This window comes from Actinia tenebrosa, unplaced genomic scaffold, assembly GCF_029948245.1.
Source record: "Actinia tenebrosa isolate PJP-AT-01 unplaced genomic scaffold, QUT_ActTen_1.0 utg1515__unscaffolded, whole genome shotgun sequence".
In the NCBI taxonomy this organism is placed as follows: Eukaryota; Metazoa; Cnidaria; class Anthozoa; order Actiniaria; family Actiniidae; genus Actinia; species Actinia tenebrosa.
The window spans coordinates 1-117,383 of NW_028292591.1; the positions used below are offsets into that span (position 1 = coordinate 1).

General features: G+C 38.3%; 6 protein-coding genes and 1 pseudogene across 7 annotated transcripts; 4 read left to right on the forward strand and 3 right to left on the reverse strand.

The window, feature by feature from the left end:
- Positions 1-3,926: 3,926 nt before the first annotated feature.
- LOC148904393 (uncharacterized protein F54H12.2-like) lies at positions 3,927-5,252 on the forward strand. Its single transcript, XM_089025379.1, has one exon. The coding sequence runs from the start codon at positions 3,927-3,929 to the stop codon at positions 5,250-5,252; it is 1,326 nt and encodes a 441-aa protein (XP_088881505.1).
- Positions 5,253-12,634: 7,382 nt separating this feature from the next.
- LOC116308240 (ral guanine nucleotide dissociation stimulator-like 1) lies at positions 12,635-26,635 on the forward strand. Its single transcript, XM_089025373.1, has 17 exons — positions 12,635-12,827; positions 13,371-13,675; positions 15,862-15,921; positions 17,689-17,882; positions 18,888-19,039; positions 19,435-19,653; positions 20,155-20,258; positions 20,323-20,407; positions 20,634-20,723; positions 20,893-20,982; positions 21,082-21,114; positions 21,243-21,364; positions 21,957-22,022; positions 23,393-23,513; positions 24,456-24,728; positions 24,820-24,931; positions 25,400-26,635. The coding sequence occupies exons 1-17, from the start codon at positions 12,792-12,794 to the stop codon at positions 25,486-25,488; spliced, it is 2,151 nt and encodes a 716-aa protein (XP_088881499.1). The 5' UTR covers positions 12,635-12,791; the 3' UTR covers positions 25,489-26,635.
- Positions 26,636-27,287: 652 nt separating this feature from the next.
- Positions 27,288-27,876, forward strand: LOC148904394 (uncharacterized; annotated as a pseudogene).
- A 1,082-nt stretch (positions 27,877-28,958) lies between these two features.
- Positions 28,959-37,421, reverse strand: LOC116308247 (uncharacterized). The gene is made up of 7 exons (XM_031718630.2): positions 37,291-37,421; positions 34,597-34,801; positions 33,722-34,186; positions 32,883-33,161; positions 32,582-32,665; positions 31,742-31,925; positions 28,959-31,183 (listed from the first exon to the last, which is right to left on the reverse strand). The coding sequence occupies exons 1-7, from the start codon at positions 37,393-37,395 to the stop codon at positions 29,998-30,000; spliced, it is 2,508 nt and encodes an 835-aa protein (XP_031574490.2). The 5' UTR covers positions 37,396-37,421; the 3' UTR covers positions 28,959-29,997.
- Positions 37,422-38,628: 1,207 nt separating this feature from the next.
- LOC116308251 (uncharacterized) lies at positions 38,629-45,449 on the reverse strand. Its single transcript, XM_031718636.2, has 7 exons — positions 44,923-45,449; positions 44,663-44,745; positions 42,921-43,064; positions 41,997-42,082; positions 41,242-41,365; positions 40,487-40,615; positions 38,629-39,322 (listed from the first exon to the last, which is right to left on the reverse strand). The coding sequence occupies exons 1-7, from the start codon at positions 45,126-45,128 to the stop codon at positions 39,195-39,197; spliced, it is 900 nt and encodes a 299-aa protein (XP_031574496.2). The 5' UTR covers positions 45,129-45,449; the 3' UTR covers positions 38,629-39,194.
- A 22,705-nt stretch (positions 45,450-68,154) lies between these two features.
- Positions 68,155-117,027, reverse strand: LOC116308236 (FK506-binding protein 15). Of its 2 annotated transcripts, none has more exons than XM_089025368.1 (33): positions 116,896-117,027; positions 116,639-116,745; positions 116,311-116,368; positions 114,369-114,438; positions 113,203-113,277; positions 112,242-112,340; positions 112,021-112,092; positions 111,191-111,262; positions 109,912-109,980; positions 108,807-108,890; positions 104,587-104,649; positions 103,689-103,855; positions 103,476-103,518; positions 101,644-101,757; positions 100,653-100,898; positions 99,632-99,874; positions 99,217-99,342; positions 95,427-95,521; positions 94,851-94,953; positions 90,658-90,829; positions 89,775-89,911; positions 89,354-89,437; positions 87,973-88,041; positions 84,463-84,615; positions 82,133-82,225; positions 81,950-82,033; positions 81,757-81,828; positions 81,578-81,685; positions 79,624-79,731; positions 75,750-76,410; positions 75,586-75,613; positions 75,414-75,489; positions 68,155-70,302 (listed from the first exon to the last, which is right to left on the reverse strand). In XM_089025368.1, the coding sequence occupies exons 1-33, from the start codon at positions 116,952-116,954 to the stop codon at positions 70,225-70,227; spliced, it is 3,888 nt and encodes a 1,295-aa protein (XP_088881494.1). In that variant the 5' UTR covers positions 116,955-117,027; the 3' UTR covers positions 68,155-70,224. The 2 variants fall into 2 exon arrangements, with proteins under 2 accessions (XP_088881494.1, XP_088881493.1); XM_089025367.1 differs by having other exon boundaries at positions 116,311-116,371.
- On the forward strand, positions 77,712-78,435 carry LOC148904395 (uncharacterized). Its single transcript, XM_089025370.1, has one exon. It carries the CDS (start codon positions 77,713-77,715, stop codon positions 78,433-78,435), a length of 723 nt encoding a protein of 240 aa, XP_088881496.1. The 5' UTR covers position 77,712.
- Positions 117,028-117,383: the final 356 nt, after the last annotated feature.

The following is a 117,383-nucleotide window of genomic DNA, read 5'->3' on the forward strand; positions in this document are numbered from 1 at the left end:
TATGTTGATATTGATTTGATGTTCTCCGTTCAGAAGAAGCGAAGATGAACTTACCATGAAGACATAGATTCATTGCAGATGATGCCAATCACCACTTCGAGGATCCTTCCTTTTACAGAGCACTACAACATGAAATTAAACTTTTGACCATGATATCCCTCTTATGGATATGTTATTTCATTAATATTCAATCAGTTTTTCTTTAGCATTAGTCGTAGTTTTCGTAACAGTTGCTCGAATTTAAGTTTTACACATATGACGATTATTTCCTAGCTTGATAATTTGATTACAATCAACATTTTACAATTCCGAGTGAAAGATGGTTTAAGTAAGTCAAGATCATATTACTTTACAATCATTTGAATAAGGTTTAGCATGATAATCTCCTAGTAATTTGGAGAAATGCCTAGTACTTTGAAATCTAGAGATTTTCTCAACACAACGTTTGACAATTGCTAATGTCGTGGCAACATATTGTTACCAAAACCTTATCACAAACACTACTATATTCATAGGTTTATAGGTTTGATTGCTAAATTTTTTGCAATTGATAATCAGGATAGTTTGAATCAAGTACATAGACTCAACATGATGTGAATAACGTTTATATAAATTATGTTATTAGTAGTAATTCATATTAATTTTAAATCAAGAGATTTTCTTAACACAACGTTGACAGTTTCCTAAAATATCCTTCAACATCAGCTTCAACGAAAATAATAAATGTTGTTGTTGTTTCAATCAGAGTGTGATTTTGGTATTCCATATATGATAAAGCATTTGTGTTGATGGTTCTGGTGAACTCGCATCGGTAGATTTGCCAGTGCAATAATTACGCAAGTTTTAATCACGATGATACTAGGAGACATGCATACGCAATGCTTGCAGGTGTAATGGATTATTTCGAAGATCCATGAACATTATGAGGGAAGGTCATGTTACGTTGTGTTCACAAAGCTGATGTTGTTCCGACTTAGAGACAACGATCGGTACTTGACGGCATCGGGTACAGAAATCTCGGGACAGAATTAAGTTTCATCTTAGAGCAATTAATATAGGATATTTCAGGTACGAAAATACACTTCGGAGTTGTCGGTAGCAATGACAAAGCAGTAAGTGACAAGGAGTAATTGTTGAGAACCCATGTTTGCTAGCTGACTCAGAACCCCATGCGATTTTCCCACTCCTCACACTCAAACAATAGATGTAGTAAGTTTCATAAGCACAGATTTTCACACATACCTTAATTTTGATCACCTCTTGTTCATAAATCCTCTTGTTCATAAATTCATGCATTGATAAAAACACTTCTCTGCTCCGGACGTTAAGAGTTTTGAGCGCTAGCATTCTCCATGAATATTGTGTTTACTCAAGGATCAAAAAGTAAACCGCCAAGTACACTGTCTTCGAATAAATTACTTTTTGAACGGTCTCCTAGCAACGCAAAACTACAAAACTTACCATCCGGTGTGCATCAGTCTTCATTTCCTTGCGAGCATTGCGAAGAAATGGGGTGTTTTTCTTCATTGCCCTCTATTAAAGTGAGACATTTTCTAAAACAAATCAGATGCGTGTTGGGTGCTGTCGAAGTACTATTGTCATTACTTCTGTGGATGGCGAAAAGAACGCTTCGAAACTTCCTAAAAAAACTGTATTACGATCCAAAATATCCAGCAAGTTTCACAGGCCCCGAAAACTTTATCGTGCTGTCAAGGAAGAAAGCAAAGGCAAAATCTCAAGGAAGCATGTGTATGACTGGTTAAATTCACAAGACACTTACACTTTACACAGACGAACCCGGAAAAAGTTTAAGAGAAATCGAATCATTGTGGGGCGAGTCGATGAACAGTGGCAAGCTGACCTTATTGATATTCAGAAAATTAAAATATATAATGGTGGGAACAGATACATATTAGTTGCCATTGATGTCCTATCGAAATTTGCATGGGGGGAACCTCTGAAGGCGAAGACAGGCGAATGTATCATTCAAGGGTTTGAAAAAATATTCAAGAAAGGAAGGAGGAAGCCAGAAAAACTACAGACTGACCATGGAAAAGAATTCTTAAACAAACGCTTTCAGAACTTCTTAGAAAAAAATGACATTCACTTTTTTACTACCGGTAACGAGACGAAAAGTGCTATCGCGGAGCGCGTGATCGAAACTGTGAAAGCAAAATTGTACAAGTATTTCACTCATAAGAATATTTTAAAGTACACTGATGTCTTGCAGGACATTTTTCATAGCTACAACAACACTTATCACACTTCCATTAAGACTAAGCCCAGTCTGGTCTCTCAAGAGAACGAAGATCATATCTGGCACATCTCTATGATAAGGATCTCATTGATGCGTCCAATTAAGTTTAAGTTTCATGTCGGTGATAAGGTTCGGCTTTCTAAACTGAAAGGAACCTTTGAAAAAGGGTACACTACCACATTTACGAAAGAAATTTTTGTCATTTCAAAGCGTATCGCGAGAAATCCCCCCGTTTACAAATCAAAGATTTAAACGGGGAAGAAATCGAAGGTACTGTGTATGGTAATGAACTTCAACTTGTAAAAGATCAATAAAATTATTTGTGTTTCAAACTTGTTGTCATTTTTCTTTACATCGCTAACATGGATGAACCTCAGTTTTTCTTGCTCTTGCCCTCTAATGCTTCCCTTGATCTCTATAGCGATAATACTTTGACTAGCTATACCGTTCATCTTCCAGAACCTATCATCTTGGAAGGTGATTACGAAGTTGGTTTACAAAGTATCATTTGGCCAAGAACGTTCTACAATATTACAGAAAGTTCGCAGCGTTTATATTACCAATTACCAACAGGGATAGCAGACACCGTAATTCTTTCCAAGGGATATTATGAAACAATAACTAGCCTAATTGATCATATCAACAATCAACTACAAGCAGATGTAAAAGATAATATTCACTTGAAATTCGAACCTCGGTCAGAAAAAGTATTCGTGACCCTTAAAAACAGATATAAGTTGTTGCTATCAAGCAATTTATCCCAAATCCTGGGTTTCGGGAATGAAGAAAATTTAATCTCTCATTCTCAATACGGTGATTTTGTTGGAGATCTCAGCGGAGGCATGCAGTGTTTGTACGTCTATTCTGATATCGTGAGCTATCAAATCGTGGGAGATACGAAAGCAAGGTTGCTGAAAGTCCTTCCTGTAGAAGGAAAGTATGGAGACACCATTTACAAATCCTTCGATGTTCCAACTTACTACCCGGTTGGAACTAAAGAATTCCAAGACATCAAGATCGATATAAGGGATGGATCAGGTCGCAAGATTCAGTTTCAGAGAGGACGCGTAGTCGTGAACTTGCATTTAGGAAAAGGCAACTATCATACCTTGTATAACAAGAAGAAAATGAATCGGAAACACATTTCACCCCCTGAACTCTACAAAAATTACTATTTGAACCAAGCACAACAAAAAGGGCGCGGTGGATCCTTTTTCGCGGGAAAGCTTTTTCAACGCGGATATGGTCAACGAGGAGGAGGTATTGGAAATTTTTTCGGAAGCCTGTTTCGAAAAGCTTTACCTTTCTTAGCAAGCGCATCCAAACAGGCTGGAAAGGTTGCGCTAAAAACTGGTGCCAATGTCCTAACGGATGCAGCTGCGGGTCAGCGCTTTCAAGACTCTCTCCGAAATCGATTGAAAGAATCGGGAATGGAATTAAAACGTGACGTCACAACACAAGTAAAAAATGCAATAAATGGCCAAACTGGTACCGGTAAAAAGCGGAAGCAAGGTCATCAAGAAAGGAGTCGAGTCCCACCGAAAAAGCGGAAACAAACGAAAGCCAAACCGAAACGCATAAAACGCAAGACCAAGTCAAAGAGTCTCACAACTTCGAAAGCTACTAAGCCGAGAACATTTCAAGATATCTTTGGATAAGTCACCACAACATGGCCTTGATTCATCCTCGCTCACAAGAATGCATGGTGGAAGAACTCGATTTATTTTCTGTCAGTCCAACTCAAAATAGTGTAGTGAAAAAGACAGATATCGAATATCAACCCATTTCAGCCCTTAGTAGTTCTTCACCTGTTGAATTTAACATCCCTGGTACTGAAGACTATGTTCATCTCCCCTACACTCAACTCTACGTGTCCGCTCGCATCAAACATAAAGATGGTACTGATCTTGATGCGGACGAAAAAATAGGACCCGTGAACAACCTTCTGCACAGTCTTTGGCGGCAGGTAGATGTCTATTTTGGTTCGACACTGGTATCAAGTTCAACCAACACTTACAGTCCCGAAAGCTATAGTAAGACCCTCCTAAACTTTGGAATGGGTGCTAAAAAGTCTCAACTACAAGCTGCCATGTGGTATGGAGATACGTCTGGTGCATTCGAAGATGCTAGGGTTGGCGCTACAGGAAAAAATGCAGGTTTCAAAAGTCGAAATGCACTCGTCAAGGAGTCCACCGAGTTTGAGTTGATTGGACCTCTGTACTGTGACGTATTCATGATTCAAAAGTATCTCTTGAGCTACGTAGACCTAAAGATCAAACTCGTTCCAAATGAACCTGAGTATTTCCTGATGTCTGCAGAAGCAGGAAAAGAATATAAGATAAGTTTTACTTCCATCAAACTCAAGGTCAGAAAAGTCAAGATTGCTAACCATGTAATCATGGCTCACGAATCAGCTTTGAGTAAAGCTCCTGCTGTTTACGGCGTCCCAAGAACCATGTGCAAGTCCTTTACCGTACCAGGAACAACACCCTCCCTCGTGAAAGATAATGTGTTTAACGGACAAATCCCCAAGCGACTCATTGTATTCATGAACAAGTCTGCCGCTACTAACGGAAGTTACACAACAAATCCCTTCAACATGGATTTATTTTCCATATCGTCCATTGGCGTATATGTTGATGGTGAACAAACTCCATCTAAACCGCTGAAATTGATTTTGACAGGGAGTGACAAAAAGTACCTAGAAAGTTTCCAGACGTTGTTCACAGGGACGGGGAAGTACCATGATGATTCAGGGAACCATATCACCCGTGATGATTACCACAAAGGATACGGATTTTTCGTATTCGATCTACGACCTGATGGATGTGATGCGTCCGAATACTTAGGCCTCAAACAAAGAGGCAATCTCTCACTAGAGATCATCTTCAGTCAGGCTTTGGCAGAAGCTATAAATTTGTTTTGCATTGGGGAATTCGATAACATTGTCGAGATCGATCGAGAGCGAAACGTCCTGTACGATCACACATCATGAACTCTTCACAGTTAACACAAGTCATGGAAAAAGATCCCAAAAGTCGCAATAAGTTTTGTGGAGTGTATGCCTCTGACACACTACCTATTACCATTGAACACTTTCCCTGTGGACTTATCGTCAATACTGACCCTCAAGAAGAAAAAGGATCACACTGGTTGGCAATGTACTTTCCATCTAAAGAAAGGGGAGAATTTTTCGACTCCTACCGAAATCCACCAGACTTTTATCGTGAAAATTTTGAAACTTTTCTAGATAAACAGTCCAAAAGTTGGAAATATAATCATCGTTCTTTACAAAGTCTTAATTCAAGTACATGTGGACAATTTTGTCTTTATTTTATCATGAACAGAAACCGTGGAAAATCATTATCTATGATTGTTAACTCGTTTAGTAAAAACACGTCGATTAACGATCATCGTGTAAGTGAATTTACTCGTAGGTATCTTAGTTCCTTAGGAGCAAGATTCAAACAAACAACACATCAGTTAGCGTTGACTCGTATGCAAAATAGAATCAATAAAAAACGATAGACGTATCATTGTGTAACGCGTTTATTCAATCATTTCACTCGCATACAAATATTTATCTCCTAATACGTAATCCAATTATCGGAAAAGCGCTTGGTCTTGCGTTGTCTGAAAACTGGACTCTTGATCCCCCTTGGCGTAGATGGTGGAGTGGGTGGAAATTGATAACCATCATTGGTCGTAGCTGAAACTGGAGTTTGTTTTCCCTGAAGCTGAGCAATATGGCTTCGACGTCTCTCGTTTCGCATCAGATACTTAGGCATGTTTATCTTGTCCAACGATTGTGTAAACAGTTCCCAACCCTTGGGATCAAAATCTTTCCTAGACCTCAGCTGATCGTTCACCAAGTCAATGATATTTGAACCGGGTATCGGATGGTCATTAATAGAAATTTCGCCTTTTTCGTTCCACGATATGTGTTCCCTGTTAGCTTTCAAACGGTTGATCATTGATCGGGCTAAGGTGCGCGAGTTCTTTGGAACAGATTCCAATATGTCGTTGTCTGATAAATGTCTTTCTCCTACGACTCCTGGTTGATGGGATTCGTCCTTGCTTGGTTCATCTTCTTGAGGGGTGGTTCTAGACGTGTTCTCTTGGTGAATCTTAACAGTAGGAATAAACTGCTTTTTTTTCTCTTGTATGTCAAGAAATCGTTGAAGGTCTTGATGATATTGAGCTATTTTATCGCCTGTGGTCTTTTTTCCATCTTCTAGTATACCATCCATTTCTTTGTCTAATCGAATCAAGGATTTTGTCATGGGTGCAGTCTGAATGTTCTCTTTGCGTTCCAACATGTCCATGAATTCTTCAGGTACTAAAACCATTCGTTTAGAGTACTTCATTTCTTTCGAAAAAAACAACTCCTTTAGAACTGAAATGACCGGGGGTAAAAGTGACAACAACAATGATCCTCCAGTCTGTACCATGTAGCGCTTCTTATGCTTCAGTGAAACTTGACGATCTGCGATCGTTCTGAGCTGTTTCCTAAATCTCCCCAATTTCGCCTTCTGAGCCGGTGACAGTCTTACGATTCCCTTTAACACGTTGATTGTAATTTCAGAAATCGTCAACAACAAGTCCTTATCGCAATGTTCAAGTAAAGCCTTTCGCTGCTTCTTATTACACTTTGCTAAAACTGTGAGAAAATCTAGGTTACGTCTTACACGATCCGACATTCTAAATGAAATGAGACAATGGTAATATGTTCACCTTTTTTAAGTTCGCCTTACGTAGGATACGTGCCGTTCGTTGGGGAAAATATAAGTGCGAAGCCTAAAGCTACCGGGCGTGGTTGGATGCATGTCAAATAACAAATAGCCATACAGCTTATCGGTTGCATCTTGGAAACTTTCTAATGCATAAAGACGATCCTGCTTCCCATGAAATGCCTGCTGAATCAAGTTAGAAATACCCAAAGAGTCACGACAATTCTTAAAAGCAAAAATGTAATGGCAGTTGAGGGAAATAGTGCGAGAAAACTTGCCGGGTGGAAACAGATTCTGCAGAATGTAAATCACGGTGATGTTTCTGTGGTGAGAATGTTTCGTCATAAGGTCAGCCATACGCTGATCATTAGAACATGAAGCCATCAGGTCGTCCACGATCAAAATACCCGGTTGGTTTTCAAACAGATCAAGCACATTCTCAGGAAATCCTTCCACGAACACAATACCAGGTACTTGCTCCCTAAATTCCGTAAAACTAGGTTGATAAGCTCCGTAACAATATATTATTTTGGACATTTCGCCTACAAAACTTTCATCTAAATTCTTCAACAATTTCAAAGTTAAGACGGTTTTTCCACATTGAGAAGGACCTGAGATCATGATACTAGAGGGGGTCTTAATTCGAATGTCTGTCATGGTTCAAAGCAGTAACGAAATAAAAAGAACACAAGAATTTACAAGACTTTATATCTTTATTTTCCTCATCGTACAATATCAAACATTCATTCTGAATATTCTCTAAGATCGTCTATGAGAATGTCTTCAAGCTCTTCCCTCCTGCTAGATACGATATCTTCCCTGCTATCTTTACACTGATATTTCAAAAGCTCTAGCGCATTAAGTGGAGGATTTAAAGTTTCAATGTTTTTCATAAAAATCTTCATCACCTTGTCGTCATCCACATCTTTCAAGGCTTCAAAAAAATAACGATACACCTTGATTTCTCTCGAAAGCATTAAACAGTCGTGATGGTCTTGTGACGGGTCATCAATTTCGCAGGCTTCACAATTCTTGTTCACAAGGTGGCATATGTCTCTTTGCAGGACATCAGCATAAGCTCTCAGTAGAATATCTTCGATTTGTTGATTCCTCCCCGTCTTTGGGGGAGGATCTTCAGGTACGTAGGGGCACTCAGCAATGTTGAGGTTCAAAGGCAAGACCTCTTCGTGAAAAACGTCTGAGGGATCAACGTTGGCAAGCATGTCATCCAGCTCTCTTTGCCTCACATGGTCATAGAAGGCTGTATAGGCGTCGTGTGAAAAACTTTCAAATCTTTCTCCTGTCTCAACCAACTCGTAGGTCCAAATCCGTGAATTATCTTCCACGATGGTGGTATAAAATTTCTTCACGATCGTAACAGTGTCCATTTTTGGTTTTCGCTACTTCTTTTTTCAACGTCTGCTTAAACTGATTAATGATAATGCAAGGTAACATGCCTTATGCATTTGCGAAAAGGGATCTGGTGCCGTACACGTGACACAAATGTATGCTGATGTCATACACGTACAAAAAACATATACGTATAGCCATCAACTCTCCATCATTCTTACACAAGCCTCCGTATCGTGACCTAAGAAAAGAACCATGAAGCTGAGAAGTGGGCGAGTTCTCAACCCTGTAGCCACCAAACGCAAAACAGATAGGAAGACAATGAATGATCTCAAGAAGATCATAGAAACCTTCAAGTTCCAGTTAAAACTTCGAAGTGAAGAGTGCGAGATCATGAAGGAAGCAAAAGCATTCTTTCGCTTTTTATTTTATAACTCTTGCAAGTACTTTGGTAACAAAGTAAGATTGGAAGATATCGAAAAATCCAAAGGACGAAGACCATATCTTGACGAACTCTTGAATTGGAAACCAGATGAAGCTTTCTGGAGGGAAAATTTTCAAAAAGCTTGGATTCGCATGCGTAGCGAACTTGCTTCCTCAACACTCTTACAAGCCTCTTACTACTTCATGATGCATGAGCACCCCCTTCAGCTAAAAGAACCTGGCGTATTCGCGAGAATAAAATCTGAGATGGTGAGATATCTCGAAGAGCTTTATCATCAAAACAACAGTGCAAGAATGGTGGAACTGATGCGCCAACAAGAACAAGTCAAGACCCGCGCGTTTCCTATTCCAGACAAGAAAGTTTACTTCATCGAGCTAACTGACGACTTGGCGTGCCAAATCGTGAATCCTATAGCGAGAGAACCTCATCCCAACTTTATACCTTGGAATCAGCTCTTCGAATATTCCAAGGCCAGATGTTGCTACATACCTGAATTCGATGGGGGTTGTACAGTAGTAAAAATGCCCTACAGCAATTTTTCTATGTTCCCAAGGTACCAGTTCAAGATCCTCGAGACCAAAGAAACATTCAGTAGTCCAGAAAAGGACTTACGCAAGGCACTCTTACTCCACAAGAAGTGTACCGAGAAACAACCACCGTCTTGCAAATTACAGTTTATCCAAGAACTTAGTGGACAATTTGACTTTTAGAAAGATTAAGGGAAAAAAACTCCAGTAACTTCCATATGATGTTGTATTCTCCTATTTTTATAATTAAACATTTTTAAAAACATATCCTGTGTTCTTACTTTTTCTCGTCTACGGGAAGGGATAAACAGGGAATGAAAAATATCGTTCTTGCATGAATAAAAAAGCCAAAATTTTTTTGCGCGCGAAAACAAGAAATATGAATAAATTAACCTTTCGATAATTTATACAGAAATTAAAAATTCACCACGAAAGTGATAGGGGAGGGGGGTGGGTCCAAAGCTGTGGGTATAGTAGTCACACCACACCACACCACACCACACCACACCACACCACACACCACCACACCACACCTAACCACACCACACCACCCCTACCCACCCCACACACCACCACACCACACCACCCCACACACCAACCACATCACACCTAACCACACCACACCACCCTACCCACCCCACACACCACCACACCACACCACCACACACACCACCACACCACACCTCACCACACCACAACACACATAACCACACCACACCTAACCACACCACACCACATCACACCTAACCACACCACACCTAACCACACCACACCACATCACACCTAACCACACCACACCTACCCACACCACACCTACCCACACCACACCACACCACACCACACCACCCCACCCCTACCCACCCCACCCCACTACCCTAGCCGCGCTTTAACTCAAGTAATCTCAAACCAACCAATCAACGATTGATTTTTATATATTCTACTTTTTTGTCGACATTTTCTTTGTCTTTGATCAAGGGAAATAAGAAAAGTTATATAGTTCATGTTTTCCGTTTCTTTAGCTTCAAAATCTCGTGTGATATAGAAAAAGATTCTACGAAAAAAAGACCAGTTAGACTTTCATTAAGGTGAGCCATAAGTAAAACAATGACTTGAACTGATCATCCTGTCAAAGTGCCAGCCAAGCTAGCAGTGGCTAGTCGTAATATGCATTGGCTGGTGTCATATGAAATTCCACACTATGTTTGTACAGTAAAATAATATAAAGTTCCGTCTTACTTCATAGCTGCATTTTCTTTCAACTTCTCCATATTTTATTGTATTCTTTTGTTCACATTATCACATATTAGTCAAGGAAAATAAGGAAAACAGACGACTTGTACTAACAGGTCACGTGACCTACCCCTAAAACGAGTAGCTGTGTGAAAAGGAGCTAAAAAAGTTCAGAGAGCACCTCGACATTAGTAGGGAGGCGAAATATCCGCTCATAATAAACAAAAGAGGGGAAATGACATTAATAGAAAAAAAGATAGTTTCAAGGATTTGTATGGGAAAATGTGCTGGATGGCAAAGCTTGCCTTACAATACTTTTTTTATACAAATCCTTATAAGATATTTGATTTCAGATTAAATGCCATTTTTTCCTAATAGTTGGCCCTGTTACTAATAACGAGGTGCTCTTTTCATTTCTGATGTTTGTTTTGTCTCTGGTGCTCGCTTTAAGGGGGATAGCTAGGGGAGAAGGTCTTGCTTAACAATTAGTCATATTTTGTTGTTGTTATTATAATTCAAATTTTTGTTAGGTTGCACTTAATTTGGAGCCAAGCTCTGTTTTGCTTACCCCTTCCATGATAGCTTTAATAGGAACTTAGATAATTGTCATGGATAAAGTTATGTAAATTTATAAAATAATTGGGATACTACGCGCGATATGATTGGTCGAAAACCATGTTTGATGAGAGTATCAAAACGCGCTGTCGTCATTTTAGCGCGTGCAAGTATTGCAACTGTCAGATTTTAATCTATCGCGCGCACTCATTGGTCAGTTTGAAAAAGACGGCACGTAGGGAGAATTCACTTAAATTTGCTTTTTTTCGATCTTTTCGTGCGTTTGTTATTATATAAAACAGATCAAAAACAGTTTTCCGTGTTTGATACTCCGATCAAAACACTTGGGATGTTGGGAGAACACTCGAGAAGCTCGAAACCATCCGCTACGCGTCGTGGTTTCCTACGCTCCTCTTGTGTTCTCCCAACATCCCGCGTGAAACGTTGTTCGTTTGTTCATAGTATTCAGGAATATAGGAGTTTTTAACCCTAAACAGCGTTCTAAAATACTTATTATTTGTTAATTGAACCTATATGATTAATATTAATTATTCATTGAATAGGAAATTGTCCTTTTTCATGCTTTCTTATTTATCATCTAGTAACTTAGCTGTATCTGCGCGGAAATATTTATTCGCATGGTTTTTGGTCATCGAACAAAAGTTTTAATTTCATTTTCAAAATGTTCATACATGAAAATAATAAGGAAATGAGTATTTTCAGCCGTACTTGCTTTGTCCATTGTGCAGGGTCAGTATCACGTGATGGTACGGTTCAACATAAAAAAACGCAAAACAATAGCTTTGTTCTTATGGAGTTTCCAAACCATTCCGCTCCATTAACGTACTATGATCTAAATAGGGACAACGTAATCATTTTCAAATAAGATTTTATTGTGAATGAATTAGGTAACAAAAGCCGACAAATTGCGTACTATCAATCACATGACTTTTTGGAGTTGACTGGGGGGCAAACAAGCGGTTGACTGGGGGGCAACTAGCGGATGCTAAGTCAAAACATATCAAAATAAGTCCTAAAACTATTGTATTTGACTATTTCCACGACATCAAACCAGAAAACAAGAGATCAAAACAACCTCCAGGATTCTACAAGCCATCAAAAAAGAGCTATTACCGGAAGTGACGTCTATTGATAGCAACCTATAGCTTGGAATCATCTCGGAAAATTAACACAATAAGCTGCTCTGGAAAAAGAAATGAGGAGGAATTTTACGTCTTTGATTTTGTCTGCGAAGTTTGTTTTTCTTTTTGTTCTGATTTATGTAACTGACCAGAGGAGGACTGAACCCTATCCCAGAACTGGTAACTGACCTTGGAAAACCCCAAAAGAGGGCGAGCGCAGCTAGACTTTTGAAAATTCTAGATAGTGACATCAAAATTATATGGTAAACGACAACAGCAAGGGCAAAACGAACTCGTGATAATGTTGAAAAATGAAAATTGCTCTTGCATGAAAGAAAATTAAGTGACACCGGAAGTGAAATATGCTCTCTGATGTGGATGACGTGTTTTGTGGTATCAAATTTAATATAATGTCATGAAGGATGCTGCAAACAGTGAAAACAGTTCTAGACACTTCCAATGTTATAAATTCATAGTTACCCGGTCTTAGTTATCGGTATCTGCCGTGATGAGGCGAATAAGAAAAATGTAAAGTATGGTATTAATTCCTAAATTATGAAGGCTGTCACCAAGACATCTCCGCCAGTTCAGGTTAGTATATTATTAGGGTATCAACCTCGTACGACCAAGTGATCTTCCCTTCCAATCTGCTGCTTGCTAATCATTTCTATTTATTTCCAAGTGACGGACCTTTTACTTTTAGCTGTTTTTCCCCCAGATATATTAGTTTATTTTTTAACAATATGAAGTATGTCAAACTTACCAGTAACTAATTGTTAGAGAAGCCGCTAGAAGAAATGTATAAATCATGCCATATATACGACTATTATCCTCTGTGTTGTCTGGTGTTAAATGCTGGCCTTCTAGCTCGATCCCTGCTCGTGACATATTATTGTTGATTCTGAATCAAATATTGAGTACTTTAATTACAACCATAACCTTATTCAATTTATCGGATCAAAGGAATATTTTGATTTCCATCGCAATAAGCTTATATTGATGTCGGTAGTACAATCAACCAAAAATTTGAATACATCGATGTGCGTGATCATATAACACTTCTCGGTATTATTAAAGCACGTGCACTTTCTTGTTCATCACAGCCTTACTTTATTCTATTTTATAATTCAATAGCGCTGTTTCTTTCGTGAAGAAAGAGAAGACGGAGCCGTGTATGAAGTTTCTCTCAAGAAAGTTCGCTATCGTCGCAGTGCTAAATATTTAGTGGATATCAGCGAAGAACCGGTCTCTCACTTACAGTGGGAAACAATTCTTGTGCGAAAAATCAAAGCAGGAACTTTGAAGAAACTTGTTGATAATTTAGTATCAGAGAAGGACTCTTTATCCGAAGACTCGGATCCCGGTTATTTAATGGGTTTTTTATCAACTTATCGGGCATTTGCTGAAGTACATGATGTATTGGAACTTCTTATTGAAAGGTCAGTTTTAAATATCAGTTTTAATTTCAATAAAACATGTAAAAAGCCATATTCTGCAAAAATGCGTGTATATGATTGCAAATATAGCAAATGTCATGGTCAGTCAGATAAGAACAAAAGAAGTGATGGATTATAATAATAGTCATCATTTTATACTTGTATGGGGGTGGGGTGGGTTGGCATGGTGCCCTTGATGGATGCCTGATGTGATGTTACAAATCATTTAGAGCCAATAAAAACAGGCTCACTTTTTAGCATGTTCACACTTGGTTCCTGAGCACTGCTTGCAACGTAGAGTACAAATCCTGCTGGATTATGCAAGGTTTGGAGCACAAAGTGTCTAAGCTCTAAAAGGGTGTTTTTGCTTTTATAGCTGTGTCCACTTAATAGCGGTATTATAGTCTGTATTCAATTATTTTTATGTTGGTTGCAATACTCGTCGATGTCAGTAAATCATTGTAATGCTCTCCTGAGTGCAATGCATATTGGTGATGCTCTCCTAAATGCAATACTCGTCGATGTTAGTAAATCATTGTAATGCTCTCCTGAGTGCAATGCATATTGGTGATGCTCTCCTGAATGCAATGTCCATAATTGTATTTCCATTTTAATTGTAACAAATACAATGTGAATTTGTAAGCCTTAACTCCCTTTAATCAAAATGTTTAATCATGTCCATTTCAATTGAGCGGCAGTGTTCATGCAACAATCTGTAAAAGCTTTGAAACACTTTATTACAAATTAGATTTAAGAACTATGAACTGGGCAGAAATAGTCTTGACTTTCGAGGTCCAATCATATGGAATAGCCTGGACAGGAGTACTAGAAACATTAAAGATCTGAATACTTTTAAAAAGGTTTTAAAGAATAATAAGAAAATAATTGACCAGGTAACTTTTTCTAAGGAAACTTGTTTTAATCACAATAAAGATAATAGTTATATATATTATTGATTTAACAGATATTATTGATCAAAACACGCGGGATGTTGGGAGAACACGAGAGGAGCGTAGGAAACCACAACGCGGAGTGGTTTCCAGCTTCTCGAGTGTTCTCCCAACATCCCAAGTGTTTTGATCAGAGTATCAAACACGGAAAACTGTTTTTGATTTGCTTTATAAAATAACAAACGCGCGAAAAGATCGAAAAAAAGCAAAGTCTAAGTAAATTCTCCCTACGCGCCGTCTTATTTAAACTGACCAATGAGCGTGCGCGATAGATTAAAAATGACAATAGCGTGTTTTGATACTCTCAACAAACATGGTTTTCGACCAATCATAGCACGCGTAGTATCCCAATTATTTTATAATATTAAATCAAGCATAATTTTTCGAAATATATTCTCACCAAATTAATTCTATGTATTTATTTACTCATTTATTTATTCATTATTATTAATATATATATATATATTTTTCATAGGATATTGTCATATTTGTAGAATATCATTTTTAAATTGAATATTTTATAATTCTATTATAGATTAATTATTAGATTTTTTTATTTATCTTAAATAGTTAGTTAAATAGTTAGTAGTTAGTTAGATATGCAGGTCCACATCAGCTATATAGCTGCCAGTTTTTTAGATCTGCTGAAACAAATAAAAGTGGATGTATGTATGTATGTATGTATGTGTGTATGTATGTAAGTGCTCAGTAAAACTATAATCTGAGTTATTTATCAATGTTCTACAGGCTAGGCCTGCAAAGCAGTACTCAAAAAATGGGTGGAGCTTACATCAGAGGACTTCATGGGGGTGAACCTTGCTGGGACCTTGAGTCTGTTCACTTGCCCCTCATCACCTCTGTTTGCTTTTGTATTTATTCATTTTCTGTTCTCTTTTGTAAGTCAAGCATCATGAAAAAGCCTAAATAAATTTAAAAAAAATTGATTAACTGGATGAAAATTTTTATTAACATATTGAGGGGAGGAGGGGGGGGGGGGGGTTGGGGAGTGTTATTTGGGGTCTCATAATCAGGGAGGGGGGTTATAACCAGGATTCTATAGCATTTCAAAAGCAACATTAATATTAATTATAGATACACACAACCCATGTTGTTTAATATAAATATATGATATTTCACAATTAATGTTTTGCAAGTTTGATGTTCCATTCATTCATTCATGTTTCTTTGTCCTTTCATTACTTCATTCTCACTGTTAATTTGTTTATTTCATATTTTAAGGTGCCTTGATGCTCAGCAAATGAGAATTGAAAGTCCAGAGAAAAGTCTGATTATCATGAAGTAAGTAGTAGTAGCTATCCATATCTGATGATACATACAGTATCAAGTACCAAGCTTGACTTGTATTATATGTATATGTAAATAATGTCAGTACAGAAAAAATACACCAGAAAAATACACACGAAGTTTGGTACTACTGTTCTATATTGTTGTAAACTTTTGCTATTGCATTCACATTGCCCATGGTGAATTTCGGGCATGACAGCATTGATACAACATGCAACATTGATACAACATGCAACATTGATACAACATGCAACATTGATACAACATGCAACATTGATACAACATGCAACATTGATACAACATGCAACATTGATACAACATGCAACATTGATACAACATGCAACATTGATACAACATGCAACATTGATACAAAATGTAACATTGATACAACATGCAACATTGATACAACATGCAACATTGATACAACATGCAACATTGATACAACATGCAACATTGATACAACATGCAACATTGATACAACATGCAACATTGATACAACATGCAACATTGATACAACATGCAACATTGATACAACATTCAACATGCAAGAAAACCTTCATCAACATTTTTTTTGAAAAAGCTGTACACATTATTTTACTATTTCCAGAATAACAACTCTTATTTTTTCCCGGTCCGGTATACTAAAAAAATCGTGCGTTCTGATTGGCTGTTTGAGCGTGCAGTATTTTGTCAGTATCTGCTCGCGGTCCGGTATGTTTTGCCGCTAAACAACAAAACAAAACGATTACAAAAACAAGAAAAAACAATACGGGAAAAAAATAAATAAGTTATTTACCGTCCCATAGTCGGTCCGGATGTGAAAAAACTGTGCCCTCGGTCTTGAAGACATATATTCAAGACCTCGGGCACAGTTTTTCCCTATCCGGACCTCCTGGCCGGTAAATAACATATATATGTTTGTGTACCCTCAATTAATTCGCTGCGCCATATTGAAAGGCCTTTGCGAACACATTCTGAAACTTTTAAAAAGATTCAAAATCTGTTTTGTTTCAAATAACATTCTGATCAAGATTGCGCCGTTTTCTTTTTGACAATGGCAGCGTAAAAAACAGGGATAAAAGATGTTGTTACTGAGAACTATTCAGCCCCTATTGATTTTGATCAGCACTCAATGGCGGATCCAAAAGGAAAATCGGGGGGGGGGGGTGGGGGATGACGTGAAATTTTTGTGAAATTGAAGTGTCACAAAAGTATGCGACATCCAAAATCGCGAAATACGACTTCGCGCAACTGTAATGTAATATGGAAGTCAGAACCAAATACGCCACGTTCGAGATACATAAAACTCTATACAGCATAATACCGTGGGTCTGTGAAATAAAATTTTCAAAAAGAACAGTAGCCAATATAGTGCAGTGGTTTTGATCGTAATGTTGTTGAGTAGTGAACTCACTAGCATCTCTACCAACATTTCCCCATTACTGCCGAAAGGTAGGTACGTAGTATGTTGTGCATTATTTCATTCCTATAGCAATAAATGTGTTTGGTGATCCACTTGTTTGTACCGTACATGAAATACCTTACGTCTAATTATCGAACGTGTCAGTATTACTCCCTTGTAATTCGTTGATTAATGAGCTACAGTTCTTGTAGAAATCTTCTCTAGCCTCGTTCCTTTTTGGTGAGTAAACATTCCTCACCAGATCCGTCTCTTATCAAGTTATTTATCATATGGACATAATTAGCTAGTTTTTTATTGCGCAAAACAGAATTAATTTTCTGTTTGTTGTGATATTACAGAGGCGTTATTGGAGTTCTTATGGTTTGGCTTGAGCAGTTCTGCTCGGACTTTAATGCGCCGCCAGACTTCGCAGATCTAAAGAGACTGAATAACTTTGTAAATAATCAACTAGAAGGAGATATCAAGAAAGATTTGGCCAAGAAAATTACAGAAAAGCTTCAAACATTTATTATAACACCATATGAAAGTGAAGGTAAGCAACAAACATTTTGTACTATTTCTAAAACAATAGAATGAAATATCTAATCTAATGCATTTTACGCTTTTTCATGACGTGTTTCTACGACTCTGGATCAACGATTTCTTGTTTAGCTGCATGTAGACGGTCTGGGCGTAGCCTATTCTCTCCCCTTATGCCTTCGGGCTAAAACATTATCCTGTAAATAATCCGTACATCTAAGGAAGAATGGGGTTTCATTGACATCACGTCCGAAGTCATACGACACCTAACTTTTGAGGATATCTTGCGGATCAACAGTTCTCTCTCTATTATCTATAAGTTTTCTTCGAAAATAACGAATATGCGCAAGAAATCCCTACCACAACTCGACAACAGCGACATACTCTGTACTTCAACTCTGCAACATTTCGACGATGTATAAAAACTTAGCTAGTCCCTCTATTAACTAGAATCAGAAGAAGTTGTTAGTCGTACTAGTACTGAGACGGCCATTCTACGTGTCTGCAACCACACATCCACGTTCTATCGACAATCGCGAAGAGGTTGTTCTTGTCGGACTTTCTGGTCAGACTTTCGTGCAGGAGGTCGTGGTTCAAGTCCAAGCCGGACCAACACTCAGGGTTTTAGAACAACTGAGGAGAAGGTGCTGCCTTTATAATAACAACATCATGGTTAGACCTTCACGTGTTTCGGATGACCACGTAAAATGGCGGTCCTATATTTCTCTCCACACTACCTCACCCTGCAACGGAGGGACGTAAAAGAACCACTGAGGACGTAAAGAAACCTTGGCAGTGACCATCCTCAGTGTCTGGCCTTTAATAATGATTTCTTAAAGATTTGATTGTGGGATAGGTATCGGGGATTTTACGGGGTTTGAAGTTGGTGCAATGTATCTTGAAGGGCACCCTGTGTCCTATTATGTAGCACCAGCCTGTGAGCAAAAACTAAAACAAAAAATAAAAAACAATAAAATGTACATGTTCTAATAGTGACATGCGCTTTTCTCATGTACAGGGGATCCAATAGGCTTTAGATTGTCTATGCTTAAGGATGTTGATTACATCGTGGAGGCTGACAAAACAAGTGGCTCTTATGAAGGACTTGACTTTGATTTGTTGTCATCCAACCCGGAGTCGTTCGCAGAGCAGCTTACTCTTATGGACGCAGTAAGTACCGACAGTTGTGCCAGTTATCGTCAATTATCATCATGGAGTGGCAGGATGAGTGGAGGGTGGGGTTGGGTGGTTGGGAAGGCCAGTAGAGTGGCAGGATGGTTGGGGGAGTGGGTTTGAGTGGTCAAGGAGGCAGTGGCGGACGGAGAGGTAGGATGGGTGGGGAAGGGGGTTGGGTGGATAGGTGGGGGCGTGGGGTGGGTGGATAGGCGGGGGCGTGGGGTGGGTGGATGGGTGGGAAGACCAAGGAGAAGAAAAAAAAGGCTGGAGGGGGAGTGGGAAGGAGGAAAGGTCGTCCCTTTTTGGATTTTTTCTAAGACGAAAGAGAAATATCCAAATTTAGTGGCTACTGAGTCTTCTTAAATTGTCGATCGTGTCGTTATTTTCAGGAGTTGTTTCGCAAGGTCATCCCTTGGCACTGTTTAGGCTCAGTATGGTCAAATAGACGACGGAGCAAAGATACTCACAATACAGCAAAACCAACAGTTGAACAATTTAATGCTGTTTCACTGCGAGTGATTTCTACTATCCTTACTTGTTCCAGTAGGAAAAGTACAGCGCCAAGCAAAAGAGCACAATACATAACACGTTGGATCGAGATTGCGCAGGTTTGTTTTCTTTAAGGATTTTTTTACGAGAAGCTCAGACATCCTAGACTTTTTTCTTTTGTCTCAGCTATTATAATACCAATCAATGGCGTAATGAGATAGATTGAACTAACCTAACCTAAAATATAAACTTGTGGCCAGCAATGCTAGAACTGTTATTGGTCTTGGCTGGTGCTTGTACTTAAAGTAGCTTGTAAACAGGCTTGCAGCAAGGGTTGGACAATATTTAAGAAGTGACAATGCAAAGCATTGTAAAACAAAAGGGACCTTTTTTGCCTACTTACTGTTTGTGGGAAATCACCATGGATACGGTGTGTTGTTCAGTATTATATACCACCACGAGGTTTGGGCATCTAGGATCTAAGTTTCTGGCTTTAATCACTGTTTGCAAAATAGGCTTTGAAAAAAAACTACTCTTTGAAATAAAATTAGCAACGCTTAATTAAACGTAAAATGTATCTTTTATAAAATATTTATATCAATTGACACATATTTTTATAGGAATGTCGAGATATCAAGAACTTTTCGTCTCTGAGGGCTATTATTTCTGGGCTCCAGTCTGCCTCAATACATAGGCTAAAAAAATCTTGGATGCAAGTCCCAAGGTAACAGATATAACTAACTAGAGCAACATGGAATGTCACTAACCACTTTTGCTTATAATTTTAGGGAAAAACAGCTTTTATTTTCTGAGCTCTCGTCGATTTTTTCAGAGGAGAAGAATCAAAAAATGAGCAGAGAGCTTTTGATGAAGGTATGGAGATGATCAATAGAAGTCGATAATTATAAAATTCTACAAAAATACTGGGTCCAACATCCTTTGTTGTTGGACATGAACCAGGAACGTCCCCCTGCAAGAATACGTGTGCTAATAACAATGCTCATTTAATAAGTGATTCGGGAGGCTTGTTATCATACATTCAGCTATGTCAATTCTAGCATGCTGTGTGTTCGAACCAGGTTTTTTATTATGGTTGCAGGAAGGGACAGCTAAAAGACCAGAATCAGAAACGTCTGGAATAAAAAGACCGAACAGCCTGAAGAAACGACGATCGCGGTTTCTAAACTCAGTAAGGCGGCAATATTATATTATCATGATAGGAGCATATTATCATGTCAATACTGTTTTCCTCTTCCTTCCTTCCTTCCTTCCTTCCTTCCTTCCTTCCTTCCTTTTCTCTTTGTTTTTTCCCCATCTTTGTTTTGTGCAGTGACTATTGTTCGCTCTTCCTTTTATAGGACTCCGTTATGCAAGGAACAGTACCGTATCTAGGAACATTTTTAACAGATCTGACAATGATTGACACATTATATCCAGATTACACAGAGGTATAATTGACTGTTTTATAACTATGGTCGCCGTGTGTTCTGTGAAGATGTGGAAATATCTTTCATTGTTGCTGAATGGATTTGTTGTTTTTTTTATAGGATGGATTGATTAATTTTGAGAAAAGACGAAAGGTGAGTGACAAAATCAAGCTGTGCATACTTGACATATATTCAGGGAATTGTTTGAGCTCGACAATGGAGAATGTCATTCAAATGCTCATGCTAGATGACTTTACTTTTATTGTTGTATTTCCCTGCAGGAATTCGAAGTCATTGCACAGATCAAACTTCTGCAAGAAGCCGCAAAAAATTACAACATTGTACCTAATGGAAATTTCAGGCATACGTTTGACTCACTCATGACGTTTTCTGAAGCAGAAAGGTAATTTTTTCAAAACAAAAATGAGTTGGGAAAGCCAACCAAACCCACTCTACTCCACCTACCCCCCTCCCTACCCACCTCACTCCATTCCAGTCTACTCCTCACCACACCCCTACCCACCTCACTCTATTCCAGTCTACTCCTCACCACACCCCTACCCACCTCACTCTATTCCAGTCTACTCCACACCACACCTACCCATCCCACATCACATCACACCACGCCACACCACACCACACCACACCACACCACACCACACCACACCACACCACACCACACCACACCACACCACACCACACCACACCACACCACACCACACCACACCACACCACACCACACCACACCTCACCACACCTCACCACACCACACCACACCACATCACACCTAACCACACCACACCACCCCTACCCACCCCACCCCACTCCATTCCGCTCCACTTCACACTACCCTAGCCGCGCTTTAACTCAAGTAATCTCAAACCAACCAGTCAACGATTGATTTTTATATATTCTACTTTTTTGTCGACATTTTCTTTGTCTTTGATCAAGGGAAATAAGAAAAGTTATATAGTTCATGTTTTCCGTTTCTTTAGCTTCAAAATCTCGTGTGATATAGAAAAAGATTCTACGAAAAAAAGACCAGTTAGACTTTCATTAAGGTGAGCCATAAGTAAAAACAATGACATGAACTGATCATCCTGTCAAAGTGCCAGCCAAGCTAGCAGTGGCTAGTAGTAATATGCATTGGCTGGTGTCATCTGAAATTCCACACTATGTTTGTACAGTAAAATAATATAAAGTTCCGTCTTAATCCATAGCTGCATTTTCTTTCAACTTCTCCATATTTTATTGTATTCTTTTGTTCACATTATCACATATTAGTCAAGGAAAATAAGGAAAACAGACGACTTGTACTAACAGGTCACGTGACCTACCCCTAAAACGAGTAGCTGTGTGAAAAGGAGCTAAAAAAGTTCAGAGAGCACCTCGACATTAGTAGGGAGGCGAAATATCCGCTCATAATAAGCAAAAGAGGGGAAATGACATTAATAAAAAAAAAAAGATAGTTTCAAGGATTTGTATGGGAAAATGTGCTGGATGGCAAAGCTTGCCTTACAATACTTTTTTTATACAAATCCTTATAAGATATTTGATTTCAGATTAAATGCCATTTTTTCCTAATAGTTGGCCCTGTTACTAATAACGAGGTGCTCTTTTCATTTCTGATGTTTGTTTTGTCTCTGGTGCTCGCTTTAAGGGGGATAGCTAGGGGAGAAGGTCTTGCTTAACAATTAGTCATATTTTGTTGTTGTTATTATAATTTAAATTTTTGTTAGGTTGCACTTAATTTGGAGCCAAGCTCTGTTTTGCTTACCCCTTCCATGATAGCTTTAATAGGAACTTAGATAATTGTCATGGATAAAGTTATGTAAATTTATAAAATAATTGGGATACTACGCGCGATATGATTGGTCGAAAACCATGTTTGATGGGAGTATCAAAACACGCTATCGTCATTTTTAATATATCGTGCGCGCTCATTGGTCAGTTTGAATAAGACGGCACGTAGGGAGAATTTACTTAGACTTTGCTTTTTTTCGATCTTTTCGCGCGTTTGTTATTTTATAAAACAAATCAAAAACAGTTTTCTGTGTTTGCTACTCTGATCAAAACACTTGGGATGTTAGGAGAACACTCGAGAAGCTGGAAACCACTCCGCTACGCGTCGTGGTTTCCTACGCTCCTCTCGTGTTCTCCCAACATCCCGCGTGTTTTGATCAGAGTATCAAACACGGAAAACTGTGAAAGTTTTTGATCTGTTAAATAAAAGTGCATGTTCGATTACTCGCTCTAATTCGACCAAAGGTTTGCGAATCATTTGTAAGTCTTTGAAGCAATTCAATAAACTTGCAGATCGTGTTTTACCATGTCTAAAACCAATCCGCTACGCCTCGTGTTTTTAAACCTGATAAAACACTCCTGCTCGTTTATTAAACAGTACTTGAAATGCATGTTTGATGTTCAACAGGAGGAATCAAAGCGATCCAGATCTTGCGTCACTGTCCATTTCGTCCGACAGGAACGTGTTACACCGGCAAGAATCGAAGTCAACCGAGAACTCACCGGTATTAATAAGACATCAGAGAAATGTGAGTAACAGTGCTTTTCACACACGGCCTATTACACATCACTGGGATGATCTCTTATACACCGTTTTCTCAAGGTTGCGTGCGCATTCAAATTTAAGGAACTTCATTGCTATGAAATGTTTTTCGATAAGAATTCATAAAATCGATTATTCTCCTCTTTAAATATAACACTGTCTTCTCAACTTTACTGAATTGGCGTTTTTCAGTTTTGTGGCCCGTCAAGTTGGATGCGCACACCACAACCTTGAGAAAACGGTCTATTCGGCTCTCGTTTCTCAGTTATGTACTTATTTCCAAAAGAGCCCGTTGTCGGAGGCAATGGCAAAAGTCGGACGGCGATGGCAATACCGAAAAGAACTATGGTTCAATACCGGTTTATGACATTTGTAAAAATTAGATTACCAACATTGATACCAAATGTCAACATTTGTTTCTGCTCCCCAAGTGGTATATTTATATATAAAGAATATTAATGACCCACAGTTCATTTCGGTCTCCAGCAACTGTTTTTGATAATTGTATGTTTTCGACTGCATGCGTAGATAAAAGTTTCATTTTTTTTAAATATTTCACTTCACGAGCCATTGAATCTATTGTGGTATATATAGGGAAGCAAATGCATGTTGGACCAATGAATATCTCAAATATATTAGACGGTAGAGTGTTATCGTAGTATAGGGAAGCAAATGCATGTTGGACCAATGAATATCTCAAATATATTACACGGTAGAGTGTTATTGTAGTATAGGGAAGCATACTGTATGCATGTTGGACCAATGAATATCTCAAATATATTACAAGGTAGAGTTTTTTTGTGGGGGGATGGGTGGGGTGAAAGAGGGGAGGAGAGAGGGGTTATAGAGGGCCCAGTAACTAGACTTAGTTGTTGATTGAAGACATTGTAAGAGTTCAGTTTTCATCCACTTTTTTGCTTGCAAATAGCATTCTTCTGGCTCGTCCTCTTCTTCTTCTGGGATCTGTTCAGGTTCAGAAGCATCAGTCGCCAAGGGGATGTCTATTCCTATAAAGAGAAGGTCTTCTCCGTGTTTCAGATTACCATCTCCACCTGTAACGTCTTCCAATCCTTGGTCTCCTAATAAGTATTCATCCTCTCCGTCACCATTTGCCGGTTTTGGAGGCCTCCAGGCTGGATATATTATCCGTGTGAGCCTTGAAGATGAGGAAGATAGTGGACTGGTATACAAAGGCGTTTGGGTCAGTACGAGTTGAAGATATACTTTTCTGCTTTGATTATTGTGTTTGAAATGCCAATGTGAGTAATTTGGTAAATCTTCTAATTTTTCAGCTTTCCCAAAGCGAGCGCACACCAACTGTTATTCAAAAATGTTTATTAAAACATGGCTTAAATGAAAACTCTAAAGCGGATTACTGCCTGGTGCAGCAATTACCAAATGGAAGTGAGTATATTATCCATTCATTCACATATTATTATAACTTTTGCTGATAAAGTCACTACGTAATAAGCCTTTTCATAGTTTAAGAATCGATTCCATTCTTTTGTCTAAACCTTCTTTTGTTCTTAATTAAACAAAAGAAGGTGAGAAATTCGGGATAAAATCGCATGCGCAGTGGAATCGATTCTTAAACTATGAAAAGGCTTATAGTCGCTATCAATAGGCGTCATTTCCGGTCTTGCGTGGAATTTCTACCAGATATGATTGTCAAGTTTTCTATGGAAATGTACACAACTGATTCCACAGGAGCATTGTTTGTCCCTCATTTTAGGCTGGTAATGAGATTATATTCATACTGATTATCTTCATACCAAGCAACAGTCTATATTAAGGATATATAGATTACTTGTAAAAGATATGGCTTATTGCCTTGTTTTTCGATATTTATCTCTTGTTTTCTTACTCTTTCAGATGAACTGGTTTTTCCAGATCACTGCAACGTTTATTATGCGGTCAATTCTAATGCCGAGCCTCTGACATTTCAGCTTCGAAAAAGATAGTCCTAATAATTGCGGCCCGGTTGGTGTCTATGTGGACGCCAAGGGACATGCATGCAGTATGAGAGTATGTCCGGCTCAACAGCTTGAGGAGTATAATTTATAAGCATCGAAAGCTTTGGCGTAATGTTTCCCATTTCAGACCACTTGTCATTCTCTTGAGAAGAAGATTCTTTGTTTGTGTTGTATCGATATACAGGTGTCTTTTTATATGCAACCGTTGAAAAAAGAAATGATACTCTAGGGGATGACGCCTTGTTTGAAATGAGAAAATATTACATCCATACCAGCCCAACAGTCTATCAATCTATTTCAAAGAACTATTGCGGGGTTAGCAATTAGAATTCGATTTGGTTACCCTGTGGTGGGAACGAGGCATTCTCCGCGTTCAATTTCTTGCTCGTTTGTGTGCAGTGTCACCGGAGTCTTTGCTGACCTTCAAAAGGATAAATTAGCATTTATCTTGTTTTGACCCTCCCAATATTGCTTTCCACCTTTACTTGGTCAAAAAATCTGAAAAAGAAATACATCGTTTCCTTGCTTAACCACAGGGTGACCAAAAGGAATCCTAGATATAGAACATGTATATAGGTTACATCTACAAGGGCCTTATTCACGCGGTAGCGATGCATGTTTATTCTCATGAAAATACAACTCTTCGCCGGTTTAACCCGCATAAAATCACTGTCAAGCATTTGAATGCGAGGCTACGCGTAGAGTAATCTATTGTTCAAACCAATATGGTTACCGCGTGAAAAAAGCATAGTAAGTAACGAGATACATGTATACAACACAGCAATGCTCGCCAATGTAAACACCAACAGTTAGTATGCTCACAAAACCCCTAATTATTTATTTTATTTTATTTTTTAATTTTTAATTTTTAATTTTTTAGTCTTGTTATAAAGAACTCCACGAGTAAGCATGCATTACAACACAAGATCCGGTCTGGTCTGATCCGGTCTGGTCTGATCCGGTCTGGTCTGATCCGGTCTGGTCTGATCCGGTCTGGGCTGGGCCGGTGTGTTTTTGATTATATAAAATAAATAGTTTTATGCAAAAGAAACGCGAGAAAGGAAAAAACCCTTTATCCATATTTTTTTGCTTTTTATATTTTATATTTAAGAAATAAAATCATTTTACACGTAAACACTGCAAACCCTTAATGGATACGCGAGGGAAGTTTAGGGAACTGAAAATACTTCACTTTCCAGTTCTCTGTTGCGCAGCATTAGCCTCGATTTTGTGTAGAGCATTTTCCGGATTTCAAAGTGTTTGTATTGTTAAAATTGTGCATTCTTTACTTTACCGTTGGTATTTGTGAATATTTAAACACTGAAATAAGGGTAGCCCTGAGTAAGGTTACGTCCACACTATTTTTTCCAAATCCCACTTCCCAGTGTCCAAATCCTATTCCCACTCACAGAATGCAGAAGATTCAAAGAGTTATACATCCAGCTCAACTCTTTTTGCGTTGCATTTTCATATAATTACGACTTCTAAAAACCACCCAACAAAAACACAAAGACTTCGCACGAAGATTTGCCGTGCGAAGATATTCTAAGACGATCTGGATAGTTTCGTCCAAAGGAATATAAAGATGCTACATCATAGGCAACAAGTAAATCACCTTGGTTGATCTTTTTTTGAACTTCCTCCTTTGCTGTCGAAGTTCAAAAAAAGAGAAGATCAAAAAGAGAAGATCAACCAAGGTGATTTACTTGTTTCCTTTGAACAAATATTCCTTTGGACGAAACTATCTAGATATTAGCAAACAAAGCTTTCAATAACAACTGGTTTTCAATAACAACTGGTTTAATCTCACGTGTGACCTCAACATCAGTAAAGAAGACCTGATCGAGCTTTTGACCATATCCACTAAATACCAGCTTTTCCAATTTGATGGGCAACTCTACGAACAGATTGACGGAGTGGCGATGGGATCTCCTCTCGGACCACTCCTCGCTAATGTTTTCATGTGTCGTTTCGAAGACATTCTACAACACAATGGAAAACTACCATCTTACTATAAACGTTATGTTCACGACACTTTAACCATTATGCCTAATAGCCAACACAGCTAATCACTTCCTATGTGAACTTAGTCGAATACATCCTTCGTCAAAATTCACCATGGAAGTAGAAAGTAATGTTATGTTGCCGTTTTTAGGTGTCCAATTACTTAATAGAGCCCCCGACATCGAAACGAAAGTGTATGTCAAGCCCACTAACACTGGCCTTCTACTTCATTACCCAAGTCATGTCGATGAGCGCTACAAACGCAGCTTAATCACTACTATGCTTGAAATGGGATATCGCATATCATCATCATTGGATAACCCTCAGCAGTTTGTCTGTAAAATCTGGTTTACACTTGCCTCGGATTTGTAATTGGAGTCGTAAGCAGTTCCTGCACGAAATTGTAAGTGAATACGGCTCGCCATCATAACAAAAAGCCAAGAAAAAGGAAACTTTTCGATTCCGATATGCAATTCTGCATGATTCCAATTACAACATTTTCTGATTATCACTATGCAGTAATGTCATGTAATGTAGATGCAGGGAGGGCAGGGAGGGATGATTTGTTCAGTTTAGTAGTACCTAATCATGGTCTTTGCCTGTAATCAGTCTTTTTGTTGTTGGTGCACTAGGAGTACCAGAATTTTGAAAAAAATGTTCAAGACACAGATTTTTTCTGACTCTTTCAATTTGCAGCTGCATAAGTTGCTTCATATGCTGCGAGGATCAGCTCAAGTTGATACATTACAACCGCAGTACAAATATATATTTCATATATATTCACATACACAATTAATATATAGTGAACAGGCTGCATGGGCTCTTTAAAAAGGTGCATTTTTTGCAGTCGCGGTTGTGGGTTCTACTTTCTACCAAACTATTCTAAACGTCCAAGTCATGATCAGTGCCCACTAAATCAGCTCATATACAGCCCTACGGCCCTCGGTAACTAATCCTTACATAGTTAACAGTTATTGACTGTGACCGAGGATGTGTTTTGTTGTCCTGAGGCGGCGATGTTTTCCCGATGCCAACGAGGGACCACAAAACACGCTGCTTTCCCGAGGTTCAAGTCAATAAGTGTTATATGCCAAGCAATTACATTATTACTTATCAAACTCACTAGTAATTCATAAGCTCAGCAACCAATGGATGGGCACTTTTCGGATCACGTTGGTGGGTTTTGAAAAACAATTTTCATCACTAGTGTTTAAAATATTTTTATCACTAGTAATGAAAATATTTCTTAATCTACATATTTGTCGTGGGTGTCTCAAAATAGATAGAACTTCTCATCCACTTTCGTTTCACCCATTTGCTTCAATTCTCTACCTCTCTCCCCTCCATTACTCACTTGTTTAACTTCTATGCACCATCTACTCACGAACATGGGACCCTTGGCGTGATAGTCTAGTGATTCCCCAACCATGCCAATGAGGAATTTGCTGACAAAATTGGGTTGGATCTATATTTTATTAATGTTTTTCCCATATAACTGTTCTAAGTATATTAAATAACACAATGAAAACAAGAAAATAACACAGAAAATAATTCCTGCATAATGAATTATTAACTCAGAGAAGTCATTCCAAAAAAAAAACTCGTGTTTCGTGTTTCATTAGGGTTTCCAAACACTCGAAAACAATAAAAACTCTCGGGCTACGGCCTCTTGCTTTCAAATGTTTTCTCGTGTTTGGAAACCCTAATGAAACACTCGCCCTCGTTTTTGAAATATTACAGCAAAAACGAGAAATAGTTCACGTTGATAGACCCTTCCACAGTTTTTTCAACTTTCTACATGGACTAGTTAACAAAAATACATCGATAACGCTGGAAAAAGGACCTCAAAATTAGTAGATTTACCAAGTTTGAGAGAGATACGTTGGAAACAGACGAAGATATAGCCATGCAGTCACGAAATTGTACACTGACGTTTGTATGGTGGGGGGACTGGTGGGGCACAAACTTGACCCTCATCATACAAACGTCCGTAAAATATCGCAACTTTACGGAGCTAGAATGTTGCTATTTTTCCAACCTATCATTATTTATTCGCAAATACAAAAGTTCTAAGGCGCTTTAAAATAAAAATGAAAAAATTACAAAACAAATGCATAAAAATTAAAAAACTGACAAGTTTTTAAATTGTTATATTTGAGGTGCTTTGTTCAATGATGTAAATCAATTTTTGCTTACTTGCTCATATCAAAAGTTGAAAAGAACTGGTCCTAGTCACTCAGATTATTGTCTTATTAAGTAACAGTAACAATGATTTCCCACGGCTACTGGATGTGGTGTTTTGTACTCTACTAGAAAAACAATTTCAATTTCTAAAATCTCTGTATTTTGTCCTTCTCCGTATAAACACACATACTTTGAATCTACATGTACATTATAGGAATCCTTAGAGCATGTGGGTTACCTACAAACAGTCATCAAATTAAAAAACTTATATGTCATATATGGAGGTCATTAACCATAACCAATTTACTTTTATTCTACCGTATTTATTTTTGTTTCGTTGAGCCCTTTTCTTTCTATTTCATAACCATTTTGCGAGTTGGCTTGATCCTTCATAATGCTGACATCAGTATTCTGTTCGTTGGGCTCAGGCGCAGTTTCTATGGTAACAGGGATCTCCTCGACAACACCTACTCTTTTCGAAAGCTGTTCTAAAGCTGTCAGATGCTTCGAGATAGGCGGTCGTTGCTCGTCTTTTCGTCTTGACAACGCTTGAAATTGGTCTTCTATTCCAATCTTGGCAGAAAGTATTTTTAAAGCTGTAATAGCCTGTGAACCAGTCTCAGCTCCCTTACATGTTTTATCGTTATTACTTTGCTTTGACAAAGGATAACGACCAACTGATTCAGAATCCACAACAACTGCTGAATGTTCTGATCTGCCTGTTTCACTCTCTTGGCGTGGTTTTGGCAAAACAGTTAACATACTCGAGGACTTTGCGCTTGATGAGCTTCGAGCTGATGCAGAAGGGACATAAATGAGAGTTACATTTGAGGAAGAGAGCTCTCCCATTGGTTGGATATGTACAGTAGGGAGTGTCTGTACATCTTTTAATGCTTCTGTCTTTTCAGATGGTGATGTAACCACATTAGATGACCTCGTCCCTACCTCTATACCAGAATGCCTTTTCTGCAAATGTCTTTTGATGCACTTCATATACAAGAATTGCTTACCACAAATAGGGCATTTTACTTTATTGTGACTTCTCGAGATGGAAGACTTGCTTTGTTTTGCCACTTGTGTCTTTCTTTCTCTTCGCTTCTTTTTTATTGGGTGTGGCAATTTACAGTGAGCTTCGTAGTTAGCGCGATAGGTAAACAATTTCGAGCAAATGCCACACTCGTATCTTTCTTTGGTATTTGTCTTTGGTTTGTTCTTTTTGCTGGTTACACCGTTAGCTCTGTCAATTAATGTTTGTGCACATCGTTGTCGGTGTTTCTTGACGCCTCGTCTTGACAACAATTCTTTACCACAAAGGTCACATTTTTGCGCTCTGTCTTGCTTGTCTTTGTGTGTTAAAAGGTGCATACGGTAGTTTGAGCTTTGAATGAAGTTCTTAGAGCACAAATGACACTTGTATGGGCGTTGTCCGCTGTGCGTCAAAATGTGCTGCTTCATAGTTGATCGATGAGTGAACCTCTTATCGCAAGTAGGGCAGCTGTAGAGTAACAAAAGATCAAGAGTGAATAGAGCGTAACGCATGCATAAAATAACGTATATCAGGGGGCAAGGCAGGGATGATAATTCCTCACCACAACCTCAAGTTAGACCAGCTTTCTTGACTGTGCAAAACTTGGTGCCGCATGCGAGCCTTGCCTCGACCGTGATGTTATCTAGAATTTTGATTGGCTGATTTTTTTCTCGCGCAATGTGATTGGTCTGGCTGTGCCGTGGCATTGGCTTGACCGTGTCCGCACGTTATTCGTGCCTTGTTTCGGGTATTTGATTGGATGGAGAGTAAATGCTAGCGCAATGTGTCATATCTACGTTCAATGCCGCGAGCTTTTCACATTCATAGGAAAACTGATGTATGTATGTTATCATCAGTAAGGGACAAGGGATGTAGCGCAGTCATTGTACACTCATTTTCATATTTTGTTCAATGAGCAATTCATCATGATAAACAAACCACGGGTGTTTTCCATCTCCTCTTCCAGTTAGCTGTTGCACATCACTTTAGTGAATATTTAGCAGCTTGCCGTACAGAATGGCTTACCTGTACGGCCTTGTCCCGGTATGAATGTTTTTGTGTTCTTTGAGGTTGACAGAGTAGCTAAACGCCATATCACATACGTCACATTTATATGGTTTCTCACCAGTGTGCCTTCTAACGTGATATTGGTAGTGGCCCAGCATGTAGAAAGCTTTAGGACAGTATTCACATTTGTATGGCTTCTCCCCTAGTAAATATACGTTCAAATAAATAAATATGCATTTGAGCTCTAGAGTCGAGTGCAAACCATATATCCATGAAATAGTACTAATTAATTAGTACAAAAAAGCACCAATTCGCATAACAATAGATGATGAATGAGTTAACACTTCCAAGCCTCCTCATTTGGCCATCGCAAAAGTCTAAACTGGGCTTAAGGGCTATTTTATCAAAATATATTCTATCTATACTTTATTTATTGTAACGACAGAAAGTCAAACAAAAACTGAAACCATTAAACAGATTAATACGTATATTGATAAGGGACAAATATTGGCCACCCAAGGTGGCTCATGCCCCATTTGCGTTGAAGTGGCAGCTTCAATAACTGGTCTCACGCTTCGCGTATCTTTGAGTTAAAGAAGTGGGGGACTAGATACTAGGGAACTCCAGACACCCACAGCTACATCACCTATGAATTCACGAATTGCTGTGATTCCCTGAGCTTTCAAAGGCTAAACAGTGTAAAGTGTAAAGGTCGAATGCTGTGATAACAATAGTGATTTGGGTTAGCAAAAACGATATTCAACATACATACGTACAATCTCATTAACATGTTAATACAGTAATTATCATATGAAACGTGAGGTATTTAAAAACTTTGGTCATTGAATAAAGTTATACCTGTGTGTTTTCTCATGTGTATTTTCAGGTTTCCTGATGAAGAAATCTCATGATGACAAATATGACATTTGTACTCCTTTTGACCTGTAACAATCATAATGATAATTATATGGCACATGTCTTTCACCTTGTATTATCCATCAGACAACGTTTTAGAACAGTGCAAACTAACACCCCTTTAACACCCCTATTCCCTACCTCTGTCATTAATTATTTCAAGCTCTAAGAAATATACCAAAAATGACCATGTATTCCCTGATTACAATAGCTGGTATTGTTTAGGCAGTTCTATTACCTATACCTGTATGCAGCCAGTTGTGGCATTTGAGTTCCTTCTGAGTATTAAATGACTTGGTACAGTGTGGACACTTGTATCTTTTGTTGCCAGTATGCTTTGTCATGTGTCTTTTAAGATCCCAGTGAAAAGGAAAACGTTTGATGCATAAACTACATTTGTAGGGCTTGAAATCAGTGTGAAGAATCCAATGTCTTTTTAAGTGGCTGGCACTGCAATAGTCCTTGCTGCAGCGATTGCATGGCCATCTCAATCCTTTATCTGTCTTGGTTGGTATAACAGATTCTGTTGAAAAAACAATTAATTTTGTTAGATAAGTCCCAAGTAACTGTGTTGGAGGTGATCAGTTGCTATAGACATGAGTACTACATCTGACCAAATGATTTTATTCTTTATTCAGGATACCTAAGTAACATGTTAACGTGATTTACAGAATGGTCCTTTTTTATACAAAGGTATATTATCAGGTATTAGTATAATTCTAGACTTGAATATAGAGTTTATTGCACTGTGATTGGTCAAGTGACCGGTGATTCTGAGACGATAATCACTATTAATAGTGATTATGGGGTTTCCCAAAGTTTGCCAGTGTGGAAATATAAATATAAATAAATAAATAAGTACTTAGAGGTTTTTTTGTTCTAAATTTCAACTTTTCTTCAATATTTAAGTCTAAAATTATACTAAAACAATTATTCCCCTCAGGCTCAGTGATTATAGTAAATATTTACCACGCCTGCAAGACTCGTGGCTCAGTAAATATTCATATATATGTTAATTATTATTTTTCAGTCAGAAGATCAGTTTTCATTAAAAACATTTGAACACAATATTATTGTACTTACTTATATCAAAATTGAAATCTTCTGGGTTGAATTGAACACTTTCATCATTCTCATTTTCTTCTTCACAATCATTTAATTCTTCTTCACAATCATTTTCTTCATCAGGATAATTTTCAGAAGTTTCTCTTTCTGATAAATTTAAGTCCCTTTGAGCAATGTCTTGTAGTTCAACACTTTTAAAAGAATCTTCTTGTGTTGTTGAATTTTCCAAAAACATATCATTTGACCTACTCCTTTCAAGTGAGTCATCAGTTGAGTGGTCTTCATAAGAATTGCACTCCTTGTCATCAGTCTCGGTTAATTCCAAATCCTTATATTGAGCAGCTGATGGAGGCAATTCCTGTCTACTTATGCACATACTGTTTGCTGCTCTCTCTCCAACTGAGAAACATTGGAGAAAATTAGAACTTGGCTGCTCAGCATTGCCTGCCATGTCATTGTTAATGTCATTGCCAGATCTAAAATCTAAAAGAAAAGATTAATGCAAATTAAGATAACAATCATTAAAAAAATAACATTAACAATTGGTAGGATTTTATCTGTGAGTGAACGATATGTAATATAATCATATGACCCGTACGGCCCTGCTCGCGTGCTCTAATAAAACCATTGGAAAAAGTCACGTGATGGGGGCCGGACGGGTTGACGTAAGCGGGCCGGAGAAACCTGTCCGGCCCTGCTCGAATCCGCACGCTTTCTTTTACGACATGACCTCAAGCCAAATATTTTCCCGTACGGCCCTCCCACTCAGTCAATAAGTACATATTCTGATTTAATCTGTTTTTAAGCAACATGGTTTGAACAGAACATCCTGACTGATTGATATTCTTGTGAGAAGAAAGTTGTACAGTCGAAAGTGTTCTGAAGTTACCAACCTTTGATAATAAGATCATAAGCATCATAAGTCAGACTTGTGCTGTCAAATGTTACCAAACAAGGAACTTGTTTGTTTAATCTTGGTTTAACACCAAGAATAATGCCACTGTTATTATCATCTGATGAATAGATAAGTTTAATAAGCCCAAGAGTTACACCACGCTCTGCCTTGAGAATCAGGTTATTGTTATGGAATAATAAAATCTGAAACCAATGAAGAACAACAACAAAAATACTTTTAGTTACACCCTTATCAAGAGACAGGAAACCTGCAGATAAGCTGCATTTAATTAAATAATTAAGTAGCAACAAAGCTTTGTGACCACAATACTAATTATGTCATTTTAACTAGCACTAATACATTGTACTATATTGCATAAATCCAACGACAGTACATTAAAACTGGGGCTTTGGTTACAGTATTTGTAGTGATGTGCCCATTTTATATATAATGTCTGCAAAGTACACAAATGGAACCACTTTTTCATAGCACCATTCTGACAGTAATAATTAATACAGAAGTTATAAGATTGTTTATTACCATACTTCGGGAGTAAATCAGAAAGCAGCCAAGCAAGATGAGACTGTGCACGTTGTGAAAGAATTTGGTGTTATGATCATTAGCAAACAATAGAATTCCCAGAGCATCAAATCGTCGGGAAACGATCAATGTTTTCTGTATTTCTCGTTGGCTTTAGATCACTTTAAATGAGTTCAATAGTCTCACAATTTTGTGTAATATTAGTTTAAGTCCTAATTTGTATCCTGATGTAGTTTTAAGAGAAATTATCAGCGAATTTTAGAATAATGGAAGATCTGGTAAGATTGACTAGAAAACTGCAATGAAAAGTGCGCATCAAATGTTTACCCCGTCTTATGCACTATATGTTTTCACAAAATCGCATAAGTCGATTACCTTCAAAATGTTCCTTTTAAAACTAGATACAGAGTAAAACTAAATGAGCAATGACTTTTGTGAATATATAGCTCTGAAATACATGTATTAATTTCGACCGTATCAAATCCATTGTTAAGTTTTGGAGTAGATTATGCACTATATTTAAATAATCTCAAATATCTCATAATTAGCTAGTTAGATTTTTTCAAAAATCCCTACAAATGGAGGCATCTAGAATATACTTATGTGGTACGAAGCATTTTAGTGTTGAACGCTCTGCAAGGCTAAAATTGTTCTCTAAACGAAAACAAATATTTCATCATAATCACATGTTATGACGTCCATCTCATTAAAAACTGCATCAAGCATTAATTCAATCTTTATGTGACTTATGTGCAAAAAAGATTTGCAATCAGATGAAACACATTTATGCACCAGCATTCCAAACGTGGAAGGTAGCGGTTAAGCATGAGGGGGTTCAGCCACCTTAAGGTGGCTCCATATAGTTTTCCCCCCCGCCAGGTTGTGCACGAGCATGTGCAGTACCAGAACTTGAATAATTTTTTATTTTGATGATGTCACGAAAAGTCGGTGACATGCGTCATTTGGAAAAATAAAAACTCGAAAACTATGGGGTCAAATATCTTTAAATTTTTACAGTTTTTTCTTCATAGAATGATAAGGCGACTGAAAATTAATATATAAAAAAAATTTGGACTACAGAAAACTTTTTATCTTTAAGAATTGATATTTCTTTAATATCTTGGTTTCTGTAGTCACAATATTAATATAACGCGTTCATATAATAGGTAACAAAACAAACTTTCATATTACACAATCTAAAACGATTGTCCACGGGAAACTCAAGATTTTATTTCTTTAATGGCAAGAAGGGACTGTTTTGTGCCGCTGACATGTCGCTGCTATGGATACTATTCACGTGATCGTTTTTTAAACTCATAGTCTTTAATATGATTAGCGTATCACATATCAAGATATAGATCTGTATTTGCTGTAAAATAATTTCTAGTTCTATTACTCTAAAGCCCGAAACTATATGAAGCCACCTTAAGTTCAGACTCTCGATTACATAAATGTGGAGTAGTTTGTTAAGCTTAAAAAGCAAAAATATGATAACAGAGAACATGTTTTGAATTGGGTCAGATATCAGTTGCATGAGGAGAAAAAAAGTCATGCACACTCATTTACAATAAACATTGTAAAGTTTATATAAATAATTTTGAAATTTTGTTTGTTTTAGACAGTTTTCATGCATCAGGTCTAATAACTTATTGTCATACTCTAGTACAAACCAAATCCCACAAAATGTTCTTCAATATGAGAGGCAGGGAACACGTAGCACTGAATTGCTATTAGGGGGGGAGGGGTAAGGTGGGGGGGGGGGGGGGAGGGGGGTGAAAACACACAGCACTAGTGCCCAGTGTTCAGGGGAACACATAACACAGGGGAACACAAAACGTTGTGACAGCAGTAGCTTTCATTGCAGGACAGTGGACTCTCATTCTGTTTTGGCCTAAGAACTATATCTTTGGAATGTTCCTAGTATTTCAAGCATGCCAAATATAGGAAAATGTCTAAAAAAATCTTTCAAAACAATAATAAAATTAAATAAAGAAAATAATTAAATTGCTCAAAAATTTAAGCTTAAGATAGAAAAATGATAGATTGTACTGGAAAGCTATTTGTTGCTGCCTGTTGAGCCCGAAACTCCTACTATGAGAATACGACAAACGATACAAAGATATACGAGAAAAGTTGATGATCTTATACTTACCTCGTTGCATGTGTTATTATAAACTGTCTGCTGGGACACGGTACAGTTTTCTTCTTGATCAGGTCGATGTGCTACAGCAGACGGACCAACAGCAGTAGACGCCATTTTGACCTGACGTTGGGCCCGTGATGACTAACAAGACGATCAGCGGATAACCAAACAAATGTACACAGGGATCCCTCAGTTATAAAGATCACTACTCTGAGAGCAGCCCAGGTTCTGTGAAGACTTCATAAAGCTTTTAGTGAAATTATGGCACAAATAGCTTTGATATCAACTCCCAGTGGATACAAAAAGGTTTGTAAACATTAATCTTTTAAAAATAAAAGAAGAAATTTGTAAAAATATCTCAGTCACTTGTGAGTTTATTTAGAGCAGAGAGCTGCTGAGTGGCAGGCTGGTCGAGGAGGGAAAAGGTTTTCTCCCCGACCTAAAGCCAGAACGGAGGGCAGAAAAATACCTCTCTGACAGCAAGGTAAAGAATACAGACGAACCAGGCTAGATGTTCCATTCTTGTTTCAGGGGGACCCCTCAATATTATATATAATATTTTGTCGTTATAAAATATATTTCCTGAAATATATAAAATAGTTTTCGAAAAGCCAATAAAAAGTAAACATAATATGAGAATGCGTACACGTATATATTCGGGTTGATATCGTAACGAGAAAAGTAGAAAACGATGAAAAACGCTTTATTTCAGATTAATCCAAAACCATCGTCATGTCAGATGAAATTAAAGAGCTACGGTAATAAACTATTTCATTGCATGCAACATTACATCGTGTTTACCCACCCCGCGGCGTTGAAGAAAGTAGAAACACGTTGTAGAGATGGACACACGGTGCGCACTTCATTGCATGCAACATTACATCGTGTTTACCCACCCTGTGATGTTCAGAAGAAAAGTAGAAACACGTTGTAGAGATGGACACACGGTGCGCACTTCATTGCATGCAACGTTAAATCGTGTATACTTGCCACGCTTACAATAATTACCGATACGATGTATGAACACTGGAGACACAAGATAAGAGGAAGCTAAGTAGGCAATATATAGGTGAGTAGAAAAGTAATGTTTGGGGTTAACAGGTACTTACTCACAGTTCCCTACGCCATCTATTGTTATATATAATTAAAAAGATGGTGGTTAAATTCTGATGTTAAGTAGTGCAGGTTGAGGCGATCAGGGAGTTGTAAGTGAAACGAGCAATCCAAGTTTGTTTGCTGGTTGTTTGGATTTAGATATACGCGTATAAGTTAAGGGTTCTTTTATTCATCGAGCTTGAATTTTTCATACTCAGGTTTGTTTTTTTTTCAACTCGGCTTTCAGCGAAATTTAAAAAAAAACTAGCCTTTATTTTCTTTATTTTCTAAAAATTAGAACGATTTCAACAAAGTTAGGAATATTGAGGTAAAAACGTTAAATTCTCTTAAAGCAGCTATTAGAATTTTTATATGTGAACAGTCCACAGTTGCTGGACACATAGCAAATGGACCCTTCTCAAAATTATCTTAAATGAAAATAAGTAAATATTCCTTTGAGAAAAAGTCTGATTTCCTTTTGTATTTTCATGATAGCCTCACATACAAGATAATTTTGAGAAGGATCCATAGCATTTTGATTCACTTTTCTGTTAGCAATTCTAAAAACTCTTCAAAAATACACATTTTGGCTTGCTCTTCCTAAAGAGTGGACCGACTTACTTTTTAAACTAGCTTTTATTTCTGAAAATAAATAGTGGTCATATTCGCATAGGGCATGCGTTAGCTCAGTCAGGGTATTTGTACGCGCCCACATCCTGCCTAAGATCTCTCGCCTTCGTTATATGCCTTAGGTACATTAGGTTCTTGTTCTTAGTGTTGATCAATAAACGAATGCCTTAAGACATCTGTTTACTGGTCTATAGAGTACAGTTTCTTGTGATACCCATTTCCCTGACACCACGCGACATAGAAAAACAAGGAGCACATCGCGTGTTACTTGATCTATAAAAGAAGGGATTGTAGGTTCCTGGTCCAGGTACTGGTTCTATAGGGAAAAATGAAACAAGTGTTTGACGTAAAGGTCGATTGCAAAATTATTGTCACTTTCAAAACACAGAACACAGAAGCTGACCCTGAAATGGTACATAGAAATTAGATGTATCCAGTGGTACAAATCGTGGAATGTTTATAGAACCTTTCATATCGAATGCGCATCTCAAATGTAGGCCTGAAATGAATAAACCAGGTCCCGATTGTACGAAGAGTGGATAGCGCTATTTGACGGATACATCTTATCCAATATTGGATAATAGCGTTGACTTATCCATTGGTTAAGAATTTATCCATCGGATAGCGTTTAGCCTGTACGTGTAGCGGCTCTCATGGGAGGGGAGATGGGGATGAGGATGAGGATGGGGAGGGGGATTGGGAAGAAGGGAGGGAGGTGGAGAGTCTGCAATGATCCTATTGTTTCAGCGTTTTCCGCCTCCAATGAATGAATATATTCACTAGTCAAAACTGCCCAATCATCAATCGTGAGAACTCGTAACTGAAGGCAGAGCACGGCCAGGCAAAATTGATCTAGATAAATTAAGGAAAATATAATCCTGTCTTTTATCGAATTGCCTGTAAAACCGAACAGAGTAGAATAGAGGAAGAAAACGTTTTGAAAACAGTCCAAATCATTTTATTTTTAAAAGGAATTTATTAATAACTGACTGACCGCAACAAGCACGAGTCTTACTGCAATTTATTTAAAGCTTCGGCTAGAAAAGATGACTTTGCTGTGATTATTGCCAAACGTTTAAAAGAACTGGATATTTTTTCCCTGATGCTCCTCGACTTTCAAAGGTTGTTTGTAATTCTTGTGTAAGGAAACTGAAGATGCTCTCCCTCTCCCTCCCCAATCCCCCTCCCTCCTCTCATCCCCAATCCCCCTCCCCTCCTCTCATCCCTATTTCCCCTCCCCTCCTCTCATCCCTATTTCCCCTCCCCTCCTCTCATCCCTATTCCCCTCCCCTCCTCTCATCCCTTTTCCCCCTCCCAAGAGCCGCTACAAAGGCTAGATATCGCTATTCAACCAGAGGATAATTATCATTTAATTATCATATCAATTATTGTCCGAGAATATCTTTCGGTCTCGGCTTCCATAATGTATGTTTTGAACGCGACAAGGATTTCACAATAGAGTGTATACACAGTAACTTACCTCGTGCACTCCAGATAGCAGTACCTCCTCGACGTCCTTCTTGAATAGTGTACGATGGAAACTTTTTCATCAACTTAAGCTTGGGTTTTGAATAGTTATACTGGTTTGGAGACGGCTCACTCTCGGAACCTACAACGGCAAAATAACAAAACACGTCAGTTAAGTTGTTATGCATGCAGTTAATTGGCCAAATATTTAACAATTATTCAACAATTATTTAACAGTTAAGTGAATATCGGGAAACATTTACCGAGCCACGAGTCTTCGAGCGGCGAGGTAAATATTCCCCGTTATTCACTGAGCCTGAGGCGAATAATTGTTTTAGTATTTTTAACACAAGTGAATATAATAAATGGAGAGAGAGTTTTGTTTTCATATTTTATTTATCTCTGCAAGCGGCACAAATCGACATACAAGCGTGCGCGTGCGCGCTATATTCACCTGTAGTTGAATACCATATAGCAGCATAAGACGGAAGTTGTGACCAATGAGCGCGCTGGATTTACCATATTCACTTGTGTATAAATACTGAGTATATATAGAGTGATTCGAAGTAGCCCTCATAGTGATAGGTAGTGGGGGAAATTAAACTAATCCCATTCACATTTTTTGGTTTTCCTTTGAATATTAGCCAGTAATCGTTACTTTTTGTTTCACGGTTTTTAAATGGAATCGTTCCCAGTTTAGTGGTATCTTCTGGTCGCTCTTAACTGAATACAGTTATTCTACTTAAAAAGTATCATTTACATGTATACCTTTTTTACTAAAGACTGTTGTCCTACGCTTTCCCATGGAATATGATGGAGACTGAGTTAGGCAAAACTGGGTCTCGCCTACCGTTCCTTTTGAAGTGTAATGAGCTGGGGAAGGCCATGGACACTAGTAAAATAATACATGTACAAGTTAGAAAGAATTATGATCAATGTTAATGCATTGCAAACAGCCCTGTGACACCAGGAACATGCAGCTCAAATGAGCTACTGATCTCTGTAATAAAAAATGATGTCCTCGACAGAGTCATGAGTTATTTTGGGTACCACCTCTCCCTTGGGTTTTAGTTGGATCTGTCTAATGTAACATCATAGTCCCCCCCACCCCTCCCCCTCTATTAACTATAGTGACATGGTACCAGGGGTTGCACATGATGGTGCCATGTAATGATAGTGATCGACATCAAGTATCTGTTTGTGATCCAGTCAGGTTTATTTAAGCTTTTTGTTGTTTATTTAACTAATTAACCAGGGTATTTTATCGTCTAGCTCATTGTGTTATTATTTTGTCAAGCTACATGTAAAGAATATGTGCTGCGTCACCAATTATCAATCATACTTTTCTTGAATGCTAATAAAGTTATCAGGTTCCATGTTTCGGAAGTCCCACCAACCCTCTCATGCCCTTCTGATGCCCAGACATAATTTGAGGGTTGTTAGAAGGAGCTACTGCTCAAAATAAAAATGTCAACATGGGATAGAAAAACCCTTGCCGTGTAATGGAATTGATATCTCCTTACTCTCTTATCGTAGTGTGCCCTGTAAGTCCAGATATCATGACTGGCAAACCATTGCTTGTTCCAAGCCACACGATCCCCACCACAATCTGAATAGAATATAGCAAATATTTTGTATAACAATCTGCATCAATTTTGCAATTTTATGAAAAGCATTAAATGTAAATAACATTATCCAACATTTTGCTGAGAAAGACTAAATTAAAAACCTATGAATGACGTAACTTAAAGTGCTACTCTGACGAAAATCGCTCAAACTTGGATTTAGCTGAAACTTCCTAAGAATACTCTTTAATGGTCCAATAATCATTGTATGTAGTGCTTTCTCGATATTAAGGACGAAAGTATGATATTTTTACTATTATTATTTGGAGTCTGTGACGTCATACACTCAACACCGAACATCACTCCATACATTTCTTTGTATATAAATCCTTAAGTTTATTTCATTCCTATGAAGCCCAAAGGGTGGCTAATGTGCTTATTTCACATTACTTGTGACTATAATTTATATTTTGGGGAGTTTGGGTATTTCTTTCTCCCTTTACTACTGATATTTTGATCATAAACTACAAAGAAATGTATGAAGCGATGTTCGCAGAGTAGCACTTTAAGTCAATAGATTAAAAACAATGTTATGCAAAAGGAGTTCGTGAGCTAGTGTATTTTACAATAAGCATCAAATAAACGTGCCTGCTGTGCTGCAGCAATTATACAACACTTATAAGTTGAGTTATTCTGCCAAATGCCAATCACACTTTATTTTATAACTGCCACTCATAACAAGCACACAATTTCAAAATGACATATAGAAGCATTCTCTAGCTAATGGATTAGATATATTTTTCTGAATTTTTCAGAAAAAAATGTTGGGTAAATTTAATTTTTTCTCAAGTCAGTGACGGCAAGTGTTCTTGTTTCTTTTACCTTTTTCTGGTTGGGTTTTTGGCCTCATTGTAAATGAAGGTGAGGTGGTTTCCCATGGTAGATATTTGGGTGGGTTGTACGTGGTTGGATTTGGTACATTTAAGTCTACCTTTAACTGTGGTCTGGATTCGTCATACTCAATACCTAGAGAGAATTAATACCAATTATTGATTTTTTACGCATGACTAGAGAGAGCAAGCACATGGTGAAAATGCATTGAATTGTTCAAAATACGTAGGCATGTGATTTTTAGAAAATCATGACTTCCCAACCCTACAGTACATGAAATAAGTGCTTGGGGCTACTTATTTAGCTATTATATCAGTGGCAGGTCCAGGATTTTAAAAAGGGGTAAACCGTTACAGTGTACCTTGCATCATTACCACAGGAAATCCATAAAAGGCAAGAAAATGAGGGGGGGGGGGGGGGGGGGGGAATGGTGTCTTGAATTGAAAGCAATTATAAAATATGCAGAGAGCTTCAAGTAAACTGAGTGTTACAACACGTTTACACTATGGTAGTCTTGAGGCTTTCAGTGTTCCATATAGATTATACATGAGGATTTTTACGGTTTGAAGCACGATGTGTTGAAAACATTTTTGACGTTTCATCTTTGCTGTGGTAGTTATAAACATATTTTTACTTGTGCAGAACAAGAGGGTGGCAAGTCATCCCCCTCACCACCCCTCGAGCCACCTCTGCAAGATGATCTGAGAAAATGTCTTAGCCAATCAGAAGCAACACTATGCAGACTCGGCATCAAATCTATCACCTAGGTGTTTAAAACAATAACCGTTAATGAGAGTAAAAACTTGTGTCTGTCTCTTTTGATGACAAAACACATTGTGAACCAGTCTTAAACTTGCTGCTGATATTACATAACACTAAACATATATGTATTGCTTTAGTGGTACAGGCAGACATGGCTTTTTTTTTCATTTTTCATTTTCTATATGACTTAATATCAATTCTGATCCAGTGGGGAGGAGTAGATACTTTGGCTGTTTTTGATAGGGACATTCCACTAATATGACCAAACCCTCACGCTATCTATCCAAAGCTTGTTATTGATGGTCTTCAAAAGTCAGTCATAAAGTGTGAGCTGACCATGTACCAAGCTGGAGACAAATCCCCCTTCCTGGAGGGAGTTAGGTTTTCTTTGACACATCAAAAAATGCCTTTGGATTTAGATTCCGCTTTCTTTTACAAAGTTCTGTAATAATACTTTTACTAGCTGTACTAGCTCTTGTTTTCCTGACTCCAGACTGACCAGTTATCATAGCATTATGTTTCTGTAGTCAGTGTAAACCCCAATACAAACATTATTTTAACATTCCAAAGCAAACCTAACTCCCTCTGGGAAGAACCATTTGTCTCAAGCTTTATATTATGTTCTGCTGATGAGAATGCAGCATATGTAAAAGCTCTCCAGCCTTCCTATTACTTAGGTAGAAAAGTGAGGATTTTGAAAAAAAACCCACTAAATAGCCTCAAATGGCAGAAGAAAGGTACAAGCAACGACTGAAGCAAGTTTTAAAGAAAATTGTTCAGTGAGTTGAAACAGTTTACTGTCATATCTTTATATTCCCAATTTTATAAACCATGCACAGGAAAGTTGTTTGGGGCTGCCAGTTCCAAATCTTATCCATTTGCACACCCCAGTATGGAAATCTTAATACTACTGAACACAAGCTAATGATTAAGACGATTAAAACTGCTTGCCTACATCTTTATATACTCACTTGTACTGCAGTTGGTTTCTCTCTTATCTTTTCCAGAAATACTTGATGCTTGAGAAGATTTTGCTTTGGCTTTTTGGTCTTTTCTGATTAAAAAAATAGAGCGTATTTTCTCTGGATATAAAGTTATATCAGAATGGAGACATATATAGCTGTCTGAACATTTGCTCCAATATTCATAGTAGCGTATATAAAGGAATTCTGAACTCTCCGATTACGGAGCTTCGTTTCGACTTTATTGTTTACAAAGCCTAGTAACTTACCTTCCTACCAAAGAAACTGTTGATAATTTGGCTGGTTCTCGAGAATGTTGTGAAGAACATGTGAGCTTATATGGCAGCTTATAAATTTCTGAGTTGTTAAGACTCGAGATGCTTCTCCTTTCGGGGTTACGTGACAAGGCGAAGTGAGGAGTTTGTTGACGGTTTCTCGCGTCTAGTTTAGTGAGCACTGGAAAAGAAGTCATCATTCACATATCGGTGTATATCGGTATCCACTAGATAACTAAGAAGCAAATATCCAGTGAATTTATTTGGCATGTGTACACATTGTTGGAGTACAGTTTCTATAATAGTTTATACCATACTCAGCTGGTTTCTATGCGACATACAAATCACGTGAATAAATTAAGATCAAAGGAAAAATTAATTCCTACCACAGGAAGCTCAAGGTATCAACAACGATAGTTTTTCCCTGCTTGAGACTGACTACTGATTTGCAGAAGCTTTTTTTTTCTCATCTCCCTCAGTAGGAGAGCCGAAAATCGACACTGCAGGACTGAAAGACTGGGAAGCTTAATTTCTAAGTATCCCAGTCGCGTCTTCTTTCAATTCTATATTTCTTTATTCCTGTATTCCTTTACTCATACCACTATGGAACTTATACGGCACTTATTCAACTTATTGAACTATTAGTTCTACTATTTAACTATTACTTAGTACTTTCTTTGATTTTGTTTCGCGGTTTAATAGACCTATCCCGAATTAGCTTGACTGACCACGAAACAATGGTTTGAAGTCGAGACTGAACTTGTTTCTTTTATTCATCAAGTTCAACCTTACCCTGCGAGCAGAGTCTCCTTTTAACTCCTCTACGGGCGAGAGAAGGAAAGAGCACCTTATCCTGGGTATCCCAATTATTACAAATCATTTTTCACCATTGACGGCATAACCGTGTCCAGTCCCGAATTGATCTATCCTATTTCTACCGATCGTCCTTTGCTATTGCTAAAAAAAAATGACACACTCAGGATCTGGTATTCTGAAAGTCTTCAAGGATTTGATGGAAGTAGCAGTTGCGGTAAAACATGTGCTGATCTGTATTTCAAAATTTAAGACATGAGGTTTTAGACGAGATAGAAGGCCATGTAAGATATAGATTATGCTGGAAGTATGCTGTAAAAATATCTAGCCTGTAGTCCCTCTCCCCTTCTCCTCCCCAGTCCCCTTCCCCTCCCCTTCTCCAGTCCCCTCCTCAGAGAGCTATGTTCACAGGCTAGGAACTATCTAGAGAAGAAAAGCCAAGGTGCGCCAAAGGCCTATGCGATATTAATGATTTACAAAGAATTGTATACACAATACATATTATTTCAATGATGGTAGTCAACTGAGAAGCGCTAAAAAATTTCTTACGAGAAGATGCAAAACGTCACTTGTAATCAAGATTTTGACATGTTTTCCAGGAATCCTAAATTATACATCTTAGTTAAATATATCAATTTTTTATTCTTCTTGCGCTTGACAATGTTTGTCTCAAACGAGTGCAAAAGTATACACTTACTGCTTTTTTCTAAGATAAGGCAATTGACTTTTTTTAAAACTTTGTCAGAAGTTTCTTTTTTATGTAAAAAATCACTATTGAATCCCTATTGAAGTTCACAAGTTGTACGGATCCCGTCTTCAATCAAATTTGAAGGTCATTTTTAGTTGTAGTGAGTAGTATAGGGAATGGGGGTTCCAGCGCAATCTCAACACGGGCAAGACCCGTGTCAAAAATCCACCTACGGACGACCCCCACTCCAAGTGTGGTTGAGGGCAACAGCGCACTTAAATATGTTAGTCTATATATGGAGTGCGAAGAATGTAAGAGAACTTTTAAGAAAGAAGCGGATTTGAAAAAGCATTTGAAAATGAAGACGAAGTGTATGAGCAGTTATGATTGTGGATGTGGTAAGAAGTTTGAGACTAAGGTTAAATTGTTTTGGCATTGTCAGGACTGTGAGTACGACTACGACGACCTAAAAAGTGCTTGGTATTAGGTATAAAATATTTCCTATTATATAGATGGAATCCCAAAGCAACTTCAGCACGGTGTCAATACCCGGTAACGGTGAGATTGACGTTAGACAGTTTTGGCGTCAGTCAGAAAGGAAGGTTAAAAGGACTCTCCGAAAAGGTATAGAAGAATTAGGAGCCCTGAAAGCGAGCATAATGGTAGAAGTAAGTTTGTCAAAAGACGAGGTAATGACGACAGCAATGTTGCGATCAAAGTCGTTAGTGATATTAGAATCCACGAATCTGGATAGGTCACTCAGTGAAGCCTTAGAAGCAATAATGGAGTCGCTGTCTAACTACACGAAAGAAGGATCGGGTTGGACAGTAGAGGAGGTTGAAGGAATAGAGATAAGTATAGCCAGGTACGTACCCATACGAGGGGGGAGTTACGTACCGCTACCAACGTGGGTAGAAAGGAAGAAGGCTATTGTAAACGTGAAGAATGAAGACAATCGATGCTTTATGTGGGCAATCAGGTCTGCACTGTATCCAGCAGAGAAGGATCCCTGTAGGACAAGTAAGTATCCCACAGATGATTTAGAGTGGGATGGTGTGGAATTTCCCATGCAGTTGATAGACATCCCCATATTTGAGGAAATAAACGATCTAGCAATTAACGTTTACGGAGTCAGAGAGCAGACGATAGTACCGTTAGTTCTGTCAAAAAGTAAAGGAGAGCGCGTACATTTATTCTACCACGGCGGACACTACTCATGGGTTAAACACATTAGCAGACTATTCTACAGACATACTAAGCACAAAGGCAAAAAGTACTTCTGCGACTGCTGCTTGCTGTCATTTACATCCTTAAATACCCTAAAGAAACACGATGAGATCTGCCGCGGAGTCGAAGAAGTGGCGCAACGGATCCAGATGCCCACCAACAAAGAGCTTTCATACGCAGACCATCAAAAGCAGATGCAAGTGCCTTACGTGATATATGCAGACTTCGAAGCGTTGATAACTAAGGAAGAGCAGAAACGTGGTGCCACGAATAAGGTAGGATTACACGAGATCTGCTCCTTTGGTTACATAGTAGTCAGATCAGACGGTAAAGCAAACCCTCCTGTGATTTACCGAGGTAAGAACGCAGCTAATGAGTTTCTAGAAGCATTGCGAGAAGAGGAGGGGGAGATTAGAGAACAATTAAGACGTCCAAAGAAGATGGAATTTACCAAAGAGAACCAGGAGGCTTTTAACAAGGCAAAAAAATGCCACATTTGCCAACATACGCTTCTTCAGTTTGGAAGACGAGCCAAGAAAGCGTGGGATGAAGATGGAAAGTATCTAGGAGAAGCTCATTTTAAATGCGGGAAGTATGCTAAGAAAGGTGAGAAACCGGGAAAGCCCTCCACGCACTGCATTCACTGCCACAAAGCATTTGTTGAGGATTTCTATGTGGATAGGGTTAGGGATCACTGCCACATCACGGGTAAATACAGAGGAGCGGCTCATTGGAAATGCAATATAAACTTCAAAGTAAATCCAGACATGGAGATTCCGGTGTTCTTTCACAACCTCCGCGGTTACGACTCCCATTTGCTACTACAAGGAACAGACGGCTCCGACGTCAAATGCATACCCAACAACAAAGAGCGCTACATGTCCGTAACTGTGGGTAAGCTAAAGTTCTTAGATTCGCAGCAGTTTATGGCGGACTCCTTAGCAAACCTCGTAAAGTATAACACCAACTTTCCCATTTCCAGTCAATATGGCGCGGAAAGGAAAGGAGTCTACCCATACGAATACATGGATTCCTGGGATCGATTCAAAGAGTCCCTACCACCCAAAGATCGCTTCTACAGCACCCTAAACGAGTCCGGTATAAAGGATGAGGAGTACCAGCATGCGTTAGACGTGTGGGAAAAGTACTCCTGTGAGAACATGGGGGACTACCACGACATCTACCTAAGGTCTGACGTAGTGCTGCTTGCAGATGTTTTCCAAAGCTTCAGAAAGATGGCTATGGAATATTACGGATTGGATCCCGCTAATTTCTACACGGCTCCTGGGCTCAGCTGGAGTGCTTTGTTAAAGAAGACAAATGCGCAGTTGGATCTCCTAACGGAGTACGACATGTATCGGTTTATGGAAGACGGTATTCGTGGCGGCGTATGCGGGCCCAGCCGACGTTACGCCCGCGCAAACAACCCCTTAGTAGAGCACGACCCAGAGAAACCAACCACATACATTTACTACCTGGATGCGAATAACCTTTATGGTTGGGCAATGTCACAGTACCTACCTGTGAGAGACTTCGAATGGGATCCAGTGAAGCCGATAGACTTCTACATGCAGGTAGGAAAGGAGGAAGACAAGGGTTACGTCTTAGAAGTGGATCTGGAGTACCCAGAGCGCCTGCACGACGAACACAATGAGTTCCCCTTAGCACCAGAAGCGATAGAGATACCATTTAAGCAGCTAAGTCCACTGCAAAAGCAAATGTGCCCTGGTTACAAACCGTACAGGAAACTAACTATGAACCTGATGGATAAGAAGAAGTATGTGGTACATTACCGCAACCTGCAGTTCTACGTGCGACACGGAATGCGCGTAGAGAAGATCCACAGAGTCCTAAAATTCACGCAGGAACCCTGGATGCGTCCCTACATTGACTTTAACACGCAAAAGCGTACCGCAGCGAAAAATGACTTCGAGAAAAACCTCTTCAAACTGATGAACAACAGCGTGTTCGGAAAGACAATGGAGAACATCCGCAAGCGCGTAAGCGTAAAAATAGTCAGCACCAAAGAGGAAGCAGAAGCATACGTGTCACAGCCAGGCTTCGTTAGATACGTAGAAATGCTGAACTTCTACGTGATTCACATGAAAAGGGCAAACCTCTTACTAAACAAGCCCGTTTACACAGGCTTTACGGTGCTGGATCTATCGAAGCTGCTTATGTACGAGTTCTACTACGATAAGCTTAAGCCAAAGTACGGAGACCGCTGTCGCCTCCTGTACACAGACACCGACTCCCTAATTCTAGAAGTGCAAACGGAAGACGTTTACAAAGACTGCCTCCCCGACATAGACGAGTACGACACCAGCGGTTACCCGAAGGAGCACTTCCTTTACTCTGCGAAGAATAAGAAGGTAATTGGGAAGATGAAAGACGAAATGTTAGGAAAACCCATAGTAGAGTACGTGGGTCTGAAACCAAAGATGTACAGCGTGCTAAAGTTAGACGGCGTAGAAAAGAAAGCTAAAGGCGTAAAAAAGTACGTGGTTAAGAAGGACATTACGCACGAGTCCTACCTCAACGTATTACGAACACGCAAGGAACAGCGGCATAAGATGAACAGCCTGCGCAGCTATGGTCATCAGATACATAACGTCACGCAGGAGAAGGTGTCACTGTCTGCATTTGACGGTAAGCGATGGATGTGTGATGACGGAGTGCATACGATAGCATTCGGACATCACACGATAAGCAGTTCTTCCATGACGAACCCACGTGTGGGGCCATCGTGAAGATAATACAAGATGGGCTGACCCTTCTTAGCTATTACGCTTCGGATCTGGTAAGTTTCCAAAGACCAATTAGGATCCGTAGCTCTTTTGGATCCTCCTTCTAATTCACCCGGCTCATAGAGATATCGAACCGTGACATCACCTAATCTCTTTTCCTGGGGGAAGACCGCCCTTGAACTTCTGACGTAGGACTTGTGTTCCACGTGTTTCTTCTTCATAGCATCCTTGGGTTTTATTCCCGTAGCCCTCGCCGCCTCGTTGTTCAAAGCCGCGACGACCTGGGGGAGCCTCTGAGTCCATTCCCTGTTGCGCTTGGAGGGATCTTCCAGCTCTTTCCAATACTGGTATCCAAAGAGACGCTCAGCCAGGGTTTTATTGAATCTTTCGACAATGCTCTGACCCCTGTGGTACTCAGCTTCGGCTCTTCTAATCTTGGTGCTGTGGTCTTTCAGGGTCTTGGTAACCACGCCCATGAACTCCGTCCCCGCATCCACTTGCAGCAGCTTAGGCCATTTCAAGACGCGCTTATAAATCCTACCTAGGGCTTCTGCGACTTCCCCAGAATCCTTGCTGGTTATGGGTTCGGCGTCCTTGTATCTGCTTGCGATATCGACTACGGTCAAAGCGTATCTATAGGTCTTTTTTCTCACCTTATCGTGTGGTAAGAAAAGCAAATCCGCCTGATGAACTTCATTGGGGACATTTACGGTAAAGCTGGGCCTGGGAATGTACTTGGGCACGGGAAGATAAACCTGCCAGAGGGTTTGTTTTTTTAACCAGTTCTTAGCCGTTTCATCTGATACCCTGGCCGCGGTCGCGAGTTTCTTGATGGCCGACGCTCCTTTCCAATAGCCTTCAGGCCCGTAGTAAATCCTTTTAAGTTTGTCCTCTACGCGGCCCATTATATGAATAGAATCGCGCTTCGCTTGATTCAAGCGAAGGATAGGACAAGATTGATCTTGCGTCCGTTAAAATCCACCGTCTTTCCGTCCACTTTAATGGTGATGTTTATGCTTTCTACTAAATTAGACAAGTCATAGCTTAAAGAAATTGGAGTGTATTCTACCAGATCGAATGGATTACCTTTGGGTAGGAACTTAGACATAAGAGAAGACTTTTCTCCATTGTTGTAACTATGGACCAAGTCGCAATAGACTTCGTAAGAGGATGCGACTTTCCATTTCACAGGTATGGCTGTGTCGGTAATTGTTTTGCCCGAGGCACATAATAAAGATCCCAATGGGTCAGACTTTCCAAAAGTCATTGAATAATTTGACATATTATGTTTGAGGGTCATTTCGTGCGGCAATCCTGTGGTGAGAGTATAACCGTGTTTTGCTAATTCCTTGGCCAGTGTGATTGGTGTATAATGTCCATCGGGCAGCAATACGGCTTGATAGTTAGATCCTCCTGTATGCTCAGTGACTATGCCCCTAATCAGGTTATACCAAGAATTGTACAAAGAACAACTAACCAGCCGAACCTTATGGGCTTTAATGGGGGGATTCAAATAAGTGGTAAAGTTATTTTTATCGCTTTCCAAAAAGACGATCATTATATTCTAGGCGCCAAAGCGCCAAGCTTAGACTAAATACGCCAAAGCCGCGCCTCCTGCCAGCCCTGCAACTCCTACAAATACCAATTCATTGTCTTTTTGTTTCTTAGAAGGCTGGTAGTAATTCTTGAACTGAGGCTTTCTTAACCCCGTTAATGCCGCGGGGTGCGCCTGCGCATAGAGCTTAAAGGCGTAGTCTGTATTTTCGAAGTTCTTATCCGCCTGCATTTTGTCTTGGTAGTTCTTATCCAACCAATCCCTGTAAGCTTGTCTTTTTTCGTTCCAAGCTGCCACGTCCCGCTGATATTTCTCCAGCGCTAAGTCGTGTCTCTTCCTTTCGGCGGCCCCGCTTTTGTCGCCTCTAACTAATCTATCTAAATACTGACCACCATAATTAGCTCCAGTGAATGCTAAAGCTGCAATAACTCCACCTGCGACCACGCTAGCCATTATATATTAGAAAATCACACCGTAGGTAGGTACTTTTCCTTCCGTAGGTAATCCTTTACCATGATAGCCCCGCCAACGGCAGCGGTCATTTTAGCAAAATTAGCGAAGCTCTTGCTTGGGTCTTCAGTAAAGTCTTCTTTGAGCACTTTCTTACCTACCCAACCAATACCCGCAACGATGGAAGTAATAATAGCTGCTTCTTCAACAGTTTTCAATAACGCGGTTGACATTATATTACAAAGCGAGAAGGTTATCACTCCATTTCAGGGATTTTGCTTTTTCTCACGGGCGGCTCCGCAGGTGCGTAATGTGCTGGTTCCAATTTTACTTTTGGCTTCGTAGCCCGCCATTGTAAGTAGAGGCTGCCTGCTGCTATAGCGACTCCTAACGCGCCAATGACGTACCCAGGATTGATAAAGGATTCCTCTTCTCTTTCCTCCACCTTTTCTTCTTTCTTTGCTTTGTTCTTTTTATTCATCTCCGCGAGCTTCTTTCCGGCAGCAACTCTGCCTGGAGATTTAGCCTTGGTAATCTTCTGCTCCTCTTGGGGCTGCTCTACCTTCGACTCTGGTTCACTCATTTATATCTAAGGACTTGAAGGACTTGACAGGTAACTTAAGATGACCTGGGTAAGTACTTGGGAATGACTTAAGGACGACTTGACAATGACTTGGCAATGACTTGACAACGACTTGACTAAGTACTTAAGGATGACTTAACTAGGTACTTGAGGATGACTTGGGTAAGTACTTAAGGAGGACTTGAGGCGACTTGATCAGGTACCTCGGCAAGTGCCGCCTGGAAGACCTTTTCAACGTCTCTGTCCTTCTTGAAGTCCTTCCAAGACACCAGTACCTCCTTCAAGTCGACGTGCTGAGCTACGTGAAGTGCCGCAGAGGCGACTGCCATTAACTTACCGCACTTCAAAGACAACCACCCACAGGTTATCTTAAGTTCTTGGGATATGACATAGTCCTCGCTAATGTCCTTCCGCAGTTGCTCCACGTCGTCTATGGGCAGCGCAAGTCCAAGCAATTTGGTCGCAAGTCGGATAGCGGAGTCTGCTACGGCGTCCGTGGTCTTACTTGCAAGGGCGGCCTCGTACCTCTTATGGAACTTCTTAACCTCCTCTTCTGACAACTTATTAACCTGCTCATGGGTAAGTTCCTTGCCTATCATTTCTTTACACTTCCCCGAAGACACAAGGATGTTAAGTTGTTCCTTGAGGTTACTTTCGTCTATCTGCGTGGGGACTTCATCTAAGAGCTGCTCAATGTCCATATATCTTTATGGAATACGGAAACCTCAAAGAGAAGATCATCTTGGAATGTTGGTGCGTTTTTAAATGCCGCATGTATTCGTGTAACTGTTCCTTGCTTATCTCACCGCCGTAGTCGCTTAAGATGGTTTCCAGGTCTGACTTGCTCGGAGTATAAAATACGACAAGTGATCCTATGTTTTCCCTGAAGGGCTTAGAGACACTGGTAAGCTGCTGGGAAAGCAACCAAACGCTGATATTGTCGTGTCTGCCGCTAAAGGCTAGCTTCACCAACTCCGAAGTGCGTCTTTTTACGTCGTCCCCGCAGGCAATGTCATCCAGTATGAGTAAAGTCTGTGTATCTTTAGGGAATTGCTTGTGCCAGAACTTAAGATGGCTGGATAACTCGTTAGGATCTAAGATATCTACGAAGAAGTCGTCGTCTTTCACTCCTATGCCCGTCCAGGTGCGGTTATTCACGTAGGTGGGGCAAAGCAGCACTATGTAGTCAAAGCGGTATCTAAAGGGTCCTAATAGCTGCTCTACCACGAACTGCGTTTTACCGCAGCCGGTGGGTCCTACGATCAGAGCGTTACAAGGAATATGGTTCGGATCCATTATATATACGATGGAGCCAGTGGAAGCAGTGCAAAGAATTGTCGCCGACGCAAAAGATAAAAGAGACACCATAGAAATGCAAAGGGAGGAGATAGACCGGCTGAAAGAGCGCGTGCAGGAATTGTACGATGAAATGTGCGGTCTGAAGCGTGCAGAACGGTTTGGCGCGCTTTTGACGATGGCCGGTTGGGCAAAAGAAAGCGTGCAGGACTTTATTAAGTATCCCTTATAAGGCTTAAATAACACTTAGTTATAATGAAGTGCAAGCAATGTGAAAGGGAGTTCAGCAGCAAGCAAAGATTGCAATATCACGTCGAAAGACGGGTATGCAGTAAGGAAGTAAGCAACGTTACCGTTTGCGAAGACTGTGATAAGCAGTTTAGCAGCGCGCAGGCTTTGGAGTACCATCGTAGCAGAAGGGTTTGTTTAAAGAATGTATGCGTGCGCTGCGACGAGGACGTTACCGACGCCTGGCACCGACATAGATGCCTTGGTAATTACGATCTGCTGGGCGTAGCATGTGAGGAGCACGGTGACGTTGCCGCCCGATGTTGTCCGGTTGACACCACGAAAGAGTTAACGCAAAGGAAGAAAGAAATAGACGAAACGTTTGCGGAGTTTGACCTCGTAGAAGGCGTAAGGTGGGAAGATAGAGAGTACTGGGAAGCCAACTGTGAGCGCTGCGGCTGTCAAAGGAGCGGTCAACATATTTGGCAGTGTTTGTATGAGGGTCAAGGCGGCTTTAAAGAGTACTTAGATCGATTTGATGCTTGGCATGCCAGTAATGAGGTGGTCAAGAAAGTCCGTAAGGGATAAAAAAAAGAAATAACGAAGGTCTTGGTTTGTGCAAAGAGTCTCAAATCCTGATCTTATTTTTTATGTTGTTTGTTAAGTATCATCAACAAAACAACAATAAAAATAAGGACCCCTTTTAAAGGAGGTTGCAGCGATAGGGGGAACGAATCGTTCCTCTCCCATCTTTTGGCGTCCCCAAAAAAAGGTAGTCGAGGCAGTGACAAACGATATACTCTCATAGGGTTTGTGCAAAGAGTCTCAAATCCCATTCTTATTTTTCTTGTTGTTTGTTAAGTATCAACAACATTTAACAAAACAACAAGAATAATAAGGACCCCTTTTAAAGGTATATGCTAGCCTACGCAGCCGCCTTTCTGGGAGGCATTCTAATCGCCCTTTCAATATATGGACTGTATTACTTGCGAACTACCTGCCGACTGCATTACCCCTCGTAAGCCGCGTAAAAAATACACCTGCCTTCATTGCGACAGGGTATTCTCCGAAGGATCCTTTGTGGGGCATTGGTGCTCCGCGGATCCTAAAGCGCAGCGGACTTTAGCAGACGCGCTTAACTACAAAGAGGAGATGGAGTGACTCTTCTTTCAATATCAAACTTCCATCGGCCATTTACCTTACCATAGCTGCGTAAGTGGGTGAATTCCTCGCCCTGAATTACGTACCGCACGCAATCCGGCGCCCAAAGGGAATATTCCTTACCTTCTAAGTCTTTGAGGACTAACCGTAAACGGTCGATGTCTTCGAAGACGACGTAATTTTTTATTTCGTATGCTTTACCGTGGACAAGATCACGCCAGTGAGTCAAGCTGAGCTTCATTATACCTATGGAATATCTTTAGGTGCGTTTTCAAAGTGGCGTAGGACTTAAACCGCTTTACACAGCCCTTACAGGGAATACGAATACCATCCGCGTAATCCATCAGGGCACGGCAGATGATGTCGTAATCGTTGCTAACCATCGTTAGGTAACCATTTACGTCAAGCTGTGAGATTTTCTTAGATTGCTTCGCGGATAAGACGCCGTTTCCTTTTGGGGTTTTCAACTCAATACACAACCCACGGTATTTCTTATGCGCATTTAGGATCAAAAGGTCGGGTTGACCGGCTTGGTAGCCTTTTCGCCAGCAGGTTATTCGCTTGCTGTCTGAATCTTGAAGTTCGCCAAGACCCGGCGCTATGATGAAATCGGGGTAAAACCTACGTGTGTAGTCGACGACCTTCGCGTGTAGGTCGGCTTCATTTTCGATCTTGAATACTAACTTGTTTGGGCCGCCAAACCGCCTTTCTATTGCATATTTACCCGTTTTCCTTAGCGCGGGTAGGACTTCCTCAAAGACCCAATCACGAAACTCCACAGCTTTGGGTAGTTTGGAGCTAAATATCAGTTCGTACAAGCCAGGTTCGGATATAAACACGGCATTTGGTTGCGTAGTAAAGGAGCGGTGATTCGCAGCCCCTTGTAGATCAACCCATTTTTTCTGGTATTTCTCAGATACGTGTGCTCTAATTGCATCTCTAGGGCGCTCATAGCCCAACGCCAAAGCCACCTCCTTTGCTTTGAAGTACAAAGTTTCGCCTTGCACTATGCATTGCAGTTTGGTGTCGTTGTTTTCGAATACGCGAAGCATTATATACCAACGATATTTTTTTATCAAAAGGATGAGTGAGCGCAGCGAACGAATCAATAGGCAACGCTCTTTAGCTGATTCATTTCTACGCTCAGTTGCGCGTCAGACACCACGAAAACGTAGCAGTTTATTTTGTCGCCGTCGCCCGCACTAGCGTTCTTGGTGCGCTTGATCTCCAATGTTATCCCATCCTGCGTATTTACTAAACGTAAACCCTGACCATGTAGGTCTTCGTCGTTCGTTGTGCGCATGTCGATCCACAGCGCGTACTTATCATTGAAGAATTCCTCAGGGTTAATTTGGTCGCCAAACTTGCGCGCGGCCTCTCTGTAAATGTCTTCAGGCTTTATTCCTTGGGAGTAAACCTTGTTTGGGACTCCGTTGATATTCACGCCGACGTTAGTAATGTTAGGGTTGTGAAAGGCTTCGGAGTCGCGCTTACCGGCCTCGTAGGGTTTAGCAAACACCAGCATTAACCCCGTGAGACTTCTTCGCGGGAGGTTAATGCTTTGATTGATAACCTCGTCCGTCTTATCCAAGAAGCTAAATGTCTTATACATCACTACGTGGTCGTAAAGGAATGCCTTTCCGGAGCTGTATTCCATGCCAGCGCTACGGGCCAGCTCTTCGCTGTACACCGTTTCGTACTGTAGCTCTAAGTTGGTAATAGAGTATGGGGTTGTTTTGGTAAGTGCAGTGCTTAGCCCACCAATGATGTTATTAGCATCTGCTAAAGTTACTTCAAACTGTAGCTCGGATAACTGTCTTGGGTAATACACACCATGATCCGTGATTACTTCAAAGTCCAGTGGTATGACATACTTGCTACCATAGGCGGTCTTTATTCGCTTTGCGTCTGCCACTGCGGTTTCTCCGCTGCCGTCAGTAGGTTGCGTTTTCGTAGGTGTGCGAACCTTACGTAGAATGACACTACCAATTCCTTGTTCTATCCTTTGCGCGCGGTCAAAGGCTGTCAACCATAAGTCTTTGTACGTGGTATACAGATCGTACCTATTTAAGTCCAGCAAGGATTCCCCGGCGAACTTTACGCGCATCTTAGAAACGATGTTGCGACCCACGTTGTTAACGATAATCCTTTCATCTGTGGGGCTTGACTGCACCGCTAGGTCGAACCTTAAAGCCAAGGTACCGGGTACTAGGACTAGGTTATCCGTTAGGCGGGGCACGCCTACGTACAGCGTTTCTCCCGGCTTTGCGCTGCTGGGGGTGAATGTGACCCGGTGAAAGGTGCGTTCTGCTTTCAGTCCGCCAACCTGCTTAGGTAATACGTTGGGATTTAACTTTGAGCTTATCATATATAATGGAAGTAGAAGGAACGGATCCAGACTTCGATCCCACCACTGAGGAAGGTCAGGCTGACATTAACGACGGTGATGAAGAACCACTGCTTCCCACCCAACAAGTCGACGATTCCCTAAGGGATAGGATTGCAAAGGCCCTAAGACATCCCAAAGCACGCGAGTACATGTTTCCGCGTGAGCACATAGAGCTTCAAAACATGGGCGAGCCGGAAGCAGCCGCGCGGGAGACCGTAGAGTTGGCGGCGCAGGAGCTAGAGCTGCGCTACAACAACTTTGATGCTGACGACGTAAAGCTCACGGAAAAAGGAAACAAGGTTCTTATAAGCGTTCAAGACCTGAGATTTCCTGACAAAGACCGCTGGACGAGACCGCAAATCCTCTTTGATGAGGAGGGTAACGTTAGGGGTGACGTCTTAAGATTAAAAGGCTTCCAGCGCGCCACTAGGAGCCTGTTAGAAAGGTTGGAAACCCTGAATGAAAAGGTCGCGCTAGAAAAGCGCGTCGAGGGACTACAAGAAACGTTGGAAGAAAGGGAAGCAGATTATATGCGACAAAACCGACTACTCCTCGATGCTCAAAAGAGAGAACTTAACGATAAAAACCAAAGAATAATAGAAATGAGAGAACAAACAGACAAAGCCCTACGCGATAGGGACCAAGCCCAAAAGGCCTTCGAACTTGCCCTGCAAGACCTAGACATAAGCAAGGAAGAAGCTAAGAACTTACGTACCACCATAGCTGGCTCTTTAGAGGAACGGCGGCAGTTGGTTGCCGAAATTAACACTAAGGAAGAACAAATCCGGCAAAGAGATCAGGCTATTGAAGACTTGGAGGGACAAATAGAGCGGCAGCAGGAAATAATCAATGACCAAACTCGTCCCGAAGAGGAAAGGGAAGCAGCTCAAAGGGAAGTGGAGGCCCTTCAGGAAAGAGTCGCGGAATTACAAGCGCAAAAAGACAACCTGGAAAAGGAGTTGGGGCTTACCACCAAGGAAAAGGTAAAAAGAGCTCTGGTGAAGTATGGTATTCCGCTGGCATTTGCGGTCGCTATTTCGAGCGTAGTAGGCGTGATCTTGTCCGCGCTTAAGGCTACAGGCGCGGGCGTAAAGAAATTAGGCAATGGGCTGACGGACTTGGGAAAAAAGATGGCAGCCGGTCTTCCTGGGCTGCTGGGTTCGGTTGTTTCCTTGGCACTTAGGGCCGGCGGTGAACTGTTGAAGTTCGTGGGGAATAACATTTGGATATTAGTCGTAGCTATTGGGGTGGTACTTCTGAAGAAGATGAAGGCTTAATCTTATCCTTGTGTATTACTGGTGGCTTATCGTCGTCGGGCGCCCGAGGCGTCCTCGACTGGGGATAAGTAAAGATAGTATTCGCGCCGCCTTGATAATTTGGTATCAAGGGTATAGCGGTCATAGTGCAAATCGTCTTATGATTCCAAGCAGCGTCGGGGAAAGGAGCAATGACCGGAGCAACGTTCGTTCGAATGCTGCCTTCACTTGGGTAAAATTGAAGCTTCGCATATTCGCAATTAACTATCATGTGAAAGGTTACTGGCGTTATGTCTTCCGTGCTACTCACAGGGGGTTCCGACGTAAAATGAGCCGAAATCCTATTATTATCTTTCGTCCTATAGGGTGGTAATGGGTGATCGTTCTCATCAACAATCCTAAAGCCGGCATTGCATGAGTACCCCGTCGTAATGCTAATGGTGCACACGACTACCCCCAAACCCCCAACCCTTACCCACAACCCAGTTTCATGCCATTTCTTAGCGGCGTAAAGCTCCTCCCCTAAGTAATGAAGAAACCAATCTTCTTTTACATGTGGATTCATATATTTAAAGGCTCATTACCGTCAGAGTGCTGATGGTTGCATGATTATAAACCGTATCTCTTTGATTTTCTATGCTGTTTATGCAAACACTCCCGGTGTCATCTACTCTTATCTGCAACTTTACCTTCCCATGACAATCGGCGACCATGTGGAAAGTCCAAACGGAATGATTTTCGGCGCTGGCTGGGTTGGGCTCTACGGAGAAATGCGCAGGCTCCCTGTTGTTTGTCTTCACACGCATAGGCTGCAGTATGCCGTTGTCATCTAGAAACCTGAAGCCCACGTTGGCGTGGCTGCTCGTGCCAATGCAAATAGTACAAAGGATTAACTTCTTTCCCGAGTAGTTCAGATCCACGGACATACCCGTGACATCAACCCAAGATGCCTGGGTGTATTTTTTCTCGCCTGTGTAAGTCGTATAGACACAATCTACTCCAGCTACGTAGGGGTTGTTCATCGCCATATATAATAGCTCAGACCAATGCTTGCAGCTGCTAAGCCGGCCTTTAGTAAGTTATGGTCATATTCCTCAGGTATCGCAGGCAGGACCTTCTTTGATGGTTCCTTAACTACGGGTAGCTTCGTTTCGTGTACCTTTTTTGGCTTCTCCACGAAGTGCGGAATGTTCCTAAGAGTGTCAGAGTTCACGTCGTTCACCCCAAACTTCATATCCTTAGTAGCTCGTTGAAGTTTGTTGTTGTATCCTACTACAGAACCAGTATTTATAGATAAGTTACTAGGCATTAACCAACAACCCGGTGCTACTGCATAGTCCAACCTCGTCTTAGAATTTTGTATAGCTAGTTGGTAACGCTGTACGCCCTTGCTAATGTCGCCCTCCAAGATTGAACTTTCAAATAAGATCAAGGCTTCGGCTCGCGTTTCTTCTGCGGCGCCGGTATTCCCCACTATGCTTGATCGGGTATTTACTTGGGCTCCAAGGATAGAATACACGTAAGCTTCTATGCTGCGGTTCAAACGGGCAAGGCCGGCTTTGGTTAATCCTTTACCTTCTGGGGGTATAAAGTTAAAGTATTGCTTCGTTTGCTCGTCGTTGGTAATCTTGATAATCAGCGGGTTAGCCCCGGCATACTTACCACCCTCGTCTTTGAACAGAGGCCCGTCTCTAACTTCCTTAGTGGTCTTAGCATTTGGTTCAAAGAAGGTGCTACTGTCGTGAGTTTCTTTGTGATACCCAGTATTCCATCGCAACTGCAGCGCATGAACTTCCTTATCGCTTAGCTCGTGTCCACCAATCCCCCAATAAGCCCAAATATGCCCCAAGCCATTGTTAGCGCCGGCAGTGCATCGGAAATCCTTCCCTACAACGCCAAACTCCTTACAGAGTCTGTCATAAGCCGGCACGCTGTATTTATTATCTCTTGGATAAAACGTGGCATCTCCCGGCAGCGCAATAACACCCATTTCATGCAGTATTCTTCTAACCGTGAAGTGAAAATGAAACATAAATATTGAATTCTTCATCAAGTTTGCACTTACACCACAGCCGCTAGTGGCACACCAAACCGCAAAGTTTAGTTGCTGCGGCCAATAACGCATGTTAGGACCACTTAACCATTCATGAGATTCCTTAGCGGTGGTATGAACAATGGGAACGTTTTTGAAAATATCTCACACCTTTAACGGAAAGGAATGGTTGTTTGAGATCCGCATGTTCAACGTTAGGTCCAAGCTTGGATGTTCATTAAACGTAACTGCGGGTATCGGATAAGTACTGGTACCAAGCAATAATTCCTTTGACCAACCTTGCACGGGCTTGTGTTCAACATATGTTGGCGTTGGCTTAGGCTTATGTTCAACATAACCAGAATTCTTCAGTTGATTGTCTATCTGATCGACCAGCGTAGGTTTCAAATCCTCATTACTGTACATCCTAGAACCGTTATAGTAAATCCCATCGGGTCTCCTTTCGAACTTACTAGGGTCTGCATGCGGAAACATCTTCCTAAATGCTCTCCAATTCCAGTAATCTCGATTATCGTGATGTGGCTGCTCCTCAATATCATTCCCAAAAGCGTCGTACATTAGTATATATAATGGATGTTATACCATCAGCACCTCCACTTTATCCTGATCTACCCAAGGAGGGACCTAACGAATTAAACGCGGAAAACTTTCGTCTGAATAAAGCGAACTTAATCTTGGCTTACTTGGAAGGGCAAACAAAACACTACGAAAAAGTTAGGAAGAAATACGTCAGAGCCCGGAGTACGCTACATAAGATTGCGATAACTTCAGGGTCCATATCCGTTGTGTTAACGGGCTCCGGCGTTGCTACTTCGCTTACTGGGCCGGGAATAATCGTTGGAGTTCCTTTGGCCGGCGTTGGGGCAGCCTGTGGTATTATTTCTGCTGTTGCTACGGGTATTATGAAACAGTTGTCAAGCAAAATATCCAAGCATGACACGACAATAGCTCTGTCTAGGGCTAAAGTAAATACTATTACCGACCTTGTCTCAAAGGCTTTGCGTGACAGAAAGATAGACGACGTAGAATTCTCGCTTATTCTGGCCGAAGAGGAAAAGTACGAGAAATTAAAGACGGGCATAAGGAATAAAAAAACAGTCGTAAAAGATCTTTCCGAGGAATCTCGCAAAAAGATCTACCAGGAGGCAAAAGAAGAGCTTCAAAAAAAGCTTGCTCAGTAAACATCTGCTTCGAAAAGAGCGTGACAGGATTTCGTTTACATATCGAACGACAGTCTGGAAATTACGCGTAATCTTATGCCATAAGATTTATACCATAATACACGGCATGACCTTATTTAGTAAATTATTACGCGTAATATAAATTATTTAGCGAATTATTACGCGTAATATAAATTATTTGCATGACCTTATTTGGCGAATTATTACGCGTAATTTCTCATCTTATGCCATAAGATTCGCTATCTTCTTGGAATCCATCCTAATAGGGGGTGGTTGGAGTCTATTTTGTAAAATATTTCGTAAATTACGTCAGGATAATAAGGAATATCCTTATCCAGCCGACAAAACATCCACTCGGCTCTGCTCATATCAGAAACCTCAGGAATAGACTTACCGGTAATTTCAGACAAAATGTAAGAGATGTCTTTGTAATGTTTTCCTAGTTTTAATTTTTTCAATGTCTTCCGTAGACTTTGTGGGGTTGGCTCTTCTAAGTGGTCTATGATTTTCTTCCTTACTTCGTTGTTTAAATATACCGGATGTAAACCTTGGATATGACTCATCCAGTCCCTGAAGTATTTTATTCTCTTATATGGCGTTTTCTTACGACCTCCATTGGCGTAATATTGCTCTCTGGTAGCATTTGGTACGGCATTACGAATATTCTTACCACACTCGTAACACTGTGCTGACGTGTCATCTTCTATTTGCATTTTTTTACCACAACACCAAAAGGGTTCTGGCTTAGGTACGATAACTTTAGGTCTTAGACAAATTATGCAAAAGTCGTTAACGAACTTCTTACATTCTTCGCACTCCATATATAGACTAACATATTTAAGTGCGCTGTTGCCCTCAACCACACTTGGAGTGGGGGTCGTCCGTAGGTGGATTTTTGACACGGGTCTTGCCCGTGTTGAGATTGCGCTGGAACCCCCATTCCCTATACTACTTAGTGCGCGTGCACATCGTGAGCTCAAATAATGCCGTCATCGTTGTTGCGTAGGAGTGCGCGCATTTGCTTCATTTTTCTATAGTAGGCAACCACCCCAATATATAAGACAAGGATAAGACAAGTCATTTAACAAATGGAATATAATTTAAAGTAAGTAGCCGCCTGATTTATTTAGCTCAGGTTTATACATGATTTCATTTTCGTGTTCCAATAACACATTATTTGTAAAAAGTTGTAATCGTGGTACGAATAAAGCTGTTATTAAGCTTTGTTATTGCTGTTATTGTTGGCCTTCTGCCCTTGGGTGTACGAATTATATTACGCAAGAAAATGTTCTAGCCTGGAAGCATGAGGGGAGAGACTAGTTGGCCCCCAGACCATAATCGCTTGAAAAAATAACGTAAAAAGTCTAGTCAATCTTGTGAAACTGCAATGAAAAAAATCTCATTTTTGAAAATTTATGCATAAACTTTGTTTCATTTTTAAGGAAATGTATAGTTCATAATAACATACTCAATTTAATGTAAACTTTTGGTGTATACTGCAAAGCGAGCGCGTTATTTAAGTTTGCGCGCACTTTTTATCATTCCTTACTGTAACGAAAAATAAAAAAGAAATAAGTAAATAATTTCTGAACTTAGTGGTAAACGTTAACAACTTCTTACAAAATCCGCTAAAATAAAGCGAGAAATATTCTTAATGACTTAACCTCCAACTGAATCGATTAGAACTCTGGACAACAAATCACGAGAAAAAAGAAAGAAAAAACATTATAGAACTGCTTTTCGTTTTGCACCCGGTAGTCATCTTTTATACCAGTGACGTCACACTTGGTCAAAACCTCTATACTGATCTAATGCCACCTTTACATCGAATACTAGTAACGCTAGCTATTTAACACCTAATTGTTTTAAACTTTTGCATAAATGACACAAATGTACAAGAGAAAATCTATTAGCCATTTTTAAAACAAGCAAAGGACTGAGTTCTAGTTTGAAAATCACACTATATTTGTACTCGCCCCAGGCTTTCTCCAGCGATATTTGTACTCTACTGAGTTTATAAGTTGTATAATAGTATGTGAAATTATGAAAAAATTAATTCAAAATAAACTAGTTCTAATGTCCAAGGTTTTTTTGAATACTAAATTTGTCTATAGTTAGTGACATTTGAGGGTTCCTCCAAATGGTGCCTTTTATCTGTTTACCAGCGTGAAAATACTTTAATATGAAAGAGGTATATATATTATTTATATAGGACTATAGTGAACTCTTAAAGTCCATTTTATATTTATTTTTAAAGCAGCGCGTGATATTGCAATAATATTACAATAATATTAAACTTGTTCATGAAGTCTGAAGATATTTATTATGTATAAGGACAAGAATTCCTGCTGATAAATCGTTTTCCATTGATGTTTATGCTTTAATTTTATCAGTGTGTGCCATATGACGTTGAGTGCCGTTCTTCAAAACCACCTCGCTATTTGTTTCAGCTCAAAGCGGAGTTCTATTGCTACGTTTTTTGGCACTTCTATCCTTGAGGTGTCTGAGTACTGACTCTAGAAGAAGTCATTAGAAAACATTCTTAGAAAGCTTTTTTATACAGAATTTAACACTGATTCAAAATAAAAAAGAAAAATGCGTTATCACGAGCTCTTTCAAGATACCGAATTCGAGTATTACTATCTCAGTTGACAAGTTTTCAAAAGAAAAATGGCGAAAACCAAGATTCTTGCAACACAGTCATAACTTGAAAACTAAAAAAGTTATACTGAAAGATAATGTTACAGTTTCACTAGCTGACGGGAAACTCAGAATCCCTGATATTTTTCAGAGTTTCCCTTTCAGCTAGTGACTAATTTAGAATTATTCTATACTTTCTTCCAAGTTTACAAACCATCATAAAAATACTGGTCGAGGTATTTATAAGGTTTTGTGTGGAGCTCGAGTGTAAATTTTTTAATATTAATGTCTAATTTACTAGAAGTATTTAAATATTGATAACTAGAAACCGTAGCGTTGGAAACTGACGAAAATAGAAGAAAATATAAAATTGCAGAAGCTACAAAATAAACGACTATTAGGGGGAGAAATGAGTCCTGCTGAGCCAAACATTATTAATTGGTATACTCACTACAAATATTTTTAATTTTGCATTGAAAATAATAGATAATAAGGCGGTCTTCTGCTATATCATTAGTTTGGGTCATGTGAAGTGCTGAAGCTGCAAATTTAAAGCCTAACTAAAGTCGTTATACTCTCCAAGAGCTGAAAAAACGTTTTAATAATGAATGAATCATGTTTTTTCGGCTGTAACTTCCCGCTTTAAAACAATTAAATGAATATTGATTAGGACTGAATCACGTACACTGTTAGTTTAAAAATAGAGACAGCTCACCAGAAGATTCAGATCTATATCGCTGCCGCTAATTTCTGAGCTGCTCAATCCTTTCTAGTCGTACTTTGGTTTCCCATTTTGCTTAAAGATGAACTTCCAAGAACAATGTACACTTGCGGCCTTGCTGTTGGTTTTACCTGGCTTTTGTGTCTTGGAGGATATAAGACGTAAGTAATATTAGTATTTTTTCCTTATAAGTTTCATCTGCGCGTCTTATTAAGAAATTTTTGGCTGCATATTAGTAGTGCCTAACCTACGACTACTATCCATTCCATATCCTGACGTTTAGTATGTTTTTAAAATCTATGTATTATATTTTATTATTTCATCGTATATATTGGAATCTGCTTATTTTGATAAATTCTACAACAGGACCAATAGTAAGAGAAGTTAAAAGAGTAGAGGAGTTAAAAGGAGACTCTGCTCGCAGGGTAGTTCAACCTCGACTTGAAACCATTGTTTCGTGACCAGTCAAGCGAATTCGGGATAGGTCTATTGCATCCGCTCTTGTATTACCCTTAAATGTAATAACACCCATAAATGTAATACCCACCATTAAATGTAATAAAAATCAACCATAAATGTAATAACAACCATAAATGTAATAACAGTCAACCATAAATGTAATAGTAATGATAAAAAGGTAAACAACGTGAAAAGATGAAAAAACTTACTGACGTTTTCGGACGCTAGTCAGTAAGTTTTTTCATCTTTTCACGGTGTATAATTCACCTTTTTATCATTAATGTTTCATCAGAAACACCGACGCAGCTCACACTAGTTTTTAGCTTGTTATCTCTTCATAAATGTAATAATCGACCCCACCATAAATGTAATAACCCCTCCAACCATAAATGTAATAACCAAGTATTCCGGAGAGTCAAACAAAGTGTTCAATCAAAAAAAACCTCTAAGCACAGGGAGCCCGGCTTGGTGATGCTAAATCGGTAAAACGATCACGTTTCATATGTTGATGACATTACATAATGCTCGTAACTCAATACACGGTCACTACGTAATAGAACACCAGTATTTGTAACGCGTAACTTATACAGTGATAAATTCAAATTCAAATACGTAACGCACGCTTTACAAGTAGTGACCGTTTGTATAGGGGTGTATTGAGTTACGATTATTATGTAATGTCATCAACATATGAAACAACGGTGAAAAAATCACAAACGAATTCCGATTAGACTTTCTTGTCTGATTTCTATTTATGATATTCTATGCTCTTAAGTAGAATACACTGCCTATTCTCGACGAATTTACTGATTTTGCTCTCAGCCTGAGATTGTATTAGGAGACTCGTATTACAAGTCACGTTCAAAACATTTAACTGACGTCAACAACAGACTGACGATTTAATTTTTATCAAACATATTCAATTCATTCCCTTCTAACCTTCATAGTGAACTGGATTTTACAAGCTTCTAACCTTCGTATCGGGATCTATTTTCATTTCATTATACTAATTTTGCTCTCAGCCTCGGATTGGAATTGAGTTACATCTCAGCCTCGGATTGGGTTCTTTTGTAGTTTTTCATAATTTGCACCGCGTTCGTATTTTAATAATGATAGCTTATTTCGCCACATTTGCATGGTACACCTCAGCCTCGGATTGATCCTGTTTTTATATTAAATCTAAAAGATATGATTCAACATTTTAAAGACCTTTTCCCTTCCCCGCGGGTTACATTGTTGCATGCAATGGAAATGAATTAAGATGTGAAACACGAGCAGTGTGGATTGATAAAGATCACTGGCATTAAGGTATCTTTCTTGACAAGATATGGAGAAACACATTTAAATAAACAATGCAGACATGAAATCAAGGTGGTGTGAGGCTCATAGAATTATACTTCATAACACCTTACCATTTGTTGAAACTATTTAATCAAGACGTTTTAATATTCAAGCTCGAGGACATTAGCTAAAAATTTGTATACATGGGTACAAATTAGTAAGTACATATGTACAAATTAGTAAGTTACATTATCGCCGCCTGCAGTTGTCATCACGAGGGCATTAGATATGGCAAATTTGTTGATTCATGGTTAATTTGATTGATAAAAGTCTTTAAATCGAAGTTCGTGTAAACTTATTTAGCTTCGTATTATTGGACACGGATTCTAAAGCTATAGTTTCTTGCCGGGCTATTGATTACCCTGACTATCAGGCTTTCCAAGAACAAGTTTATAAAGTTAACATTACTTAGATATCAGTTAATAAAACATCTTTGAATCGAGAACGGAGATATCATCTTTTTTAATGGTTTCACTTTGAACGGTCTTGCGTAATGGTTTATGAACGGCATAGTATTAAACGATTTTTTTGTATCAATAATAATGAGTCTGATATGTATAGAGTCAAAATGTTTGGCTCGTTAGTCACGTGACGTGCGCCATGTCGCGATGTCAAATGATTGACAACACAAATCTTATCCATCGTACCAAGTTTCGTTACCATAGCATTTATTGTAATGACTATTGGCGAAAATCGGCGATGTTTTGTTTGTAAGTCACGTGATATGTGACGTCAAGCCATGCCACGTAGTCAGATGACTGACAACACAAGTCTCATTCATCGTACCAAGTTTCGTTACCATAACATTTATTGTAATGACTATTGGCGAAAATCGGCATTGTTTGTTTGTAAGTCACGTGGTATGTGACCTCACGCCATGTCACATGGTCAGATGACTGACAACACAAGTCTCACCGCAATGCTACCAAGTTTCGTTACCATAGCATTCATTGTAATGAGTGTTCGCAAAAATCGGCGAAAATGTTTGGTTCGTAAGTCACGTGATGTGACGTCACGTCACGTGGTCTGATGATTGACAACTCTCACCAATGATACCAAGTTTTGTTACCATAGCATGCATCATTCCGGAGTTATGGCCAAGGGACCAGGAGATGCGGGCCACCAGATGTTGGAGGCACGTGCTAACCCCTTCTCACACCCTAAGAGATACCAGAAAAATGCTGATTTTCAAAAATTCGCATTTAACCACAGGTAGCCCAAGCTTGGTTTCTGTGGTGTTCTGTTATAAGGAAATGTATGGAGATTCATCAAAAATTTCAATAAAATCATTAAAACGTGAAATAAAGCCTCGAAATTTTACCCGATCATTGAGAAATAGCACTTCCTTCGCTCTGCGTGGTTATTTTTTGAATTTAGCCCGTTTTAAGATTTTTTCCACCACCCTGGTGGGATGCATTTGGATCGGCCCATGTGAGGTACGGCGTTTGACCCGAAGTCGATCTTCAGTCGTTCTTCACGACTGACCTAGTCGTGAAGAACGACTTAGTCGGTCCAAATTGAATCAGTCGACTTAATAAGCCTTTTCATAGTTTAAGAATCGATTCCACTGCGCATGCGATTTTATCCCGAATTTCTCATCTTCTTTTGTCTAAACCTTCTTTTGTTCTTAATTAAACAAAAGGTGAGAAATTCGGGATAAAATCGCATGCGCAGTGGAAACGATTCTTAAACTATGAAAAGGCTTATTGGGTCAGACGCCGTACTTCACATGACCTTATTACTCTGTATTAGGTTCGGCTCATGTGAATTACGGCGTCTGACCTGGGCCTAATATATTCTGCCCCATCTATTTTTAATATTAAGGTATGCAAAGGCAACTCTGTAATGGAACAAATCCTGGCCGGAGAGCAATAAATTGCTCGTGGGCGGGTGGGTGGATCAAAACGTACACTTCTTCGACGGTGGTTTAATGAGAGTGATTAATTCATGGCGTCCTTTCTCTTTTGTATTAGTATAAATCCGTGAGAATACATATTGACAATTATGCTGGGACATAATTTACATATTCAAGTTGACTATGAATATTAAAGGTAAAGAGGAAGGACTCAAGGCCTCGTTATGCGATGTTTGCTATTATAATTATAGTCGTGCTAATAGATTTAAGCATCATCAAATCCGTAAAAATATACCAAGGTCTTCTAAAATTCATTCTTTTATCAAACTCATACCCTTGAAATATAGCTATACAGGTTATCAAAGGTTTTTAGTTTTTGATTTTTGTTATTGTAAAACGTGAGGTATGGCCGTGGTTTTTTTTTGCCTTGGTTTGGCATTTCGGCGTTTCGGCGTCGGAAACAAAATGGCAAAATGGAGGATTTTTAAATTTGGTAGGGCTCCAGGGTAGTGGAGCATCTTTCGCGAAAATAAAATGGATCCTCACATATCTCGACAAACATGCTATTCACCATTTCATGAACTTAAATTTTTCACGATCACGCATCACAAAAAATATAAACCTTGATAACGTTTAAAGGAAATGGAGTACATTTATTTAAACCAGTCTGTGTTGTCATCTTCATCGTCGTCAAATAGTGGCGGCGGCACGGGTTTGGAAGCACACTCATCCTAACAATCAAACAACTTAATATTAATATCAATATCAATACTGGCAACAACCTCCTATGGTAGTGGGGACTGATGTAAAGTACAAGCAAAGCTAACAGCATTGAATTACAGGGTTCCCAGCCATTTTGAAAAATAAAAATTCCCTGACTTTTCCCTGACTAAATAACAGTTTTCATTGACCTTGTTGGGCCGCATGGGCAAGTATGGGCCACATGCCTAACTTTTACCTAGGCCCCGCTCTTAACATATTACACAGGATACCCAACGTAATTAAACTTTCCGGCATAAATTATACTAAATACTTCAATATTTTTTTCATTATTTGAAACGATTTATCAGTCTATTCGAAAATTGCAAACAGTATGAGTATCACACGGATACTCATGGTTAACTTTAAACAAAATTCCCTGACTTTTTTCTGACTTTAGGTGAAAATCGCAATTTCCCTTACTAAATGAAAAAATTCCCTGACTTTTCCCTGACTGTGTTTTTCCCTGACTTTTCCCTGACCCCCGGGAACCCTGTTATTAGTCCATGATGCAAGTGTAAACATCGCGGAAGGAGAATACTCTTTCTCCCTCTTTTTCGTCTATTAAATGGACGCCAGCACTTTGATTAAGTTTGAATATTTTGCAAATATTCCCAAAGTTTAGGTCAGACAACGTAACTTCACGTGCGACATAATTACAAAGAAGTGAAGTATTGATATAAAGCACAAGATTGCTTTTGGCGGGAAATATCAAGCCGAAAAACTAACTGGCCCGTGAATTAGCGCATTATTGTTTTCAGTCTTGCTTTAATGACTTATGACATGTTGTCACATTTTACATGAAAAATAAACTGAATAGAGAAAGAGAATATGTGGACCGCGTAGCACTTATGAAATACATGAAGATATAGAAATATAGATAAGTTATAGTGCTTGGGAACGAGGTTATTCCGGGCGAAAGCCCTTGTAATAAAATTCATTTCTATATCTTCATGTATTTCATAAGTGCGTAATTCGATTTGAAAAGCTCTCTACGGGTTTTACTGGTGCCCAAGAGTACTATGAGAACGTAATTTAAGATATTTGTTCTATATACTATGCACGAATGTAAAGAATTCTGTCCAATTTACGACTTTTGTGTGAAATGTCTTAAGCCCCGCTTTAAACCCACTAAGCCAAGTATATTTGTTGTGGTAAAAAAATGCGAATAGAAGAGGATACGTCAGCGCAGTGTTACGAATGCGGCAAAAATATCGCAAACGCCGTACCAAATGCTACCAGAGAGCAGTATTACGCCAATGGAGGTCGTAAGAAAACACCTTATAAGAGAATAAAATACTTTAGGGACTGGATGAGTCACATCCAAGGTCTTCGACCGGTATATTTAGAAGAGTATATTTTTGTACGTCGTTTCGACAACCATTTTCGACAACCTTTTCCCCTACGATGTGGGTATTCCTGGTACCTATATTTTTGCGTTAGTGCTGCGCTGGGAGGATGCGGATATTTTTTGTAGCCTCCAAAGGGAGGAACGAATCGTGCCCCTGCAACAACCCCGCACACTATAGTAGTCCAAAAGCTTCTATCCTCTAGTATAGAGAATGGAAGACCAAAAGAGCATTTCGACAACGTTGCAGGAGATGGGTATACGTGCAAAGAGTAGACTGCTAGCACATTTGCTGCTGGACAATGCCCACGATGGAAACCTCTTGTCCGATATATCCCAATGCCAGTATTTGGAAGGAAACGTAGGACCAATCTAGCCTACGACCTCGATCTTTCTGGGCTTCCACCCTTCGTAGACGATGTATTTGTCTATGGTTTTGTTTCCGAAGAGAATTTGTATGTAAAGAAGCTACTATGTAGGAATGCAAAGGCAATAGTATCGAAAATATCCACTGCAGCCACGGAGACATTTGGTATATTCTTGCCAACTAATTTGGTACACACCTGCAGAAATGGAAACATAGTACGGAACATCGCCAAGATAGATTCTGGATACAGATGGAGTAGCATACATGGCGTAGAGTCTACTGGATACTTCGTAGCCGAAGTAGATACCTCAGAGCTTCCTATATAAGTGGTAGACCAAAAGATTTCCAAATTTGGATTCCTACTACATGCCCACGGATATGGAATATACTCCATAGACTACAACGCAAGACTTCTCCGGAACTTTGGATAGAGCAGCATTGGTACGTCGTTTGCAGGAGTTGGGATACGTGCTACAGCATAGTAGCGGTAGGCGCAATGGTACGATATTGGAAAATACACATACTGTTGGAGAACATGTATGTACTTGGATGGAAGATGGAAAGAGGACGAAGATATACAACAAGATAGTCTCCAACTTCGAAGCCGGAGAAGTGCAAAACCCAGTAGGTGCAAAGCTTGCAGAGTATGTAGACTGTCCAAACGAGCATCTTCGAAAGACATTCCTGCACCCAGATGTGCAAGCAAGAGGATGCACAAGGGTAGAAATATCCATCTACGGCAAAGGCTTCTACAAAAAACACACCAATGCTATTGCGGAAACGATAGAACCCCTACAGGACATATTTGTTGTGCAGCCACCCAAAAATATGTGGCTTGCCCTTGCAAAGTGTTTGGATAGGTGTCTTTGCATCTGCTGCGAAGAAACACAAGAGATATTCCTTGCTTGGTACTGCAATGTGGCAACTGGACGTATAGCAGGAGTACGAGTGCGAGGAAACGAGAAGTGGGAAGAGTGTGTACTTTGGACAATAGCAGAGTTTGGCCTTCGTCGTTGTCCAATCTTTCGCATAGATGTCCTTGGGACGGAGCAAGTAGAAATAGCTCCTTTGCGTTGCTACACCAAAGACTCTCCTACGATATTGGCAGAGTCCAAGTTTCCTACCCGCGTACACAAGGATTCCCCTACCATCGCAGAAATGCTACCCCCTGCGGAACATGTAGAATGGGTTTGGCGAACAAAGAAAGCACAAAACATAGGCGTGGACAAAAGCTCCTTTGGCATACTAGAAGTACCCTCCAATAGAAGAATATCCTTCCTGTCCAAAAAAGGACGCATGCTACTGTTGGAGGACATAGCAGATAGCCTGGAAGGGGACGAGTGGGCAGAGGCTATGAAGATATACCATTCTGAGCTACTGGAAAGAAAGAACAACATCCTGAAGAGGACATGAAGGCCTTGGAAGAAGCATTGGCAAAGCATACGAAAGTCGTAGAAAGAATGGGAAGGAGAACAGACAATCTGCGGAAGCTGTTCTTTGGCGAGGACGACCATAGACCAAAGGTGCACAGGATGCAAGAAATACCTCCAGGAGAGTACAAGATACTGGGATACATAGTACCAAGGCAAATAGATCCTACTTGGCCAGCAAGAGGACACCGCGTAGCGCTACGTAGAGAGAAGACATGCGTCGCATGGGCTACGGAAGCGATCCTAGAGGCCTGCAGAGACGGAAAGTTCGAAGAACGTTACAAAATACACACAGCCATACCCAAGGAAGAGGTATTGGTAGAATGGTACAATGGTGTTGCCAAAGCCTTTGTACCCGAAGGACTGGGGTTGGATACGTACCTACGAGTTGGTTTCCAAACTACGTACTAGCATATCCAAATATCCCGGTAGGCTGCGGCAAGTAGACGCACCGCCCAACAAGGAATGTATACAAGCTTTGCACATGCAGGAAGGGGAATACCAATGCAGGCAATATGCAAAGACTTCGTATAGGAAGAAGGAAAGGACAATACTATTCCTGTCGGAGAAGTGCCCAGAGTGTGTATTGGAGGGCTGCACCGCCGAACATACTACTACCCCTGTTTGGGGCCACTTCTTGGAGCAAGAGGCACAAAAAATAGGCTGGGAGAATGCCCCGCCATTGTATTGCAAGATAGGCAGGGAAAAGACTACTGCTAGCAAAAGAAAGGATAGGATAGTACATCTCTCTATTCCATCTCTGGAATCCTAGACTTCTTCGCGGACTCCGGGACGTAGTATATCTTCGGAGTCTCCTTTGGCTGCAGCCATGCAAGCCCGCCCACTACTAGAGCTGCAATACCCAAAAGGGTAGAGCCAGCCATTTGCCAGTCTATTTTTTCCACTACATCCTCTATTTCGTCGGACAAATCTTCTATATCTTCCTCTGCAGGTATGTTTTGTACTTGGTCCATCCTAGCAAGCAATTCCATTTTCGCACTCCGCAGCTCTTCTTTGGTCTCGCGGAGATCGTCCAACACTATCGCAAACGAATCCTGTACCTCCTGGAAATGCTTTTGGGTATCTGCAATAGACAGCTGTGGTGGTTTGGCCATTGCTAGCTCTAGACCATTCTCTTTTTCCAGCCTGCGTATCTTGGGTATGCCTATGCTATACTTCTTTGCCACCTTCTGCAGACCCATGCCATTCTTTCTATCTTCCAACGGCTCCTGTATCTCCTCTTCGGACATATCTCTAGGTGTAGCCATATATATGTAGGCATGGTAGTATACATGCTAGGAAAGGATAGAACCATACGTATCCTCTTGGACGTATTGGAGGGCTTCTACAGAGCACAAAAGACGTTGCAGGACGTTCGCATACCAGGCTACGTGGCCACCCTGGCACAGCTACCACGACATAGATAGATTGTTCGGATACGGGGAAGGCGACTCGCCGCCCATAGGGCTTCTACGGAGCGGCTACCTACTAGGGGGATACGATTCGTTCCTCCCTTTGGAGGCTACAAAAAATATCCGCATCCTCCCAGCGCATCACTAACGCAAAAATATAGGTACCAGGAATACCCGCATCGTAGGGGAAAAGGTTGTCGAAAATGGTTGTCGAAACGACGTACAAAAATAATAATACTCTTCTAATAGTACTCTTGGGCACCAGTAAGACCTGTAGAGAGCTTTTCAAATTGAATTACGCAGGCAATACCCAGACCGACCTTACGGGTAATACCCGCGGGGTACTCAATGGTACTTGGCGGGGGTAATACCCGGCTCGCACGGTACCCCCTCCGCGAGTCCCCCTTACTGCTGCTTAAAATGTCTTTTCGAAGTTGGGTTAGCGTGGTGTCTTCATCAGTAACAGACAAAGAACGATTTTAAAGAGATTTCTGTCCCCTTCTCCAGTGATAACTCCCATACTTACCGTTAAATCGGGTTTCGTTTCAGTTAATGGACCAAAAGTAGCTGCCACGTCATCATGGTCATCGTCACCAAACAAACTTATCAAAACAATCATTTTAAAAAGCGTTAAAAGTTACCACAAAAAGTAAATAAGTTTAACTTGTTCATTTTTATGCATCTTTTAAAATACTTACGATTTGTGAGCTGATATACCCTGATCATCTGGAAAAAAAAACCAATGGCTTAGTATTAGTTAGTTAGTTAGTTAGTAAGCAAGTAAGGGTTAGAGAACGTAGCACGATATTTTGTTATAATTTTGGTGTACCATGTACACATGTCATACAACAGTTCTACTTACTTTCTTGTGATGTAGCTTCACGAACGTCCTTGCCAGTTAATGGTTCATTCACAGTGTTTTCTTCGTCTAGAGGTGGGGGCCCCTCATTTTCGTTTTCACTTTCATCTGAATAATTTGTTTTCGATGTGTCTTGCTGAGTTTCGATGTCTTTATATTCTTCAGTGTGATTTATTCCTGTGGGTTCAATGCTATCTATCGATTCGATATCCTCATTTATTTTTACATCAGATGATGATGGCTCCTCAGTGCTGACGGGGTCTTCACACCTTAGACTTACATCCCGATTCTCGCCTGTATCTTGACTGGTTTCGCTTTGATTATCGTTTCTTTCAGATGATTTCTCTCGCTCATGACTTTGTGTTTCTGTACATGTTTGTTCCTTTGCTTCGAATAGTCCAGTATTATCAGACACAAGATAGGTTTCTTTCTCTGATTTACTAATGTCTTCGTCTTCATTTTGTCGAATATCATGGACATCTTCACCCTCTTGCTCTTCTTGCTCCACATTTTCTCTGTTTTCACTTTCTTTATGTCCTTCTTCATCTTCCTCGTCTTCTCCTTCCCCTTCCCCTTCCCCTTCCTCTTCTTCACCTTCATCTTCAGTATCATCATCCTCTTCAACACCATCAGGTTTTACATTTACCTGTTTTAGTGTTACTTCCTGCAAAACACAAAAACGATTTTGGATGTAGCAAAAATCGATATGTTGTTATGTCATTTTCCTACTGCCAATGGCACTAGGACGTCCGTCTCTCCGATCTGCATGTTATTAGCGGTCGAGATGATTTCAGAGGTTTACACTTTCCAAAATATCTTCTTAAATTCAAACCGTTTGAATTCAACATGAACCTATCTGTAGACCCCTCACACAAAGTCAAAATGTTGAAAATATTAACGTAAAGTGATTCCTTTTGTTTTGAACTTCAGGGAAGTAGGGTTTTCCTTGTGTTACGCGCTTTTCGAGTTGTGCGCTCGGACACAACAGACTGATTTAGCATCGGGATGGCGACGCCGAAGACGACGTGACGGCGCGCGGTATAGACTGCGACGTTCCTACACGTCCCGTTCAGGACGGCGTTTGCAGTCATTTGACGTCGCGAAGAAAACGTGTAAAGTAAGTAGTCTTTAATTTTCTTTTATAGCCTAGAAGGTGATATAATAAGCAAATGCTTGACTTTAAATACTTGCCAATTAGTTCACTAGATAATTCAATTCGTCTAAAATTCATTTTACTTCACAAATGGAAAGAAAATACGTGGATAAGCTTACTATCAAGGTAATAGCGAAATATCACAGCTTCCAGTTACCGGTGTAATAAAACTGTTGCCCCTGTAATTTAAAAAAAATTGTTTTATTGAAGAAATTTTAAAGAACAACTCGACTAGGTGCTAGCTTATCAAGGTTATTACTACTACTAACAACAACAACAACAACAACAACTAATGTTGTGCTTTAAAAGCTTTATAAATATTTATATCTTATCACATCTTCCTTGTTGTTTTTTCATTCCAGTGATGTGTCAAGAGGACTGTTCTTATCGATATTTTAGTCATATAAGATGAAACTTTGTAATCCTAATTTTTATCATCTTCCATTATAATAGCCCATTGTAATTGGTAAAAACGAAGAAATAGGATGGAAGCTGAATCAAAGAAAAAGTAAGGCTCACTGCATAATAAGACTTACAAATTTAACATTATTTACAATGTAAACATCTCATGCAAAAATAATCATTAGAAATACCATTTAAATTTCTTTATACAATAACAGAAATTATATTATAAAAACAAAATAATTAAGTATAAGCTCATAAATATTAAGTAATCTAAGTATAATATAATAGTAATATATACAATGGTACTATACAATTATAACACTACACTTTTATCTCATGATCAACAAAAACGTCCTGAGCTGTTTTATATTTGGCTTATATTTTTCTATCTTTATTTATAAGTCATTAATGACTTGGGGTGAAGCTAAAGACTTGATGATGTTGAGGGTGATTGCAGCAGAGGGAGTTTTTGTGCATAAATTTGGTAGCAGGGAAAGAGGCAAAACCTGGCAAACTAATTCTGATGAATTAAATGCCCACCCAGATTTTGACGTTAGTGCAAGATCAGTAAGAGACAGGTATACTATCCTATCAAAAAGACTCCAAAAGAAAAATGCAAAAGAAAAGAAAGAAAGTGGTGGTGGAGGACAAGAGCCAACAGAAATCGAAGAAATATTAGAAGAACTGGCAGAAATTGCAGACAGTACAGACAAGAGATGCGAGGAAGAAAGTGAAAAGAAGGAATTGAAAGAAGAAGACAAACTCAAGGTTACAGATATGAGGGATAAGGCTATGGAGAGATTTGAAGGAAGAAGAGACAAGACAGAAAAAGAAGACCTAGAACTTCTGCGGGTGCAGCAAAAAGATCTTTCCAAGCAGCTCATATTGCAGCAACAAAGCCTGCAGGAGCAAACAAGGCTGATGCAACAGCAAATGGCTCAACAAATGCAACAGCAGCAATTTCTCATGATTCAACAACAGATGCTGGCTGTGATACAGCAGCTAGGTCATTCAAGTTCACAAAAATATACTACTACTAATATTATTGTAGCCCTTTCTCCTAAAGTTCCCTTTTTCTTAAGTTTGTGGGTTTATATATATACACTTATTTCAATAAAGTTAGTCGCCTGAAAAGCTACAAAGCTGAGACCAACAAGGATTATGGGTAGTTACATTTTAAATGTTTCAACCGCTTTAATAACTGTTGATGGATTTTAGATCCTTTACCAGTTGCAGTCTCACCTCTCCTGAGCATCCTCAAGCTGCAAATTGTATCAAAAGCTTTACTTGTTTGGTATTAAAAGTTTCCCATGATACTCAGTGATCTCAGCTTTCTAGGTTTTTTGGTGACTAACTTTATTGAAATAAGTGTATACAGTCGATCCCAAAAACGTTGTCCAAGTGAAAAGAGGTTTATAGGACAATAAATGTCACGTGTGCCATTAAATATTCAGTTTTACGCGTGTGGATTTTTTTAATTAGCATAGTGATGCAAAAGTAAATTACAGTATTGAAAACTGAATCTGAAAGATGCCGCGGGCTTTCTCGGATGATTTAAGGTGGAGAATGGTATACCAGCATTTGTTTTATGCAAAAACATACCAGGAGATAGCCGCTAATCTATTTGTAAGTCCTGAAACGGTCAAACGGACGTGTGCGACATTCTACACTAGTGGAGACATTAATCCTTGGCCCGTCGGTCGACCTTATCATATGACCCGTACAGCCCTGCACGCGCGCTCTAATAAAACCATTGGAAAAAGTCACGTGTTGGGGGCCGGACGGGTTGACGTAAGCGGGCCGGAAAAACCCGTCCGGCCCTGCTCGAATCCGCGCGCTTTCTCTTTTTTAGCTTTTATTTACTATTTCTTTCTTTCTTTAATTTTTTTAAAAAGATATAACTAGCTAAAAACTAGTGTGAGCTGCATCGGTGTTTCTAATGAAACAGTAATGATGAAAAGGTAAATTATACACCGTGAAAAGATGAAAAAACTTAAAGTTAAAACTTAAAACTTAAGTTTTTTCATCTTTTCACGGTGTATAATTTACCTTTTCATCATTACTGTTTTATTTTTTTATTGATTTTTTCGTGAGGGTCATATGATAAAATGCTTATTGACTGAGTTAGGTCGGGCCGTACGGGAAAATATTTGGCTCTCGGTCATTTGTACGGACCTCGCTGCGCTCGGTCCGTACGGCATCACCTCGAGACAAATATTTTCCCGTACGGCCCGACCTAACTCAGTCAATAAGTACATAATATTTCTTGCGCGTTCTCGGGCATATTGGGTGCGTCCTATATAAAATGATTGTTATTACCTTGACAACTCTCAGTACGACAGACATTATGTCGGTGCTGGTATAGGTCCTTGTCGCGTCAAACTCGCTTTTAAGCATATAAAACACGTCATTCATGATCTTTTTCACCTGCAAAAAGAGCATAAATACAAAATGAGATTTGTTCATAGGGGGACTAGCACGAAAATCATCCACATTTTAATTCAGCTGAAACTTTACTGGAATAACCCTTAAAGGTCTAATAATCACTGGTTAAAGTTTTTTCCTGATAATTGGATGGGAAATATTGTATTTTTATAGGACTCTGTGACGTCATACCCTCAACACTAAACCTCGTTCCATACATTTCTTTGTATTTTGTAATCAAAATATCTTCTATATCTTTTATACTCAGTATTGAAGAAAAGGTACCATGAAATGATTCTAGCAGTGCAATGTCAGTGTTTGGTGCGTAAACTGAAAACGCATGCTCACTGCAGTGCTTAGTCCTTGAATTCTGTACTCGAACTGTAAACTTGGATGCTGATCTTAGCGTCCGCCTTAATTTGTAGACATGAAGCACCGCACTCAAGTACTGACGGACCAACCCATGGAGAGCCTTATAGGTAAGGAGTAATATCTTTAAAAATGCGTTTCTTGACATGGAGCCAATGGAGCTGATGGAGAATAGTCCCCTTCACAGTTCCCTGCGCCATCTTGAAAGGTAGCCGTGCCCTTGCATCGAAGCGTGACGAACGGTGAGCTTGTAATGATATAGACCTTTTTTAACACCTTGAACAATTATTCACAAGTCTCTATCATTGCAAGCTCACCGTTCGAAGATGGCGCCTGGAATGTGAAGGGGACTATTGGCGAAATATGCTCACATTTCATAGTTTTTTTTTACCAGCCAGTCTTACTGCAGAATTTTGGATCATTTGCAGCTTTGCAATCCCTTCGTCAGTTAGTCTATATAGAGTAAGTTGTGACACTGCATGTTAACTAACTTGGATTTTCGAATTTTCAAACTTCGATGTTATGAATGCGTGAACAGGCTTCTCTGTGCTAGGACTATCAAGGTATCTTTTGATTTGAACAATGCGCTTTAATGCGAAAGACGCCGATTTACAGAGTTGGTTATCCCAAGATCACAAGCGTTTTTACAGAGTCGCCAATAATGATATTTACAAAAGGGTCTTTAAGAGAAGTGTATTATTTCAGTATTAAATTGTTGCATACGAGCATATTTATCATGAAGAATAGAATTGACATAAACTTCTCCACCGTCAAGTAATAATTGAGAATCTGCATAAACAACACAACTGACATCATGGCTCTCGATGATTTCTTCTATTAGTGACACATCGAGTGAGAATAGACCGATCCAGGCTATGCTTCAGTGTCTACCCAAACAACGGGTAGTTTTTCCAATACAGAATGTTCGACCAACAAACTCAAAGTAGCTACCGATTTTGTTTTTTAATGTACCTTTAGAATTTATTGATTTTAAGACAGATATTTACAATCTTCAGCAATCGGTGTCTGTTCCATACTGTATATCAAAAACAAATTTTAACTATGTTTGCAGTAAGTTTGTTGTTTTTAGATTCAAATTTTATATTTTTGAAAACTGGAAATCCGCGACCGAGTGAGCGAACCATTATCGATTGAAAACCGTATTTATTGCCACTGTTCTCGGATTGGTTGGATTTTTAAGCCGTCATGTTGAATTTTGACTTCTGCAACAAGTTCTAACATGCTTCGTGCCCAAGAGTACTTTTCCTGGAAGCGCCAAACGAGCGAAGTTGCGCTGTTTCCTTTCAATATAATATATTTCACTTTCATTGTAATATATTGACCTTTATCTTTACTTTTCATTGTACTTTTTTACTACATGCTTTGGTGATGATGTTCCAGGAATTGGTTCGATGTGATAGTGCATGGCCGAGAAACATCAAGACAAACACGAAGATATACACTGCAAATGCTTTCTTACCTGTTTTGCCAAAACTTCGCTTTCCATGCTGCTTTTCATTGACGCCCACTGTAGTTTTCCTTCTTCAAACCCCTTTTTGTACGATAGCGACACAGACGACTCATGCTCCTGCCGAACAACGGAAAGACTGCTGGTCAAATATTCGTTGAAAACGGTACAGTACTCGTAGCTATAGTTACCTCCTCGATAGTAGAGATTTGCTTGTCATATTCCTCCTTCATTTTGGCAACTCTTGCTCTAGCATCTTGATACTAATACAGAGCAACAACATTTCAGTGGCCAAAATGGCAAGATGAATAAAAGAATAAGACAGAAACAACAGATGTTCGATTTTGTCCCTTCTGGCATGTGGTGAAGGTAAGATTTACGAACCTTTGATTCAAATATTTTAAGTTCTTCAATTGTTGCCCTAAGTTGCCTCATTTCTTCGTCCTTCTCATCTTTTGAAGAGGTTGTCTGAAACGATGATCGAAAAGAAGGAAGCACAATTTGAACTGAAGTCCATAGGTTTATAAGGGTAGGTATTAAAACCTCCCATAAAGCACCGTACTTTACCTTTTCCTGTTCGGACATTAAAACATCGATTCTAGTTTGTAGGTGCTTAAATTGCTCCTCTTTCTCATTCTCTAAAGATTTCATTCCTGAATACTGAAACATAGTCAAATAGAAAACATATATAATAATCACACCATGATCTTGACTGAATACGCATTGGAAATTTTACTAAATTAAAAATGCAGGCTACAAAAATAATATTACTAATTAATATGTTATAATATAGGACACAAACGTATATCGCAGCTTTGAGACCGAATTTAATTTTAGTTCCCGGTGCGAGATTGTCTTACCGCAGTAAGTGCAATAACTATAATCAAACTGTCATATGACAAACTCGTGGATACCATCCTCTGAAACCTAGTTGCACTTTTGAGATATTGGGTTCCCTTTTCTCCTCTTACGTCCCATTGACAAGAGCGTTGCGTTTTGTATATTAAACAAGACGCTCTTGGAGCGTGCACTGGGGGTTGCTCAGTGTGCGGGTATGCCGGAGCTTACTTAGCACCTAATCTTTGTTATACCGCTATTTTAGGGGAGGGGGTACTTTGGAACATTTATGTGTATTTTTTTCGACAACTTCCGAACACTACTGATGCGGTTTTGTAGACGTAGAAAACAACGTTGCGTTATTGACGTCACTAAGTTTTATTAGTATAAATACACAGGTGATTGTTCAGTGAAATCAACGTTGCGTTATTGACGTCACTAAGTTTTATTAGTATAAATACACAGGTGATTGTTCAGTGAAATCAACGTTGCGTTATTGACGTCACTAAGTTTTATTAGCATAAATACACAGGTGATTGTTCAGTGAAATCAACGTTGCGTTATTGACGTCACTAAGTTTTATTAGTATAAATACACAGGTGATTGTTCAGTGAAATCAACGTTGCGTTACTGACGTCACTAAGTTTTATTAGCATAAATACACAGGTGATTATTCAGTGAAAATCTAGCGCGCTGCTTGGTCGAGAAACTTAGATTATAACGCGATAATCACCTCTAGTAATCCAAAATAATCCAAAATGGCGGCCAGCCGCTTTGTTGCTGTTACCTAATTTCAAATGTGTCTTTTATCTTCTTTTTTCTTTTTTTTTTTGAAAGAATCCCCTGTGTATTTATACTAAAACAATTATTCACCTCAGGCTCAGTGAATAACGGGAATAATAACCTCAACTTCGTTTCGGTTATTATTCCCCGATCTCACTTCGCCTTCGGCGAATAATTGTTAATCAGCATATACCAACTTGTGTGCTTCCTAAGAACGCGCGCGCTCATTGGTTAATTGGAGGTGAATATTGTACGATATTCACCTCTGAATCTCGGAATATTGGGTCGGCAACAAAATGGCATCTGCCAGCAATCGTTTTGCTACAATTTCCTCGAAGACTCGCGTCTTGGTAAATATTCCCCGATATTCACTTTTAACTCGCTCACAATAACTCGTTTCAACGCTTCGGGTATCCACGAGTTAAAATTTAGCTAAATACAGCTATTTCAAAAAAGATGCTTGGTAAAGACATTGTTGCTTGTTGCATACAAAGCTTGTTATATTTTGTGGATCATACATGTACTATGTAAATAATGTCAAACGGAAAAAAAACGTGCAGATAACTTCAAACCATATTAATTATTGTGGCCTTCGGTTGATTGCATCCGAATCGCGGCACATAGTGCAATCGGTCCTTGCTATGCAACATGCAGCAAAACCCTCACCAACCGTCTCGTGGATACGCCAAGCCTTGTGAAACGATTTATCAGTCACTAACTCACATGTGTTAGCCTCTACAGGCTCTGAACTGAACAAAATCTCGCAATTCATCCACACCAAACTTCCTGTTGGTACTTCTAAAAAAGTTCAGAATTCATTAAAGCCACAGAAAAAAGCACTTCGGCATCTTACAAAGATGACGTCACACTTATCAACCAATCAGCGCCTATTTCAAAAAACGTCATCGCAAAAGGCGATAGGCGATAGGCCAGGAAATGGTTTCGTCGACTACAACTGCAACACTGATTTAATCAATCTCAACACTAAAATCCATGTTCTTGACGAGAATGAGAAGCAGAAACAAAAGTCATTAAAGCTATTCTTGGATCTTGGAATGACCTATTTCTTATTGCCTTTCGCCTATCACCCGGCTACTGCCAGTATGCCTCCCTGCGGGGGAGGCAAGGTAGAATCAGCTATTTATATCGGGACATTAAATATCACTGTTCGATGTGGGAAGATGTCTAGCACTGAGCATGCTTACACTAGCTTATATTTTTGCCGGACTATTTATATCCAAAGAATCAAGGAAAGATCAATGCAGTTAGTTTTTTACCTTTTCTTCTAAAGACTCATTTTTTTTCCATAGTTCTTCCTTCTCCCCCATTAGATCATCGTACTTTCTCTTCCATTTCTCTTCACTTTGTGCAACCATTTTGGCGGATTTTTTGGTCCATCTGGCTTCAATTTCCCTCTCTAGTTCAACAATCTAAACAAACAAACAAACAAACACGTTGTGGGTTTTTTCAAAATCCGCTCTTCTCTACCTAAATATTTATTTAGGTAGAGAAGAGCGGATTTTGAAAAAACCCACTAAACGGCCTCAAATCGGCGCTGAAACTTCGCCAGAAGACTGAACAAAGTAAAAGCAACAACTGCTGCAAGGTTTGAGGCAAAGTGTTAAGTGAAACATTTTATTTTCATGACCTTAATCATAACTCCCATACATTCCCTTATAAACCATACCCAGGAACCTTGTTTGGGCTGCCTGTGGCTGATTACATGTGATTATGAAGTGATCGAAAATCCAAAATTGCTTCCTCTGCAAACAACGTGAGTGGATTCTTCCAGTGACGTCACTTGGCGAATGCAATGGATTCCATGGTTACGGGAATTACCCAAAACGATTGCCTGAGAAGCGTTATCCGAAAAATGCGAAATCTAGCCACCTCGATAGCTCTTCACGAGCTAAAAAGGATCAATTAGACTGGTTTTGCTGGTATTACGTGCATGTTTTAGACTTGTGACAGTTTATCAGTTATCTTCCCAGGCAGTTTTAAAGAAAGAAGACTTGCATCGTTTTGAACAATAACAATCTCGATTTTCCGGAAAGAAGAAAATCGGTAGTGAATAAAGTTTCATCTAGCAGCTCTTGTTCGAGGTAATATACAAAAGCCATGTATTAAGTTTGTTGTTGTTTAATACCCTTGAAAAAAAAACCAATTTATTTTCTTCGATCGAGTATTTTCTTCGAATGTTTTGTCTTTGCATTTGAACTTTTAGCTTTTTGTAAATTTGAATTTTGAAAGAAAATTACACTATCTACACTGTGGAATACTATAGGTTTGGCTTTCTTGAGTTGAATAAAATTAGTTTCTAATGGTTTGACTATTTATTCGTTTATAGTTTGTTAGATTATGGAGATTTTTGAATTGTCTTTCGGGTTTGTGACACGTACTGTGAATAAAAGTAAGCTTTATCTTAACTCTTTTTCCTCTTTATAAAACTACCTTCAATTGACTTAAATGAAAAAATATATATATAAAGTTTTACCTTGTTGTTGTTGTTGTTGTTGTTGTTGTTGTTATGTGAAGTATACGTTTGAATTTTGAAATCAAAATTATCAGAATTGCATAACTTACTCAAAAACAGAATTTTTGCGGGTAATCTAGCGGGCAGGTCAGGTCAAATCAAGGACGTACTGGCCGTATCTAACTCAAACGCGGAGACTTAAGTGACATAGCATAGTACTTATGAAGACTATACTTATTGTAGGTGTGTCCTTTTTTGAATTTTCTTCGTCTAATTTCGACTTATTCCCACATGATTCAAAGCCTATAAACACTTGTGAAAACAATTTTTATCTTTTCCTATCCATTCATTGATACGTCATATTTTGATTTTTCCTATTATATGGCAAAAATTTCAAAATTACCCAACTAGATCGCAGAGAAATGTCCGGACTTTCTATTGTTCATCAGTATGGATAAAGAAAATCTTTAATAAGCGAACGGCTGTTGTTTTTGTTTGGCGAAAAAATGGAGGAAAATCGCAGTCGAGGGGAATTTTTTCAAACAACGCTGAAGACAGATGCATAATGAGTACGACACGCAAAGCATGCTAGTGAAACATCCTCCTTTGGCAGCACCATCACTAGGCAAACTAAACCTATCACTAATATCACCATCTACGCTACAACCTGAAGTAGCTTCATTGACATTTACAGGATGTAAAACTGCTGTAGCATCCCTGTCTATTATATGGCTCGAGCATGTTAATATGACACAACTGTGTCCTCTTACGTCTATCAGGAGTTACTAATATGTAATTTAGGTCACTTAGTCTCTTCTCAATAATGTAGGGTCCAAAGTGCCTAGCTTGAAGGGGGTTACTAGTCATTGGTAAAAGAGCATGAACCTTTTGTCCTGGTTTAAACTTACGCTAACAGCATTAGTTTTATATCCTGTCTTCATAGTTTCTTGAGCTGATGCTAACTTAGCTCTAGCTAGTTCACAGGCATCATTAAGCTTAGTACAAAGAACTGAAACGTACTGCAATAGATTTTTGCTATAGTATTTTAGGTTTTTGTTAAGGTATATTAGCGGAGCACCATACTTAAAGTGCACATGAACCCTTCAACAATACTTTCAGTGACTGATTCTACATGAATTAAATAGTTGAATGGTAAAATATTTCTTGATTTGAGTGATACATCTCTAAGTTATGACAATATCCGCTTCATCTCGAATAAAAATAATTGAATACTTTTTTGCCGATCTTATTTTTACTCTTCAGTTTCATTCGAATCCGGCTCCCTCTGACTCGCGTATCGGAAGCTTCGCTTTTAGGCAGTGCCTAAAAATATTTAATGAAAATACACAGCTGATTGTTGAAAATCTCGCGCGCTGATTGGTCGTGAAACTCACACTATCGCACGATAATCCCCTCCGGCGATAATCCAAATGGCGGCCAGCCGCTTTGTTGCTGTTACCAGGAAAAAATGTCTTCTATCTCCTTTTTTTTCTTTTTTTTTGAAAGAATCACCTGTGTATTTATACTAAAACAATTATTTGCCTCAGCCTCAGTGAATATCGGAGAATATTTACCTTGCCGCTCGAAGACTCGCGTCTCGGTAAATATTCCCCGATATTCACTTCGCCTTCGGCGAATGATTGTTAAATATTACCTTCCTTAAAGGTATGTGATACAATATATCGCTTTTACTAGACGTTTCTTTTGTACGCTTTCCTTTCTGAATGGCTCCTGGATTTTCATCTTCGAAACTACATATTCAAACAACTCGCCTGTCACATTTAATATTTTCACCACAGTGGCACAGAGTGTCAAGAAGGCATAACTTTATTATTATAGCTCCTTTAGGAGTCTTATTGTTCATTGAAGAAAGAAGAAAAGGTCTGGAATTAACTGAATTTAGCAGGAATTCATACGGTTAAAGGCAGAGCTTCAAAGAGACAACTTATCGCTCGCCATGCCAGTCCCAGTCTCATTACGAAGACTCGCTCGTTCGTCTTATGATACTTCACAACTCGTGATTAAAAATAGGCGCGCGCACTTTCTAGGTTTTTTTTTTTTTTTTTTTGCTTATTATATTCATTAAAGCAGTATTTCAGTTGACAAAGTAAAATTAAGAATAATCAAAAGGCTATATTAATTCGATATTTAAAAACGCTGTTTTACAAATAAAAATAAAATCGTAATCTTTTCAACTTTTGTTTTAAAGCGATGAGATTGGTTGGGAACAGTGAACGAACGAAAGTATATTACCCAGTTTTTTACTTAGTAAATCTCGGTATATCTATGAAACTAATTACGTCAGACCACGTACCTGTTCTGCAGATGCATCACCAGACTTTCTCTCTCTACGATGTCTGTCTTTTAATGCTTTTATTTCTTCCTGCATCGAAAAGTTAATATGAAATGCAATATTACATTTTTATTTCAGATTAGACAAAGCTAAGAGACTAAATTGGCGTGAATGATAAGTTTTCCTTTTGTACCAAATTAGAGTATTTAGGGTGTAGAGTGACCACAGTAAATCCGTGAAACTTTAGTAACACTAAATAGCACAATTTCATGCAAATTCCATTGTTTTCTATTGTTTAACTAGCACTATTTTGTACTATTTAGTAAATGGTGTTTCACGGATTTACTGTGGTCACTCTACCATTAGCTTTAAGTTACTATTGTTTTTTTTGTTTATTGGCTTAAGGTGGCTGGCTACTTTGGTAAATAATAAACAGGAAATTGAAACTTTTTTAACCTGAAATTTAATGCTTATGGGATATCCCGAGCTTGTTTTTGAGATTATCACTCCGGAATAACATGCGTTTGTACAATTTTCGAAGACAAAATGCGAAATTCAAGCTCTGTAAAAAAAATTCATATTGAACCGAATCTAATGAAGAAACACAAGTAATTTTCTCCGAACACGTAACTTACGCTATATTTATGAAATACCGATAAAATTTGTTTTAATAAACTATTGTAGACAATGAATAAGGTGGAAAACTAGTGAAAACTAGTCTAAACTGCGTCGGTGTTTTCAGTAAAACAGTTGATAGATAGATAATATGTAACACCGTATGGTATGTAAAAATGAAACTGACGTTTCGGACGTTAGTCCTTCATCGGAGTAAACGAGAGATGAATGTGGAAATGTGTTTATATAGTGAGCGTGGATGATAAATAACCAATGAGAGATAAGTATAAGGGAAAACAAAAGGAAACAAGAGGATCGAAAGTAACAATAGACTAATTAAACGAGAAGCGTTCGTTCATGCCAAGGGGATTAAGCGTGCCCAAGGTGTGAATTAGCCTCATTTCTTTAGTTTTGCGGCAATCGTTACCGCCTTTAATTAGGGATAAGCCGAATACAACAAAATCAGAAATGGAATGGTCGGTAGAATTAAAATGACGGGAAACTGGTTTGGAAGAGTCGTTTTTCCGAATATCATTGAGGTGATCCCTTATACGGTCACCTAAACGACGACCAGCTTTACATCGGAGAAACTGGTCGTCGTTTAGGTGACCGTATAAGGGATCACCTCAATGATATTCGGAAAAACGACTCTTCCAAACCGTGCTTTATATCAGTGCTGCTGATATAAAGTAGTATGCAGCATTACATGCATATGCACGTGCATTATTCGTACACGTAAAGAAATCTCTCATAATAACCAGGCAATGCGGGTTTCAAGGAAACTTACTTCTTGCTGATTCTTCAATTCTTCCAGCTCTTCTTCAAATTTTCTTCTGTCCTGTCCCTGCTTTTTCTTACGTTCAGATATACTCTATTAAGTCAAAATAGCTCTTTAAGATTATGTAAGTCTACACGATATGTATTATCTAAGATTATAATGACACCAGTAGGCAAAGAATGACTATGAAGAGGTTGCCTTTATATGCACTAGTAAAAGCACAGCTACTACTGGCAACTGAATGATATAAACAAGATGGAAAAATAGACCCCTTGCAGCAATTTCCAGAGCTACTGAACTCAGGAGACAAAACAATAAATTTCAATTCTAAGGATAAAAATTGATTGCTTTGTCCTCTGGCTGCATTGGGAATATCCTGCAAGGGGTCTATAAAATTAAGGACGCCGACACCTCTCATAGACTGAAGTACCTTTTCTAAACTTTCTTTTTCGTGTCTCAGATCGGACAGCTCTTCTTCCATATGATCGGCTCGGCTTTCGAGTATTTTTCGTGACTGTTTCTCTTCTTTCAGATCCTGTTTCAACCTCTTAGCTAAAGATACTTTCTCTGGTGCAAAAACAATTATTGTATCAAGATTTAAGAATGCTTCGTTCAGAAGAATTATGCTGTTAATTGACAACAGTTCACTTCAAAACAAGCTTTGATGGAGACTATAATTGTCACCTGGACTATTACAAACAAAACATCGGCTAATGAAACTTCTAATATATACAGGTAAAAGTAGGTCATTTTGGTCCGTAGTTCCTTCAATTATTATTAGTTGAAGCTGAAGATATGTCCACTAATACCCTTTCCCTCAAGTGTGAGGTCGCTGGGGGAATACTGTTGTTAAGGTCATGGGGAGCCCACTTTAGGTAATAGTGAAAAATGAGGCCCGCATCTACTTCGAGTGAATTGCCCCGGATTTCTAACGGCAACATTCGTAAATACACAGAAAACGTCGACTTTAGTAGCACGGAACAAGGCCAAGAACAACAATAGTTTTGAAATATCTGATGAAATACAGTAAAGTGAGCTCACTATGGTTGAGATAAATGTTTCATTTGCATATCTTAAAAGCAGAAACTAGTGAAACATTATTATAACACTGACAAATTCGGGCTGTGAATCCTCTTTTATGATTTTCGCCCGAGCTAACCTTATGGTGGAAGAGTTAGCAGGGCAAGTTAATAGGTGTACGAAAAAAACCCAGAAGTTTGAAAAATGTTATATTGGCATACGCATTTTGATGCCGTAACTCACATGAATAAAACATGTCTACTAAGAAGCGCACTTAACGCATGTCATTGTACCTTCATGTAGTTCTTTAATGTGGTCCAGCTCTTCTTTGTATTTATCAGCGTTGGCCAAGGCTTTATTCGCTTGGGATTTCAACTCAGATTCTTGTTTTCTTAAGGTAGATAGTTGACCATCAGTTTCAGCAATACGAGTCTTCAGCTCAGTTAATTCAGCTGTTTGCAAAATCTGACAATTGTTTCAAGATAATTCAGTTGAAGTTGTACATCTAACGTAACGACTAGACAAAACATTCATAATAATTTGTTTTGTCAACCATAGATTTAATAACCATAATCCGAGCTTTCGGCCTACTCGGCCATCCTCGGGGAAATGAAAGAACGTTTTTTTCATTTCCCTGAGAATGGCCGAGTAGGCCGAAAGCTCGGATTATGGTTATTAAATCAATGGTTGATAAAACAAATTATTATGAATGTAACAACAACCAACAAGGAACTATTTGATTTAGAAAAAACATGTCAAGCGTTAGTCTCCCCCACAGCCGCTTTCAGTGTCGTCACGCAACGCTTTCTCCCCTGAGTAGCTACTTGCTAATTGCTCGCGCCCCACTAACAAATCACGATATTTTGCTCAACCCCCGTCCAATAATTGCTTTTTATTGTCTCGACAACAAGTGTCTAAACTGTTTATTGATTCCATTTTCTTGAATAAGCGAATCAACTGAAGCTTAGGCAACCAACCAGTTTGTACAGGAAAAGTCATAAAGGAGGGGGAGTGGCTTTTCTCTATACATAATCTGGATTGGGAGAACCTACATAGCACTCAGTTGATGGAATGTATTCAGAAAATCTATTGTATTCTATGGTCGTTCTATCTATTGTATTATTAGGTGTGATTCGAGTGTGCCTAATGGTCGTGGGTCGTGTATTGGCCTTGCTTTTTAAACATAAATTTAGCGAAGAAAAAAAAAAAAGAAGAAAAAAAAAAGAAACAAAAAACAAAAACCACTAGTCTTCTACCTTGTTCGCTTAAACGAGAAGTCTTCAATGGACTTTATCCGGATGTTACCTAGAAACTAGGACAGCAAATTCGCGTTTTCGGCATTACGTTTCTCCTCGTTCTATATGTTTCGTTGCGAGAAAGCTTGTTTCACTATTTCTTAGTAATTCTCTTTGTGTTAATATGGAAATCCTGAGTAAACGACTTGAAAGTGCGGGGTTTACCGTTACCTACCAAGAAGGTCAATGAAGTTATATTCAGTAACTTAGAAAAGAACCGATTTGATGTAAGTATAATCAAAACGATGTTTTATTCTTGATTTTGCGGGTCCATACCTAAATTATAAGGAAAGTAGAAATTCGAACAGAGTCAGCTCTTTAAAAAATCATGTCCACCAACTACATGGAATGATGAATAATCGCCGGTTTAGGAGATTCCAACACGTGTCTCCATCTTCATCTTCATCAGATCGCAGATCTTCCTCCATACTCCTTGACCATCGTCCTAACATGTCCATAATGAGATTGTATTGATGTACTTTGTACCCAGGATATTGATCTTGTAATTCCCATCGCAGCGGACCGTACTTCACCGTCTTCTTTTCATCTTTCGCCTTTCTTTTCTCTATTCTCCACCCATGGGTAGCTCATCACCAGAATCACAACCTCCTTGCTTTTGTGATTTATAATTTTAACATCAATTCTGTTGGCTTTTAACTCGTGGTTCTCGCCATAAGTTGGAATGTCCCAGAGTGCATGAAGGTCATTGGTAATAGCGGAGCTCCCTCGACCATCAAGTTGATTTTTCATGGCTTGGCTGACGTCACTTCCGTCCGTCCGTCCATCCGTGTACACAACACAGGAAACTCGCTTGATATCAAAGCAAAACTACTCACAAATGCGGCTCTCAAATGCACAGAAAAAATCGCTTTAGGACAAGTTATAGACCAAAAACAATTTAAAAAAAACTTTCATGTAGTCAAAGATGGATCAAGAAGTGTTCTTCAAGAATTCAGGTGTGTGTTTTTTTAGCAACCAATCGTATGTTTTTTTGTTTTTTTTTTGACAAGCATTTTTCTCGACGAATCGACAAATCAAAGACTTTCTCTCAAAACTTATTATATTTCTGCAGATAAGCTTGATTTTGTTTTAATGCTGGAGGAAATATAACACGGAGAGCATATTACGACAACAAATATTCGTGCTTTATATAGCTTGTAAATCTTTAACAATTCGGTTGTTTTCAACCAACTATTCTAGTTTTTCGTTCCAGAAAAATGTACCAGCTTTGTTTGCCTCCTATCGCGAGGTCCCATCGGCAAAACAAAGAGGACTTTCATTCAATGATGTTATATCTTTCCACACATAATTTATTTTAATCATTGAATGAAATATAATTTTACACCAAATATTCAACTGTTTATTAAAGCTGTTCGAGCAAGTATGATTATAAAAATGAGCTTAAATTTGCGTTGATGAGAGATGTTATTGTATAAAGACCTTGTCTTTCTAATTTAATTACAAGAAATTCGTCATTTTGTATTTTGCATTGCCTTTTGCATTATTTTCTATTTTGTCTCAGTTTTGATTTCAATGAAAGACATCCGAGGTAAATTTTACTAAGCTTGATATTGTTGAGCTTGAGATTTAAAGCCTAAAATTGTCGGCCTTGGAAAATTTTGTCGAAGAAAATAACAAAACTAGCCACTGAGGGTGGTGGTGAGTTGTGTACAAAATTCCTAAGTGTGAGAGTATACTCGTAAAAAAAAAAAAACAAACAAAAACAAAACAAAACAAAACAAAAAAACAATGTACTGCATTTTGAATCGATTTCACTGCATGGTTTTTATTATGGGAGAAATTATCTTTATCTCGAATAAAAAATAATTGAATTTCCCCGATCTTATTCTTACCTTTCAGTTTCATTCAAATTGTTCTCCCTGTGACTTCCGTATTGGGAGCTCCGCTTTTAGGCAGTGCCCAAATATATTTAAAACACTCTCTAATAATTCATAAGCTTATGGTCCAATTGAAGCCACCATACACGTCACGCGCATGAACCTTTATACCCGATAAAGTCCTCTTCATTAGTATTCAAGTGATTTTATATAAAGACACATGTGTCTTTATATAAAGACACATGTGATCTTTATATAAAGACCACACGGATACTATGAGGATGACTTCATCAGGGATGAAGTATGCATCCAAGTTTAGATGAAGACATAGAGCTTCATCAAGGTCATAGTCAACCCTAATGATCTTTGACTAACGTGCCTGTCTTTGCATTGGCACGCAATATACAATGTGTGGGAGCTTCTATTGAATCTGGTTGCGCATGCCTTATTGTTTGTTATTTTCCTTGCCATGCTTCATCACGTACCGTCTTTAGCAGCTGTTCTTCAAACTTTGACTTTAATAGTCCCTTTGCCTTGTTCATCTCCTCTGCATCATCTTTACATTTTATTTTTACTTTTATTATTATTATTATTATCATTATTATCATTATTATTATATGCATTCCAATCGGCAGCTTATTATCTTACTTGAATGCGCTTGTGTGCTATTTGTCGCGTGTCTTTTATTTTTGTCACTTTGACAGGTGCGTGATCGTCGAGTACCCCAGAGAAAATCGAAAATATCGACGATATGGAATGGTACATTTGCTAAGTCTTTAGCGATTTTTTTCTGGATCGTAGTCGAAACTGCAATTTCAATATATGAAGTGCGTGGGTACAAGGTTATGGTCACCGATGGTCGAGGTTTTAGCTTCGCAAGCGTCAATAATGTTCTCGTTGGTTGTCAGAGCCACGTCGATTAAGTATTTCGACTTGGGTTCCTTTACGAGTTGAGATAAGTTGAAAGTCGAGCAAAAGTCAGCTAAAATATGGTCATTGCGAAAGTTTCCAAGCATGTTCATGTTCATATCTCCCATTATATGTCCAATCGTATTATGTCCAATCGTATTATGTCCAAGTGTACGACCGCAACAGCCAGAAAAATATGCGCTAGCTCAGCGTGCTTTCAAGACAGGCCACGGACTATCGTGGGAAGACAAAAATCATCGGAAATGAAGAAAGACACCATCAGAGAAAATGTCTAGAGTCTCGACCTATCTCGAGCAACAAATGTTCATTAACAATTCATTAACGATAATTCATTATATGTCGGATCGCATCTCTAGCTTGGACTCAGTTGATGATAATGACTAGGATAATAACGTATGGATTACATTTGCAAGTCGTATTTACCTTCTCTTGTTCAAGTGCAAGGACTCTTGCTTGGTTTTGAGCTGAAGTATGCTGCAGTGAGTCACTGCTTTGCTCCATCATCACGTTACTTTTTTCAAGAAACCTATAAAAGATGTGAAAGCACTTATTTTATAAGGCGTATCTATGCTAATAACTTAGGCAGCCTTTTGATCCAAATTTTCGTTTTGGGTTAACACTCAAAACTTTTTTTAACAGTTAGAAACTGATGTACTATGATAAAATACTTGTTTGAAGCGGCATTTTCAATTGTACAAAGATGTTTTGTTGTATTTGTGTTATGTAGCTTTGTCAGACTTTTTTTATAGAAAATGTATGGCAAATAAGCAAATGAAGGCCTAAACCTCATTTTCGATTCAAATTTTTGCTTTGGGTTAAAACTTTGATTCCACTTTCATCTGATCGGGCATCTCCACTTCCAAACAAGTTAAACTTTCTGAATAACAAGATTTTAGCATCGTACAACAGCCTTTCTTCAAGAAAATGGTTTTTGACGCTCGCTGCTTGAATACGAAAAGAAGTCTCTCTTAAAAGATTAATTCAGAAAAAAAAATTTACTTTTGGTTTTTCTGAAGCAATTCTGAAATCTTTTCATTTAATGCTTCGATCTTGACTGTCTTCTCAGTGTTGTCTCTTTTTAACTTCTCGTTCTCCTGCATAGAAAAATGGTGTGAAAAATGATTTTAATGCTTTTAATTTTTTTAAGTGAGCAAAGTTATGATAAATGTTTCAATATGTCTTGCAGTCATTATTTCACAATCAGCCTTGCAAGATGACCTAGTTTTCGTTAGCTCGTCAGCCATTATGAGAACGGTGTATAGATGAGAATAAAAACTTGAATACATTTGCGATAACATTTCATGTATATATATTTATGAAATTCATGAATAATTCATGAAACACAACAGAAATCACGACCGTGAAGAGTGTTGTAAATCTCATACAAAACTGTGTTTATTTGCATAAACTTTAAGTTGGATTTTTTTGGCCAAATTCACTTTAATTTTGAAAATTTTAGTGAAACACAAAAAACTAACCTAGACGTTTGATAAGTCATATAGAGTATTCGCGTCCGTGTTGTATCAGATATACAATCACTCGGCTACGCCTCGTGGTTGTATATCTGATACAAAACGGCCACTCATACTGTATATATTACATATATGTGTATATATATATATGTGTGTATATGTAATATATACAATATGAGTGGCCATGTTGTATCAGATATACAACCACGAGCCGAAGGCGAGTGATTTTATATCTGATACAACACGGACACGAATATTGTATATGACTTATGAAACGTCTAGTTGTATACATTCATGTTCTACTATAATTTTAAAGATGAAATTTAATTTGGCTAAAAAAATTGGAGTTAAAGTTTATGCAAATCAGGACGATTTTGTATCAGATATACAACCTCCTCCACGGACAATGATTTCTATTGTGTTCCATTAATTATTCATGAGGTTTATAAATGTGTATATATATGTGTGTGTGTGTGTGTGTGTCTATGTCTACAGTCAATTCAAAAAATGTTGTCGTCGACCAGCTCAAGCCTACGCGACTGGACCGAAAGGAACTCTGGGTAGCAATCATTGGAGCCGAGTTGACTTCATAATTTTATCTGACTAGTTATGCCTGGTTTACAGCAGGAACCTTCGTAGGCGAGCGGGAAGTGTTGAAGGAGACTTTTTTTTAATGCCTTCATATTTTCAAAACTATAAACTGAATCATAACTACTTTGTTTTTTCCCTAAACCCAAAGACATGCATTTGATGGATTGTTTCTGGCCATTATTATCTTATTACTAGCGGGAACAATTAATTCAGAACGAATATTTAACCGCTTCAGTGATTTTTACCCATATTCCTTTCGGTCCAGTCGCGTAGGCTTGAGCCGGTCGGCGACAACGTTCTTTGAATTGACTGTATATATATATATATACATATATATATGTAGTGTTTAAAAAACTCGTAGGAGTGTTTTATCAGGTATAAGAGCACGAGAAATAGCCGAGTGCTTTTATACCTGATAAAACACGATCTACGAGTTTTTTGAACTGCTTAAAACACTCATGAACAATTTATAAGATTTTTATACTTCGATAGAGATTTGAGGTCACGGGCATGCGCAACCAGATTCAATAGAAGCTCCCACACGTTGGATATTGCGTGCCAAGCCAAAGATAGGCACGTTAGTCAAAGATCATTAGGGTTGACTATGACCTTGATGAAGCTCTATGTCTTCATCTAAACTTGGATGCATACTTCATCCCTGATGAAGTCATCCTCAGTATCCGAGTGGTCTTTATGTAAAATCACTTGAATACTAATGAAGAGGACTTTATCGGGTATAAAGGTTCATGCGCGTGACGTGTATGGTGCCTCCAATTGGACCATAAGCTTATGAATTATTCATGAGCGTTTATATATATCCACTCGATTGCAGAGACGTAGTAGTATACATTTATACATATATCTAATTTATTCAGTATATTTAATAATATGCAAAACAGAAAAATAGCTTTATTTATTGTTTGTTTCATTCAATGACTATCAAAATATATATTTTTTGTCTATTAGATCGTACAGATTATAAATCAGTTGGTTTTAAGCGTTGAAATTTGTTATTTTGCATTATGCATCTTATTAGATATTTGTATAAATGTATGAATGTATACTACAACGTTTCTGCAATCGAGTGTATGTATTACATATATATATACACAGCGAAATGCATAAATTCTGATCCTTTTGGATATACATAAAAGTATATCAAGAGTATATCATAAATTATGGGATATCTGTGATATTTTTTCGGGTTGTGCATCACTAGGGCTTTCTGAAAAAAATATCAGAGATGATATCCCATAATTTATGATATACTCTTGATATACTTGTATATACATACAAAAGGATCAGAATTTCTGCATATCGCTGTATATATATATATATATATATGTATATATATTTGTTTGAGAAGAAAAAGTCAAGACAACATTTTCCCCGACAAGCCTGTTTCGTGGATAGCTTCACTCTTCAGGGGATTTAATGATAAGAATATTCGTTACTATCATTTATATAGAAAAAGTATACATAATTAATTAATGGATGTAGTTTAGCTGTTGCGTAGTAATGCTTTGTTTCTGTGGCGGCATGAAGATACAAGTTCGTTTCGCTTATTTGATGATGAGAGTTCCGGTCGATAGATTATTAGAAACTTTTCTTTAAGACAAAGGTTACATCTTTTGCTGGAGCTGTTGTAGGCGGAGCTTGAAGATAGGACGCGCCATAAAATGGAGTAGCTGATATTACTGTTCTTGAGAGTCCAGATGTATTTGCTGAGTTCAGTCGAGTTTTTATGTTTTTATGTTCAGTCTCGCCCACATACAAAAGATTACACCGGGTACATTTAATACAATATACAGCATTAGAAGGGGTACAAACAAAATGGTCAGTGATTTTAACAGCGGATTTAGGACCGACAACAGAAGTGTGAGAGGCTATGTGAGGACAAGTATAACAACGTTTACGAGTACAGCGAAAAGTGCCAGGTTCTTTGTTAGAGGGAAGAACTCTCTTGACCAAGAAAGAACGAAGATTACGATCACGTTTATAAGAAAAAAGAGGGCGGTTGTTGAAAATAGCAGAAGTGCGAGTATCAGAGTCAAGCAGAGAAAAGTTGCGGTTAACAATGGGTTTAATGGAATTGTTAATAGGATGATACGTAAGAGTGAAAGGAATGCGATCATTAGAGGGACGAGTGTGGGGAGTGAGAGCGGTAGTACGATCAATAGTAGAAACTTTGCGAATGGCGCGATCAATAACAAGAGCAGGATAATTACGCTTAAGGAAGAAGGAACGCATCTCAGAACATTTAACAGAAAAATCAAGATCATCACTACTAATAATAATGGTAGTAAATGAGCAATTAAAAAATGGGGGTAACTGGCTTCATTTAGCTAAATAGGTTGCGTGGAATTTTACCCTTTTTACTGTAAAAACGTGCGAATAACGCAAACATAGAAAGGTGTCAAACGGAAGCCATATTTTACTAAAAAATAAATAGGTCCCTATTTTTTTTATAGATCTGTACTCTAAAATTCACGAAACAGACTTGTCGTGCTTGTTGTTTCTTCTCAAACATATATATATATATATATATTTAAATCTGATGATGGGATCCATTTTGCCCAAGACATTTCTAAATCATACAACACGAACCCTGAAACACATTTTCCACTTTATGTTCATTATTTATTGAAAATGTCCTAACAAACTGCTTAACTTGCTCTGGCTTCATGAAATTTTCCTTGTAAAGTGTGTACGTAATTGTTACTAACCTGTACAATGCGGGTTATGTTGTGCAGTAAAACAGAAGATTCCATCATTCTTTCAGTATTGGCAGATGGCATATGTACAGAACTGGCAGATACAAGAGGACCAGACCCAAGCTGTGAGCGTTCAAACTACAACAAAAGATCGCACCGTGAACAGAATATCAAATGGAATTAATCAAATGATAATCTATTTCGTAAATAGCTAGCACGTTTTTTGTATTCTAAAGTTAACTGTATTGTTATCTACTTGTAAGTTCCTAAAATGTGTCCTGAAAACATCTCTAGAACTATTTTAGTCCTGATGTGCAGGAAGAGATCTAAAAAATACTGTGGGTAAGCAAAAAGCAAAAATTTAAAGAAAATTGATGGCGAAAAGCCAATATTTTATGGGTGTAAAAACTTAATATTTGAGATCAACCTTGTGGAGAAGTTCGTCAACTTTTTCAGCAACTTTTCCAATGGCCATACGGACTTCACTTTGCTGTTGGCGTGTCTCTGCCATAAGAACAGGGACCATAGCATCATTTGCACTTGGCTGTGGTACTGAAGGAGGCGGAGGTTGTGGTTGAGGCTGCGGAAAGGCCTGTGCAGGAAATGGTGTCTGTTGGTAATACTGGGGTGGTGGTACCATGGAATAATTCATGGGCATCCCTTGAGGGTTCTGAATCACAAACAAATTATTGGTTTCTATTTGACTAAGTCTTCACTGATAGGTGCTTCAGGGATATGAGGATATTCATAATATCAGTTTGTTTTTACTGTACATTATTTGTCAAATCTATGTGCACCTACGTACTAAGAATAGTCTTATTTTAGTGTAACACCATGCTGAATGTATGTTGTAGCTAACTCACAGGCAATAAAGATTAGGGACCTTAAGCTACAGGACGGCAACGACGACGACGACGGCAAATATACAATAGCACTAATTGAGCTATTCAATAGATACTCGTTGGAATGCACGAAATACTGTGCACCATTACCGTGTTATGCCGAAAGTAAGACGTGAAATGTCCTATTTTTACGTACTAAAGAGAACGGCTACGCCAAAAGCTTATATTTGCTGATTTTCTTTATAAGTAAAGCGCTCCCAAAAGACGACATTTCACTCTAAAACGGGGGTGCTTATCGAGTAAAATACTAGATAAACACGAAATAATAATACAATAGAAGGTTGAAGCGCCTCAATTTCGCCGACGTTGTCGCCCACGTTGCCGTCCTGCAGCTTAAGGTCCCTATTGTTAGTAGGATGTAAGGTCAGGCAAGTTGCTGGTATAAATGATAAATGTATAAATAAGTATGATGTGTTGTGCTAAGACTTTTCTTCCTCCGTAGAAATCAACATGCAAGTTCTTTATCAAAATAGTTAAAAATACAATCATTGAAAGTAGCATGTACATAATCTCATGCATATGGAAGGTAAGAGTTAAGGAATGTACCTGATATAATGCTAGTTGTTGAGCTTGATTGGTGTATCCCTGTTGGCTGGTAATGGGATGAGCAGTCTGGCTCTGATGTACTTCAGGATGTGTTTGTACTGGTGTTGGCCTTTGTGGTATATGTGGTTTTGGACGAGGGTTTGGCCTTGGGCTGGATTCTTTTTGTGTTGGAGATGCAGGAGTCTCCTGTACTGCAGGTTCTCCATCTTCAGATACTGCTTCCTCCGTTACACTTGTTTCCTTAACCTTAAGAAAATATATTCAAAAACGCATGAATAATTAATGAGCCTTTGAACCAATTGGAGCGACCATACACATCACGTGCATGGACCTTTAAACCCCATAAAGTCCCCTCCATTAATACATGAGAATGCGACAATTGTTTATAAGAACTAGCCATATAAAGAATACTAATGAAGGGGACTTTACGAGCAGAAACGTGGTTTTAGACCTGATAAAACACTTCTGCTCATTTATTAAACAGTACTTAAATAGACGACTTGCACTAACTGGTCAAGTGACCTTACCTCCCTTAAAACGAGCAGTTTTGTTAAATAAAAAAAAAAACAGAAATGGAAAAGAGCAGCTCGGCATTAATAGGGAGGCAGAGTTTCAGCTCATAATAAGCGAAACATTAGATATACAGTAAATATGAATGTTTCATAAGGATTTGTATAGGAAAATGCGCTGGATGGCAAAAGCTTACCAGTCAACACTTCGCCCATACAAATCCTTGTAAAATATTTGATTTTATATTTAATGTTTTTTCTTCTATAGTCAACATTTCGAGCTGAAACTTCTCCCTCTCACTAAATTTGAGCTGCTCTTTTCATTTCTGGAGCTTCATTTTGACTCTTTTGCTCATTTTAAGGGGATGGGGTCACATGAACCATTAGCGCAAGTTGTCTATTGACAGTAGAGCAGTCATCATCTAAAAAAAATAACACTGTATAATAATATAACTATTTAGCAGCCTAAAGTAGGTAGTAACCTCTTCTTCATCCTGATTTTCAGCTGCAACAGCACCAGGAATTGTCAATACATTCTTGCCCATTTTTGACATGCGGGCCAAAAGTCTGGCTTTGTCTGAACCTTTACCTGGCGACTTCGAAAATAAATAGATAAAAGTTAATAAAGCTAGAAAATTAAACATGACTTTATCTAGCAAGGTTGATAATAGGATTTTCTCATGCATAATTAATCATTTGAATTCATATGCATTGAAGGGTTTTAAGGCAGCCAAATAAAAATAAGTTTGCTTACGCTTTGCTGGCGTTACAAGACTTTGTACACAGAGCTCAACAAAGCGTAAGTGGTACAGCCAGCCGTAACAGCATGAGACAAGGAATAACACGGAAGTCAAGCGCGAATAATCAACAAGCAGCCGTGAGCAAAAATAGTTGTGAGCGTACTTATTTTTATTTGACTGCCTTAAAACCCTTCAATGCATATGAAATTTAAGGAGAATATTTGTAAAAGATACATCTTTCAGTGACTTCATTTAGAAAAAAATCGTTCCACGAATTTTTGGGTGCCGCTTTCATCGATATTTTCTGTCGCTTTTGACAATGAATGGGGTCATTTAGGTTCTATCAAAAAATCCATATTCATTGTTAGAAAGAAAGTCCAATTTGATTCATATTCAATAAGGACAGTGTCTATATCCGTACCTATATTCTAGCTACTACAAATATTGAATCCACTAAAAAATTAAAGTCCCGATTTTGAGGGCTATAAACTTGACACGCTGGAAATAATAGTAAAAGTCCATGAAAATATTCATCGCGAAACATTTGGAAAACGCTCTCATACATTTTTTTCATATTGCAATATGTTGGGTGCCTTGATGAATACTATTGACTGGTACCAGTCACTTTGAAAGTTTAGGTCTAGTTTTCGAGAAAATAAGCGGTAAACGATTTCTATGATGTCACCATTACGTCATAACGAAAAGGCCGCTTTAAACTAATTTATTATTTTTGAAACCTTTAATCCTTTCCTGACATTGTGTGAAAAGCGCTTGCAGATCGAGCTATTCAAGACGAAGTTGTAGCCGTTTCAATGCGGCAAGATGTGCCAGACCAAAACTACCCACAACCTCCTTAATTTGTAATCTTGGCCATTTTGCTGTAATAACATTAACACTATTTACATCAACAATTAATGCATTAAAGCAATGACAGTAGTTAATCAAGGGGTCTGTGGTTAAATGATATTTAAATGATGAAATGCTTAATTTCACAATCATAGCTTTAAACAATTAATAAAAGAAAAAATGACAAAAGACTGCCATGAAATTTTCCACTTTACGTTAGAAGTCAGATTTCTGTAAAATTCAAGTTTAAAATTACTATAGAAACGTTCTTTAGTTGTTCGATTCTTGTGGACATTGCCTCTTTAGTACAAGTTGAGTTTTAGACAGTATAGAGCTTTTAAGTTTTGATGTATTTCCTGGTACAACTGCTCACAAAAACCACTAAATGAAAACAAAAGCAAAATTTTTTATCAATGATGTAACTTCCACCTGAAACAATATTAGACTCTGGACAAAAAAATATTATGTTTATAAGGACTTCTTTTTTGTTTTGTAAGACATTTTTAACATAACACTTAAAAACTCTATAGAACTTGAAAAGTAGTATAGGAGTGGATCTACAAACATAAGAATTAAGAGACTATGCTAAGCTAGAGAGAAAAAATAGTGAAGCTGTCTATTCTTTTCATTTCTTTGAAAATGAATGTGAAATAAACAGAATGGTACAGTATGGTATGGTATTAACTAAGATATAAGGTACGTTAGGGTAAACAATAATTAGTCAATACCTGAGACAGCTGTTCACTGAGAGATGCTGTTCTGCCTTTGATGCTACAATCAATGAAACAAATATTCCATTTTTATTAAATTTTTGTGATCTCACTCTAAGTAAAAGAGCTCCAGTCTAAGTTGAAGGTTCTTGTGTAAAGCTAAGCTTTAATCCTAGCTTTAAAAAATTCCAGGAAACTTTTCAACAAAATCATTCTCATTCCTATACAGACCTTGCAGATGATTCTGATCTATTCTTCTGCAATCCAGATGGCTCACTAGTTATGTTGGGTAGAGATACCATCTGGGTTGTATCCTTTGCCTCAAGAATAGTGACTGGAGACACTGTTCTAGAACTGCTCTTAGAGCCCCCACTGTCTCCACCATCTTTTGATTTTATCTATCAGTGATAAACAGAATAGAAAAAAATAAATCCCTAAATGTGTTTAATCAATATTTTCCAAAAAATCCTTGCTTTATATTCTTCAACTACCTCTCGATCGTTCTATACATTAAATTGTGGGCTGTACAGGTGCTTAAAGTGCAAACACTTTATCTGTGAATCATTACTTGATCCATTCTGCACTCAACATTGCAACTAAATTAATTAATGCAATGTTTCTATCTATTGTTTCATTAAGTGATATTTAGTGCTAACTTAATTAGTTATCTATTTTATTCTGTTTCATGGAGTCAGCAAATATTGTTTCAAAGAAAACATCAAAGAAATCTGTTGTGATTACATTCTAAAAATGTTTTCAAAAAATCTGTTTTAAATCAAATACGTCCGTTAGTCCCTTTTCCATAATGGTTTTCTGGCTCTTTCTTGGTGTTGCAGGGCGCCTGAGCCATGAAGACAATAAAACAATAGCTGAGAACAATGAGCTTGGAGTTATATCCTGCAACACAACAACCCTAACCCAAAATACAATACATATTGCAACACCAAGAAAGACCTGGTTTACTCCCCAACCTCTATTAGAGAAAATAGAAAACTTAATATTATGTAGTGTAGGGAGGAAAACTGGAGAAAAATCATTGCGTCAAGGGATGAATGGAACAACATCAATACTACCTAATATATTATATTCGGATAACTTCAATAAATACAACACTGTTTTGTTAACTCACCCTAAGTACTTCAATTTCAAAAAGAAGTATTGCATTTGGTGGCACTTGTGCACTTCCCACACCCTACAAGAAATTAAATATACAATATCATATTATATCCATATTTCCTAGTTCCAGGTTTTCGGTTCAATAAACAACATCTTTTACTCAAAAATATAATAAAAGAAAAGAAAAGAAAGAAAAAAAAAAAAAAAAAAGAAAAAGAAAAAAAGAAAAAAGAAAAAAAATTAAACTCATTTGTGATTCACCAAATATCTCATATACAAATAGCATATCTTTATGGTTTTTGGTGTATAGTATTTTGTTTTGACAGGGGATAATGACAGAAGCTACATGTAGTTGGAAATGTTCAATGTGTGACACAAACAATGCATTGCATGCAAAATCATCTGGCTCAGGTCAGGGGTTTACACAATGAAAAGGACCATTCAGTTTTCATATGATTGACTGACATACATATGGTATTATACTGTATTGTAAACAAGACCCTGGGGGCAGGGTACACCTGGCTGGGACAGCTTAACTTAGCCTCTCAGAATCTAAATGCCATTGGGAAGTAAAAATAAGTTGCTAAGTTTCAAAAGACAGCGATAGAGCTACAAGTACTAAGGGTAGGTAACCAGTCAATTCGCCCACGGACCAATTCGCTACGCCAATTCGCCCACATATAAAATCATCAAACATGTGTTTGCCAACTCGCCAACATTAAAATCACTTTAAGAAATATCTAACCGTATATTAAGACTACATTAAAGTAGTACGTGATTTACCAAACTTGTTACTTGACACTTAAGCTCAAGACTTCAAAATGCGAACTTTTTTTACGCCATAACCGACTCGCCTACACTAACTTGCTAACGAACAAAACAACTTATGTAAAACCAATGTAAATGTCATTTAAGCCTTTTTAAACCTCAGACTGTTACTTCAAGACTTATCGTTATTAAAGCTTACTTGACATGTAAATAATTCTTAGAACGCAAAGTTTTATACCCGTATTATCCGTCGAGGGATGCCTGGCATCATAGCTTTTATTAAATGCCGGCTGGTCAGTTTCTTAAATTTTACAGCATCTTGAATTGGTTATTGGTTTTAAAACAAGAAAAATAAAAGGATGAGCTTTATGTGAAAATTTTTTAACCAAAATGTCTTCTTATTTGAGTGGCCATGGTACAAAAAGTGGGAAATTCAGCCCTTATTTCTCGTTTCAGCGTCTCAAATTAATAACTGAGTCATTAACGCACAACGCAACTTATAAACCAGTGACGCCATGCCACAGCCTATGTAAATGTTAGTAAAATAACCAGTACAGTTGAGTTTTATCTGCCATGGAAAGTTGTTGGTGATAAATTTGGGTAAGAGTTACTAAAATGACAAAGAGTCATTAATAAGATAATAAGCAACGAAGGTGAAGTGTGAACAAAACGTGAAACTGACTCAAAGAAGTGAAATGTATATTATTTACGTAAATGCCAATTCTCTACGTTTTCGATAATATCATATCTGGTTTATATTCTCCATAAATATGAGTTAGTAGACAAATCAATGGAATGTGGGGGCAGTAGTGTTTCGATGAACAAGATAGAAAAGCGATCTATGGTATGTTTAAGGCAAACTCGCTCACGCTTTGTTTCTGACTTCTGACAACATGTTCCAGTGTTTTGACTGATTGATTTATTGAACATAAAGACTAGTAAATTGTAAATAAATGAAATAACGAAGTTAAATTCCACCGATAAAGCAGGATCTGATTAACTAGTGTTTCTTTTTTTAATCGAAATCTCCTACAGTTCCTAAATCTCCTTAAAGCGTCCTCTGTTACGACCCAGTGAATTCGAGACGCTGAAATAAATTGCCTAAGAAACAAGGGCTGAATTTCCTGCTTTTGTACCATGGCCACTCAAATAAGGAGAAATTTTGTGAAAAATGTTTTATGTAAAGTTGATCCTTTTATGTAAAAAAAAACAACAACCGATTCAAGATGCTATATAATTGTAAAAAACCGACTTAAGGCGGCATATCATATCACTGGTTTATAGGTACTGGTTTATAATAATAATAATAATAATAAAGTTTATTTATATAGCGCTCATATCCATGAGCATGTCCAAGGCGCTTTACAACAGGAACATATGCATAAATTATATATATGTATTTACAATATTTACAATGCTACGTATTTAAAATATTAATAAGTAAATCTAATTATAAAAGGAAAAAGCTTATCTTAAAAGCCTAAAGGCAATATGCATAAAAGCAGGAAATGAATCAAACAAAAGAGATCTAAATATATTTCCTATTATTAAGGAATAAAGTAAATAAATAAGTTTTAAGCTTACTTTTAAAGGAAGCAACAGTAGTACAAGAGCGAATCTCAAAAGGGAGCCTATTCCATAATCTGGGAGCAGCAAAGGAAAATGACCTGAAACCATACGTAGTACGCCTAGCTTTAGGTTCAACCAGAAGTTTGTTGGAGATAGATCGGAGAGCATAAGAAGAAGAACGATAGCACAGAAGATCAGACAGATATGTTGGGGCAAGGCCATGTAAGGCCTTGTAGGTCAGCAACAGCATCTTGAAAATTACTCTGTAGTATACTGGCAACCAGTGCAGGTCAACCAACACAGGAGTGATATGGTCAAATTTCCTGGTGAAGGTGACAACACGAGCAGCAGAGTTCTGAATGCGTTGCAGCCTCTCCACGACATATTTAGGAAGTCCATAAAGTAGAGCATTACAGTAGTCTAGTTTAGAAGAAATAAGAGCATGGATAACCGATCCCTTTATAACCGATCCCTTTATAAGTTGTTTCGTGAGTTATGACGTATAATAATTTTGAGTCTTGAAGTATTGAGCTTAAGTGTCAAGTAATAAGTTTGGTAAATCACGTACTACTTTAATGTAGTCTTAATATACGGTTAGATATTTCTTAAAGTGATTTTAACGTTGGCGAGTTTTGCAAACACACGTTCAATGATTTAATATGTGGGCAAATTGGCGTGGGCGAATTGGTCCGTGGGCGAATTGACTGGTTACCTACCCTTAGTACTGATCTTTGATCACAGAAAAACTGCTTTGACTAGTTACTCCAAATAATCTATTGGCCATGAAATTTGAAAATTCTTGGAAATTATCACTTAAAAATCCTTGTTTGTGACTAAAGTAATATTCCTCGCTCAGATTTCTAAAATAACAGCAGTCAATGAAATAGGCATGCATACACCTTAATTTCTGTCACTTGACATCATAGTGACTCTGATTGACAGCTGGTACATGAATTTATCTGACTGTAGACAGGAACCCTAATGCAGATGCAAGCAAAGATCTCTCGAGTAAAGTCCTGACGATTCCTGGGTACTATTGTGCAATTTGCCTACTTTGCAGCTCAGGAATCGAGGGAAAAAACATTTTATTTCTGGGCTACCACAGGTACCCCAGAAATCAGCAATAAATGTCATTTATAAATGAAACTTGAATATTATAATCATACAAGCAGTGTAATAAGGGCAAACCATCAGTCAAACTCACAGGAGTTTTGAGTTCATTTTGAGACTCAAACATTAAGTAAAATATATATTAGAATCAAAAATAGACTATCTTACCACTAAATAGTTTTTTGGGGAAAATATAAAGCTCCTATTTTCCATGAAACATCAAAGAATAATTGTTTGTCTGCTCATTCTAGCCCTACTTTCAAGATGGTGACAATGGCAACAACCAAAGAAGAGACTTAAAGTCACTATTACTCTCTCTTCTGTCATCTTTTATTAAAAAAGTGACTTTCTCTTCAATGTGGACATGCTTAGTTATTTACTAAATTTGTCAATTCTTAAAGATTTACAAAATTATTCAGGGGCATAGCCAGGGCCCCGTCCCCTCCCCCCATCCTCATGCTGTAGAAACCTAAACACCTAAGAAGTCACATTATAAGTTCATGTGACTTACCAATGTTCTGAAAACTGGTTTTGGCCCCCTGGCTTCATCCCTGTTAGTGTTACTACATAGTTAAAAGTTCAAAATTGATCCCTTCTACGTGGGGTAGCAGATTAGTTTATTTTGCTGTTCAACCCCCAACCCCAAACCCTGGAATTTCCTGGGCATCTAGCCCTCCAACCCTCTGGAATTTACAATTTCTTCTGTGGTGGGATATGGATATTTTCTTGAATGGGACCTTCTGGAACTACACAATAATACTAAATAAATAATGTGTAATTCATTACCTTTTCACCATAAGCCAAAGTCGGTGGTATGCCTATGAATCTTTTTCCTCCTTTTTTCATCCCAATAACACCTTGATCCCAGCCCTATATCATTTAACAAAATTATAAAAATCAAAATTTCAATCAAAATGAAAGTAAACTTGAGATGTTAACAAAAATATGGTCAGGTAATGATTGAGAAAATTTGAAAAAAAAATCCATCAAGCCATTTTTGAAAAACAATTCAAAGACACTATAAAACGAGAGACAAAGGAAACAAACTGGGAAAGTGTGCTTTGCAGAACAAATGGAGTTCTGTGTGGACAGGGCCAATGTGGTCTGTGATTTGTTTTCTGGTAACAACTCTGGCAGCTGGATTCTCTGCAGATTATTAAGTAGGTAGTCTGGTAGGCCTCAAAAAATGCTGTTACAATGGTCAAGTTTAGATATGATACAAAAGCGTGAAAAGTGTGAATAAAACACTCAACCTTGGCCTTTCCAATATAATTGCAGATTCTTCAAGATTTAGTTGTTAGTTGAAGGCAACTGTCAAGAACTAAACCAAGATCATGAGCTTCAGGTTTTGGGAGGATGTCAGTATCATTAAGGCTGACTGATATAGGAGCATGGTTACGAAAGCAAGATGTTAAATGAAGGATCTCACTCTTTCCTTGATTGCAAATCAATTTGTTTCAAGAGAGCCATATAATGATGTCTTGGAGGCAGCAGTCAAAAAAAGATGACAAGAGATTATCCTTGTTGGTGGAATTCAAAGAGATATATGATTGAGTGCCAACGGCATAAAGCATACAGCCTAAACGATGTGCCCAGATGATGTCCTCTAGTGGAGCGAAATAAAGAGAGAACAACACAGGTCCAAGGTCTGATCCGTGCAGAACTCCATATGACAGTTGATACTCATCGGAGGTAACTTTTTTTATCTTCACGGCTTAACTCAGACTTTTATCATATAAATCTTTTAACCCGAGGGGAAAAAATAATCCTCTAAATTTTTATTGACAATAAATTATCTACAGACCATATAAGAGATGTTTGTTGATCAAGCAGACAACACTGCACAATGGAATTTATCAAATTGACAGACATATACATGTACAAACCTTACCTTAATCACTTTCCCTTTTCCTGTTTTAAACTTAAAGGTTTTTTCTTTTTCTGCATTACTGTCAAATACCTAAATTCAATAGTAAAAATAAATTTTATAATGATGATCATAACTGGACATCTTGTGAAAACCAGTGTTTCTTAATTTTTCTAGGTAATTACAACAGACTGATGTGGTAAGTTTATTATTGCAGGTGCACACTATTATCATTAAACATGTAAAATACTGTCAGTAATTACTAATAGTAATAGTAAAGAGAACAATAATTTATTTATAATAATAATAGTTCTAAAAAAAAAAAAGAGATAGATCTTTTTTAAATCTTATTCTAATTTTAGGTTGTGATATGGGGAATGGTGTATACTATTATCATTAAAACATAGTAATAACACTAATCAATAATAATAATGATAAAACTAAAAAATAAAATACAAAATGTACAAAATCTTATTTCAATTTATAGGTCGTGATATGGGGAGTCGTTAACACTACCACTACATTCGCTCATGGGCAAAAGTTCCCATCGTCAAATTAAAACACAATTTGCATGATGAAACGACGTCATACTAGAAGTAACATAAGCAAATGAAAAATGAGGATCCATGACTTCAGTTAGCCAATAGAATGTGTGGAAGTTTTCCCTTTTTGCAAAAAAAAAATGCGCAAAACAATGTGAGTAGATATGGAAAGCTGTCAAAAATAAGCCGTATTTTACTGACAGAAAAAATAAATGATTGTCCCCATTTTCCCCCGAATTCTAGAAAATAACCTAATAATTAGTTAGCTTTTTAAAATTTGTGTTAATAAGTTAGAAATATAAAATGTTATTGGGCTACAATTGTGACTTGGACCCTTCACCTTACTAGAATCCTATTCAAATTATGCACAAAATATGTAATTTCCATTAGATCCAATCGTCAGATGGATGCCTATGCCTATGCACAAGATAAATGTCAATGCACAAGATCAATGCCTATGAATGACCTTAAGCACACTTGTAACCCTCATAAGATGCTGATTAAAAAACAGAAAAACTGGAGAACCTGGAGGACCCAAAGAAAAACCCTCATGGCAAGGGAGAACAACACATCAAACAAACTTTATTCACATGCCATCTGCAGGACTACAACCAGATCGATACAACTCATAGGACTCACAGTGGTGAAAGGCCAGCATTTAACCACTATGTCACCTTGCCACTCCACAATTAATATTATATGAAATGTAGGAATATACATTGTATATACATATACATGATACGATATTATGCTGGAATTACCCTTCCAAATGTATTGTTAGTCCACAGCCAACCAGTGTACTTGCACTCGACTGAATCCCCTTTCTCAATAGGCTAAAATATAGGATACATCATGGTATTAATAGCACTATATACAATTCAAATGAAAAATCTGATAAACATTATTTTCAAGGAGAAATAATGTAGTATAATGTGGAGTAGAGAGGAGAGGAGAGGAGAGGAGAGGAGAGGAGAGGAGAAGAGTGGTTCCCGCACGGTACGACCTTCGCTACCACAGCGCTGTTTTTGTTGGTGTAGTGTGGGGCACTATGCCAGATTATTTATAAATATCAGTTTTAAAACATGAACGTCAAAGCATTGTCTTGTAAATTACTTAGTAACAAATTTAAAGTGCCACTGTGATCAAATTTCTGACTTGTCTCTAACGCTCTTAATATTTAATCTGAGTACACTGATATACATCCTGTGTTGAGAATTTTTGTATTTTATTTTATGTTATATATGTTGGTAAAAACTACTTTTAAAATATAAAGATGAAAAAATGGGGACACTGTATTTGTTTTCTAGATATTAAGCCAACAACTTTGAAAATTTGGGCAATACTTTGAATTTGATCATATTTGTCACATAAACAAAATATTCCAGATGTCCTCACTCATTTGAAAGAGCTTGAGAGCATGTGCAGAAAGGATGTGCAGAGACAATGGCTGCGAACTTCCTTAAAAGGTATTCTTTCTGTTACTTAGTTATTACAGGTGTATGCTACAATTACATCTAGGTATTATTGAAAAGTATCCTCCATAACAATGATACAAAGTCCTATAACAATTTAATGCGTACACTGTGTGTACCTGGCCATCACCAAGAGTAAGATCCTGAGTAAAAAGAGCACTTGGTTGGGTATTGAAGATAGCTAGACCAACCTATGATTAAGCAAAAACAATTGTTCATAGCAGAAAACTTTATTCACATTTTAAGCTTTCTACTAAACAAGCCTGGCATCCCAGGGTAAAGCAACTCAATTCATTAGCTTGCTACTCAAAGTATTATTTTTCATTCAAAACTCTAGTACCTGTTTTGTAAACTGCTCAGCATTCTTTCCTGAATCAAAACAAACAGACCACCTTTGCCTTTGATCATCACAGAAGCTAGCATAGTTATTGGCTTGCACCTACAAGATAAGAGGCAAGGTCCATAAACAAAATATAAGAGACTCACAGCACATCAATATGAAAAAATAATTTATCTGTAGTCTTTGAAGACAAATTTTTATAGTGATTACAAATTTTGGCAAGAAATTTAAAAAACTATTATTATCAATCAACTTTGGAGGCCAAAAAATCTTTTTTTAAAAAAGCTGATTCTTCATCAAAATATATAAATTATATTTAAATATATAGTAAAGATTGGATTAAAGACGAGACATGTTCACTGTAACTCCGAGTTTCGTGCTTACGCACTCATCAGACAGACTTTAATGAAACATATTCCTATTACTGTGATATTTATATACAAGAGGTGTAATGATTATTTACAAAAGAAGTATTGTTCGGAAAGGAGTTAATTAGCTAGGCCTGGATTTTTATTGTTCATCAGATAGAACTTGTTTTCATGTCGGCATTTGGAGATCAATTCGGATCGCTTGTTTAAAAGAGTGTCGCTGTTTGCTTTGATGATAAGTAGCTTTTCTGTTAAGCACAGGTCACACCTCTTAGAAATGTTGCTGTATGGTCTGGCTGAAGTGATGATTGTCCATTCTATGTTGTAGTCTTTGTTGTTATCTTTAAGGTCCCAGATGTGGAGAATGGACAATCATCACTTCAGCCAGACCAGCCATCTATTGCTCTGCATCCCTACGCATCGAGCACTGTTTCAACAGTATAGACCACATTACATACTTTGTTAAATTATATTTAACATATATTTTAATTTCCTATAGCAAAATGGCCAATGTTCTAAAAACGAAAAATAATTTTTTCAGCAAAAGTAATAATAATGATATAAATATATATAATAATCATAATCCATCTTACTGTGAAGACAAACTGGCTATGGATCCTTGCTACTGCAATGTGTTGTTGTTTTCCAGCATAAATCAAAATTTTGTACTGCAAATTCAAGGAGAAAACTTGTAAGCAAAAATTAAGGGCAAGTAAAAAGGATTAATAAGAATTATATATATAGGCCCACTTTACATTGTAATTATTGTATTTTTGCTGGACAATAAAGTAGGTTCTAAAAAAATGTTAAAATGTCACTTTTATCTTTTTAATAGTTTTTTTCTGACTTCTTTTTAACAAATGCTCTGCTTGTCATCATAATATTTTATTGTAAAATTTTGCTTTTCTAAAACTCCCAAAGAAAATAGCATGCCCAGCTGCAAAGGCATTGCTTCAAACACACTCAAATCTGAGATGTGGTGAAGTACTGTAACTTGCCATTCATAGCTCAGACTCTTAGTTACCATTCCTCTGTACATATAAATCACAAGCTCAACAAATTAGCTAGAACATCTCAGATTTAAAAACTCTGATCATGGAAAATCAATTTATAAAATATTATTGTTTTAAATTGTTTGCTGTCTGTTATCAAGTTTAAAGAATAACATTTTGAAACATTTGTTTATAAATCAGAATAAAGAGTTCATAATTGAATTTGTTAACCTCAAGATTTGCAAAATCATTGACATAAACAGAAGTGTAAGTAGCTTTACTAGGCCTACACTGGGTCCTTACCAATGACAGATCACCTAAGATTGCCTAAGACCACCTTTTTAGATTGCCTTAGACTGCTCCAGTCTCCCTTTGTCTGCCTTAGTATGGCCCAGTGTAACATTTATGTAAGTACTTAGTACTTAGATCACCTTAGGCTCAGGTCAAACTTTGAATTTCACATGAGCCAAACCTAACTGTATTTGGGATCAATTAATATAATTAAGTTTGACTGACTGAGTCAAATTGAACTTATATATTATGTATATCTTAAAACAAATAAAACCAAACAAATCTTGTTTAATGTTTACAGTGTCCTTTTCCTGATTGACCTAGTCATGAAGATCAACTTAGTCGGTCCAAATTCAATTGGTCAAACTTTATTTCTTCGTGTGAGTGATATCCAGAATCGACAGAAGAGCGAAAACACAGAATTATGGAATCAGTCTAAGTTCAAATGACCAAAAAGCAATACCTATGATACTTACATCTGCTGTACTATGATTGGCTAAAACTGCAGCACCAAGTTTTCCTTGATTTACATATTGATTATCAATACTATACAAAGTCAAAAAATAAAAAAATGATAAAATTTAAAACTATGCTTTTTATCATGTGCAGCAACTCCAACCTCGGTTTGGAACTATTATTCATGGTCACTGAACAGAACTGTAAAATACAATATTACATCAGCATGCACCATGAAGATTTGGATGCACACTCCCACATGCAATTAACTATAATTATATTGTTAGATGAGGCAGTAAGCTGTGTGGGATGGCTCGGACATCATATAAGAACATGCGTAAAAGGTAAATTACGAGCCTTAGATGAAATGACTGAAGAAGAATGCCATACAAGCCTTTCACAACATTATATATATATTTCTGCAATCGAGTGTATATATATATATATGTATATATATATATATACACTCGATTGCAGAAACGTTGTAGTATATATTTATGCATTTATACAAATACCTAACGAGATGCATATTGCAATTTTACTTTTTTAACCCTCAAAACCAATTGATTTATAATCCGTAGGATGTAAAACACGAGAATAATATATTATGACAATCATTGAATGAGACAAATAATAAATAAAGCGAGTTTTTTGTTTTGCATAACATTAAATATACTGAATAAATTAGGTATTTGTATAAATGTATACTACAACCTTTCTGCAATCAATTGTATATATGGGCAATTCCATGATCATGGACATTACATTCAGAGAAAATTTAAGAGGAATTATTGTTGCTAAAAATTAGAAACTCTCCAAATCAATTTCTTTCCACTTTACAATGATGTGGATTGTTATGCTGCTTCTTTCTGTACAATATTGAAATTTTATCTCTTTTAGATCAGCAGCATTAAATTAATCATTAATGTCATGGACGTTACATCAAAAACAACCACATGCTCCAGTATGACCTACAGAAATTGATATTGCTGTGAATTGTGCAACATTTAGAAAGAAACTTGCCTGTTTTATCTAGATAAACAATGATACTTTAAATATAAATTTCTATTCTTTCATCACAATATCTACATTTCCTGGATTTTTCTGGAAAAAAAACTTTCATGGACGTTACAAGCTTTCATGGACGTTACATCATGTGAAAAGCATTTGAATAATGAACATAATTTTCTGTGTTTTAACATCAAAATTCTTAAAATTTGTAACTAAATCAGCAGTATTTGCTTGGAGCATGCTCCATGGCATTTGGCATTTGAGCTACACTAAAAGGTGTGGAAATAGAAAATATTTAAAGTCCCAGAATAAAAAACTTGATAACTGTGGCATAAATATATCATAATTCATCCTTTCAATCAACCATCAACTTTGGAGACCCCCTCTTAAAAGCAAATGAGTCCTATAGTGCCCGACTTAGTATTTGTGGGTAGTTTTACTATTATTTTCTGTAATAATAAGTGAATTTTGACGGGATTCTTGATTTGAAACTTTTGCATTTTGTCTGTTCTCATATGGAATTGCCCATATATATATATATATATATATATATATATACAGCCATTTGCAAAAATTATGGCCGTTTCAAATATTAATACAAGTATATTGAAAGTATATCAGACAGGGCGGGATATCTTTCTTGATATTTTTCTCAGAAAGCCCTAATGATAAACAACTTGAAAAAAATATAATGGAGGATATCCCATAATATTCGATATGCTTTTGATATACTTGTATATATATTGGAAGCAGCCATAATTTTTGCAAATGGCTGTATATATATATGTATATATATATCATTATATTGTTACCATGATATAAATCAAATTCTTGGCTTTTAAGTGATGCAACTGCTGTCAACACTCTGACATGCATGCCTGCCATGTTTTTATTTATGTGGTGCTACTGTTGTTGTTAACTTTGTAAATATTTTTTTCTGTAAACACTTACAATCGATACCCATGAATTGCTGCAGAGGCCACAACTACTGGTGCTTCTCCTTGTTGCCCTGCTGTTTTTGATGAAATTATAGGCTAAATGTAAATGTAAGCTACATGTAATATGTATAAAGGCATAAACTTATCGGTATTACTGTATAACTGTTCAAAAAAATTAAGCTAGTGCTTCGTTATGCTTTTACACTCTATCAAAATACATACTCTCTGTAGCATAAAGCAAACTTGTTCTCGTAAGTGCGGCTGCTTGTAAGCACTTACAGGAACGATCTTGCATCATTACAACGTCTATCACAAACTTCAAGCTGCGCTACATAACTTACCCGGTTTATCTTTCCTTGGTTGCTTAGGAGCTGTGTATTTCAAAGATTCGTTCCCGCCTGTAAAGGATGCCTTGTCGTGTCCAAATAGACTGGCAAGCTTAGAAGAACTGTGGGAATACGTGTCAACGAATTTGTGCTCAGTATTGTCAAAAGACAAGCTTTCATCCAATGGATCAGCTACCATCTTTATAAGACCTCGAGAAACTATAACTATTATAAACAAGACAAAAACTAATTTTAAATGTCAATTATCTCACCCTCCTCCGACAGAACCACCAAAAGTTCCATCGTCCTCTTCGCTTGACAAGGAGAACATTTCCAATGGCAGCAAAAACACAGAATAAGTAAGCACTTGCACTTGGAGAAACTCGTGACAGGACGTTGCTTTCACTTCCTCCACACTGAAAGTCATGCGCATGATAATGCAACAGGGAGCCCAAAAGATAAGAGTGATAGACGGAGTAACAATATAAAAACTAGATTAATATAATAGTTTCCTATACAAATGGGTAAGAGGCTCTAGTCCATTTTTTTCAACAATTAATATATTTTCCAGATTTTAATTTCATCTCTTTGGTCTAAATTGGGTTTCCTGTGGTAATGAGGTGATTTCCTTGCCGAAAGAAAGAGAAATGTCATTTCCCCCAAAGTTGAGTCGTTGATTGCACCATGGACGTTTCAAATATGCAATAATAAAACTGCCTTTGACAAACTCGTGGATACTCCCCGCCCTGTGCCCTTTCAT

Excerpts from the sequence above, each read along its gene's own strand:
- LOC116308247 (XM_031718630.2), bottom strand. The coding sequence starts at position 37,395 with ATGGCGTCTACTGCTGTTGGTCCGTCTGCTGTAGCACATCGACCTGAT. Across the intron at positions 34,802-37,290 it reads ATAATAACACATGCAACGAG|ATTTTATTATTCCATAACAA; the intron begins GTAAGTATAAGA and ends CATTGGTTTCAG. Across the intron at positions 33,162-33,721 it reads AGATTTCAATTTTGATATAA|AATCTGTTATACCAACCAAG; the intron begins GTAAGTACAATA and ends TTTTTTCAACAG.
- LOC116308251 (XM_031718636.2), bottom strand. The coding sequence starts at position 45,128 with ATGATGACTTCTTTTCCAGTGCTCACTAAACTAGACGCGAGAAACCGT. Across the intron at positions 44,746-44,922 it reads ACAGTTTCTTTGGTAGGAAG|AAAAGACCAAAAAGCCAAAG; the intron begins GTAAGTTACTAG and ends TTTTTTAATCAG. Across the intron at positions 42,083-42,920 it reads AAAAACCCAACCAGAAAAAG|ATTGTGGTGGGGATCGTGTG; the intron begins GTAAAAGAAACA and ends TATTCTATTCAG.
- LOC116308236 (XM_089025367.1), bottom strand. The coding sequence starts at position 116,954 with ATGTTCTCCTTGTCAAGCGAAGAGGACGATGGAACTTTTGGTGGTTCT. Across the intron at positions 81,686-81,756 it reads AAATCTCTACTATCGAGGAG|GAGCATGAGTCGTCTGTGTC; the intron begins GTAACTATAGCT and ends GTTGTTCGGCAG. Across the intron at positions 79,732-81,577 it reads GCGAAGTTTTGGCAAAACAG|GTGAAAAAGATCATGAATGA; the intron begins GTAAGAAAGCAT and ends CTCTTTTTGCAG.
- LOC148904395 (XM_089025370.1), top strand. The coding sequence starts at position 77,713 with ATGACTTGGGGTGAAGCTAAAGACTTGATGATGTTGAGGGTGATTGCA.
- LOC116308240 (XM_089025373.1), top strand. The coding sequence starts at position 12,792 with ATGAAGGCTGTCACCAAGACATCTCCGCCAGTTCAG. Across the intron at positions 20,408-20,633 it reads GCAGAGAGCTTTTGATGAAG|GAAGGGACAGCTAAAAGACC; the intron begins GTATGGAGATGA and ends TTATGGTTGCAG. Across the intron at positions 21,365-21,956 it reads ACGTTTTCTGAAGCAGAAAG|CTTCAAAATCTCGTGTGATA; the intron begins GTAATTTTTTCA and ends CCGTTTCTTTAG.
- LOC148904393 (XM_089025379.1), top strand. The coding sequence starts at position 3,927 with ATGGCCTTGATTCATCCTCGCTCACAAGAATGCATGGTGGAAGAACTC.